The 126,145-nt window shown below is 38.1% G+C and overlaps 1 long non-coding RNA gene across 1 annotated transcript; it reads right to left on the bottom strand.

Annotated features, from left to right (window-relative positions):
• Nucleotides 1-54,406: 54,406 nt before the first annotated feature.
• Nucleotides 54,407-117,516, bottom strand: LOC105487129 (uncharacterized). Its single transcript, XR_011612817.1, has 5 exons — nucleotides 114,189-117,516; nucleotides 86,480-86,671; nucleotides 61,754-61,936; nucleotides 59,560-59,675; nucleotides 54,407-54,905 (listed from the first exon to the last, which is right to left on the bottom strand). It is a non-coding gene; the product is annotated as an uncharacterized lncRNA (long non-coding RNA).
• Nucleotides 117,517-126,145: the final 8,629 nt, after the last annotated feature.

Raw genomic sequence — 126,145 nt, forward strand, 5'->3', positions numbered from 1 at the left:
ACCCAAATGAAGACAGAAAGACAGAGTGCAGAATAATAAGAAAATTGTAGACCTAAAACCAACTATATGAATAATAATATTAAATCTAAATAATCTCAACCCTACAATTAAAAGGTTAAGATAGATTAAGAGAAAAAAAAAAAAACAGTAAGATGCAATGTCACTGCATGGTACTTTAAATATGAAGTAACAGTTTGAAAGTGAAAGGATGGAATTAAAAATACCATGTGGGTTGGGCGTGCTGGCTCATGCCTCTAATCCCAGCACTTTGGGAGGCTGAGGTGGGCAGATCATGAGGTCAGGAGTTCAAGACCAGCCTGACCAACATGGTGGAAACCTGCCTCTATTAAAAATACAACAATAAAAAAAAAAAAAAAGCTAGCTGGGCATGGTGGTGCGTGCCTGCAATCCCAGCTACTCAGGAGGCTGAGTCAGGAGAATCGCTTGAACCTGGGAGGTAGAGGTTGCAGTGAGTCGAGATCACACCACTGCCCTCCAGCCAGGGTGAGAGAGCGAGACTCCATCTCAAAACCAAACCAAATAAAAAATACCATGTGAACAATAAGATTAACAAAGCTGAATAACTATATTAATATCAGACAAAATTGACTTTAAGACAAGAGTAGTTAACATTATTTTTAAAATATTCCAAATACACAGAAAAGCTGCAAAAGAGTTGCAATAATTTTCTTATGCTGTCTACTCAGGTTCACCAAATATTAACATTTACCACATTTCTCCACATTTCTCACTGCATATCTCTGCCTCCCTCCAATTCCCTCTTCCTTTCTATCTTTCTCTGTGTGTAGATCTGTGCACATACAGACACACATACGCACACACACGCAAACACACACACACACCGGCAGATTTTTTTCTGTGCCATTTGAGAATATGCTGCATGCATAATTCCTTTTCATGCTTAAATGTTTCATTATGTGTTTCTGAAAAACCAGGACATTCTTACATAAACACCAATACAAAAATCAAAATCAGGAAATTAACATTGATAATATAGTAGTGTCTAATCTACAGATCCCATTTAATTTTCCCCAGTTGTATCACTAAGGTCTTTTTATAGTAAAAATAATTCTTTTAGTTCAGAATTTCATCCCAGATTAAATGTTGCTCTTAGTTGTCATGCCCCTGCGTTTTCCTCTGTTGTGGAATAGTTCCTCAGCCTGTCTTTCATGGCCTTGAGGTTTTGGGAAATCACAGGCCTTCTTTGGTAGAATATTCCTCAAATTAGGCCTATATGATGTTTCCTTATGATTAGCCTGAGATTACGCATTTTTGACAGAAGTACCTTAGGAGTAATACTGTGTCTTTTTCACTGCAGAACATCCAGAAGAAAATTGTATCAATTTGTCCTATTTCTGGTCATTAACTTTAATCACTTGGTTAAGGTGTTTCCTGCCAAGTTTTTTCTCTAAGGTTACTATTTTTGTTTTGTCATTAAGAAGTATCTTATTGGGAGATACTGTGACAACATGAAAATATGCTAGTTCTCATTAAACTTTCACCTACCTGTTTTAGCAATCATAGGTGATTCTTACTGAAGCAATTATTACTATGGTTGTTGCCAAATGAAAACCAAGAGTATAACCAGGTATAAAGAGCAGCAATCGAGACTGAAACATGGCCAATTCATTGGGAAGACATAATCATCATAAATGTATATGTGCCTTACTGAAAAGACATGAAGCAAAACGGACGGAATTAAAGACAAAAAAGACAAATCCATCATCATAATTGAATATCGTAATACCACTCTCCAATAATTAATAGACAACTAAACAAAAAAATTGGTAAAGATATAGACACGAATAACACCTTTAGATCTATTGATGTAATTGACAATTTTGCCACATTACACCCAGAAACTGCCAAGAATAGAAACTTTTCTAGTGTTTAGGAGATGTGCGCCAAGATAGACCATATGCTGTATTATTAAATTAGTCTCAATAAATTTTACAAAATCAATATCTTACAGAGTACAGACTTTAAACAAATTGAATTATATAAGAAATCGGTAATCTAGAAAAGCCCCAATTACATATCGGTTAAACTGCTGCTGGAGTAAACAGTGTATTAGCCAAGGAGGTGGCCTTATAGACAAATTCTAAATATAGATTCCACAGTGTGATGCACTCACGGGGTTTTTGGAGAGAAACATTATTTTAATGCATTTCATTATTATTTGATATCTGCATATTCAGGAGAGACACTTACAAGTAAAGAATGTCAATTATGATTAAATCTATATAGATGCAGAAGTTTAATTCCATGATTTGGCAGAGATTTTTATTGGTGAGGGTTGTTAAGTGTGGGCCAGACCACATCTCACCTGACCGGCTAGGCAGTATGATCCTTCCATACATGGACAGGCTGGGAAGCCAATGTGTGTCATGGGACTTGCTCATTCCCGTGGTTTCAGCAGCTATCTCATTCAGGGTTTTGGGAGAAGGGGTGCTTTGCAACCTGTGTACCCCTACTCCCAGATTCCAGCTTTTAGAGATGGTAATATTATTCCAGCTTCAGAGAACTATAGAAATGAAGCAACAGCAGCAGTTATCTGGTGGCACATTGCTGTGTAAGTGCCACTGGATCTCTATTAGAATGAGAATGATGCCGGGCACTGTGACCCACCCCTGTAATCCCAGCACTTTGTGAGTCCAAGGCAGGCGAATTGCTTGAGGTCAGGAGTTCGAGACCAGACTGGCCATTTTGGTGAAAGCCCGTCTCTACTAAAATTTAAAAAATAAAAATAAAAAAATAAAAAAAGCCAGGTGAGGTGGATGCAACTGTAATCCCAGCTACTCATGAGGCTGAGACAGAAGAATCGCTTGAACCCAGGAGTCAGAGGTTGCAGTGAGTCAGGATCATGCCACTGCACTCCAGCCTGGGAGACAGCGCAAGACCTTGTCTAAAAAAACAAACCAACCAACAACAAAAAAAAATGAGAGTGAAATGCCCAGAACAGCCATCCTTAGGAGGCTGTTTCTGACAGTAGACTGTGGTATAAAATTGCATCTATACCTATATACACATTTATATTATTTATATATTTTATTTTATTGATAACTATTTTTTCTGATGTGAAAACTATTCTTTAAGTAAGATATATATGTTTATACCTCTCTCTATATATAATTATATTATATTATTATAATTAATAATATATAATTATATATAAATTATATATAATATAGTTCTATATAATTATTAAATTATATTATATTATATCAGATAGCACTTTTCTTGCACATCCTCTACCTCCACTAGAGGCAGAAAGCACAAGCTAAACTGGCGTCTCCACTGGGAAAAAGCTGTCTTTCTCCCTCAGGCAGGCTTGAGTGTGCTAGGGCAATTATATAATATAATATATTTATAATTTATATATATGTATTTACATATAATTATAATTTATATATATATAATTTTAAAAGTGAAAACAAATTCAGTGCTCAAGACAAGAAAGGTTTTTTGTGTTGTTTTGTTTTTCCCATTACCCTTGTAGAACATTTCCCTGTCCTCATTATTTTTGGAAACAAACCATTGCTTTAAAATAATCAGGAAACTAAAGGGGAAACATTTGTACTTGATTTTTTTTTTCAGGTGGATAATGAACTCTACACCCAAAAGGGAGAAAGAGAACCTGAGAACACAATTGTGCAAGTTAGGAATCAGTGTGCCAGTCAAAAAGGGTATCAAGTAGAGAAAGGTGGGAGTGGGGGCATTACGAATAAGGAAAGCAATTCAGTAAAGAAGTGACTCAAAAGGTCAGGCTGCTAAGTGTCCCCGCAGGGCGAGAACCAGAAATCACACTATTGCAGCCCACACAGGCCCACACGAAGGACCAGAATAATTGATGATATAAGAGCCAGGATTTGCGTAATTCACAGGATCTTAAACCGCCCACAGACATGCAGCCCAACTGTCTCTGTGCAAACATCACAGAGCTCGGGTGATGTTGAGAGCCTCTGGGGCTGTGAGGTGATAGGATAGCTGAAGAGAGGGTTTGGATGAAGAGGGACCTGAAGCCTGCGTTAATCCACGCATTACGTCTTGAAGATAAAGGAACAATGATTCCATGAAAATCACATGTCCCACTTTGTGTGATTACATGTGCAAGTCTCTAAGAAAACAAGGCTGAGCTCTTTGGTAAAGAGCTTGGTTGGAGCTGATGCTTACTGTTAAAGCTTAAATGTATGCTCTCCTGCTCCTGAAATCCAACTTGCCCTAGCACACTCAAGCCTGCCCGAGGGAGAAAGACTTAGCTTTTTCCCAGCGGGGACGCTGGTTTAGCTTGTGCTTTCTGCCTCTAGTGGAGGTAGAGGACGTGCAAGAAAAGTGCTAATATCTGATTTCTGATTTTCCAGGCATAGTAAGCCTGTCGACTCTCCTTCTGTGGCCCAATTAATGATTCAGACTTGACCAGTCAGATAAACAACTTCCTGCCTTTGAAAAGAGCTAGGAAGTGGGCACAGAGTGGCTAGCTGGCATGGAGTGAGGCACACAACTGTCCCCATCTGCCATATGGGGACTGAGCAGTCTCCCTCAAGTACACACATTGCAGCATGGGTGAGCCTCATTTGTCCCTGTGAACTGACCTGAGCCTCTCCTGGTAGCTGTTATCAGTGCTTCCTAAAACCTTAGCTCTGTTACCTGAAATCTGACTTTTATAACCATCTCTTTATGATCTCTCCAAATCAGGACAGGAAAGAGCCAGGCTCTTCTGCTGGTACTGACTGAACTGGAAGCGTCACTTAAGCTCTCTGGGCCTGCCATTTTTATTGTTTGGATTCATTCACTTGGTGCTAAGTCTGGTGCTAAAAACCTTGGTCACAAAGCTGAGTAAGGGAAAACAGCTGCCCTTGAAGTTCTTACAATCTAGACAAATTTAGAATTCACTGTGAAACAAGGTGATAAGGTTGGGAATAAAGGTGTGTCTATGATGTGAGAGGAGAAGAAGAGAAGGCTAAACAAGTATTGTAGTGGAGATAGCTGATACTCCCTCAGGATTCATCCAGTCTTCCATTCTTTTTAACAATGAAACCTGCCAAGATTTCGCTGGCTGCATGACCCCTGCCCCTTTTCATAGGCATGGGGCTTAGTTCTGATTAACGGATGTGAATGGAAGTGATATATCCAACTGTGGGGTCATGATCTTTAAAAAGACAATTTCTGTCCTCAACGAACTGTCTTCCTCCTACCCCATCATGTCCTAATGAATACAAGATGCTGGTGAGCCAGGCTTAATTGCTTGGGGGAGATTAATACTCCCAGGGAACAATGGGGCAATAATTTGGAGGTAACCTGGGCCATTGTATGACCTCGTAGAACTGAGACTAGACCACTTATCTCTGGACAAGAAAGTAAATGTTTGAACTATCGTCTTGGGTTCTCTCTGTTATTATACCCCTTATCCTGTACCCTAATACACAGTTTCATGTTAAAGAAGGGATTAACATTTGCACAAAATCTTGAATAATAGGAAAGAATATCCAGGATGATGAGAAATAGGTAAATAATTCCAGATAAAGAAAATAGCGTATTAAAAGATTCAGAGACATGAAAAAGGATAATTCAGAATGCTCCTGATGTGAATGGGAGTGGAGGCCGCTGTCGTTACAGAGAAGTGGGAGAAGAGGAGATGCGAAGAATTAGCAGCAATCATCACACAAATAACTTTCTTGTCTGTCTATGGAATTGAGACTTTATCCTGTTGGAGTTGGGGAGTCTTGCAGAGTTTGAACAAACTAAGGAGAGATATGATCATGTATGTCCTAAAAAAAATGATACATCTTATTATAGGATGCAGGAAATTAAACTGGTAGCAGAGCCTTAATAAATGCAGCCATCCAATGTCCTTTCTGGAGCTCATTTCCTCACTTGTGAAATAGCCAGGTTGCTCTAGATCAGAGGTTGGCACATTACGGTCCATGGGCCAAATCTGACCTCCTTCCTGTTTTTGTTAATGAAGTGTTATTGGAATGCAGCCGCTATCACTTGTATATACACTGCTCATGACTGTACCTCTGGTAAGTGGTAGCATTGAATAGTTATAAAGAAATCCTATGTATTTACTCACTGGCCCTTTATAGGAAAAGTTAGCTGATCTTGCCTCTAGATCAACCGTAGTTACCCAAGAATGTCCACAAGTCAGCTGAGGAGAGGCCAGGCCTCCCCGTCTATCAACTCTCTCTTCAACCACAGCAGTTCTATTCTTAACCACTTTATATAGTAGCCCTTCATATAAGATTTTGTTTTTCAGAAAGATACTACTGGAACAAAGCAGTTTAATAACTACTGGCCTAAATGACCTTGAAGATCCCTTCTAGCTTCAGGAAATCTCTGTTCATTTGATGATTAAACAAACATACCTTTGAATGCCTGCAATGTGTTAAGTGCTAAACTAGATGTAGCGATGAAAGGAAGAAATATAGTCTCCCTCACAAAGCTTACGATAATATTAGGGCATTTAACTTCTGGAATAATGAGTGATTTCACCTATTTATACACACACACACACACACACTCTCTCTCTCTCTCTCTATGGCAGGCTATATTAGTTTTCCAGGACTGCCATAACAAAATACCACAGACTGGGTGGTTTAAACAACAGAAATTTATTTTCTCACTGTTCTGGAGGCTAGGAGTCCAGTATCAAGCAAATTTGGTTTCTTTTGAGACCTGTCTTCTTGGCTTGCTGTGTCCTCAGATGCCTTTTCTTTGTGTACGTGCATGTATGTGTCCTAATCCCCTCAACCCTTTTTTCTTTTCTTTTTTTTTTTTTTTTTTTTTTTTTTTTGAGACAGAGTTTCTCTCTGTCACCCAGGCTAGAGTGCAGTGGCGCAATCTTGGCTCACTGCAACCTCCACCTCCTGGGTTCAAGTGATTCTCCTGCCTCAGCCTCCCAAGTAGCTGAGATTATAGGTACCCACCACTATGCCCAGCTAAAATTTTTGTATTTTTAGTAGAGATGGGATTTCACCATGTTGGCCAGGCTGGTCTCTAACTCCCGACATCAGGCTATCCACCCACCTTTTCTTATAGGAGCACCAGTAATATTAGATAAGGGCTCACTCATATGACCTCATTTTACCTTATTAACCTCTTTAAGTACACTATCTCCAAATACAATCACATCCTGAGATACTGGGGCTAGAACTTTAACATACAAATTTGGGATTTGGGGGCAGGGAGACACAATTTATTCAGCCCACAATACAGTGTGTCGCATATTTTTTAAAAATATGAGAACACGGTCTCTATTTTTGAAATCTTTTCAGGCTACTGGGAGAGGCAAGACCCTATCTAAATATAAATCATGCAGGGATACAGCACTCTAGGAGCTTAAATTCAAGCTGAAGAAACAAAACATATTTACAAATAAATATGCAAGTATTTGGAAAGGTTTCATGAAAGAGATAGTAAGAATTTTAGGACTTGAACAAAAGGAGGTACATGCGCCTTTCCTGTCTTTTCTAAATATTGGTCCTGGTTAGGACTTGCGTCTTTTCATCCAGTAGTTAACTCTCAACACAACATTGCAGCAGGGAATGGAAGAGGGCATGCAGGGAGGAGTGAGAAATGGGAGCCAGCAGTGCAAACTACTGCAGCATTCCATTTAATAAATACAAACCCTTTCTTGCTCAGCATTCTTTATATTATCAAACATTCTTGTTAATTACTGCCTTTTAGCTAGGCAATGCTAATTCCTTCAAATGTGCATTGTATAGACTTACATCACGTAAGAACTAGAAAGAGCCTAAGAATCTTCTAAAATAGAGGGGGAGCATGAATGGGATTTAGGGAGAGCAGGGAACCTCTAAAACAATAATTGAATCTGTGATTATGCACATTTAATTATGGAGAGAGTCCAAATATATCATTACATAAATATCATGCACTACTTTACCAAAACCCTCAAAAGGCTTCCTCACATTGTACTTGAAATAGAACCCATTCTTACGACCGGGTCCTACATGATCTGACCCTTCCTTATTCCCTGCCCTCATCTTTTCTCCTCTCCCTCTTAGACACTGAACCACAGCACTCCAGGCCTATTTGTATTCCAAAAAGACACCAAACTGACGTCTGCTGCAGAGAATCTGCATTAGCTGTTACCCCTGCTGGAACACCTTGCTTCCAGATCCGTGCCTGGTTGATTCCTTCTGGCCATTCAATCCTCAACTTGAACTATTACCTCCTTCACATCCAAACTATTAACTTTTCCATTCCTGTTTATCACATTATCCTCATTATTCTGTTTTGTTTTCTTGACATCCCCTATCATAATCTAAAATTATCTTCTCCATATGTTGGTTTACTTGCTTCTTTCATCCCACACAGGCCTGTGTTTATGGATGTATTCTGAGTAGTTGGGATTGTAGCAGGCATATTGTAGGTGTTCAATACATATTTGCTAGGTAGATTCTCAGTGAGTGATCTGTGATCCGTTACTCCATTCCATCCACATTAAACAAACAATAAATAATAAACAGCAAACAAAAAAGTAAAACTGAGACACACCAATTGCCTCAAATTTGCTCATCTTTAAAATAAGAAAAATGAGCTTCAGAGGAGTTTATCCATCTTACCAACCCCTGTGTGGAAGCATCCCAAGCCTTTTTGCCATCTGGAGACTCTTCTTTGGACCTGTTCCAATTATAAATTTTTTCCTAAAATGTGACACGGGAATCTCTTAAAATTGGTTGGCTGGAGAAAAATAGGTAATTGGCTCCCTAATCCTGCACCCCTACAGAGTTATGGGCATTGGGTCCTCCACAACATCCTCATTGTGCCAGCAGATAGCTCATTTCCTGCAGCTCCTTTGGAAGCAGTTGCTGTACTTTTTTGTTATTAGTTATTACCAATCCAAACAAACACTTTAGTTTTCCCAAACTCCAGAGGAAGGTATTTTTTAAAAGGCCATCTTAATTATGCACAAGCAGTGGAGAATCACAGCGGATTCATTAACATAATAAACAGAAGTCTGTTTCCAGTATCACACAACGACCATCATTTGCTGCTCAGCAACTTGTGGATTCTTTTCCCAAGGTCCTCTCCTAGCTTTTTTAGTGTTGGGATTCTATTTTCCGCCCATGCCTTTATCTGAGGGGAAAGGGACATTTTCAAAAAGCAGGTGGCTCTTAATCTCTACCTTGAGATAGAGGTAGAAATGAGACCAGGAACTCTCCGGACAGAGTCTAAAAGCAACAGAAATGACAAAACATGAACTTGAGTAGAAATGTGGAAAGACCGTTAGCACAGGAGGGACAAGAGGTCTAATCCTAGCTCTACCACTCACCTTGTGGTACTCACCACTGTGACCTTGGACCAACAGTATAACCTCTGTTATATGGCATTATATCTCTTCCTCTGTAAAATGGCATTATCCTGTGAATCTATACATGACATAGATTTGCATGTGTCAGTCTCCCAGAACAGTACCTGATACATCCTCAGAAAGGTTAGTTCTCTTTTCCCAAAAGACAATCATTTAGCACTGTGCTACTAAGGCTTTCCCCACCTCCACCTCTTCACCTTATCCTAACTTGAGACGTTGACCTAACTTGATTCTTCCCGAGGCCTCAGGGCTGGGTCTAGAAGCCGGCAGGGTGTGAGTAGTCACTGCCTGCCAGTTGGCAGGGAAGAATGGTGCGCTGGAGTGGGGATTGAACTGTTGCCATTGGAGATGGCAACAGATGCTTCCTGGTTGAGGCTGAGTTGGCTAAATCAGGGCTCTGTGGTTTGAGACAGAATCCCAATTATTTCCAATTAGGAGATTGCAGCGACAGCTGCTCTTAACCCAACCACTCCTAGCTGCTGCTAACCTGGCCTCATTCAGTGGAGAGCTTTAACCTGGACTCTGGATTTGTGAGAGCATCCCCAACACACATCTTATTTGAATTATTTAAATCTCTCTCTCTCTTTGAACCTAAGATCTCATGCCCCTTAGCTTAACAGTAGTTCCGGGAGGCAAAAACGGGCAATAAAATAAGAACAGGGCTAAATTTCCAACTGTACTACTTGCTGACTGTTTGACCTTGGGTATCTGTGACCTTGTTTTCTCATACAGAATGAGACCAATAACCTAAGTCGTGTTGTGATAATAAAGGTAAAATGTCCAATATAGAGGGACTTTGTAAATGAGGAAGGACTACACAGAATCCTTCGTGTCATTGGTGGCCCCTTCACAGTGAACTCAAGCCTGCTACTGCTAATGGAAGAAGATCTCAGTGTAAAGTCGGAAGATCTGGATGAAGAGAATATGCTACATGGCTGAAACCAGTCATTTTAACCTCTCTGAACATTCTTTGTCTCTTTCAAATTGAAGTAGAATTAATGGCAGAGTGCTTGCCTCACAGGCTTTGCAGTTTTATGAGTGTAATGTGGAGCCCTTGGTAAACTGTAAAGTGATGTGTACACATGAGCAATTATTATTATGTTCTAAGGGCTTTTTTTGGTTTGGCATCAGTCGAGTCAGCTGAATGCTCTAAGCAAGAACAATCTGTTTTCTTTCCTCTTGGCAAAGAACACAAAAGACAGAGCAGCTCATAGAAACTGGGGCAGGAGAGAAAACTTAACTCTCTTTCTCTCTCTTTCTCTGACACACACACACGCGCGCGCGCGCGCGCGCGCACACACACACACACACACACACACACACACACACACCCCTCCTCCACAGATTCCCACAACTCCGGCATCCAAAATACCACAGCAGAGCTTGGGAAGTGGCCTCATTTCCTAAGCAGTCCCTGTATCCCTAGTTCCGACACTCACTGTTCATTGCGCAGATATAGTTAAGATCTAAATTAAGAACAAGTCCCTGGCTCCAGCAGGCCTTGTCACATTGTGTAGAGCCCTAGACTTGAATCTGAGATGACTGGCTCTGCCATTTCTTTAGCCTCTTCTCCACCCCCATGCCAGTCAATCTTCACTTTGTTAACTTTATGTCGTAAAAATCTCCCATACCCACTGACTTCTTTCCAGTCCCTTTGACACCACCTAGGTCAGGCCACCATGCCCCCCGTCACTCCTGGAAGATCCTCCTTTCCAGCACCCTTTCTCTACTCCCGCTCTCATTAATATGTTCTCCACTCTACAACCAAAGGGATTTTTTTTAATGCAAAAGTCATTCCTCTGCTCTGCTTAAAACTTATCAAGGGCTCCTCATTTCTCTACAGTAAAAAAGCAAATGTCTTAACACAGCTCACAGAATTCTGCATAATCTGGACTTTTTTGCCTAGCCTCTACAATACTCCCTTTTGCCTCTGAGCTCCAAAGATGCTTTCTGTCTTTGTGAAACCTTTTCTCCTGACTTCAGTCTGTTCATACAATGTCTTCCCTCTGTCAGGAAAGTCTCAAGAAATCCATTCTTCCCCTGCTTACCTTGCCCCACTTCCAACTAATTAATTCTATCCTCTTCCTGCAGATAGCAATTCACAGAACCCTCCAGCAGGGGTCATATGCCTCGGTTTCTCGAAGTGGGTTAGTCTCTGTTACTATTATATGTTCATGACACTTCAACTTTTCCTGTGTAGCACTTATCCCAGCTTGCCTCTATATTCTTATTTATAACATAATTAATATGTTAAGTATTCTGTGTTCTGAGAGAGCAACCATTATATGTTTGCTGAACACATAGTCCTAGCTTTTCACAGAGTACATTGCATGAATAGTTTTGAGCCACTGCGCCCAGCCTGCATTGCGTGAATAGTTTTGAATGAATGAACATGAATTTGGGCAGTTTGTATATATTTTCTCAATCTTTTCCTTTATTATCTACAAAATTGAGCTAAGATTACTTTTCTACCTATTCAAAATATATATGGATGAGACAAATGAGATCACATACCTGATAAGGGCAACGCAGGTAAAGCATGGACTGGCACAATGCTGACTAAGCATAATAGGTGCTCAGAAAAATCTATTATCATTACTACTGCAATTATCACTGTTATTGTAGATATTCAAAAATGTCAGCTTCTACTTCGTCCCATTTCTTACCCCGTCTAAAGAGATTTTTCTGCAAACGTTGATTGATAATTCCCTGTTTTTCTGACAAATCATCTGCATTATGCATGTTGAATTCAGTACAACAAAATACATGTATTTTGTTATTCACTAATTAATCCACATTTGTAAATTTTGTCCCTTCTTAAGGGTAAGGACTGTCATATGGATCCATTTTATCACCAGCCGCACTCACCTGAGTGGAAAGTGCGTTGCAGATATTTGATGGATTGATTCAGGAGACACTAGTTAAGTTAACTCTGTAATTCAGACTTCACTAGCTTGCATTTTCTTGTGGAGACATCAGTAGCTCAAGTCTGTTTATAGGAAAGCTAATATTTTTCAAAGATAAAGCCAGGGTTTTTAAACTGAGGAGGAAAATAGAATGTTTTAAGAAGAATTTTGGAATCAGTTTATTATTAGTCTTCAGTAGGATGAGAAAAATTCACAAAATAGAGTAAGTTGCAACCTAAACATATTTGACTTGGAGAGAATTCCAGTGATGGTGTGAAGGGGATGATGAGTCCTTTCTGCAATAGTAAGTGTACAACCAAACACATTAAATTTACTCAAATACTAACTTTATAAGAGAGCAAGAAAGAGATTATAAAAATATATTTAATTTGGGAAATTTTCTCAACAGTCCATTCAATGTGTGTACACTCCAGAGGGCCTATGCTATGTATGAAAAGTCTGAATCAGCTGTTCTTGAAGCATGGTTTGAGCACATTGCCACCATAAGGTGCTTCTGATATTTAAAGAAATAAATAACTATATACAATGTCTCCTAAACCAAGTCAGCAATGGAGATAAGTAATGGTATTGCATTATTACATATAGCAGGCAATGGAGCATAGTAATGAAGAACATGGCATTTTGGGGCCAAATGGATTAGTTTCAACTTTTATAACTGCCACTTGTTAACAATAGGACACTAGAGAAGTGACTTAATGTTTCAATGACACACTTTACTCATCTACAAAATGGAGCTGATCATTGAACTTCCTTGTAGGATTGAATGCATTACTATATAAAGTATTTGGCATATATTAAGTACTATATATGTAGTTGTTATAACTGTTATTATTTGAGAAATTTTCAAAGGTGGTTTAGAACATAGAAAATTTTTGCTTTACACAATGACTATGGAACCAACCCCTGAGGCAGATGCAGTGTTCCTGAATCTGTATGATAGTTACACATAATTTTAGATAATTATTAAAGCAGGTCCTTTGTAGGCCTAGTTAAAGTAGCAATTTTTCAACTCAATTCAAATAGCTGCCTTTTATCGTTTCTCTACACTCCTTAAAGGGACATAAGATATACCCATATTTAATACAATTCTGTTTTTTTAAGTACTATAAAACTGACTTGTCATTAATTCCTACTTTCTAGCCACCTCCAGTGTGATCTGAAATAATAAGGAAAATTTGTTCCACATTACTCAGCATAAACACTAGTTGGAAAGTTTGTGACTCACTGTGTGGCTCGAAGTCTCTGTGCCTATCAGCTGCAGTGACATATGGAGAGGAGGAGGCATTTGGAAGGAAATAAAGCACAAAAATTCAAAACAAATTGGATTTGGAGACCCTGAGTTCAAATCCAAGATCTGTATTTAACTGTGTGGTTTTGGGTATGATAATTAATCTTTGAAGCTTAATTTACTTATCTGGAAAATGGGGGTTGATAGTGGCATATGTTTTATGAGATTCATTGAGATAATGGATGGATATTGTGTGCACAATGTAAATGACTCATAAGGACTAAGTAAATACCAGCAATTATTACAAAAGCACCTTTACCTACATCCTAATGTGCACATCTGAGTTCTCCTGTATTCATTTAGGTGGTGTTTATTGAGTGAAATGAAACTCGAAGCTGGAACCCATTCCCTAGACAGTTTGGGAGATGCTTATCCTCCAGGGCAGGTCCTTCCTCCTCACCAGGACCATTCAAAATGATACTTTTCTATAACTTTTGTGCATCTGTCAATATTCGCTCTTAGAATTGTAAGCATCCTTGGGTCAAGGGTAGTTTGACTGGGAAGCCCTTTTAAGAATGTAACTGGGCATTAGTCTCTGCCAGCCATTCCTTTAGGAAAAGATACTCACCAGTTAACAGATTCCAAACTTGATGTCAGTTCTTCATTGCCTAAGATAAATAAAGCAGTATATGGAGATGATCTCAGTCAACATTCCACCCATCTCTTAAAACCCAACTCAAAAGCTACCTCCATGTGAAATTATTTGTGATCCTTTTCAGCCTAAACTAAGCACTTCCTCCTCTGAACTCCTCTGCACATCCTTTGACCATCTTCCATTAACACCTCTTCACATGACTCAATAGAAAAAAAAGCTATAGCTATAAATTTCTTACCTCACTTTCAAGGAGGAAATAGATGAGAATTATTCAAAGTGTACATGTATATGTGTGTGTGTGTGTGTGTGTGTATATATATATACTTTTTCAGACATGTGTAAATTAGAACCCCAACTTCTTTACCTGTTTTCTGAGTGAAAATGAAAAATCTAGAGTTTAAACTTCTGGAAAGCAGGCAACAGGATGTGGCCAGAAGTTGCCAAAATATATCCAATGGATACTAAATGAAGAAGGACCCTCTGTGCATTCAGGGGGTCCAGCTTCAATAGGATTGAATATTTGGTAGCAATTCCACAGAAACCTTATCAAATATTCTTTGTTCAATCTCTGGACACTACAAATAAATGAGGCTTGGGCTCTGATTTCTTACCTATTTCCTTAGGCTCCCTTTGGCTTCAAGTCTCTTTAGAGTTGAGTTTCTATGAGAACTGAGTTCCTGTTCCATCTCTCAACTTTGCCATTTACTCTGAGACTTGGATCAAGTAAGTCAGCTCTTTAAGCCTCAGTTTATTTATATAAAAAGAAGAAGAATAATATCCTCCTTGTAATTTTTGTGAGGATTCATCTAGACCAGCAGATTCTTAAGAATATTCTGTAAAATGTTCATTAAAGAACATATAATAGGTGTTCTGGGGGAAAAAATGTCATGGTCAAATGTATTTGGGAATTACTGTATTAAACAAAATTAAACAGATTTATTTGAGGTAGAACTTTATAAAACTTCTTTATGTTAATATAAATTATGAGTCTCTAGAGAAGATATGTAAGATTTAATAATGTCTCCCAAAAACATTGGTCAAAGAAATATGTGGATCCAATGTCTTCCAAAAATATTGATAATGAAATCAGTGGTTGCCAGGCTCTTATTTACAGGTAGTAGAGCCAAACTTAGAATAGGGAGGGAGGGGGGAAGGGGGAGAGAAAGAGAGAGAGAGAGAGAAAGAGAGAGAGAGAGAGAGAGAATGAATACATATGTATTTTTTCTCTTAAAGAAGGACCTAGATTCAGAAGTTCCAACATAGTTATTAAGACTGAGTCCCTGTTTATTTCTGGGTTCTAATTATTGTCAAGTTTTATTCTGTTATTACAGTATTGGGTCCTTTACCCATCTCTGAACTAACCAGTGATGATTACAGTCAGATTGATACAATGCTCTGATTAAATATATCTATCTCTGGACCTTAAGATAAAATCATTTCCAGGGCCGGGTGCGGTGGCTCATGCCTGTAATCCCAGCACTTTTGGAGGCCGAGGCAGGCAGATCACAAGGTCAGGAGATGGAGACCATCCTGGCTAATGTGGTGAAACCCTGTCTCTACTAAAAAAAATACAAAAAATTACCGGGTGTAGTGGTGGGCGCCTGTAGTCCCAGTTACTCAGGAGGCTGAGGCAGGAGAATTGCGTATACCCGGGAGGCAGAGCTTGCAGTGAGCCGAGATCCCGCCACTGCACTCCAGCCTGGCGACAGAGCAAGACTCTGTATCAAAGAAAAAAATAAAAAGATAAAATCATTTCCATGTTACCTACATCGATTAAGAGTAGGAACTGAATAATTTTGGCATCCTATTTTCAAAATGGAAACACTTAAGTTTCCATTTTGCAATTCCTAACATAAGTTAGGAATTACAGGATGTATGCAATAGAATCATACCCTCTCCTTTTGGATTGAACTTCAAATGAAACAAAGACAATATTTTTTGGAAAATGTAAGTTAGATGGTTGTGTAAAGGGTCCTGGCCATAAGAGATCCTCATGAAATGTCAACTCCTTTCCTTTGTCGCTCCTTCTATGCTATTTTAGTGTCTTAGTGAGCCAATCAAACAATTTGGGAAGCCCTGTTAACACCTAAATATCAATCCAGGTATCAATTCTTAGAATCTAAATAAAACCCCCAAGCACTCAAAAAGTTCTTTAAGCATGGTCATGAAGTCAGTACTATAGGATGCCTAACTATATTCTACTGAGTATTCTTTAATTGAATACACCAAAAATAGCTGTACTTCCATATACCACACACCATACAGTTCCTAAGAGTTATACATATTTATTAGTTTAAATGCCATAGGAGAAAGACTTTCAAAAAAAATTTCCCCAATCCATTATCAAGATTTTTTTCATTTGCTCTGAAGACATTAATACTTCAAGGTGGCCTTGACCTGTTTCTTCTCTACTCTTCCCTAACTGCTTTGAGACCCCATATTACCTTTCTCACCTCTTCATACCCCTCTTGATTTACCTCTCATACTTTCCTTGGCCAGTCTCTCTATTGTGTTAGTGCAACCTCTGTTTGCTGCCTTCTTTTTTATTTTTATCTATCTGTCTTTGCCAACCTGCACATCCTTTTAGACTCCCATGTCTCCCTTCTTAAATGTCTTTCTTTTCTCACCTTGGTCCTTGCTATGGCATTGCATTCATAAATATTGTTTCCCTCAGTTGTTAGCCATGTGACCTTTTGTTTGCAGAAACCATATCCATATTCATAAGCTTCTAGGCATATTTTAAAAATCAGAATTCATTGTGAAATACATTAACCCCTCCTATTGTCTCAGCTTGCCAGTTAGAGGAAATCAAAGTCTCTTGCAGTTTTGTTCCAAAAAATAAGAGTTCATTTCAACTCCTACTAAAGGGAAGAGACCAATAAATCACAACCCTGCTAACCTTCTGGCACTTCTGTCTTACCAGCAGCTCTCTGATTGCAGGGAAACAATAATAATAATGGAATTGCAGATACAAATACACTTTTCATCTGGAGGTTTCCCTCCTTATACTAAAACACTTTAGCAGGTGGAATGGTTGTCAAGCATCCAATTCTGTTATCCAAGAACCAAGAAGGTCATTCAGCCAAGAACTAGAGCTAAACTACTGACTTTTACAATAAAAGTAAAGAGAAGATGAGAACTAGTGTCTGTTGTGACTTCATCACATTAGCACTGAGTTAGGTTATTAGACTTATCTGACCTTCAAAATGATTGTGTGTATATATACCCACACACAAAATTTATGCATATTATTTATAAAATAGTACTAATAATATGGCATCTCAGGCTACCATAACAAAATACCGTAGAATGGGTAGCATTAACAACAGAAATTGATTCCTCACTCATCTATTCTTCTAGCAATTTTGAAATATATGATACATTATTATTAACTGTCATCACCATGCAGTGCAATAGATCTGGAAGTAAAGACAATAAGAATTTCTGTTCTGCAGACTTTCCAGAAGGTTTGTTCAATTACATCAGACTATAAGGAAGAACGTGTTTGGGGTCCATAAAGTGTTATATAAAGGTTAGTGGCAGGAAGTCCCAGATCACAGTGCTAGAATAGTCTAGTTCTGACAAGAAATCTCTTCCTGGCTTACAGGCAACCATCCTCTCCCTGTGTTTTCACATGGTGCAGAGTGAGAGAGTTCTAGTCTCTTCTTCTTCTTATGAGGACGCTAATCCTATGGTGGGGCCCCATCCTTGTGACCTCATCTAAAGTTAATTGTCTCCTAAAGGCCCCACCTCATCATACTACCAGATTGGGGCTTAAAGTTTCAACATATGAATTTGGGGTAAGACATAAACATTCAGTCCATAGCAATACGTGATCCTGATTCTTACAGAGGAGGAAACTAAGACTCTAACATAGCCCAAGGTTACACAGTGAGTGAGTAGGGTGAGTAATAGACCCCAATCTTTCTTGCTTAGAAGCCCAGATACATTTCAAGACTGTTTTTCTTAAAGAATATTATATAATAAAATAATCCAAGCTCTGTGTGAACTCTTAGAATCATGAGAAGTCCACTTCCTCTTAATACATCTTGGTGTTTTCATAGTGTAGGAGGCAAAGCTTGGGTTGAGAAATATAATTACCCAAGATTTAGACTTGTCTCTCCCTCCAGTAAACAACTTTCTCTCTCTGAGATGCCTCATCTCTTAAACAGTGGGGTTCGGAGGTGTTAGGGGTTAGGGCGTGTTAGGAGGTCTTTGTTCTGAATTATTAAAGCCCTCATTGGTAGAATAGTCTCAATGTGCCAGATATTCCAGTCAGTGTTAATTTAACTTTCTCATTTGCAACAGATACTTTTATGAATGAGGTAAATGAGGGCTCAAGAGGTTAAGTAACTAGGCCAAGTTAATCCAACTAGCAAGGAGTAGGGATTCAAACCCAGATCTGACCCCAAGCCTATGTCTCAACCACAATTCCTTACAACAGTTTAAATATTCTTTTCAGGAGAGTACCCATTCTTCTTAAAAGATAAAAGACCTCTCCAGGTGTGATCTTATAAATGAAAATGACCATGTAACTATTATCCCATTGATCTGTCTTCTACAAACATAATCCGTCAAAATGAAAGACACCTGCAGTCAGACTCCAAGGTCAAATCCAAGCTACCACTAAGTTCCATCATTAGTTCATTCATCTGACTATAATCAGAAGATGAAGAGACTAGAGTTTAGCTTCTGGGATTTGAACTGTGGTTCCCAGGAATCTCACAGGATGTTATATGCACTCCACGAATTAGGTCCTCCCACTGACTCTCTCTGCTTCACTGGCTATGTGACATTTGTGTTAGTTCTATACATGCTACAGTTATACTATGAATATTGTGCACTCTGGTAAAATCTTTCAGTTTCATATATCAGGCTGCTGTACGAACAGTAATTAATTAGGCCTCATAACCCCCTGATGAGATTATTATGTATAAACACAGTCTTGTGCATGGCCCAGGGAATTTTGTCATCAGAAGTTGTAAGTTCAATTCACACCTTCACAATGGACCTCAGGCTACTGGTACAAAGGCTATCATATAGATAAAAAGAATGATATTATGATTCAGATCATGAATTTTCTACTATGGAGCAAAAAGAGAAATATTTTGACATAGAGAATTCAGTTTGTAGAGTGATGGTCACCCAGGGAGCACTGGAGTTGAGGACAGAAGATAAAGGTCTTTGACCTGCCATTGACACCAAGTTACAGCAGTGCTATTGTCCATGTGGCCTTGGGCAGGCATATTAAACTCCCTAAACATCAACTTTTTATTAATTTATTTTTAACTGAAAAATAATAATTGTGTATATGCGTGGGGTAAAATGTGATGTCTTGATCCATGCATACATTGTAGAAAGATTCAACCAAGCTAATTAACATATTCTTCAGCAACTTTTTTTGTGGCAAGAACATTAAAAATCTCTTCTTTTAGCAATTTTGAAATATATGATACATTATTATTAACTGTCGTCACCATGCAGTGCAATAGATCTGGAAGTAAAGATAATAAGAATTTCTGTTCTGCAGACTTTCCAGAAGGTTTGTTCCATCACATCAGACCATAAGGAACAAAGTATTTGGGGGCTCATAAAGTGTGATGCAAAGGTTAGTATTTGCATACCACTATGACTTGAGCTCATGATGACCTGCTGGATATAAAAATCAGTTTAATTTCATATGCTATGCTCCTACTGAGTATTGAGCACCTAGGTCTCCTGAATACGGAAGATGCAAAGGTGAATACAATCATTCTCTGAGGGCTTTCTGCCTCCTTGGATCTATGCAAGAAAACTATGAAGGCAAACGTTAAAATGTTAATTAGCACTGGTTGCATTTCTATAATCATTCTTTATTTATTTTTCTTTTGGATTTTATGGACAGTGCAAACACAACTACAATGTGTGATATAGCTAGCCCCCATGAGAGGGAGTATGATTTTCTGTAACAGAGAATAAGATCCTACGAGCACATCACAGAGGATGAAAGTGGTATATGTCCAAAGTTGGTTATTTGCAGTTGAAATATAAACAGCTTCTCTTGCTTAATAATATACTACCTATATTGCTCACTCTGAATCTTTTTTGTCAAATTGATATACTAAACTGTCTATATATAGCATTGTGCCAAAATTAATGTTAAAACCATGTACAACATCTGAGGACTTCTTATTTCTAAAAACAGTTTGGTTGTTATTATTGACCAAATGTTTTTGTCCCCCCAAAATTCATATGTTGAAATTCTAACTCCCAATGTGACGGTATTAGAACACAGGACCTTTGGGAGGTAATTAAGTCTTGAGTGTAGAGCCCTTGTGAATGGGATTAATGCCTTACAAAAGGGACTCCAGAGGGCTCTCTCTCTCTTCCTCTTTCCACCATGTGAGGATACAACTGGAAGATGGCAGTCTGTACCCAGAGGAGGGCCCTCTTAGAACAGACCATGCTAGCACCCTGATCTGGGGCTCCCAGCCTCCAGCACTGGGATAAATAAATTCTATTGTTTATCCACCACCCGGTCTATGGTTCTTTGCTAGAACAGCCCTAACTAGTACAAGTATAAATTTGATATGTATGATGATTCTTCTTGTTATGCTATTAAGAAAAAGGAAACAATTTATCACAGAGAGATGCTGGGTGGAAAATTGAAGTCCTCTGCTTCCTTTCTTCATTATTAATAGAGTATTTAATTAAGAAATAATATATTAATTTAACAAATATTTACTGAGCATTGCTGGTAGAAGTATCAAATGGTGTAAGTACTTTGAAAAGCAGTGGAGCAGACCCTTATAAAGATTCTCATAGAGGTGTATACAAATATACACCTACCCCATGATTCAACAATCATCTTGATAGAAACGAAAATATCTCTTTACCCCAAAGACATGAAAATATGTATGCACAAAAAAGACCTATATAGGAATGTTCATGCACCTTTATCTTAAATCACTAAAGACTGGAAACATGTCCATCAGCAGTGGAATGGAGGAACAAAATGTGATATATCCCTACTATGCAGTACTACTCAGCAGTACTAAGAAACTATTAGTACCTGCAGTGTCAGTGCATCTCAGAGACATTATGCTGAACAAGAGGAGCCAGACTCAGGAGGAGATGCTGTATGATTCTACTTACATGCAGTTTTAGAATAGGAAAATTAATCTAGAGTAATAGAAATCAGATTAGTGATTGCCTGGAGTAAGGGGTGGGGAATTCACTGGCAAAGGACACAATGGATCTTTTTGGGGGATGATGGATATAGTCTCTATTTTGACCAAGGTGGTGATCACAGGTATGTACACATTCATTAAAACTCATTGAATTGTATAGAGTACTTAAAATGAACACATTTATCTTACTGTGTGTAAATTATGCCTCAATAAAACTGATTTTAAAGCATATGCAAACATGTTATCACATTAAATGTTGTCAACAACATCCCCTTTCTTCCCTCATAGTCTTAGCTAACTTATTGTTTACTTACCATTAGAAGGGGCTAGAAAAAGCCTCCCACAATTGTGAGTTTAATAATCTATGTGAAATTATGAAACAGTCCAACTCCATGTGGAAATGCTAAGTTTTTGGTTTTTTTAATGGACAAAAGGATGACCAAGCATTTGCTCTGATTTGTCAAATCAAAATTGCCTCCCTGATGTGGCATTTCATATGACTGGGAATTCAATCAAGCCTTTAAAAAAGTACCTGAAAGCATTCAAAGCATATTTCTGAAGGAAAAAAGTTTGTGTGTGTGTGTATTTATGTTCTAACAGGAATATATACATATATGTGAATATGTGTGTGTGTATATATGCATTATATATGTTCTAACAGGCATATATGTATGTGTATATCTACATGCACATATATATGTATATATACCTGTTAGAACCTGCTGTTCACATATGTTTAACTTATGGGAACATTGAAATATCTGGTTATCTGGTTCTTAAACTTTCCCAGCAGCATGCCAACCACCACCATCCCCTCCTCCGTGTGGTATCTGAAGCACGGTGTTCTTCCTTTCATGCCTAGGGTGCTGTAGAAGCTTCAGCTCTGGATAAAAAGTCAAATTTGCTGAGTGGTCACTCTGTGCCAGGCACCATACTAAGAGCTCCTCTACAGTCATTATCTGCTTTACTCCTCAGAACTAGTCTGTGAGAAGGTACTCTTATCCCTTTTTTATGGATAAAGTGGCAAATTAAATGTCACTCAGGTAACACAGTTAGGTATACCTGGGATGTCAACACAAAGACAACAGTGACAAGCGTGGCTGTTAACCATGGAGCAGTATTGCCTGATGACACAGTGGCTGCCAAAACTTACTGTCAACTTCTGGCATTTGAGACAGCTAAGATAATGTAACGTCTAGCCTGGGGTTAAGTCTGATCACTGGAATAAAGTTATGCAAGCACGTGATTTCAGGGCACTGGCAGAAGTGTCATTTCTGTAATTCTCCCCTCTTTTGTGCCCTCTGATTTGTGGTAGGCCAAGCCTAGGAGTCACCCTTTAAACCATATTCACGGGGTTGTTTTCTTTTTTTTTTTTTTTCATAAAATCATGATAGAAGGTAGGAAGAGCTCTGCAATTTGTGGTAACCAATGCAACAGAGTTCTATTAGGTCTTGATGAGGGGTGAGAACACCAAGTTCACACAGATTCACTATCCTAACCCACTGCAGACAGGCAACAGCCCAGGTATTACAACCTCTGAATACAACAGCACACTCTCAGTATCTACATAAAAGGTAGGAAAGAGGCTACTGCTGAGTTATCCACTAAATGCATCACAGTGATGCCAGGTGGAGGCAAAGATGCCCACCACCTCACCCCGCCCCAAGGTGCTGAGGGAATATGCCAGAGCGCCACTGGGAAAGAGGGTGATGGTGGAACTCAGTCTCCATCCTACCAGTGTGACCTGGTTGCCACTCTGGATGGAAAGTGGCAGTAGCCATGGGGTGGAGGAGGGGAGGTGGAGGCTAGGCAGGGTCCAGGGCACCAGGAATGGAGACTAGGAGCTGCTTACATCCTAAGGAAGCAGAGCCACATGTGAGCAGTGGCTCTCAGACCTCAGCATGCGTTCTACTGTCCCATCACACTTCACTTTCAAAAAGCAAATTCAAAGACGAAATTAACAATTTCAGGACAGCAACAACAAAGCATGAAACCCCATGTATGCAAACCTTGTGTGTGCAGAGCCCTGTGCTGCACACCCGTGAAGCCAGCCATAGCTGAAGGCTGTGTATGCAACCTTAGGAGCGTGGATACTGGAATACGACAGCCCATATTCAAATCCCAGGCCATTATTTAATGGCTATGCAACTCCTAGCCAGTTTCTCAACCACACTGTGTCTTGGTTTTCTTTCTTTTTTTGAGACGGAGTCTCGCTCTGTTCCCAGGCTGGAGTGCAGTGGCGCAATCTCAGCTCACTGCAAGCTCCGCCTCCCGGCTTCACGCCATTCTCCTGCCTCAGCCTCCGGAGTAGCTGGAACTACAGGCACCTGCCACCACGCCCGGCTAATTTTTTTTTTTTTTTTCGTATTTTTAGTAGAGACGGGATTTCACCATGTTAGCCAGGATGGTCTCGATCTGCTGACCTTGTGATCCACCTGCCTCGGCCTCCCAAAGTGCTGAGATTACAGGCGTGAGCCACTGTGCCCAGCCTGTGTCTTGGTTTTCTTATCTGTAAAATAGCATCTTTGGGAAAATTCAGTGTGTAAAATGAATTAAGCACTCAGACTAGTGCCTGGCACATAGTAAAAATTATATGTTAGCTATTTGCTTATTATTTATTCATATTTTCTCGTAAATGTCCCAGAGCCCTTGTATGTGTCTCTCTAAGCAACTCTGTTTTTACCATTAATTCTCTGCTGTGAGTTATAACAAGTATGCCTCTCTATTTAGTCATCTCCTGCTGCATGTTTTTATTATTGAATAGATGATTTCCAAACAATATTAAAAAACAATTTGTAAAGAGAAAAAAATTTAAGTGTACATATATACATAATTATTTCAATTTTTGCTTGTAAAATGCCAGTCCGTGCCCATATGTATGCATATTTTTACAAAACTACAATTGTATGATATATATTATTTTTTCACTTACCATTAAATTATAAGCATTTGTTCACGACACTACATTGTCATCACGATTACCATTGTAGTAGTCGCATAATAGCCTATAATGTTGATATACCTTAATTTACTATAAATTATTCCCTTATTGATGGATATTTAAGTTGTTTCATTTTGGGGGGCATTTATGCTAATGTATAGTGATCATCACTCAGCACTTTATCTCTGTGTTGTATTATTTTCTTGGGATTTATTTCCAGGAAGGAGATTCCTGGGGCAAAGGGAATAAATACATGTAGGGCTCTTTCTACATATTGAGCCATTGCTTTCCAAAAGGGTAATAATAATAAATAAATAATAATATCAAGAAGGGACACATAATTTGCACAGATGTTGTGCTAAACTCAGCATTTCATTCTTTCTATGGCACTAGGTATCATGAGTCCCATTTTATATTTGAGGAAACTGAGGCACAGGGAAGTCGAATAACTGGTCCAAGTCCTTGCATTTAGTAAATAGAAAACCTGGGAAAGGAACCATAGTCTAGTCTGATATTGAAGGTGGTTAATTAAGCCAGGCCCTGAAACACTCCCCTTTACTTCCTGCTGTTGATGTGGCCATAATCTTATAGATTTTCCAGTAATTTTCCTTTGGACTCTCTATAAAGGTTCTTCCTAGCACCAATGCACAATGAATACTTTCTCCTTTGATTTTCAACCCAAATAAGGAAGTCACGGCAATTATTTACTTTCATGTACTTGTTCCGCCCTCTTGTCTTTCTTTCCCTTCCCAATCCTTCATCCTCTCCCTTTCTTCGTTTTATGCCTTTTCTTCTTTACTCCTTTCTGTCCTTCTTCTTTCCCTCCTCGCCACAAATTTCGAGCACCCATGATGAGCTAAGTTTTGCTAGAAGCTGAAATAAGGTCTTCATTCTCACTATATTTTGCTTAAGTTGTCATTGCATTTTTCCCCTTTCAAGTCTTTAAGCCATTGTGCCAGAATTAAGAAATTTTTTCATCTACCTTGCATTTATATTTTGTAACTGATTTTGAGCGTCATTAAAATCAAACTGATATATTTATATTTTTCTTTATATTATAACCTACTTAAGAAGGTTTACAGAAGTCTTAACTGTAATTTTCATCCATCTCAGACCTTTTATTTTCCCAAAAGAACATTTTCATAATATATGAGAGACTCAGACTACGTAAATGCAGACTTTCTTCACACACCTTCTAAAAATAATCATTTGGGATAAATTAAAGCGTATTTTGTTCCACAGGGATTATACATTATCTGAAGTATTTTTAGTATAACGGTAATCTAGTCTTATTGTTTTAAATATAATTTCTATTACAGAAAGGGGATGTTCAAATGTTTGTAAGCAAACATTTTCTAAGCCTCTATGCTGTAACTTAAAAATAACTATGATGATAAAAAAAAGAGATGGGAAATTAAATAAGAGTTAGAAAAAAAGAAACAAAGCCCAGAGAAGGAAATTGAACAAGTTGTAATGTGTCCTGAAGTGGAAGAATCATTCCACACCCAGAATATTCTATTACAGGTGTTGCAAGTACACCAGGGATAAGTCTCCAAACATCCAACACATAATTCAGTGGTGAACTTTAGAACTAAGCCCAGCTGAGAAATAACTTTCTAGATTGCAGTGCCCATCTCTTGGGGCTTTTGCATCTCTCTGTCTTTCTCATTCCTTCCCCCTGTCATCTCTGTCCCCCTTAAGCCCCTTTCAATCTACAGCTAAATGAAACATTCAAATGCATTATTCAGTCACAAAGAAAATGTCAGCTCTTTCCTTTCCTCTCCCTGTTTATTGTTTTCTCTGGTTTTCCTTCCAGTCACTGCTACATACCCAAGTCTCAGAGGTTTTGCTTGCGGTATTTTGAAATAGAAAAGTTTCAAGGAAATATTTCCCTAAGCACAGGAGAGTTTAGCTGCTGAGAAGCAGAAAATCAGAGGTTTCTAATAGTGCCCTTTGGTTGTGGTTGTAACAGGGACCAAGGAAACAGGACACAGACAAGAATTAGATAAACCCAGCCAGACTCTTCTAAGACCCAGGTCATCCTCAGGACCCAGGGGAACTGAGGCCAAATTATCCTTTTCAAAAGAATCTCAAGAGTAGCCAAAAACTGGGAGACATTTATAGAGCAATCATAATGTAAATTCTGACCATTTTCTACCAAAATTGAGAGATAACTTCAAGTTTGTTTTTGCTGTTTAATTTCCTAGTGTCTCCATAGTACCTCATCTCATTCCTCCATCAGACTGTGAGTCTCCACACCCAGAACTGTTCAGGGTTTGTCTTCAAATACATGGGATGTCCTGATAAATGTTTGCTGAATGCGCTGTCTTGGGAGACCCAGTCAGGGCAAGTCCAAGCAAAAGAATTGTTGGAAATCTTTTCCCCTCTTTCAGAAGGGATTATGCAACCCAGCAGGCCTCATACAACAACGAGACCAATTAAGTGATAGAATTGAGTCACTTTCAGATGCTGGAGTTAGGACGTTTTCTGCAACATTGCTTACAAAAGAAAACCAAGTTACAAAGTGTATCTTCTCGATTACTGTCACTGAGGAACTGAGTAGGTATAGTTACAAAATGAACTAAATATTTTTAAAAATGAGACCTGTCTACAGACATCAGGAGAGGCCATGTAATATTTTAGGAGGAAAAAAGCATTCATTGCATACAATACTGAAAATTAACTTATTACTTACATACATTTGCATATCTGGAAGGATTCACTGGAGTAGCTAACATGTGAGAGTTTTCACCGTTTGTCAGTCATTGTGCTAAAGTGCCTTATTGTACTTAATCTTCACAATTAATCCTGAGACGCAGGTTATGAGGTTGAGTCCCAATGTTTTCGCCTAAGGAAACTGAGACTCAGAGAAGTTAAGTGACCTTCCCGAAGTCACACAGGGGGAAAGTGGTAAAGTTGAGCCACAGACCCAGGTGGAAGGAAGGTAGAGCAGTGGGGTTCACCACTGAGTGCTGCTTCTACACAGCCTGTAAACACCATTGAAGAACGTTCACTTTCTGTGGTGTAGGCTTTCATTTTGTTTAGTTTATTTTCACATTAAGCGAGTATTGTCTTTATCATAAAAGTAATTTGTATTTAGAAAAAATAAAATGCAGAGGTGAAATGCCTTGGTAGGCATTTTAAGCTATCAAGAGCTAAGTCTTCCATGTAGGGGAAATATAATACATGCATATTTATAATTTTAGTGACCAGGTAAGTGAAAAAAAGAAAGGCAAGGGTAAGGTTAAAGAGGAGATAGAGGCAGAGAAAGAAGTGGAAGAAAGAGGAAGAAAAGCAGGAGCAGAAAAAGCCTCCTTGCTTTTTTATGGCTACAGAGTTCCAGGAAAGCTTAAGAGGAGCCTAAAATAATAACAACAGGAACAACACTAGCTTACACTAGCAAACTACAACTATAATGATCATAACATTTATTTTTAAATCTCACAAAATCTATTCTCTCTACTTTTTTCCTTCCCTCTTCCCATGTGCCCTTCCCCACCCCAGGTGGAATCGCTCAACCTGCTCAGTAACATACTGTGATAATGAGTTGCATTCAAAGCATAAACTAGACTTTTAGTTTTTTATACAGTTCACCAATACAAGACTTAATTGTACAATAACTGGCTCCTATTGTTTCAAAATTAAATTAGGCAGGCTGGGCATGGTGGCTCATGCCTATAATCCCAAAACTTTGGGAGGCCAAGGTGGGCAGATCACCTGAAGTCAGGAGTTCTAGACCAGCCTGACCAACATAGTGAAACCCATCTTTATTAAAACTACAAAAATTAACCGAGCATGGTTACGGACGCCTGTAATCCAAGCTACCCCAAAGGCTGAGGCCGGAGTATCGCTTGAAGCCACGAGACGGAGGTTGCAGTGAGCAGAGGTCACGCCATTACACTCCAGCCTGGGCAACAAGAATAAAACTCCGTCTCAAAAAATAAATAAATAAATAGAATAAAATACAATTTAATTTAATTAGGCCACCCATCCAGCACTTTTTCCCTGTCCTCTTACTTTTTTCCTGTTTTTGGACAGTTTGGAAATTTTAACGCAGGACAAGAATTGACCTGTCCTACAATTGTATCTAAGGGAAAGTAGGAAAGGAGACAATGCTAAAGGTTTGTGCCAGGCAGAGAAAACAGAGTTCATAACTGGGTTCTGTGAGACCTCAAGAAAGCTCTTCCCCTCTGACCTTCAGCCTTGCCTCCTGTGCAGTGAGACGGCAGTGCAGGTGATTGCCCTGTCACTCTAGGGCACTGAGAAGCCAAGGTCAAGGCTTAGGTTGAAATGTAAAGCAGGAGCTCTATCCTTGGACTCAACAGTCAAGAATCAGCCTGGCACCTCAGGTGACAGGAATCAGTGACGCCAGTTTAATTATCAATCCATGAGCGCATGACTTAACTTCTCTGAGCCTTCATGAATAAAATGAGTTTCTTCATAAGTGAATCTAATTGCTGTCCCTTCCAAGGGTGTTTACAATATCGCATTGGATATTATATATAAAATGCTTTCATCAGATGGCAGGTACGAAATATCATTGATGTTCCCCTTCTCTTTCTTCTTAATTCTTATGCCCACACCTTGTCAGTTGTTTTCTCTCTGACCCACAGAGCTTTCCGCTTTTTATTAGAGAAAAACACCTATTTTCTCCTTTGAGATTTGGCATACAGGTCAGATTTAAGAAGACTTTCACCGTGAAATTCTGACCTGGGATGAATTGCATAACTTTCCCAAGACTCAGTTTCAACAGCTGCAAAGGAACCTGATTGAAGAAAATAAAACTGAGTCTTTTTCAATATTAAAATTATTTAATTCCACATATTTTTATCCCCCACTCTCTGTTTCCTCTCTCCCTGCCTCTTTTCCCCTATCTGCATCACACTTTGCTGGCGAATCAAATTCAAATCATCAGTCAGATTCAGGTGTTTACTTGCATGGCTCACAAATATAAGACTTAATTGTGCAAGAATAGATTCTCCATATTCGGATTGAATTAGTTAGTTCTGTGTCTTCCTCTCCCTCCCCTATGGCTTTCTTTCTATTTTTAGACAGACAGTCTAAAATGTCTTAATATATCAATGACATTTATAACACATGTTAATATCTAAACCGTCAATGCTCTATTTGTAGAAATGACTGCTGATGTGATGAGATGCTTTTATTATATCAGTGACTTTTATTATAAATAGGATAAAACTCTGCACTCTCTTTTTGGAAAATTAAAGCACAATAATAAACTATTCTCTGCCCTAGTTTGTCCAAGTGTCAGCTTCCAGTACTAGGTTTTACTTTTTTTGGTGCACATTTTATAAATTGCTCTTTACAAGTTCAGGGTGAATATGTGTCTCTTGTAATAGATGACAGCAGACTCTTCCGGGATAATGCAATGGGGAGGTAAGTGCTGACCCCTGGGGATCCATTTCATAATCTTTGTAATTTCTCAGGCTCCCTGTCGGGCCTAGTACCTCAGAACTCTGGAGGTGGCCAATGCTGTAGTCTTTATATAAAATGTATAATCCCCATCTCTGCCTCCCACATCTTGCCCGTCATTAAAGTGCATTTCACAGTTACAGGAGCGGAAGGTTAGGAGCATCTGTTTTAGGAGCAGACAGGCATGGTCGGGAGTTGCTGCCGTGTGATTTGGGCAAGTCACACAACCTCTCTGATCTGTATTTTCTTCTATAAAATAGTGGAAAACAAATGTATCTATTGCAGAGAGATAGTGAGGATACAATGAGATGGTATATATAAAATATTTAGCACATATTAAAGATGCAAGAGTCATGGCTTTGCCTATTTTTGTTATTATTCATAAACAATATGGATAACACTGCCTCACTCATAAACAATTCCTTTTTTACTCTACAACCTCATGCCAACCTTCTACTGCACTTATCTGATCTTGTTCATAGACTTTCTGAACATCATTTGCCACTTTCTAACTGTCCAGCTTGTTTCACCCTCTTCCAGACCAAAACCCCAACATATACACATACAACCTACAATCTGACCATACAGAATTTTACATTCATTCTTCAAACATGCCAGGATTTTTCAAGCTACTGTGGTCTCCATATTTGTTACCCACCCTCCCCCCTCCCCCAACACACAATATCATTTGTTGAAAACTAATCCCTAATGCAATAGTATTAAGAAGTGGAACCTTAGGTATTCATGCCATAGCAGCCTGAAAAGACTAACACACAAGCCTTCTTGGTCTTCCTTTTCTTATTTTAATTAGCTCTCTAAAATCAGCTTAGATTTCACCTCCTCATCTTCAAAACTGAAGTCCTCGCTTGTGTGATGTGAAGTCCATCTGTCTCTCTGTCATCCCATAGTTTCCTCTATTAGCTTTATCATGGTTTTTGCCAGAGTTATCAATGTAATTATGTTCTTCCCCAGACCATGAATTTATTGAGGGCAGACATTCAGTCTCATTTGCCTTTGTATTCCCAAGTTTTAGCACAGAGAACATAACAGATGTGTGTTGACCGACTGATATCAGAGCATTTCTAATCTTTCCTCATAGATTATCAATTCTTGCAGTTTGTGAATTGTTATTTACTTTCTGCTGGACTCCATTGTCTCTAGCCCAACTCTTCATTTGTTCAACAAATACTCTTGTGTGGCTACAATCTACTTGGACCTAATACCAATGATGAGTTATAGTGATTCACAGCATAGGAGAGGCAGAGCTTCAGTCCCTTATCTTTATAAGTCTGTCCTGCCTGGGACACTCAGCAAAGAAAGAAGAGTCATCTGATTGATGGGAGCAGAGGCCACATTCTCTAAGGCATGATATTACGATGCCTTTAATACAGAATTTCATGCTTCTTACATACATACTCAGACAAAAAGTAGCCTCCTTAAGGCAATCAAGTGTAATCTTTTTTACTTTACTTTCTACATCCCATGGTAGAGTAGGTAAACTGAGTCACACTCTGCTCCTCAAGCCTGGCCACGTTACTACCTACCCTCCATTTTACTTCTTTCCAGCAGCTCACAGAAAATCATTGGATGTCAAGATTTATAATAGAGAGAGTGTGTGCAATGGAGAAGTAAATTCCCTTTTTAGACCTTAAACCAAAGTCATGTGCACCAGCCCAGTCTTTACCTAGAGTGCTGTAGCATCAGGTGCTTAGGTAATTATTAATCCTGTTGTGCTGTGACTTGTTTATTTACTAGCTCCTTGGGATCCCATAGAAGCAGAAGTGATTAGCACAACAGAGATCAGGGATTCCTATACTTCTGACCCTAACATCATCTGATACTACTAAGATTTTAATCTTTATTTCAAAGAAATAAGTCTAAGCCCTTACCTAGTTGACTTGCTAGTCACAGAGACAGCCTTGAACACAAAAATTACATTGCAGTGAACAAAGTACATAAAGAGTGATAAGAATTAGCAATGTTGTATTCAACCAGATTATTATATGAATGATCTTAAAGAACACTTATTTTTTCATGCTGCTTACTTTATAGGATGCACTGTTTTGTTCCTTATATTCCATATTTAGGAATCCCGTAAGATAACAGCTATTTGTCCCATGGCCTTTAAAAGAGTTTCCAAGCTCTCTAAAGGAGAATATGTTCCAAACTGCTCCCAGTCTCTACTTTCCACATCCCTCCAAATTTTCACAAGCCATAATAATGATTTAATAATGAACCACCCCAAATCTCAGTGGCTGATGATAACAAGAGTTTCTTTTTCTCGCCCATGGGTCCATGGGTGGCTCTGGAAGCTTTGTTTCAGTGTCCAGGTCCAGGGGGTTCATTCCTAGGATTCAGGTTCCGTTTTGGTCTACTCCATGTATCTCTGTCCTCTCCTTGAATCAGAATTGTGAGGCATATGTTTCTCAGGGTAAATCAAAGAAGTGCAAGTGAACAAGTCAGCATACAGAAGCACATTTCTACCTCTTCTCAAGTGATGTCTGCTAATACTCCATTGACCAAAACAAATTACATAACCCAGTTCGCTATCTATCACGTGGGACAGTACTCTGTACACAATAGGAGAGCACTGTAAACTTGTATGAGGAAAGGTATAATGAAAAGTACAGATGTATAATTATGTAACAGAGAAGTGAAGATTTGGGACCAAATATCCAATGTAGCATATGTGCCTTCTGGTATTGATTCCTCTCTAGCCCTGGCATCACTCCTCCTGTCATGGCACTCTTTCCTTGTTTGTTCTCAATGCACAACTGATGGAAATCGCTACCCCTGGAATTAATTATTGTTCTGGGAAATAAAAAATCTCTTTCTAGTTGTGTCACTATGAAGAAATCATTTCTTCTCACTGTGGCTCGGTTTCCTCATCTGTAAAATGAAGAAATTGGATTAGGTATTTTCTCATGTTATTTTGACTCTGACATTCTATGTTTTGGTGATTTTTGTTCTTCAGTAGAGAGTGTGGCACAATGATTAAGAATTTAGGCTCTTGAATCAGACTATGTGGGTTTAAAGTATCACAACTTTATCTAACTTCAGGCAAGTCACTTCCCTCTCTGGCCCTCAATGTCCACATTTGTAAAATGAGGATACTAATAGTATCTATTCATAAAATGTTTATAAGGATTCAATGAATTAATGAATGTAAAGTCCCTAGAGCAACGTCTATCACTTTGATATCTTGATAACTAGAATATAATAAAAGTTTACTATTACTTCATCTCTCCCCGTCTCCCTCTCTCTCTAGGTATATATGTATTATATCAGATATCTGTGTATATATGATATCTACATGTGTATATATGTACATATAATTTATATTTGCATATAAACTATGCATAATATAATCTCTTGGTCTGAAGTGACTTTTCAGCTCTCATCCCTTTCTGGCCATCGAGAAACTGTTAAAAGTCAAGGTGGTATGCAACTATTTATTTTATATGATATGCATTATTTCTACTTACATTCTAATAACTACTATTTAATTATTTGGCCATAAAAAGCTACAAGAGTAGCTAGAATATATAGTCTGTAATTGGGTGACCATATACACTGCTAAAATTTAGGATGTCCATATACACTGCTAAATAAGGGGAGAATAGATATTGGTGAACAATTAGCATTCTCTACCATAAGATCTATATTCGACAGACAACAATGTAAAGGATAGACATGGCCCCTGCCCTCATGAGCTTGTATAGTGGACTTGGGAGATAGGCCCTGGACAATTACTCTTGCTGTGAACAGGGGTCAATGAAAAAGTAAGGCCCGTAATAAGACCTGAAGAATAGGTGGAGTGGACCACATAAAAGCTGTGGACAGAGGGAGTACAGGGCATTACCAGCAAATGAGACTGCACAAATATCTGAAGAGAATAAATAGTATGATACATTTCAAGAACTGAAAGACATTCAAAATGAAAAGAAGAGGACAGAAGGTGAGTCTAGAAAAGTAAATAAAGAAAGTAGGAAACAGGGCTTACCATATTAAATTGTGTGGGCTTTATTCTGTAGTCCATGAGCCAACATCACAGTATTTTAAGCAAAGAAATGGGGTAAATCACAGGGAATCCATATGACATTGAGAAAAGAAGAATTAGATGACCCATAAAGTTGGATAGTGAAGGAGGGCACTTTAAAACTGTCTTTTAGTGGGGGAATAAAATTGGAGCAGGGGAGGGAAGGGTGAACTCACAGAGAAATCATGAGAATCTAAGTTTAGCTACTTGAGGGCGATTTGCCAGAGGCCCAGAACCCAGTTTACAGAAGCCTCAGGGCACCTGGCAGCGCCTCAATTCTGGGTACTGCTGTTTCTCAAACCCGGCTGCTTTCTAAAGAGCCAGGAAGGGTGAGAAAGGGGGACCAAAAGGGGAAAAACTGGCTAGGTGAACTTTTCTATCTTCCAACTGCCCTCCGCCATTTGAAAAGTGAACTATTAGAGGGGCAGGGACAAGCGGAGACAGAACCCTCCTTGCATCCTGTCCAGCGGAGGAAGGAGCAGCAGCATTGCAGAGGAATTATTATGCTGCCTTGCTGGAGTCTTTAGAATAACCCCCAAAGGAGTTTAGTTTGAAGTAGAGCAGTCGTAAGGCAGGCTAACCCATCCTCCACTTGGAGTGAGCTACAGCAGCACTTCACCTAAGACAGAAAGTGGGGCAGCTCTTGAAATCACTATGACTCTTGCTTGCTTACATCTTATGCTGGGTTGGGGGACACAGTTCATGCTTCTGTAAATCTCCCAAAGAATGTACGCATCCCTCTCTTTCACTGATTTCTGCTACTGCTTAAGAAAGAAAAATCACTCAGTGGTCACCTATGTGAGTGTGTGTCTGTCTGTGTGTTTGTATACCAGCCCTACCTTTGCAAAAGCTAGTCTTGCTTTTTCCCACCTTTCCTCTTCCTGCAGCCTCGCAGGATTAGCAAGAGCCTCTTGCTCCATTCCTGAGAGGATGCCTCAACCACTAGCAGCTAAGTCCCCTTTAAGGAGTTTAGTAATATTTTGCTTGCCTGGGGTTTGCTGGCCAGAAGTTGGTTTACAAGTTTTGGTGAATTGCAAAGGAGAAGTTGAGAAAAACATTCTTTACTGGAAATCTTGAGTCCTAAGTGTAAGAGCCACCAGGACTAGCCTTTAGCGGTCATGGCATGGACTCAACGGATAGTTCAGGTGTTAAAATGGTGTGAATCAACCCATCATTCATTCGTTTATTTATTCTTTCACTCAGCAACATTGAGAATCTAGCTTATACTGGACATAATAGCAGCTGCTTGAAGACAATAAGGGAAATGACCACATGGTTGCTGTCTCACAGAGCTTAGAATACACGAAAGGTGGTCAATTTTTTAAAACATAAATAACTATTTAATTTCAGTGTGGATCATGCTAAGAAAAAGGACAAGGTGCTTAATGGTTAGGAATTAGGATGAAGAAATAATACACCAAAGTTCTCTTTCAGAGAAAGGGAACTGAAAGACAGTGAAAATGAGTCAAACCAGTTGGGTTGGGGTGAGCACCCTAGGTCCTAAGCTGTAAAGAAGCCTGGAAAATTTGGGGACGATAAAGACATCAGCAAGGGAGCTGATGGGGCAAGTGAGCAGGACCAGACAATCAAGTTATGTCTTTCATCTCATAAATGGGTAAACTGAGACCCAGAACAGGCAAGCAGGTAGCCCAGTCTCACACAGGAAATTTGACACAGATCGGATCCAACAACTCAAGCCATCCTTTTCTCTGTATTTAGGTGGAATATAGCTTCTAATATCCCAAACAGGAAAAATCTAGACTTTGGGGAAACTAAAAAAAAAAAAACTCAAAAAAGAGGTTCTTTAATATCTTCAGCAAACTATTTGAATGAGCAAATTCTTTATAACCAGAAAGCCATTTTTGATAACTAAATTCCATATCCACTTTTCTTTCTTCTCCAATTTTAGCATTTCAGCAGAATATTTTATAGCCTTCTCCTATATAAAAGCCCACTGTAGATTTCAAAATTATTACTCTGTTTCAAGTCACTCTTTTTTATCTTCTCATACAATATTATAAGAGTTTTTTTCTTCTGTTACGAATACAAAAAAGGTAAATTTTCTACTTGCATGTGTATTGCTCTCTGAAGCTTCTCATGGTATATAACATAGCCTAAGAGTTGTAAAGGACAGAAACAATTTATATGATGACAAACAAATGAAACAAAAAAATTTTTAATGTCATATATGTTAGTTAAGTGGATAAAGAAAAGTTGCTGGAAGGTAAGTTGGAAATACATGTCAAAATCTTACAAAATGCACAGACTCTTTGACCTAGTGATTCTACTTCTGAGAATTTACCTTGAAGAAACAATCATAAAGGTATCAAGGATCACTAGAAGAAGCACAGTAGTACTGTTATCGGAAAGGGATCCTGATCCTGACCCCAAGAAAAGGTTCTTGGATCTCAGGCAAGCAAGAATTTGGGGCAAGTCTATAGAGTAAAGTGAAAGCAAGTTTATTAGAGAAGTAAAGAAACCAAAGAATGGCTACTCCAGAGGCACAGCAGTGGTGCGAGCTGCTCAACTGAGTAGACTTATAGTTATTTCTTGATTATGTGCTCAACAAGGGGTGGATTATTTATGAGTTTCCTGGGAAAGGGGTGGGCAATTCCCAGAACTGAGGTTCCGCCCAACCTTTTTAGACCATATAGAGTAACTTCCTGATGTTGCCATGCCATTTGTAAACTGTCATGGCACTGGTGGGAGTGTCTTTTAGAAGCTAATGTATTATAATTAGCATACAAGAGATCGCTTTCATTGTCTTGGTTATGGTGAGTTTTGGCCACTTTCTTTACCACAGGCTGTTTTATCAGTAAGGTCTTGTGACCTGTATCTTGTGCCAATCTCCTTTCTCACCCTATGACTGAAAATGCCTAACCTTCTGGGAATGTGGCCCAGTGGGTCTCAGCCTCATTTTACCCAGACTCTATCGAAGACGGAGTGGCTCTGGTTCAAATGCCTCTGACTGTACTAGCATTATTTAAAACAAAATAAAATACACTTTGGGAGGCCGAGGCAGGCAGATCACTTGAGGTCAGGAGTTTGAGACCAGCCTGGCCAACAGGGTGAAGCCATGTCTCCACTAAAAATACAAAAATCAGCTGGGTATGGTGGCATGTGCCTATAATCCCAGCTACTCAGGAGGCTGAGGCAGCAAAATCTCTTGAATCTGGGAGGCAGAGGTTGCAGTGAGCCGAGATCGCACCACTGCGCTCCAGTCTGGACAACACAGTGAGACTTTGCTCAAAAATAAATAATAAATAAAATAAACCAAAAAAAAAAAAAATGGAGGAACCGAATGATCCACTGTAGGGAATGGATTACATCCATTATAGTGCATCTTATATCTACAGCGGAAATGCACACCACACAAGCTAAGAAAATGAAACACTAGAATTATAACAGCAAGAAATATCAGGTTAGGAACATGGTAGATACTGAAGAAAGCTTTTTAATGTGTAATAAAACACCTACAGTTATATTCATTTGTTTGCCAAATTTGTATTGAGCTTCTACTCTGTGCCAGGCATTATTCTAGATGCTGGCAATACATTGCTTAATAGATACAGGTGTGGATGATGCCTTCAGGGAACTTACAGTCTCACCTAGGTAAGAGCTGTTGTATTTGGCTAATAGTATTGAACATGATTTCATCTTTTCCTTTCTACCTTTTTATATGCATTGGGAAATATTTTACTTCCACAATCTAAAAGTTCTGTAGGTAGGTAAGTATATATTTATATTAGTTCATTTTCACACTGCTGATAAAGACATATCTTAGACTGGGTAATTTATGAAGAAAAACAGGTTTAATGAACTCACAGTTCTACATGACAGGGGAGACCTCACAATCATGGCAGAAGATGAAAGTCATGTTTCACCTTGTGTAAGGGAAGAAAGAATTTGTGCAGGGAAACTCCTCTTTATAAAACCACAGATCTTGAGGGGCGGAGCAAGATGGCCAAACAGGAACAGCTCCAGTCTCCAACTCCCAGCACGAGAGACACAGAAGACAGGTGATTTCTGCATTTTCAACTGAGGTACTGGGTTTATCTCACTAGGGAGTGCCTGACAATCAGTGCTGGTCAGCTGCTGCAGCCCGACCAGCAAGAGCTAAAGCAGGGCGAGGCATCCCTGCACCTGGGAAGCGCAAGGGGGAAGGGAATCCCTTTTCCTAGCCAGGGGAACTGAGACACACAACACCTGGAAAATCGGGTAACTCCCACCCCAATACTGCACTCTACCAAGGATCTTAGCAAACGGGCACACCAGGAGACTATATTCCACACCTGGCCCAGAGGGTCCCACACCCAGAGAGCCTCCCTCATTTCTAGCACAGCAGTCTGCGATCTCGCGGCAAGGCAGCAGGCAGCAGCGAGGCTGGGGGAGGGGCGCCCACCATTGCTGAGGCTTAAGTAGATAAACAAAGCAGCTGGGAAGCTCGAACTGGGTGGAGCTCACAGCAGCTCAAGAAGTCCTGCCTGTCTCTGTAGACTCCACCTCTGGGGACACTGCACAGCTAAACAACAACAACAACAACAACAAAAAGCAGCTGAAACCTCTGCAGACGCAAATGACTCTCTGACAGCTTTGAAGAGAGCAGTGGATCTCTGAACACCGAGGTTGAGATCTGAGAACGGACAGACTGCCTGCTCAAGTGGGTCCCTGACCCCTGAGTAGCCTAACTAGGAGACATTACCCACTAGGGGCAGACCGACACCCCACACCTCACATGGTGGAGTACACCCCTGAGAGGAAGCTTCCAAAGCAAGAATCAGACAGGTACACTCGCTGTTCAGCAATATTCTACCTTCTGCAGCCTCTGCTGCTGATACCCAGGCAAACAGGGTCTGGAGTGGACCTCAGGCAATCTCCAACAGACCTACAGCTGAGGGTCCTGACTGTTAGAAGGAAAACTAACGCACAGGAAGGACACCCACACCAAAACCCCATCAGTACGTCACCATCATCAAAGACCAGAGGCAGATAAGACCACAAAGATGTGGAAAAAGCAGGGCAGAAAATCTGGAAATTCAAAAAATAAGAGCGCATTGCCCCCTGCAAAGGAACACAGCTCATTGCCAGCAATGGATCAAAGCTAGACGGGGAATGACTTTGACAAGATGAGAGAAGAAGCCTCCAGTCCATCAAACTTCTCAGAGCTAAAGGAGGAATTACGTACCCAGTGCAAAGAAACTAAAAATCTTGAAAAAAGAATGGAAGAATTGATAACTAGAATGATTAATGCAGAGAAAGCCATAAACAAATGGACAGAGATGAAAACCATAACACGAGAAATATGTGACAAATGCACAAGCTTCAGTAACTGACTCGATCAACTGGAAGAAAGAGTATCAGCGATTCAAGATCAAATGAATGAAATGAAGTGAGAAGAGAAACCTAAAGAAAAAAGAAGAAAAAGAAATGAACAAAGCCTGCAAGAAGTATGGGATTATGTAAAAAGACCAAATCTATGTCTGATTGGGGTGCCTGAAAGTGAGGGGGGAAATGGAACCAAGTTGGAAAACACTCTTCAGGATATCATCCAGGAGAACTTCCCCAACCTAGTAGGGCAGGCCAACATTCAAACTCAGGAAATACAGAGAACACCACAAAGATACTCCTCGAGAAGAGCAACTCCAAGACACATAATTGCCAGATTCACCAACGTTGAAATGAAGGAAAAATCGTAAGGGCAGCCGGAGAGAAAGGTCAGGTTACCCACAAAGGGAAGACCATCAGATAACAGCAGATCTCTCGGCAGAAACTCTACAAGCCAGAAGAGAGTGGGGGCCAATATTCAATATTCTTAAAGAAAAGAATTTTCAACCCAGAATTTCATATCCAGCCAAACTAAGTTTCATAAGTGAAGGAGAAATAAAATCCTTTACAGACAAGAAAATGCTTAGAGGTTTTGTCACCACCAGGCCTGCCTTACAAGAGACCCTGAAGGAAGCACTAAACATGGAAAGGAACAACTGGTACCAGCCATTGCAAAAATATGCCAAAATGTAAAGACGATCGAGGCTAGGAAGAAACTGCATCAACCAACGAGCAAAATAACCAGTTAATATCATAATGGCAGGATCAAGTTCACACATAACAATATTAACCTTAAATGTAAATGGACTAAATGGTCCAATTAAAAGACAAAGACTGGCAAACTGGATAAAGAGTCAAGACCCATCAGTTTGCTGTATTCAGGAGACCCATCTCACATGCAGAGACATATATAGACTCAAAATAAAGGGATGGAGGAAGGTCTAGCAAGCAAATGGAGAACAAAAGAAAGCAGGGGTTGCAATACTAGTCTCTGATAAAACAGACTTTAAACCATCAAACATCAAAAGAGACAAAGAAGGCCATTACATAATGGTAAAGGGATCAATTCAACAGGAAGAGCTAACTATCCTAAATATATATGCACCCAATACAGGAGCACCCAGATTCATAAAGCAAGCCCTTGCAGACTTACAAAGAGACTTAGACTCCCATACAATAATAATGGGAGACTTCAACACCCCACTGTTAACATTAGACAGATCAACGAGACAGAAAGTTAACAAGGATATCCAGGAATTGAACTCATCTCTGCAGCAAGCAGACCTAAGAGACATCTACAGAACTCTCCACCCCAAATCAACAGAATATATATTCTACTCAGCACCACATCACACTTATTCCAAAATTGACCACAAAATTGGAAGTAAAGCACTCCTCAGCATATGTACAAGAACAGAAATTATAACAAACTGTCTCTCAGACCACAGTGCAATCAAACTAGAACTCAGGACTAAGAAACTAAATCAAAACTGCTCAACTACATGGAAACTGAATAACCTGCTCCTGAATGACTACTGGGTACATAATGAAATGAAGGCAGAAATAAAGATGTTCTTTGAAACCAATGAGAACAAAGATACAACATACCAGAATCTCTGTTACAAATTTAAAGCAGTGTGTAGAGGGAAATTTATAGCACTAAATGCCCACAAGAGAAGGCTGGAAAGATCTAAAATTGACACTCTAACATCATAATTAAAAGAACTAGAGAAGCAAGAACAAACACATTCAAAAGCTAGCAGAAGGCAAGAAATAATTAAGATCAGAGCAGAACTGAAGGAGATCGAAACACAAAAAACCCTCCAAAAAATCAATGAATCCAGGAGTTGGTTTTTGGAAAAGATCAACAAAATTGATAGACCACTAGCAAGACTAATAAAGAAGAAAAGAGAGAAGAATCAAATAGACGCAATAAAAAATGATAAAGGGGATATCACCACCAAGCCCACAGAAATACAAACTACCATCAGAGAATACTATAAACACCTCTACACAAATAAACTAGAAAATCTAGAAGAAATGGATAATTTTCTGGACACTTACACTCTTCCAAGACTAAACCAGGAAGAAGCTGAATTCCTGAATAGACCAATAGCAGGCTCTGAAATTGAGGCAATAATTAATAGCCTATCAGTGGAAAAAAGTCCAGGACCAGATGGATTCACAGCTGAATTCTACCAGAGTTACAAGGAGGAGCTGGTACCATTCCTTCTGAAACTATTCCAATCAATAGAAAAAGAGGGAATCCTCCCTAACTCATTTTATGAGGCCAACATCATCCTGATACCAAAGCCTGGCAGAGACACAACAAAAAAAGAGAATTTTAGATCAATATCCCTGATGAACATCGATGCAAAAATCCTCAATAAAATACTGGCAAACCGGATCCAGCAGCACATCAAAAAGCTTATCCACCATGAACAAGTGGGCTTTATCCCTGGGATGCAAGGCTGGTTCAACATATGCAAATCAATAAACATAATCCACCATATAAACAGAACCAAAGACAAAAACCACATGATTATCTAAATAGATGCAGAAAAGCCCTTTGAAAAAATTCAACAGCCCTTCATGCTAAAAACTCTCAATAAATTTGGTATTGATGGAACGTATCTCAAAATAAGAAGAGCTATTTATGACAAACCCACAGCCAATATCATACTGATGGGCAAAAACTGGAAAAATTCCCTTTGAAAACTGGCACAAGACAGGGATGCCCTCTCTCACCACTCCTATTCAACATGGTGTTGGAAGTTCTGGCTAGGGAAATCAGGCAAGAGAAAGAAATCAAGAGTATTCAGTTAGGAAAAGAAGATGTCAAATTGTCCCTCTTTGCAGATGACATGATTGTATATTTAGAAAACCCCATTGTCTCAGCCCAAAATCTCCTTAAGCTGCTAAGAAACTTCAGCAAAGTCTCAGGATACAAAATTAATGTGCAAAAGTCACAAGCATTCTTATACACCAGTAACAGACAAACTGAGAGCCAAATCAGGAATGAACTTCCATTCACAATTGCTTCAAAGAGAATGAAATACTTAGGAATCCAACTTACTAGGGATGTAAAGGACCTCTTCAAGGAGAACTATAAACCACTACTCAGTGAAATAAAAGAGGACACAAACAAATGGAAGAACATACCATGCTCATGGATAGGAAGAATCAATATCGTGAAAATGGCCATACTGCCCAAGGTAATTTATAGATTCAATGCCATCCCCATCAAGCTACCAATGAGTTTCTTCACAGAATTGGAAAAAACTGCTTTAAAGTTCATATGGAACCAAAAAAGAGCCCGCATTGCCAAGACAATCCTAAGTCAAAAGAACAAAGCTGGAGGCATCATGCTACCTGACTTCAAACTATACTACAAGGCTACAGTAACCAAAACAGCATGGTACTGGTACCAAAACAGAGATATAGACCAATGGAACAGAACAGAGTCCTCAGAAATAATACCACACATCTACAGCCATCTGATCTTTGACAAACCTGAGAGAAACAAGAAATGGGGAAAGGATTCCCTATTTAATAAATGGTGCTGGGAAAATTGGCTAGCCATAAGTAGAAAGCTGAAACTGGATCCTTTCCTTACTCCTTATACGAAAATTAATTCAAGATGGATTAGAGACTTAAATGTTAGACCTAATACCATAAAAACCCTAGAAGAAAACCTAGGTAATACCATTCAGGACATAGTCATGGGCAAAGACTTCATGTCTAAAACACCAAAAGCAACAGCAACAAAAGCCAAAATTGACAAATGGGATCTCATTAAACTAAAGAGCTTCTGCACAGCAAAAGAAACTACCATCAGAGTGAACAGGCAACCTACAGAATGGGAGAAAATTTTTGCAATCTACTCATCCGACAAGGGCTAATATCCAGAACCTACAAAGAACTCAAACAAATTTACAAGAAAAAAACAAACAACCCCATCGAAAAGTGGGCAAAGGATATGAACAGACAGTTCTCAAAAGAAGACATTCATACAGCCAACAGACACGTGAAAAAATGCTCATCGTCACTGGCCATCAGAGAAATGCAAATCAAAACCACAATGAGATACCATCTCACACCAGTTAGAATGGCAATCACTAAAAAGTCAGGAAACAACAGGTGCTGGAGAGGATGTGGAGAAATAGGAACACTTTTACACTGTTGGTGGGATTGTAAACTAGTTCAACCATTATGGAAAACAGTATGGCGATTCCTCAAGGATCTAGAACTAGAAGTACCATATGACCCAGCCATCCCATTACTGGGTATATACCCTAAGGATTATAAATCATGCTACTATAAAGACACATGCACACGTATGTTTATTGCGGCACTATTCACAACAGCAAAGACTTGGAATCAACCCAAATGTCCATCAGTGACAGATTGGATTAAGAAAATGTGGCACATATACACCATGGAATACTATGCAGCCATAAAAAAGAATGAGTTTGTGTCCTTTGTAGGGATATGGATGCAGCTGGAAACCATCATTCTCAGCAAACTATCGCAAGAACAGAAAACCAAACACCGCATGTTCTCACTCATAGGTGGGAACTGAACAATGAGATCACTTGGACTCCGGAAGGGGAACATCATACACCGGGGCCTATCATGGGGAGGGGGAAGGGGGGAGGGATTGCATTGGTAGTTATACCTGATGTAAATGACGAGTTGATGGGTGCTGATGAGTTGATGGGTGCAGCACGCCAACATGGCACAAGTATACATATGTAACAAACCTGCACCTTATGCACATGTACCCAAGAACTTAAGGTATAATATAAATAAATAAATAAATAAATAAATAAATAAATAAATAAATAGATAAATAAATAAAATAAAACCACAGATCTCATGAGACTTACTATCATGAGAATAGCACAGGAAATACCCACCCCCATGGTTCAATTACATCCCACCAGCTCCCTCCCATAAGACACATGAGAATTGTGGGAGCTACAATTCAAGATGAGATTTGGGTGGGTACACAGCAAAACCATATCAATATTGATACATCACTTTTATAATCATTATTTATTTGATTCTCACAGGTACTCCTGTGAAGGGGGGATGAAAGGGAAAAGAGGGAATGCAGGAGGAAGGAAGCATTGGCCAGGAATCTACAAGGGGCTGGGCATTTCATTTACTTTACCGTATTGAGATTTTGGGATACTTCAGAGAGTCATAGTTTAATTATTAATCCTGTTCTGCAGTTCAGGAAGGTTTCAGGTCAAAAGGCTTGTGTTCAGGGAAATACTAGAGCTGACGCATGTTTACCAGTTCACACTTGCTTCGACTATGTGGAACTGAACATGCACAAGTGCTTTAGGGAACTCCAACTGGGTATCCTACCACTCCCTGGAACTCAAACACAAAACTAGACTTTTGATTACTCTTCCTTTTTAATCTTCTGCCCCATGCACGTGGCTTCATCTCCCCTATGTCAATTTCTGCAAGTATAAAATGAGGATGCTAATAAATTTCTTGAAGAGTTAGTATAAGAATCAAATTAGTTAATACATTGAAGTTCTTAAAATAAGACCTCCTATGTAGTAAGCACCCAATAAATGTCACCTATCTGTCTATTGATCATCACTGTTATTCATAATTATGCTGTTTGTCCCTGTCTTGTGTGAAACAAACCACACACAGTCACCTTAGGTTCCTGTGTTTCCTTCAGTGTCTTCCTTACCCTCTCATCAAGCACCAAGTCCTGTTGATTCTAACGTAAAACCTGTCTTCCATCTTGATAGCCCACTGTTATGATGACTTAGTGAAAAAAAAATAGTAGAGATTTTATTGATATGGCAGCTAGCTTTCAAGACTGAAGCTAAAGGATCAATGAATATGAGGCTCAAGAGGTCAAGATGTCCCTCAGAGGGGAGAGATACAAAAATTGAAGGCTGATTAACAGAAGAGATAAATGATCATTTCGGCAACCTAAACATGTCCCACTTTCCCTGGTTTAACAGGCTGAGGGAGAAAAGAGCATTCTCTGTCCACAGAAGTCTTTTCAAAATCTAAGGCAATGTCTGTTCTGCTAGTTTACTCAGCTTAATGGAGAGCAATTGAGCTACTTATCCTGGACCTGTGAATGCAGGAGCCATGTGGAATATATTTTTAAATAGGTAGCAAAACAATCACAACATTAAAAGCAGAGAGACTATTGTTAGAATTATTTGATGTGTGATCTTAGAGTATGTATCTTCAGTCATCTGAGACTCATTTCCCTCTTTGGTAGTTAAAGATCATAATATTTATCTCATGGGGCTTTTATGAAGATGAAATATATGTCATCAATCTTGCACACAGGAGAAAAATCAATAAATGGTTACTATTATTATTGTGAATGATAAAATGAGTAAAACATGGCCATTTTGTCTTGGTAAAAAGGAAGAAGCAAACAAATATTTATGAATTAATATTTAATGAGTGACAACTCTATGCTATATATGTAGTTTTATATGTATATACACACATTTAATCAATGTTTGTTGTTAATAGTTAATAATTTTTATTAAAGTTAATGATTATTAATAGGTAATGACTGTTAATCATATCATAGCTTTGACAACAGTATCTCAAATTAGGTAGAAAAAAATAGATTGTAAAGGTTGTAACTTAGAATAACCACATCATTTTATCCACTTGTAACAGAAAACAAAATTTGATAAATGCCTTAATAAAATCATAAGCCACATATATGGCAAACCTGAGTATTTTGTAAAGTGTTGTGTAAAGAAAATGATTTTATAGTCAACTAAGTTTGGCAAACAATGGATATAGAAATAAAATATAGTTTATTCATCCAGAATACTGTAAATACAGTTTGGAAAAAAATAAAGTGTTAATGGAAGGTCTTGCTTCAATAAGTTTGTAAGATGTTAGTTCAAACAAGGTTGACTTGGAAAAAATATGCAATTAATAGGAGATCTTCCTTCAGTAAGTTTTGGAAATATTAGTTCAATGTTAATGAGATCACTGGCCTGGTGCGGTGGCTCAAGCCTGTAATCTCAGCTCTTTGTGAGGCCAAGGTGGGCGGATCACCTGAGGTCAGGAGTCCAAGACCAGCGTGGCCAACACAGTGAAACCCCATCTCTACTAAAAATACAAAAAAGTCAGCCAGGCATGGTGATGCATGCCTGTAGTCCCAGCTACTTGGGAGGCTGAGGCAGGAGAATCACTTGAACCCAGGTGGCGGGGATTGCAGTGAGCTGAGATCACGCCACTGCACTCCAGACTGGGTGACAGACTAAGACTCCGTCTCTAAAACAAAACGAAACAAAACAAAACAAAAATATAGTTAATAAAGTCACTTAATTTCAGTTTCTCAGAGACCATATATACTAATGACATATATGAGCAAACGAAAGTATTATATGATGTGACTCAGTCAATGATTGACTATATAATTACAATTTTGCTTTGTTGTGATTGTTTTCGTTTGGTTGGTTTGGGAGAGAAGTCTGTGAAGTTAGTGTTTTAGCTGTTGTTTTTCTGTTTGCTTTCTGTTTGTTTGTTTGAAACAAACGAGTTTTTAGAAATAGCTGCCATAAGATTCAAGAGAGAAGAAGATCTTTACAATACTTTGTGTAACAGAGACTACTAGTTTTCTCTAGTATCCGTTCTCTCTTTCTTTTATCATAAAACCTGTAAATTTCAGCTGGACACAAATCATTTAGAACAGATATTATCGCCGAGCGCGGTGGCTCACGCCTGTAATCCCAGCACTTTGGCAGGCCGAGGCGGGCGGATCACAAGGTCAGGAGATCGAGACCACGGTGAAACCCCGTCTCTACTAAAAATACAAAAAATTAGCCGGGCGCGGTGGCAGGTGCCTGTAGTCCCAGCTACTTGGGAGGCTGAGGCAGGAGAATGGCAGGAACCCGGGAGGCGGAGCTTGCAATGAGCCGAGATGGCGCCACTGCACTCCAGCCAGGGGGACAGAGCGAGACTCCGTCTCAAAAAAAAAAAAAACAAAAACAAAAGAAAAGAACAGATATTATCTTTATCAGGCTTCCTGATATGATCACTTTCTGGTGAACAGAATAAAGAAGTGCTATTTGCAAGTTCCAGGAAATGTCCTATAAGAGAATAGATTGCACAATGTTTTTCTGTAAAGAGCCAGATAGCAAATAGTTTCTGCTTTGCAAACAATAGTCTCTCTCTCAACTACTCAACTCTGCCATTGTAGTTTGAAAGTAATCGTAGATAATATAGACACAAATGTAAACAAATGGTCATAGCTGTGTTCCTATAAAACCTTATTCATAAACACAAGCAGCGCAATGCACCTAAATACAGTGGGCATTACATATAAAACAAATATGAGACTGATAGGTTTTAAGAGGGAGAAGACTATTCAGGGACCTTGGAATGTAATGGATGGCATGGCAGTGAGTTCCTAGAGTTCTCATTTATAGATCCCAGAGTTGAAGAAGCTGACCACCCACAGACACCTGTGGACAGAGACACAGAAAGCTCCAACAAAACCCTAGTCTCTCTAGTCAAAAGACAAGAAAAGGATCGTCTTAGCAAAAAGGAAAATCTGTACAGAATAACTGTTCTACTCTAGGCCAAAAAAAAAAAAAAAAAATTGTGCTCCTCATGCTCACCCACATCAGCAATGATCAAGTGGAGAACCTAGACATTCACTCTTATGAAGATATAAACAGACACCCAACATCCCTGTTGAGGTGGTGTCAGAGAAGGCAAAGTAGGAAGCTGGGACCCCTGTGGTGCCTTGGAGACCACATACAAATCCTGGACTTCCATACCCACTCTGCAGTTACAAACTATTTCTATTCCTCTTAAGAGGAGAATCAGCCCTACACCCTCACAAAGTGGTAACTAGGCCACCTTAACCACAGTATCAGTGGAGACCACACAGGAAGCTGGCACTTAGTAATAAGGGGTGATGAGAAGCAAGAATGAGAAATGCTTCCTGCTTAGTGACAATGAAGGTCAAGTAGGAAACCTGGACTTCTGCCTTCACCTGGCAATGTAATCAGGCAGTAGTCCCTCTTTCTGAAGTAGTGTCAGAGAAAGTTTGCTGTAAAGAGGTTTAAATAAGACAGAGAATCTCATAACATAATGTGAAAAAATATAGGTTTTGACAGAACATGACTTCACACAAAGAACCAAGAAGATTTTAAACCAAATGGAAAAAAAGACAACCAATATATGTCACACTAAGATGACCAAGAACATAGAATTATCTGACAAAGATTTTAAAGAAGCCATGACTGAAAAAAAAAGATTCAATAAGCAATTACAAACAAGCTTAAAACAAATTATAAAAATAAAAAGTCTCACCAAAGAAACTGAAAATATGAAGAAGAACTAAATGAAAATTGTAAAGCAGAAAAATACAATAACCAAAATAAAAATGTTCAACGGATAGGGTCATCAGCAGTTAGAGGACACCAAGGAAAGTATCAGTAAACTAGAAGAGAGAACAATAGAAATCACCCAATCTGAACAACAAATTTAAAATAGGCTGAAAAATATGAGTAAATCTCAGAAAGCAGTGGGGCTATAACAAAAGGTTTAGCATTTCTGTCATCAACTTCCCAGAAAGAAAGGAGAAAAATGGCATAGCTACAATGATACTCAAAGATGTGAAGGCTGAAAGCTTCTGAAGTTTGTCAAGCCATAAACTTAGCCATGAACACTTGGGTGGGCCTGTAGTCCCAGCTAGTTGGGAGGAACGCTTGGCTCCAGAAGTTTGAGATTGCAATGTACTGTGATTGATTGCCCCTGTGAATAACCACTACACTCCAACCCAGACAATGTAGCAAGACTCTATCTCTTAATTTTTTCAGTAATAAAAAATGGCATAAGTCTACAGATTCAATAAGCTAAGCAAATTCCGAACAGGATAAACTGAAAGACAAAAACCCACACCAAGACACATTATAGCCTCTGAAAATAAGAACCAAATGCAAAATATTGACAGTGGTAAGAAAAAAAAAAATGACATCTCAATAATAAGAGAAAAGCACTTAAAATGACTGCATATTTTTTATCATGGTGGCCAAAGAGGAATTGCACAATATTTTTCAAATGTTGAAAATAAAGGTCTGGCAAACCAGAATCCTATACCCAGCCAAAATATGCTTTAGAAATGAAGAGGAAATCATTCTAAGATCAAGGAAAACTGAGAAGATTTGTTGTTAGCCAATATGCCCTAAATGAATTTAATAAAGTTCTCAAAACAGAAATAAAATAATAATTTTAAAAATCCTTAGAATACACAAAAATATGGGGAAATGTAGCAGGCATTCCTTTCCTTTTTCTAAATTGCATTTGATGGATGAAGCAAAGACATATCATTGTCTGATTTCTACATGTTTGTATAGGAAATGTATAGGAAATTATATTTTAAGTGGTGGAGGGTAAAAAGACAAGAGAGCTAAGATTTGTGTACTTCATTCAAACTAGTAAAATGATGGCACCAGTAGACCATATATATGCATATATGATGTAATACCTAGAGCAAACATTAAAAAGTTTGTAATACCTAGAGCAAACATTAAAAAGTTATGCAAAGACATAAACTTAAGAAACTAATGATAAATCAAGATGGAATTCAAGAAAAATGTTTAAGTAAGTAATTCATGGGAAGACAGAAAAAAGTAAAAAGACAAACAATGAAAGAAAACAAATAGAAAAAAATAGAATAGCAGACTTAAGTCCTAACATATTAAAATATATTAAATATAAATTGTCTAAATATACCAATTAAATAGAGATTGGCAGATTGGATTAAAAATATGGCTGAACTAAAGGTTTTCTACAAGAAATACACTTTAATATAACAATACAGTCAGATTAAAACTGAAAATACCATAGTACATGTATCATGAAATTATTAATCAAAGGAAACCAGGAGGAATATATTAATATCAAGTAAATTAGACTTGAAAGCAAATAAAATTACCACAAAAGGTATTATATATTGATAAAAGCGTCAACCCTCCAAGAAAACACAGCAACCCAAGATATGCATCACCAAACAAGAACTTCAAAATATGTAAATCATATGGAATATGTGAATCAACCCATAATGGAATCAAGCTAGAAATCAATAACAAAATATAACAAACAATTTTCCCTACAGTTGTAAACTACACAATACACTTCTAAATAATTCATGAAATAAAGAAGTAGTTTTTGTAATCTTTTATTTTAGGTTCCGGGGTACATGTGAAGATCTGTTACATAGGTAAACTCATGCCATGGGGGTTTGTACAGACTATTTTATTACCAAGATATTAAGCCTCTTACCCAACAGTTTTTTTTTATCCTCTCCCTCCTCCCAACCTTCACTCTTAAATAGACCTCAGTGTCTGTTTTCCCTTCTTTGCGTTCATGAGCTCTCATCATCTAGATTCCACTTATAAGTGAGAACATGCAATATTTGGTTTTCTGTTCCTGTGTTAGTTTGCTAAGGATAATAGCCTCCAGCTCCATCCATGTTCCCAGGAGAGACATGATCCTGTTCTTTTTTTTTGGCTACCTAGTATTCCCTGATGTATATGTGCCATGTTTTTTTCTGTTAAATCTGTCACTGATAAGCATTTAGGTTGACAGCCATTTAGGCTTTACTATTGTGAATAGTGCTACGATGAACATTCAGATGCATGGGTCTTTATGGCAGAGTGATTTATGTTCCTCTGGACATATACCCAGTAATGAGATTGCTGAATCAAATGGTAGTTCTGCTATTAGCTCTTTGAGGAATCACCTTTCTGATTTCCACAATGATTGAACTAATTTACACTCCCACCAAAAGTGTTTAAGTGTTCCCTTTTCTCCACAACCTGGCCAATATCTGTTATTTTTATTTTTATTTTTATTTTTATTTTTTTACCTTTCAATAATGGCCATTCTGACTAATGTGAAATGGTATCTCATTGTGGGTTTGATTTGCATTTCTCTAATGATCGGTGATATTGAGCTTTCTTCATATGCTTGTTGGCTGCATGTATATCTTCTTCAGAAAAGTGTCTGTTTATGTCCTTTGCCCACTTTTTAATGGGGTTGTTTGTTTTTCTCTTGTAAATTTTCCCAGCTAATTTTTGTATTTTTAGTAGAGACAGGGTTTCACCATGCTGCCCAGACTAGTCTTGAACTCCTGATCTCAGGTGATCCACCTGCTTCAGCCTCCCAAAATGCTGAGATTACAGGTGTGAGCCACTGCACCTGGTGTTAATTTTTCTTAATAACACAAATTCTACACAATGTCTTAAAGAACATAGAAGTAAATCTTTCCAATGCACACATGGAGCCAATATTTTCCTCATGCAAAAGTCACTTAAATCCAATATTAAAGACAAAAACAGACAAAATAGTAGATCAATATTTCTTGTGAATATAGACACAAAAATCATTAGCAAAATACTAGCAAATAAAATTAAGCAACATATAAAAATAATTTCTTATCATAACCAAGTGGAATTTATTCCAGGGATGCCAGACTGGTTTATACTTGAAAATCAATCAATATTATTGGTGTATAATAAGTTTTCTTGTCTTTGTACTTATCCTTCTTATGCACTTGGAATTTTCTGAGTCATAGAAGTGTGTTTTTTATTCCTGAGTCCTTTGGATTGCCATAACCAACTGGAGTTGATTCCAGGAATGCCAGGCTGATTTAATATTTGAAAAATCTGTCCATATTATTGTTGTATATTAATAATATTTGGCCTTTGTACTGAATTCTTTCTAATGCACTTGGAATTTTCTGAGGGATAGAAGTGTCTTTTAATTATTCTTGAACCCTTTGGATTACTATGCTATCACTCTCATTTTGCTAGTGAAGTGACTCATGGTGGGCCCCTTGGTAGCCTCAGGATGGGAACTGGTCACCAGGATGACCACCTGCATGATTAGAGTGCTGGGACTTTGAGCCAGTCTGACCTCTTTGAGGAAGAGGTGGAGGCTTGAGGTGAAGCCCAATCACACTGCTAATGATTGATTCAATCATGCCTACATCATGAAACTCCAATAAAATCTCTGACCTCTGAAGTTCAGAGGAGTTTCCCAGTTGGTAAATACATCAATGTGCTTTGGAGGATGATGTGATGTGATTTTTCAGGGCGAGGGCACTGAAGATCTGCATTTTGCACTCTTCCAAATCTAACCCTATGTGTTTTTTCACTTAGCTCTTCCTGAGTTATATTCTTTATAATAAAATTTGAATTGTAACTGTAATGCTTTCCTGAGTTCTGTGAGTCATTCTACCAAATTGTGAACAAGAAGGGGTCATGATAACCCTGAGATGAGTCAGTCCATGAGAAGTGTGGATGATCTGGGACCTACTGAACTTTTTGCTGGCATTTAAAGTGAGGTCGGTCTTGTGTATTTTGCCCTTCATTTTGTGAGGTCTACACTAACTCCAGGTGTGAGTGTCATGACTGAATTGTACTGTATCTGTTGGTGTTAAAACAGGGTTGAAATATAGCGGTTGGTCTTAGAGTAGTGATCCACTATTTATCAAGATAAAGAAAGAAATACATAATTATATCCATTGCATTAAAAAAGTTTACAAAATTTAACACCCATTCATGATACATTCTCCCAGAAAGTTGAAACAGATAACTTTCTCAACTTGAAAAGGAGTATCTATTAAAAAATAATAACAACAGCTAACAATTTGCTAAATGATGAAAGACTGAATACCATTGCCCTAACTCCTCTAAACTTCAGAGGCCAGAGATTTTATTGGAGTTTCATGATGTAGGCATGATTGATTAAATCACTAGCAGTGTGATTGGGCTGAACCTTAAGCTTCCACCTCTTCCTCAGAGGTCAGACTGGCTCAAAGTCCCAGGCAAGGATGTCCAGTATCACCACTCTTATTCAACATAGTGCTGGAAGAACTAGCAAGTATAGTAAAGTAAGAAAATGAAATAAAAGGCATACAAATCAGAAAAGAATAAAAAACAAATTGTATTTACAGAGGATAAACATAGAAAATACCAAGGAGCCTAAAAAATAAAACAAAACACTCCTAGAACTAATAAGTGTGTTGAGCAAGATCACAGCATACAAAGTAACCATGAAAATCAATTGTATTTCCTTATATTAACAATGAATACGTGGACACCAAAATTAATAACACAATAGCATTTACAATAACTTAAAGAACAAAATATACATAAATATAAAGAAACATGTATAGGATTTATTTGCTGAAAATTACCCAGCACTGAATAAAGAAACCAAAGGGCTAAGCAAGTGGAGAGACATATGGTGCACATGAATTGGAAGACTCAACCTAATAAAGATTTCAATTCTTTCAAATTGATACACAGTTTTAACTCAATTCTTATCAAAGTCACTGCAAGGTAGTTTTGTAGATATGGACAATTATTTTGAAGTTCTGATAAAGAAGAAAAAAGTGAAAGCAATCGGTCAACCCGATCTTAAGGCTTATTATAATAACCAACATTAATTAAGATGGTGCAGGGATGGACACATGATCAATAGAATAGAATAGTGAACCTGAAAATAGATCTACACAAATGTGCCAACTGACTTGTGGCAATGTTGTTGTTTCAAGACACTAAGTCTATGGTAATTTATTATAGCAGAAATAGAAAACTAATACAGTTGTCCTCACCAGATTTTAGGAATATAAACACATCATGAGATGTGTTTTTGAGAACTGCTCTCCAGGGATCTTGCGCAAATATTTGTTTGCCCACTAACACTAATCTTTGTTTCTATATTCCTAAAATGCCATACCAGTCTTCCTAAATTATTGACTGTTTTGATTATCGAACAGAATCATTCACTTAAAATAAGTAGAAAATTGCCTGGCATATTCATGCAAATATGTAATGGCTATTACTGTATTATTGGCAGAACTATACTTGGCTACATCAAAGTCACAAAGGAAAGAGAAAGGTAAAGAAAAGTAGTAAAAATGAATAAACATGGCTGGACACAATGGTGCATGCCTGTAATCCCAGTACTTTGGGAAGCCCAGGCAGGTGGATCACCTGGGCTCAGGAGTTCGCAACCAGCCTGACTAACATGGTGAAACTCTGTCTCTAATAAATACAAAAAAATTAGATGGGCATGGTGGTGCATGCCTGTAATCCACACTACTTGGGAAGCTGAGACAGGAGAATCCCTTGTATCTGAGAGGTGGACGTTGCAGTGAGCCAAGATCACGTTATTGTACTTCAGCCTGGGCAACAAGAGTGAAACTCTAAAAAAAATAAAAAATTTAAAAAAAAGAAAGAAAGAAAGAAAAGAATAAAGAAAGAAAGAAAGAATAAGCACAATGAATAAAAGTTCTAAAAGTATCATTTTCTTTAATGAGCTAGATTTGACTGCAGTAAAAATATAGTCTGATGGGTGTCCCTTCTCCTGAATCACCTTTTATTGTTTTGGAAACATTGATCTGTTGAGGCAAATTCTTCCCATGGTTTTACAAAACACTATACTTCTTAAAACAGCAGTGCATGTGCACACACACACACACACACACACACACACACACCACATTAGCTCTTACTCATTTTAAATACAATGGCTGTAGAAGTTACATTTCTAATTTTATTTCATTTCTGTGTATCTTGGCAAATTGCTTGTGTAAGAAAGGCCTGGCATTTTCAAAAATTATCTCAGCACTTAAGAGCACATTTTTCTGAGGCTGGTCTTCTATTCATATGTCTTAGGAAGGATGAGCATAAAAATATCTTTTTTCTTGGCGCCAGTGGGTAGATCTGTCTGCAGTGGTACAGTGTCTATTGAGATCATGTCCTTGCTTAAGGAATCCAGACCCCACAATCCTAAAAACAAACCAACAAAACTCGAATTAACATTTTCAGCCTTCCCCTGTATATTTCATTGCAAAACCAAGGTTCATGAGGGGTTGCTATTCCTTTATTCACTTGTCCAACCATCAGTACATCTTGAGTAGGTATTATGAGTGAGATCTTTCTAGTCCCCGAGGATACGTTTCCTGCTTCCTTGGAGATGACAGTCTAATATTCACTATAGCCTAGTGCTTCTTTATGCACCAGAAATTTAGCTAAATGTTTAATATAACACCTTGTACCACCTACATCCTAAGAGGGTACATGGTTGGTTGGTCAACAATGAAAAGGTAAGTGAATGAACTTTTGTCATTTAGTCTTTTGTTCTGAGGTTCTGCTTCATAACTTGTTCTAATCCAGTCCTCTCCTCTCCCTAGTTTACCCTCTGTTATATCAACCTTTTTTTTCCTTTGATATCCTTTACTGTAGTCTGAAATTATTTTGTCCGTTTATTCTTCTCCTTCTTTATTGCCTGTCACTCCTAATTGACTATAAATTCCAGGAAAGTCAGATGACTTTTATCTCTGTAACTTAGTGCCCAGAAATATGTCTATTCTTTAGTCAGTGCTTAGTATGTGTTTGAATGAATGTGTAAAGTAATCAATTAGCCAAATTATCTCTTGTCCTTCTGAAACTTTGTGGTACAATACGGTAGCCATGCATGTTATTAATTACTTGAAAGGTGGCTAATTCAAATTAATATATACTTTAAGTATAAAATATGTATCAGATTTCAATGACCTAGTCCCAACATAAAAAGAAAACACAATTTTATAAATATTTATTATTGATTCTATGTTGCAATGATAATATTTTGAATATATTGAGTTAAAATATACTATTAAATGTTTTAAAGGTTAATTTCACTTGTTTCTTCTTGCTTTCTTAAATGGAGCTACAAGAAAATTTAACATTTAATATATAATTCACCTTTGTGACTCACATTATGTTCCTATTGGACAGCATTAGTCTGTAATAATGGCCATGAAAAACAAAGTCCAAGAAATACACAGATGTAGATGGATAAATTCATGATAGGGTTCAGGTACTTGGAATAAATTGGAATACTTGGAATAAATTCAGATTCTGCCTCCAGGCAGTTTGGGGAGTAAATATTCTAAATTAAAAGAAGTAAAGCCAGCATTTACCTCCAGATGCCTCCAGAGAGGTGTCTAATAGAAACTAGATGCCACACCCACTACTGAAAATGAAGGAAGATGTGGTTTAGGGTTAAGGTGGCCACATCACACACCAGAACTCTTCAGAACCACTTTCGTCCCCTTGATGTGTGACCAAATGGTATCAGGATGGTGGGCAGTGATTAATGATGACAGCTTTACGAGCATAGCAGTGCACTGGGAAACAGACAAGGAGCTCCACAGCCGCTCAGGAGAGACTTTTAAAGGCCATTAAATCAACTCTGTGATGTTTTGTATTTCACTCCAACAGTCCTGACTTCAGATGAGCCAGTTCAGAGAGTCATCTACATGCACGTGCATGAACCTTACTAGAATTGCAATGGATGAGCAAGATAACAGGCCAACTCTGCTTTGCTTTCCTTATGGGTCCTGACAAGTGCACAGGTGGTATTGGCTGATCTTCCATGCTTTTCCCCATGGGAAAGAGATACTTTTTGTCTGAGGCTCCTGATCTCTACTTTTATTTTTTTCTGTGGACATCTTGCTTCAGATACGTACATGTAAAGGCAGCTAAGGATGCTAGAGTTGGTATGGCTTGGAGATTATTCTCAACAACCACTTAAACATTTGGGAGCATAAAATTTCCCATTGGGGAAACTACTGATGATGAGAATATTCTCTTCCTATTCTAAATCTGAGTGGGGCTCAGGAATCTGTCTTTAAACCTGAGTAATTCTCATGCTGATGATCGATATGGTTGACACTTCCCCTAGATATTTGCCTCAGAGCATAGATGAGGAAATAGAGGTCCTTTTAAGGAAAAGAACTTGTCCGGGTTTCCACTTAATCCTCACTTCTAGGGATGTAGCCATGTTTTTAATGGTTTCCTGATCTAATCCATGACAAAACTTTCAGAAAATTGTCAAGCAAAGCATTTGGTGTGGGGTGGGATGGCATCATGTGATCTTCAACGCATTCCTTGCCTTGCCTATCAACCCCTCTCCTACCCCAAACTTGGTCCTTTTGCCAAAACAGAAGTTCTTTGCATAACCTTGAATTCCTCAAAGCATATGAAATGGGACATTAAGTGGCACCGCCTGGAAACTGAATTCAAGGGTAAAATCAGATGTTAAAACTACTAGGTTGCAAAACTAAACAAGGATTTTGTTTCCCTATGTTTACTCTGTGTTTATTTACATCAGGTATCATCAGGACCATTATTATATTAATGTCACATATTTTATTTAACCATAGAAATCTCACAGAACTCTAGATGGGGAAACAGTAGGAATGCTGGTATATCACATTTTACAATACTTTCATATCGGTTGGTTCTGATAATTACAACCTAGTGAAGACATTGCTATTATTATGATCCTCTCCCCCATTTAATGGATGAGAAAACTGAGGACCAGAAGGTAAGCAAATTACCCAGAAGCACAGCATTAGAAACAATAAAGCTTTCTCAAGCCCAGGTCCTCAGCCATAGAAACTGGGCCTCTTTTCCAATATTCTGTGAGTTGGGTGAATGGGAAATTAACTAAAGGGCCTTATTCAGGAAAGGAGCACTTTCCATTTTGTGCCTTTCCTCAAATTTCTTTGTACTTTCTTTTTCTCGTTTCAGCTTGAAGCTTGCAAAGAAAAGCATGGCAGTTTTAACACCTCAGATGAAGAATCTGTTAATAAATTGGTTTCCCACCTCCTGCTCTTTTTTTATTTTTATTTTTTTTTTGAGACAGAATTTTGCTCTTGTTGCCCAGGCTGGAGTGCAGTGACATGATCTCGGCTCACTACAACCTCTGCCTCTAGGGTTCAAGCGATTCTCGTGCCTCAGCCTCCTGAGTAGCTGGGACTATAGGTGCCCGCCACCACACCCAGCTAATTTGTTTGTATTTTTAGTAGAAACGAGTTTTCACTGTGTTAGCCAGGTATGTCTCAAACTCCTGATGTCAGGTGATACACCTGGTTTGGCCTTCCAAAATGTTGCGATCACAGGCGTGGGACACTATGCCCAGCCGCCACCTCCCTGTTCTTAAACTTTAATCACTGACTATGGATCCTGTATTCTCCCTATTGCTGATTAATATTCAACTTAAAAACAAACAAACAAAAATGTGGCATATGCATGGGTGACTTTAATGCTCACATGCTGGTGACCACTGTGGCCAAGGTAAAATCAGGAATGAAGGAGGGGCTCTTCTCAATGACCAGTGTGAGCCCCAGGCCTCTCCATGCCTATGAGACTGGCAGGCTCCTTTGCTTCCAGGTCCTGTCCTACTAGAGCCAGTTATGACCACAGGTAAAATCAGTAGAAGCTTATCAGTTGGTAGTGCCCAGAATCAAGCACAAGCTACTGCAAGTATGTTGACAAGCATCAGCTACTTTGTGATAATATGTGATGATCAAAGATCTCCTCCCTTAGTCTCTAATCATGGTGGCCTCCACACTTCTGTAAGCCATGCCACACAGTAGAGTTCCTAATCTGCTATTTTTTCTGTTTGTCTTAGACTGGTCAATCTAACTGTGCCATAACTTGGTCGCTTCTCCGGGCCATGATTCTGCTCTTTTTTTTTCATAACTTCCTATTTTTTATCCTCATATTTGCTCCAAAATGACTATGTTTCTCAAGCACATTTTAATAAATAGGACAAATGAATGGCATCCTTGAATATGTGTGTGTCCATATGCATGTATATGTGTGTGTGTTTGTGTGCGTATGTGTTGTGTATCCCCATAGGTGTATTGACAGGGAGTCAAGGGGTTTGCTATGTCCTTAGCATGGCATTGTAAACTTGTATTCTTTCTCTATAAACATGCAGCCACAAGTGACCACTAATTATTCAAGACCACATCCATCCTGGCATCTGCCACTGACGAAGCCTTTGTGGAAGAAAGGGGCAGGACTTGCACCTGTCAAGTAGTACCCAGGAATATCGCCAAACCTGCTCCCCAGTTATATCATCTATCTCTATATCAATGTAAGATAATCAGTGCCTAAAAGTGCGTAGTAGTGATTAATGGTACCAGAATAGAACACACCCTGTGATGGAGAGCTCACTACCTCCAGAGATTTCCCCTCCACTATTTCCCTTCCACGGGAACGTTTCCCTCCCATAGCTGGTCCTAAGTGGCTCTGGAGGGCTTCAAAGAGCCAAACTTTTCCTTCTTTCTAAGGCATGTTTTATCTTTCCTCACGCCTCTACAATAACAAAAAGAGTTTAGAAGACTAATGAATAACACCGCCTCTTTCTCTACAAGATTCAGAACTTATTGGTACTAAGATTCAAGAAGCACACCAATGAAGATCAACCATTTCAGGTTTCCTACCAACAAAAGCTTTTGGGATGGGAAAACAGGTGAGCGGTCATTTGAGGCTTCCTTTACCTTACCCTTGAATTAAATTTACCTGCCCATCGTAGATAGCCCTGCACCATTGTGCCCCGACACCCCCACCTTGATCTGAGCAGAGACTGCCTCTAGAAGCTTACCAATAGAAGAATGGAGATATACAGGTCCTGTGGACAGGGTAGCTCTAAAAAAGGCAGCCTGGAAATGCCTGATGAGTGCACCTAGATCCTTCTCTCAAGCTCAGCAAGTCCATCCTCTGAAACAGAGAAAGAGTGAAAGCAGAGAGAAACGGAAAGTAAATTGGCAGTCAAGTAGGAATTTCCTTCACTTAACAAATACTTGATTTGTGGGGAAAACATCATTCCTGTTCTCTTCCTAATAGTTGATATTCCTAGTTTGGCTGTCCTCATTAACATGTAATCCTGGTGGACCTTCCCTAAAGTTCATGTGCAGTTTAAATTTCCCTGTTACTTGTAAGCCTGAGAATAGATAAAACTATGACTATATCTGAGCAAAGAAGAGTTCAGTTGAGGAAACTGAGGTGCAGGGTGGTTAAGTGGCTTCCTCAATATCACACAGCTGAACATCAAACCCATGCCCCCTGCCTGCCTGGGGTACTTGGCCACAGCACTCATGGCTGTCATGCTGACTCCCCAGGTAAGGACTATAAGCAGGGCAAGCTGTTTTTACAATATCATCTGTCAAATGAAATAATGATTCTGAAATCCTGGCAACATGAGCCAGATCAAAACTGGCAGCCTCTGGAGAAGAAGGCATTTGACTCAGCACAGTCAGTCAATCCATCCTGCCACCTACACCCGCCTTGCATGGAGAGAGTTGTAATGTGTCTCTATTGTCCTAGCAAGTGAGCAGGTGTTGAAAGCGAACAGAGAACAGCCCATCAGAAAGGCAAAATGGAGTATTCTATTTTTTCCTTTTTTTAAGGAAGCTTTTAATCAAAGGGGAGGAAAAAGAGAACAAAGGGATAAAGATGAGACAAAATAGATAAGGGGGAAAAAAGATTTTGTGATGCTAGAGCCGATAATGAGAAAAAAAGGAAGGGAGAGGTAGCCAGCTTTCATTAACAGAATCCCAAGCCTTGTACATCCTTGGTGGGTGACATCCACAGGGATCTTGTACAACTGGCCTGGTTTTGCAGCCAATTGGAAGTGTAGCCCTAAATGTGATCTCTTTTAAATATATTACAGTTGAATTATTTAATTCGAAATTTAGCTGGTGCCACAGGCTCTGCAGCAGGAGCGAGAAGAATGAGCACAATTATTTCATCGGAAAACGGTTTAATTTTTAATTATGAGATGAGGCAGTTTGGGGGAATGAGACAATTGGCCCATGAGAGCTTTGTCTCCTGGGTTCACATGGAGTCATGATAGGCACTTACGAGTGTTTAATTTGTTTGTCCTGGTGACTGTCCATTGACTCTAAGAGCAGACAGAGATCAGAGGCCTAAGCAGCATAACTATGACAATAACAGTGATAATTGTAACTTGTGTTTGTGTAGAGGAAATTTCCACTGATTTTCTTCATTGTCATAGATACCATAAGCAACCTTGTCTAACCCACAGTCCCCCATGCAGCCCAGGATGGTTTTGAATGTGGCCCAACACAAACTCACAAACTTTTAAAAAACATTATCATATTTTTTTTTTTTTACAATTTTTTTTAGCTCATCAGCTGTTGTTGGTGTGAGTGTATTTTATGTGTGGCCCAAGATAATTCTTCTTCTTGCAGTGTGGCCCAGGGAAGCCAAAAGGTTGGGCACCCCTGCGAGGTAACCTGGAATTTGTTTTGTCTTTTTGCATAACAGGAGGAAATGATGCAAAGGTCTCAGGTATAGCAGAAAAAAGTCTTGGACTGGGAATTAAGAACAGAAGATACTAGTGTTATTGTTGCAACATAACTCTAATTGTATCACTTTGAGTGAGTCACTTTACCTCCTTAGGCTTCAAATTCCTTAATATATAAAAAAGATATTGGGTCTGGTGAGCTTTGTGATCACTTTTACTTTTAAAAGTGTCTTTCTGGATTTGATCCTAAACGAGCTTCTCCCATTAATTAAACTATTCTCTGTAAACGAGGTTCTTTGTGAAGAGCCTCCCATAAACATTTCATTCTACTAAATATTATTCTATTACTGTACTATTCAGTAACTCTTTATTGAGCAGTATCGCACGGTGGTCCATTAAGGTCACTCAGAGACAGACAAGCATAGATTTGAATTCAAGCTATGTTAATTCCTAGTCTGCTAGCACTGTGCAGGTTAATTGATTTCTCTGAGCCATGTCTTTCTAAAATGTGGAAAATGCTATTACTTACTTGCAGGTTTGTTGTGAAAATTAAATGAAGTGATCCATGTACAGTGCTTGAAAGTGCTGTTATAACATGGAACTCAATAAATACTAGCTCCCATTGTCACCATCATCATCATCTTCATCACCACCACCATCACGGTATGCTAGACTCTCTTATAGACATTAGGGCTGTGGAGCTGAAGAGTTCCTATTATCAAGGGGATATTAATATTTTAAGAAAAAGAGGGAAACACAAACTCTAAGTATTGTCACATATGTTTGAACAAAGAGCTCTGAGACTATAGAAAGAGAAAAAACTAAGACTCCTGGAGATGACCTGATTTGCCCAAGACCATTCAATGTATTATCCACAGTGCTAGTACCAGACACGTAGTGTTCTCTCCTGTGTTATCAAAAACTATCTTTACAAAAAGGCATTTCAAGAAACTAAATGAAATTAATATCATGAGTCTAACCTCTGCAAACCATCCAGTTTCTTCTATTTCCCAACACTTCAAGGGCAATTGTATGAAGATTATTGTTTTCTACTCACAACTCAACCTGCAATTGAGTTGTGAGTATGATGTAAAAAAGAGGTACATCTGGCGGGGGGCAGTGGCTCATGCCTGTAATCCCAGCATTTTGGGAAGCTGAGGCGGGTGGATCACGAGGTCAGGAGATTGAGACCATCCTGGCTAACACGGTGAAAACTCATCTCTACTAAAAATACAAAAAAATTAGCCAGGTGTGGTAGCGGGTGCCTATAGTCCCAGCTACTTGGGAGGCTGAGGCAGGTGAATGGCATGGACCCAGGAGACAGAGGTTGCAGTGAGTCAAGATAGCACCACTGCACTCCAGCCTGGGCAACAGAGCAAGACTCCATCCCCCCCAAAAAAAAGAGGTACATCTACATACATATGTGTATGCTCTTGTGAAAGTACAAGTGCAGATGTCCAAAAATATCTGCCTCTATAAACACAAGTAGCTACATATAGAGATATACAATAAGTCCCTATGTGCACATATTAGTATATGCCTAAGCACATGGGCATACACATGCCCACGTATACATCCATATGTAGCCATGCATATATTTATACACAGGCATGCATGTGTCCAAACACACATCCACACTGATACATATGCACAGAGGGTATTTTGACAACACTGTGAACAGCTCCAGCAGCAAATACTGTGGAGGTTCTTATAATTTAATCCAACAATTGTCACTAAACTTAAGTTCTGGTTCAGGAGGAACTGGAATCTCCAGCTGCATTAGGGCCTTATCTGTTAATCTTCTCAAATCAATTAAAACAGAGCTTTAAAACATCAATTTCCTATATTATCTGGATAATGTAAAATCTACCGTGCGAATTCAACTTCAAGTGAATCAAAGAATGCTAAACCAAGAATAGAACTTAACGACAGTTCTCAAACTTCAGTGCTATAACAACTCCAGGAGCATATTTATTGTGCCAATCATTAGTCTTCAGCCCAAGAGACTCTGACTTAGTCTCAGGTGGGGCCCAGGAATCTGCATTTAACAAGCTTCATCAGTGATTTAGATGCTGGTGGTTTGTGAAATACCTTTTGAGAAGCATTAAATTAAAGATGATCAAAACCTCACTTTGCAAAAGAGTTAATGAAGGTCCCAAATGGTGAAGTCACATTCCAAAATTACACTACTGTTAATAGCATAATAGGATTTGGAACACAGATCTTGTCCCTGTATCTCAACACAATGAGATATGAAGTTATTATTTTATTGTATCTGTGTTTCATCTTCCAACAGAACTTTAAAGCTTCTCAAGATAATTGCAATCTCTCTCTCTCTCTCTCTCTCTCTCTCATATTAGAATACACATAATAAACCAAATGAAGAGAAGACACAGTAGAGAAACATAGAAGAAAAACATTTATTAGTGAAAAGCAGGTGACTGAATTGGGAAGAGCATGAATTGTGAAGAGCATGAATGGCTAAAACCAGTAGAAGTTTATTTTTTCTTGTAAAATAAGGGTTCAGAGTGAAGAATTGTTTTAACAGCTCGAGAATATTGGGACTGTTGTCTATAGATTACTAGTTCCTTGCCTTTTTTTTTTTCGAGATGGAGTCTTGCTCTGTCGCCCAGGCTGGAGTGCAGTGGCACCATCTAGGCTCACTGCCATCTCGGCTCACTGCAAGCTCCGCCTCCCAGGTTCACGCCATTCTCCTGCCTCAGCCTCCCGAGTAGCTGGGACTACAGGCGCCCACCACCATGCCCGGCTAATTTCTTGTATTTTTAGTAGAGACGGGGTTTCACCATGTTAGCCAGGATGGTCTCCCGACCTAGTGATCCACCGGCCTCAGCCTCCCAAAGTGCTGGGATTACAGGCCTGCGCCACCACGCCCGGTCCCCCTTGCCATTTTTTAATGTTTATCAACTCATGATCACAAGACAGTTGTTGCAGCTCCAGTCATTGCATTTGAATTCAAGGTAAAAAGGCTGAGGAGACATACCAACTTCATTTGCCCCTTTTATTGAGGAACAAAAACCTTTCCGGAAAATTTCAGAAGGCTTCAGCTTATATATCACTGGGGGAATATGGAGCTGAGAATTTGGTCTCAGAAATAGATTGTGTCAGCAAAGATGAAGAGGGGGTGGCTTTGGCACGTTTTGCATCTTCACACTTACAAAGGAGAAAAGAAAGAATGATCCATGTGATATAAGGATGAAACAGTAGGCATTTCTCTGCCAGTATTTTGCGGATGACTTGGAATAATTGTCTTTTCATGCAGCAGGCATTGTTCAAGTGTTCCTTATGTACCAAAAGCTGAACGAGATGCCATAAACATAAAGTAGAAATAGACATGGTTTCAGTCCTCATTTCACAGTTACGAATCCCACCATGAAAGCAACACTGCAATTCAATATAATATGTTCTACAATGGAGACAAAGTGTTGTAGTTTTGCATGTCATTTCCACGTCCCTTGAAGTGTTTTTTGTTATCGTTGTTGTTCTCTGTGTGGCTTAGTATAAAGAACTGCAACCCTCAAAGTCGAGTATAATATAAACTGGGACCACCTAACCAGACTTATCTTATGCTCTTCTTGCTCCTTCTTATGACGGACCAAGCTTCTTCCTACTTCAGGATTCTTGCACGTGACATTTCCTCTGTCTAGAATATGCTGTTACCCAACTCCTCAACCTACATCATCTGTCAATCCCTCTTAATCATTTAGATCCCAGCTCACACGTAATGTCAAGTCCCCTAGACTAGATTACCTTCCTTCCTGTCATCCTCATAACACTCTTAGTGTCTACCACATCTTGCTACTATATCAATATGTGCCATTTGTTTCATATATGCCTCTCCCTCTATACTTCAAACTCCCTAAGGGAAGGGGATATATGTTCTTGAATAACAATTTTATCTCCCATACCTAGCACATAGTAGGCACTCATCATTAAACATCAATAAAATAGATTAATGCATACATGGGTGGAATGGAGCTACAGGTTCTGCTTAGTGGTGCCAGGCTTCACAACGTATGTGACATTTAAACTTGTCCTCTCTGATCTTCAGTTTCCTACATATTTTAAATGAGTAGGACAAAGTGATTGCTAAGGGTCTCCTCAGGTTATTTTTCATTGACATTCACTCTTGAATCCTGACTCCATCTCTACCTTTCTGTGTGAATTTGAGCAACTCGCTTAACCTCCCTCAGCCTCAATCTCCTCTGTGAAACAAGTAGAGATGATCTCTGAGGCCCCTTTCAAGCCTGAAACATCAGTACATTTTAGAAACTCCAGAAGCAACATGAAAACTGCAGGGTGAGAGCTGGAGGGATTCTGCTGAGTTGTGGGTTTTGCAGGTGTTCCCCAGCAGGTTCCCAAGGAGCCATTCTCGAAGGAACTCAGCGTGTTACCTGGACTAATTTATAAAGGAAATGAAAAGGAAATGGACTTGTTATAATGAACACCATTAATTCACCACTCCAGACTTCACTGTGTAAACAGCAAGTATCAAGCGATTCAATTGTCATTTGTCGATTGAATTCTGCTATTTTGCCTGTTGGAAATGACCAGCCAACACAACAGTGTGCAGACGATGGCAAGACTACTAATTAGCATATATATTGTTTGTCCTGGTATAAATTTATGGCAAACAGCAATATTTTACACTCCAGTAAAGTTAATAAATGAAGCTTTGGGCTATAAAAATTTCATGTTCCTTTGTGCAAAGGTCAATTATAAATAGTTAAGCACATATTCATTCAAAAGCTTGAGGCCTCACAGCCAGGAGAATGAAATATATTCTGGTAAATTTACACTCTAGCCGGACTTGCCTTTCATTTTATAGCCTTGGTGACATCCCTCTTTGCTCGTCGGCACAGTCTGCATTCCCAGAGAACTCCCCTGGTTGGAGAGACTAAATGAAATGAGTACGTAAACATGCCTAACCCTGTGGTTTGACACTCAGAATGTGTTTAATAATGCCAGTTTAATCTGAAGGGGAAAGCCCATATTAGAGAAGAGGCAAATGGGATTCACAGCAACACCTAGAGTTCTTTGTCCATAAGGAGAAGACTAGACAAGAAACAGGAGATGTGTTTTCTTATTCCAGTTCTACCATGCACTAAGAGATCATGGGACAGGATCGGTCTCCTCTCTAGGCCTTTGTTTCCCCATTTGAAAAAATTGAAAAGAGTGAATTTCATCAGTGTTACAGTTATCTATTGGCTGCATAACAAAACTCCTAAGACACAGACCGGTTTAAGTTGTTTTAAAAACTGCAATCATTTTATTTCATCTTTTGACTTTGTGGGTCAGGAAGTTGGGCAGGGTCAGGGTTCAGTGGGAGATTCTCTGTTCCATCTTATGTCAACAGAGGTCATTTAATTACTTTCTTTCTTTATTTCTTTTCTTTTTTCTTTTTTTTTTTTTTGAGTCTTGTTCTGTTGCCCAGGCTAGAGTATAGTGGCATGATCTCAACTCACAGCAACTTCCACCTCCCAGGTTCAAGCGATTCTCCTGCCTCAGCCTCCTGAGTAGCTGGGCTTACAGGCGCCCGCCACCACACCTGGCTGATTTTTGTATTTTTTTGTAGAGATGGGGTTTCACCATGTTGGCCAGGCTGGTCTGGAACTCCTGACCTCAGGTGATCTGTCTGCCTCAGCCTCCCAAAGTGCAGGGATTACAGGCATGACTCAATTTTATTTAGCTGGGGGATTGTGTGGTGGAGAATCTAGGGAACCCTCCCTCTCTCATGTACCTAGTGCCTTGGGAAGATGGTGAGAAGGCTGGGTTCTGCTGAGACTGTGCACTGGAATGTCTATGAATGGTCTCTTTGGCATGACATTGCCGGGGTAATGAGACTTCTTCTGTAGTAGCTCAGGGCTCCAATATGAAAGGCGAATGCTGCCAGGGCTGAGTCAGTAAACCGGCACAGCACCATTTCCACCACATTTATTATATAAAACAGTCACGGAGGCTTCATGGATTCAGGTAGAGGGAACATAGATCCTATCTCTTGATCAGAGAAGAATCAAGGTTTTGCAGTCATCTTTAATGTGCCCTACCAGTGCTTTCTGATTGGGTTCCAAATTAAGAGATGTTGCATGGAAAAGGATTTGGTGGTCAGTAAGTTTGGGAAATAGTGGGTTAAAAAAGTTGAACAATTATTGTGTGTGTGCTGCAAGACTTCTTAATATCTTTCACTTATTCCCTCCTTCTCTTAATACTTATTGTTTACTTTATATCAGGACCTGTCAGGCTACAAAAATGCAGCAGTGAACAAAATGGCACATTCTAGTGTTTGTATGTGTGGGGAAATTAGACAATAATAAAATAAATCCATAGTGTCAGGTCCTGTTGTGTGTTAAGAAAGCAAGCTGCAATGATAGAGAATGCCAAGACTTACTCTTTCAGATGGAACACTCAGATGGAAACAGGAAGAGATATATCAGCAGGTAGCTACACAGTGAGAACAGAAACCGTACAGAAGGTTGATGCAGTAGCAACAGCAAGGTGCACAGCTCCTCGGAGTGAGAGCACTGCTGGTCAAATGGCTGGGATGGAATGAATACGAACATGAGTGGTGAAAGATGAGATTGGAGAAGCAAGGTAGGGTATTCGGAGCAATGACAGACTTTGGAGTTTATTGAGAGTGTGACAGAAAGCCATGGGAGGCTTCTGGCATGGAGGAGAGTGCATTATTACTTTTAAAAGATTCCTTCCTCACCTTGGAAGGCCGAGGCAGATGGATCACCTGAGGTCAGGAGTTCGAGAACAGCCTGGTCAACATGGTGAAAACCCATCTCTACTAAAAAAAAAAAAAATACAACAGCAACAAAAAATTAGCTGGGTGTGGTGGTGGGAACCTGTAATCCTAGCTACTCAGGAGGCTGAGGCAGGGAGAATCGCTTGAACCTGGGGAGGTGGAGGTTGCAGTGAGCTGAGATCGCACCATTGCACTCCAGCCTGGGCGAGAGACCGAGACTCTGTCTAAAAAAAAAAGATTCCTTCTTACTCTATGGAGATAAACAATAAAGGACAAACAAGCAGGGATCAGTTAGGAAGCCACTACAATATTCCAAGTGTGAGGTGATAATGATGGCATGACCAGTGGTTAAGGTAAAAGTAAAGACGTCTAGATCTGGGATATATTATGGAGGTAGAGACAATAGAATTTGCTGATGGAAGGTGAAATGTGAGGGAAAAGTGAAAAAAAAATGCTTCTTAGGTTTTGGGTCTATGCAGCTGTGGAACTATGGGTATATAGCCTTAAATAATTTGGTGTGTGTTATGACTGTTAAGATGAACACTTGCAGACTTATACTGAGGACCAGAGTTCCAAGGAAGACATTTTGAGAAATGTTAGACTATACTTGTCAAAGAAAGATTGCCCCAGATGGAGTTACACAGGCAGGGAAGCCTTTATTCAAGCCTATTGCAATAGAGGTTAAGACTTGCGATAGGGGAGATGAAACGTCACTGAAACAAAAGGCAGAGTATTGTTAAGAGCCAAAGTAAGCTAGTGGAAAGGTACTGAATGATGTTAGTGGGGAGGTTGGCCATCCGTGCTTGCTAATTGATGCTTCATAAAGTCAGGCTCCTACCTACCCACAGTCATTGGGAGATAGAGGCATTATCTCCTTTCATGATATTTTAAAGAATGACTCCCAGGTCCTTGAGAAAGACCTTTCTAGATTGCAAATCTTGCAAGAGACTGGGAGAAGATTTGCATCCCAAAGGAGTAGAGAAAGAATAACAACTGAAAGTTTCCTAAAGTAAATGCTATAAGAAAAGGGAGGTCAGTAACTTATAACCAGAAAAAAACTTCTGTAAAGTTGAGTTGCCCTAAGGGGAATATTATGGTCGTCTTGGTTTTGCTCTATCATCGGATGCTTTCAGGTTTGAAAACTTAGACACACTACATAGAATCCTAGCAATCTAGGTCCTAAGACTATTTTGTCAAGACCTTCTATCTGTGTGACTTTGGACAATTATCTTAAATTATCTTTGTCTTCACATTCTAATTCTTCTACCGCAAAGCCTTTGCATTCTGTATTCCTCCTTCCTGGATGGATCTTCCCTTCATATATGCATGGCTATATTCTTTTAGTCTTTTGTTCTCAGCAAGAATATCTCCTTTCGGTCTTGTTCTCAGCGAGGCCTACCCTGACCACTATTTTAAAGTGACCATTGGCCCATTGTTGCTTCCTATCTCCTTAATTCCTAATGTAATATGCCATTTATTTATTTATTTTATGTTTCCTGTTTGTAATCTGTTGCCTCCTGCTGGAATGGAGGCTTTATTGGCAAAGTGGCCAATCACAGAATTACTTGTTATACTATGAAATTGAAAAACAAACCTAGAAATGTAAAATGAAGGGAATACTTAAGTAAGTTGATACCTCTCATCAGGGGACTAATATGCAGCCATTTAAGTTACGTTTATGAAGATAGTTTAATCAGGAGAGCTGGTACATGGAAAAGATAAATTAAAAGAATCAGAATATAAAATTACAAATTACAAATAAGTTTATCATATTATTATAAAGCCAAAATTGAAAGAATCTATTCTACATGAAACAAATATGTGATGACATTCACAGTGGTTACCTTTAGGTGCCATTGTGATGTCAGGATTCTTTTCAATTTTTAAATAATGATTAGATTCGTTTTTAGAGTAGAAAAGTTAAACCCTTAAAAAAAAAAAAAAAAAAAAAAAGACTATGAGACTACCAAGATTGTAAATTTCTTTGTTCCCAATTTGTGACACATCCATAGAGCCCAAACTGCTTTGGCCTTCACAATGGGGCATGCTTTGACGTGTTTTGAGTATCAAGAACAGAAAAAGCTGGAGCCTATCTTTTGAAAATTTTGCATGACATTTTTGAGGGAGTGGAGAAATAGAAGCCTGGAAAGAGGAAACTAGAAGAGAAACCACAGAGAGCAGTTTGAAGGCAGAAGCACGCCCATAGGGTGCTTTGGAGACCCTCCAGGCTGCAGAGAAGAGCAAGGTAAATAGGCGTGGGGCAGGTATTATCAATATTACGCCAGTAACTAGGCAACTAAAAGATTTGTAAAGAAGGCACAGCATCATGAGAAATGCAGTGATGTGTTTTAAGGAGACATGATGAGGATTAACAGCCCTGTGATTTATGGAAATAGCAATTTGTCATAGGCGCTATCTGCCATGTGTAGGTGACAAAAAGTATAGAGACAATGCAGGAGAAGTGTGACAATGAACTGAGTGATAAGCACAGATGGGAGAAGCACCAGAACGACTTCACTTTAATTATTTTGAGCTTGGCTTCCTCTACACAAAGCCTGGAGGAATTGTTCTACCATTTTTGTTTTACTTGTGTTTGTTTATTAAATGCTGAAATTGATTTCTCTCAGACATTTTCTTTTTTGGACCACAAGGCAGGCTTGTTTTTATTGAACACCTACTAAATGTTAGCCATTACCTTTGGTGGTATCTGTTAAACCTCTCAATGACCAATAGTGTATGCACGAGTCTTCTTCTCATTTCAGAGACAGGTATGCTAAGATTTAGGAGAAGTGTTGTAATTTCATTACAAGATTACGTATTAGCAACTGTCAAATCCTTGTGTAGAATCCATGCCTGTCTAGCTTTACTTACTTATCTACTTTACTTACTTACTTATCTACTTTACCAGTCAAATTATACATACAATTTTTTTCTCTTGAACTGGGTTCAGAGAGTCCTCAAAACCTGTTTCTCAGAGTTTGAGATATTACGGATGATTGCCAAAGAAGCCACAGCCTTCAGTTGTGGGTCTGTTGCTTTTCCGGTAGGTATACTGACGTGACAAGTTCAAAAGGCCTCAGCTTTCAATTTTCTAGCAAAATGGAAAATGCAATTACAGTGTTCAGCAAAATATTGTTGTTGGTTCAAAAATAAGCATAGTATTAAGTTGATGTTTTACCAAGTGGGATGCAGTGACTCTCTCCAAAGCTACAGCAGAAGGAAAAGCAGGAACCATTTAGAAAGAGGGTGTGTAAGGAGCGAGAGGGAGAAGAGTGGGTGTCTCTTTGGGGGAAATAGTTAATAAGCTGAGTTTTTAAGAGAAAGGGCTGCAGGTCGACTCCTCTATGGAGCAGACTGTCTTAGTAAGAGTTCAATGCAAAAGTTGACTGAAACCAACTCTTTTATTGTAATGACTTTGAAGTTGATTTCCCCAGGATTCATTTTTGCTGCTTGATATTAGAGGAGTTGGCTGCAGTAAGAAAATTCGGAAGGTGAAAGACCAGTTTGGTAGATACATAGCCTGTTCAAGGGGACTAAAAGAAGTCTCTACTAGGAAAAGAACAAAAAGGGTGAGCATTTATTGTGTACCTGCTATGCTCCAGGAACTGATTAAAGATATTCTCCATCTAGACAGAGAAAGAATGAGGTATTCATATCAATGACAAATTATCTATTTACTGAGTGTCTATTATGTGGCAGGCATTGTACAAAAGCACTTAACATGCAGTTTCTCTTTGATTGTCATAGCAGCCTGCATAAGCATTTAGCAGATAAGAAACTATAAGCACAAAGATATTAATGAATAGCCTAAAGCACATAGCAAGTAAATAGGAGAGAGGCTGTTGATATCTAGAAACTTCACCTTTGACCACAATAGTATACTGTTTCTGACAGCTGAGAAAACTAAAGCTTAGGCACTACAGAATTTTTTCTATTTGAGAAACAACCTCATGCAACATTAAATGTTTAAGGGATGAGAAATCTCACTTCCAAACCTGGCTCTGTTCTGGGAATGTGGGCAATTTACTCTGCCTCTGTGAGGCTCGATTTCTTCACCAATGTTACTGAAACCATGGTAGTCATCAGAATCACTCCCAGGGCTTGTTAAGATCCAGATTGCTGGGTTCCACCTCCGGAGTTTCTGATTCAGTATGTCTGGGGTGGGCTCCAGGATTTATATTTCTAACAAGTTCCCAGGTGATGATGGTGTTGCAAATTGGGGGCCCCATTTGGGCAGACTGCACTGTACTGTCCTCTGAATTGAAAACCTGGTTCTCCCTGGCCTGAAAGAGAGTGCTTCCTTAAGTAGACCGAGCATTAGCTTTGGAGACTTGGCCTAATCTTTCCTTCTTCATTTCCTGTGTGATCTTAGGCAAGCTGATTTATCCTTCTGAGTCTCCATGTCATCATGTGTAAAATGGAGCTGTTGCTTTCTTTGTCATCATCTTGTTGGTAAGGATTATGTGAAGTGATTTATGGAAAGTATCTAGGCTGTTGCCTGGACAAAATGCTCAATAGATGTTTATTCTCAACATTGGGAGGTTATCAAGATTATACAAGGTATTGTTGCGTATATATGTGTTATATGTACAACATATATAACTTTTTGTCTTTTTTATTAACTAAATACGCCAAGCATTATAACATTTCCTTTGTAGTATTTTTGTTTCCTCAGTCTCTGCCATCTTTATACAGATATGCTGCATGGCATTGGTAAAACACGCAGATTAGAACAAGGTGCTACTCACATGACATGTCATTATTGTTGGAAAAATGTTACATGTGTAGTTTTAGTTCAGAAGTCATGATTCATGGAAGTCTCTTGAAGAGAGGATTCTGGATATTTTTGGATTGCAGGCCTCTCTAAACTTCATGGACCAGAAATCATCAGAAAAGAAACCCAAAGAGATAAAGGTCAAGTTGAGGAATGGCAAACTCTTTGATGATGTCAAAGCTCTATCTCTCATAGTGAGAAATTCTTTATCTCTACCTATCAAAAAGACATTGCTAGTGAATCTACTTTAACAATGGTTAATCAAAGTCGTTAGAAATGCTAGTGGATTTTTTTATTATTTTAAATGAAAGCATAAGTCCATTACCCCACCCCCTTACCTCAATCCAAGCAGAAGTTTCTGAATTCTATTTTCCCTCCCTCTCATCTTTGTCCAGGTTGAAAATCAATGCATCTGGTTCACCTTGAATCTTGAGCTGCATATTTTTAGCAGCAGAAAAGCCTGTATTGCCAGCATTACTGGAGAAAAGGCAGATAACCCCACAACGTCCTCCAGTTAAGGAGGAGGGCAGAGGGCTCAGAGGAGCAGAGTGCCTACAGCTTAGATGATTCACCAGCCTTGATTCTTACAGCATGCAGGCTGGTGGCTATGATCCAGGGACCATGAACCATGAGTTAGAATTTTCTGACAGAGTCCCTGATCTCAGGCTACCATTTTCTTTAATAATTGAGATAAGCATGGGAAAGAGGCTTAAAGTAATATTATTATTGTTATTAATCCTAAGAAGTCTGTATTAAGGAATGGAAGCAACGTGTAGTAAAAATTATATTTAACACTCATCTGTGCTTATTACATGCCACTCACTATTCTAAGTGTTTTACCTTCGTTGACTCATTTTATTTTCATAACATTTCATAGATGAGAAAAAAATAATTTCAACAGCAGCAACAACAAAATGGAGCTGAGAAGTTAATGAACTTGTTGAAGTTCCCCTAGCTGGCAAGTAGTGGAAATAGGATTCAAACTCCCACATTCTGGCTCCAGAGCCCCCAGTCTTTATGCTTTTACAGTTAAGCATAAAGCTACATCCTTTTACAGTTTTCCAAGCAATGTCTTTCACATGCATATGTCATGTGAACCTCACATATCCTTGCACAGAAGCAAATAAATGGGTTTTATTATCTTCATTTAAATATTTAAAGTTCAGATTCAATGAACATTTGTTGAGTAACTATGCTGAACTTTGTGCTATGTGCTATGTTATTGATTAAAATACAGTTTCAAGAGACGAAAAATAAAAATAAGTTCTATGATATCACGCAGTTTGCTTGAGACACAGACTGTGAGCTCACGGGGTGGTAGAAACCTTTGCTAAATGAATCTGAAGTCTTCCTGGAAGTGGTGAGACTTGATCTGAGCTTCAAAGGATGAAACAAATTGCGCTGAAGGGTGAAGCCTGTTAAGATGCAGGAAGCTGAAGTTCTCACTTTGTCTCTACTGAAGATTTTCAGGGTGGAACGCAACCTCTGTCCTATTTATATTCCCAGGGTTATTGGAAAGGTCAAATGTGAAAATAAATATTGGAGTACGAGGGGAACTATAACATGTTGTTCCAATTTCTTTCCCTCTGCCCAGAATACTGTTTCTCTGATGCAGCCAGATGACAAATTCTGACGCATCCATTCATTGGTCAGATCAAGGATTGTCACTTTAAGAGCTCATCTTTTCCTCTCCCTCTCTCTTCTGGGTGAGATTTCCTCTCTTTATCATTTGCACCCACCCTTTTTTTTTAAACTTATACCGTGTTTGAGATCCTTTGTAAGAAGGCCTGTGTTCCATATGAAAGTAAGAATAGAGTCTCGCCTCGTTCATATCCTCATGCTTGTTAATTAGCACACAAACAGTCACATAGTTAACATTCAATAAGTGTTTAATTAACTATATGTGTGGCCTGTCTCCCATTCCAATGTTCTCTTCTCCTTACATATTAATATATAGTAAATGATGGCTAGATCATCAATCCCACAAATAATTACCAGGGTACTCTTAGTAGGGCACTGTGGAAAATGCAATGGATACATTTGTAAACAAGAAAGAATATATATAATGTTATAAGGAATGCAGCTAATGAATTGGAGTGTGTGGGGGGTATGTGTGTGAGAGAGAGAGAGAGAGAAAGAGAAATGAAGAGAGAAACTTGTTCAGTGTATCAATAGATCCATCCAGTCATTCATCAAAACTCATAAGCATTTACTATGTGTCATGGACTGTGTTAGGCACTGAGATATAATTTTGAATGAGACCTACTCCCTGCTCTTAAAATACTTATAATCCAACCAAATCTTCCTGCAAAATCAGTAAACATAGACCCGGGATGTTAGATACAAGTATAGAATTAGGAATTGAAGCAAATGATCTTTCCTGTTAAGGGTGCAGCCTGGCTTGCAATATTTCCCCACAACTCATTGTTTCCTCCTGGGAAAGGGGGATGGTGTTCCCTGGGACCCCACTCAATAATGAACACATTTCCTCTGGCTATTAATCAGCACCTTTACTGGTGAATCTGCAGCAGCACTGTGGGGACAGAAGGATGGAGGATGCCTTAGATTCTATTTACTGTCTCTTCCAGAGAAAGTCTCTGACCTCAATTTCATTTCTTGTTTTTATTGACCCGTTTCACACTAGTGGAGTAAATTTTCAAGGCCCTTTAGGAACAAATCAGCTTCTTTTGTCCTTGTTAAATGGACATTCTCCATTCAGTCATGGATGGACACAATCTTGTCATCGAAAAGATAAGGTCTGAAGTGCATGATTTGCTTGCAGTGACCCAGACTGCACCTAAGTCTTCAGAAACCAGGCTTTAGTGGGTGAATTTCATAAGCAGGACCAAGGATTGACTCCACATTCTGATCATAATCTGAAACAGAGCAGAGGGTAGATGAAGTGACTCTGCCCCTAAATTCATTTATACTTAGGTTACCTCATAGAGATACCCCAAGGTAAGCAGCACTTCAGAAAGGAGTTTTATAGGAGAGAAAGACAAAATTGAAGGTAGGAAAGTAAAAGAAAGAGAAAGAAGACTTCAGGGATTGAGTGTGATCAAACTTGGAAGGGTCTTAGGAAGAAGAAGGTTAAAGTTAACAAGATGAATGCATTAGTCGGCGGGTGAAAGGGGATGGAAATGACCAAGTTACATTGTAGTAACAGACAAACCCAAAATGTCAATGGCTTAAATCAACACTACTTCTCATTTGAGCTGCATGTCTATTGTGAGTCAGAGGGACTGTTCTGGTCATTGCAGTCACTCAGGAACCCAGGCAATGCAGGTAGCCTCACAACCATTGCTGGTCACCATGTCAAAGGAAGGAAAGCTAAGCTCAGAAGAGTCTACTGACAATTAAGTGCCCTGAATCCAAGAGCAACACATGTAACTTATATCCATACCTTATTGACTAGAAGTAGTGACATGTCCCAACTTCCCACAAGGGAGCCAAAGCTATGTGCTCAGGAGTGAGAGAACACTAGTGTGTACCACAAGGAATTTGGGCATAGAAGGAAAATCCTAAGAGGTGCTTATGCCAGTATACTGTTCTCAGAGTTGGGCAGGTCTCCAAGTACTCCCTGATAAGATTCTAGTCCTGGTAGAAATGTGTTCACTCTTTCTCAGGGCTTAAGAAAGAAACCACAAAACAGCCTAGGCAGGAATAATAAAGTCAGACAATACAATGTATAATGAACAAATATCTTATTTTTTTTATCTCTGCGTTTCTGCTCAAGTTTGAATCCTGGCTCCATCTTTTACTAACTCTCTGACATGGAGTGAGTGACTTTCCCATCTATGCCAGAGATTCTTTATTTAAAAAAAAAACACAGAGATAACAATATTACTTAATCTCTAGGACATTCATACATATTAAATAAGTAAAAGCAGAAACAGGGCTTAGAATAGTCCCTGACACATGCTAATACGTATTCCATGAATACTAACCATTTTTCTTTTTCTAAACAACCCAAAGAGGTGGGTTCTACCTCATTAATAATAGGTTACCTCATTAATAAATAGGTTTTACCTGATTTAATGGTATGAAAAGGGATGTCTGGAGAGATTGAGTATATTCCAGATCAGCTGTGTGATCAATGGTGGAGACAGGATTCACATTTAGGTCCTTTAATTTTAGAGGCTGAAATTTATATTTTGCATATAAATTATCCCTGCAATTGATCACCTCAACAGCCCTGACGATGGAGCCAATAATACTCTTCCAATCACAAGCCCTCCTGCTACTATTACTGCCATCACTGCAACTTCCAGCTATCATTTATAGAGCACCTACTTTACATAAATCACATCTGAGTCTCACAAAAATTCCCTTTTTATACTACAATCTGAGGTTCACAGAAGAAAAGCATTAGTTTGCCAGGGCTGCCATACAAAGTACCACAGCTCAGGTGACTTAACAAAAATTTATTTTCTTACAGTTCTGGAGGGTAAAATTCCGAGACGAAGGTGTTGGCAGGGTTGGTTTCATTCTGAGTGCTCTCTTCTTGGTTTGCAGATGATCACTTTCTCCCTATGTCTTCACATGGTCTCTCTCTGTATGTGTCTTAATCTCTTCTTCTCGTAAGGGGAACAGCCTTACGGGATGAAAGCCCACCCATATGACCTCATTTTAACCTAATCACCCTTTAAAGGCTTTATTTCCAAATATAGTCACATTCTGAGGTACTGTGTGTTGAACTTTGGGTGTGTGTTGGGGTAGGGGGAGTCAACTAGTAGCTTGATGAAACCAGAGGTTAAATATAGGATATTCTCATTGTAGGCCACATCATCCTTCTATCTTTGATCTATTAATGAAGGCCTCCTATGTGCTAGGCATAGTTTATGGTGTTTTATCACTCCTTTTTTCACACCTAGTTCTCAGAGGAAATGTTGACTCCCTTGTATAGCTAAGGAAATTGGTGTTCCCAATGTGATCACTGACGGTCACCTTGGGATGCGTTCAAATCTTCTGACTCTACTAAGAAGAAAATTTCCTTTCCTCCTATCTTGCTCCTTTGGAGATGAGACAGCCCTTTTAAAATGATGCCATACCTGTTATATCATCAAGAGTTAGCCTTTATTCAATGTAACTCCACACAAACATGAAGATAGGCACTTAACGCGCAGAAACCTTAGAAACAATGCCAACTTTCCAAGAAATCACAACCTGGATGAAAAGGCAAGTAATGAAGAGTACAATATAAATACCAGTTGTTGTTCAATGGGAAGTGCCATCAGTAAATAGCTTCAGAGGAAGCTATAACCACTATAGAATGGTTATTCAGAAAAAAGCTTCTTGGCAGGTTTTGAGGGATGCATTTGGAAGCCGGAGTAGTTAGCATGTCAGCAACAAGAGACAGAGACATGTTTATAGGATAATTTCCAGTCACATTCTTGCTTAGATATTAATGGCTCACCACTGTCTGCCAGGTAAAGTCAAAGATTCTTAGTTTGCATTTTGCATTTGAACAAACTTCTGCTTCTGCTTTATTACCCACCATTCCCCCAGGTGCAAACCTGAGCTCTGAGCCAATCATTTCTCACCTTTGGCCCTTCACCCGTGAACAGAAACTGCATAGAGAAAAGAGCAGGGATCTCAGAATCCGGCAGGTCTGAATTTGGCTCTGCCACTTACTAACTAGTGGGACATTTCACATGTCATTTAACCTTTCAGTTTATTCCCCTACAAAATAAAAATAGTAACAAGCACCTGTCAAGGGATATATGAAGATTTAATGAAATGAACCTTTTTTTTTTTTTTTGAGATGGAGTCTTGCTCTGTCGCCAGGCTGGAGTGCAGTGGCGTGATCTTGGCTCACTGCAACTTCCGCTTCCTGGGTTCAAATGATTCCCCTGCCTCAGCCTCCTGAGTAGCTGGGACTACAGGTGCACACCACCATGCCTGGTTAATTTTTTTTTTTTTTTTTAAGTTGAGACTGTGTTTCACCATGTTGGCCAGGATGGCCTCGATCTCCTGACCTCGTGATCTACCCGCCTTGGCCTCCCAAAATGTTGGGATTACAGGCGTGAGCCACCGCACCCAGCCGAAATGAACTTTTTAAAGCACCCAACATATTGCCTACTGTATTATATAGACTCAGGATATAGTAGTTATCATTATAATAATGATGCTTTTTTTTGTGCCTGCAACTCACTTCCACTGCTTCTTAGCCTAAACAAGTCCCTTACTGCTTTTTTTATATTTATAATGTAGCTTTATATTACTGTATCATATTACTTACAGGTAGAGGCAATGTAATGTGGTGGTTAGGAGCACAATCCTGGTATCAGTCAGCTTACTATTGATTAACTCTACCACTCATTACCCTGTGATGTTAGGCAAGTTATTTGGCCACTCTTGTTTCTCAGCTTTTTAATGTATAAAATGACATTAGGAAATTGTCTGCTTCATAGAGACAGTTTTGAAGAGAAAATGAGTTTATGTAGTAGTTTCTGGAATACAGCATATATTCAATAAATGGAAGCTATTGTTATATTCATTTTTTGCAGGAAGAAAGAAGTCATGTAACTTGACCATAGTTGAAAGACTGGTGGGACAAAAACTTTTAGAATCAGAATTTTGAGTTGTGTGGGTTCCTTACAAATTTTCAACACCAATTCCCATCAGATACATAATTTGCAAATGTTTTCTCCTATTCCATAAGTTGTCTTTTTATTTTATGATTTCCTTTGCTGAGATGAAACTTTTTAGTTTATATAGTCTCACTTGCTTATTTTTGCCTTTGTTGCCTATGTTTTTGGTGTCATATCCAAAAAATTCTTGCCAAGACCAATGTCAAGTTTTTCCTTATGTTTTCTTCTAAGATTTTTGTGGTTTCAGACCTTACATTTAAGTTTTTAGCCCATTTTGAGTTGACTTTTGTGTATGGTGTAACATAAAGATCTAATTTTATTCTTTTGCTTTTGGATATTCAATTTTCCCAGTATCATTTAGTGAAGATACTATTCCTTCTCCCATTGCACACCCTTGGTGCCCTCATGGAATATAAATAGACCACATAGGCATGGATTTATCTCTATTCTGTTCCGCTGGACTATGTGCCTGTTTTATGCCAATATTATACTGTTTTGATTACTATAGCTTTATACTATACTTTGAAATTGGGTAGTGTGATGCCTCCAGCTTTATTTTTTCTCAAGATTGTTTTGGCTTTTCAGGGTCTTTTGTGATTCCATACACATTTAAGATTGCCTTTTCTATTTTTGTTTGAAAAAAATGGTACATATCTAAATAAATTGAAATCAGTATTTCAAAGAGATATTGGTACTCCCATGTTCAATGTAGCATTATTCACTATAGTCATAATATGGAAACAAAGTAAGTGTTCTTTGATGAATTCACGGATCAGGAAAATGTGGTATGTAATACATATAGTATGAAATATCATTAAGCCTTCAAAAAGAAGGAAATTTTGCCATTTGTAACAACATAGATGAGTCTAGAGGATATTATACTAAATGAAATAAGCCACACATAGAAAGATAAATAGTGCAGGATCTTATTTTATATGTGGACTCTAAACAAATCAAACTTATGGAAACAGTGAGTAGAACATTGGTTGCCAGAGCTTGGGAGTGGAGAAATTGTGATTTTGGTTAAAGTTTGAAAACTTTCAGTTACAAGATGAGTACGTTCTGGAGATCTAATGTGCGGCATGGTGACTCCAGTTAATAATGCTGCATTATATACTTAAAATGAGCTAAGAAAGTAGATCTTTTCTTCCTCTTTATTTTAATTGTCAAATAATAATAGTACATATTCATGGGGTGCATAGTGAATAGAATAGATGTTAAGTGCTCTCACACTAAACACAAGGTAACTAGTGAGGTAATAGGCATGCTAATTAACTTGATTGTGGGGATTACTTCATAAAGTATACATATATCAAAACATCACATTTTTAATTGTCATTGCACCTCAGTAAAGCTGGAGACTGGGAAAAAATTTAGTTAGGTGATTCCACAATCTGCGCTCTTAATCACCAGGCATTTGGATAACCACGTGAATAAGAAACACTTCCGCCTCCAAGTCCTTCCCCACTGTCATTATCTGAAACACACACTTGACAGCTTCTGCTGCCCAGACAACTTCAGACTGCAGATAGGATGAGCTGCCTCCCACTTTTCATTCATTTTATAAAAATGTCTGCATTGATACTGGCCCCACTTCTTTTATCATCCCTCAGCACATACAACTTTTGCAGTGAAAACAGAAGACTCAGTCAAGCAACATGTGCAGGAGCACATGATTAAAGGCAAATAATCAGGACCAACATCCAGGTCAACATAGTTGGCTGCTGAGTATGGAGTTTCTCCTAACTCCGTGTTTTAGCCAGTGCTAAACGCAGCCTGTTTTAGCCAACAGTGGCAGAAACTGAGCAATGTGTGTGCTCCATTATGTCAGGAACTTGACCATGTTTATCTCTGGCACAGAAAGGTCCCTCACTAAACATTTGCTTAATGAACGACTCACCAACCTATCTATTCCTCTGTCTATCTATCATCTATCCATCCATCTGTCCATCCGTCCATCTGTCTACCTAGGAAAGTGCTTTCCTCATCTTGCATTATGCACCCTCAAATGGGGGAGGCAGAAATGTAAGCAACAGCTCATTGTATGCTGTGTAAAAAGTCATGATGGGAGTGGGTGCTACAGACACCAGGAAAAGCTCTTATGACTAGCAAATCTGTACATTCTGCTCCACCCAAGGTGCCTTCCTGCCCACACTTAATTCTTCCACAAAAGCACAAAAAGTCACGATTATAGCAAACACTTATATAATGCTATAGTTACACTCTTAGCAAGCAGCAACAATCGTGAAAATCTTTAAATAAAAATGAAACAAGAAAATTGAAGAAATCAAGTTGCGTTATCTAATATGAAAAATACATTCAGGTTTTTTTTTTTTTTTTCAGAAAAAAAAGTGGTTCTACATTAAGACCAGAATCTATAGCACACAAGCAAACATTGTCCGTGCTTTCTTAATCCTCTGATTCATAGATTCACTCACAAGCGCTTCCGTGGCCAAAAGGTTTTATTTGGTACCTATATAAGCTTGGCTTGGCCTGGTTCCTATTTTCATTGTAAGTTTTGTTTCTTTCTTGTCATTTCTCACTCTCCTATTTACCTTCATTATTTTTATTTGTTTTGTTTTGGTTTGGGTAAGTTTAACGACATATTTTAAAATCTTTTTTAACTTTCATTTTTAATTCAGGGGTACATGTGCAGGATGTGCAAGTTTCTTTCATGGGTAAATGTGTCATGGGGGTTTGCTGTACAAATTATTTCATTACCCAGGTTTTAAGGCTAGTATCCAGTAGTTATTTTTTCTGATCTTTTCCCTCTTCCCACCTTCCACCCTCTGATAGGCCCCAGTGTGTGTTGTTCCCCTCTATGTGTCCACGTGTTCTCATTATTTAGCTCCCATTTATAAGTGAGAACGTGCTATTTTTGGTTTTCTGTTACTGTGTTAGTTTGTGAAGTTATAATGGTCTCTACCTCCATCTATTTCCCTGCAAAGGACTGATCTCGTTTTTTTTAATGGCTGCATAGTATTCCATGGTATATATGAATCACTTTTTCTTTATCCAGTTTATCACTGATGGGCATTTAGATTTATTCCATGTCTTTGCTACTATGAATAGTGCTGCAAACAACATGTGTATGCATGTGTCTCTATAGTAGAATGATTTATATTCCTTTGGGTATATAACCAGTAATGGGGTTGCTGGGACACATAGGGTATTACTGTCTTCAGGTCTTTGAGGAATCACCACCATGTCTTTAATTAATTGTGTGTATATATTGTGTGTATAATTTAATTAATTATATGTATATATTGTGTGTATATACATATATATGGATAGGTACCTGTATAAGCTTGGCTTGGCCTAGTTCCTATTTATCCATCTATCTATCCATATAAATCTGGTAAATAGAGAGCATATAGGCAATATTAACATTATCTATACCTCATACTTCAAAATAGCCCATTGGAGATTCCTTGATGTTTTTCTCACTTCCACTTTCTGCATTCTAATAATCACCAATTTCCTTTCATTGTACACCCTAAATTTCTCACAAACTCACATTTCTTAGCTCCCATAATAACTGCCTTATTGCAAGTCTTCACTGATGCATGGACCATTGCAAAGACATCTTAGGTAAGCGATCTCCATCTGCTCACCAGCAATACCATTCATCCCCAACAATGCTACCAGGACTTTTAAAAACTCCGATGTGGTCATGATCTCTGCTAACTCAATGATTTCCCAGTTTTTAAAGGATTAAGTTTGAGTTTCTTAGCATGACATAATGGACTGACCCGGCAGAATCTGACTTCTGTTTCTATCTCCCACTTCACCTCTAACCCAGAATAACTAAGAGGCAGAGATTTGCAACTGTAGGCATGTAATTGCTGTCCATTGTCTGCCAAATGGCTTATAACTCCTTGACCTTTTTAGATAATGTTCCCTTGCCTGTTGTAAGGCTCTCCACAGTTTCTGCATGCCTATTGTCTTCTTTTTAACTACCAAACTCTGGTTGTGAAAAGATAGCATTTGTCCTTGCGGAGAGCATACATTACTCCCTTATTTTTACTACCAATGCATCAAATGGTGCTACCTTTACGTAAATTTCATTGAAATATTATAACTTTCTTTTTATCGTGAAGTAATGTATGTACCTTATAAAATCTTGAGAAAATATAGATAAGCAGTATGAAAAAAATTAAATCATCCATAATTTTGTCATTCAGATGCTACTACTTTTAATATTCCGTGGGACTCTGCCTCTAGTCTTTTCTCCAAATATATGTGTTTATTTTGCAAAAACAGAATAATACTATCCACATTGTTTTGTAATGGGTTTTTTTGAAATGGAAAAATATATTTCAAAAATTATCTCCTGTGTTTAAAATTATTTCTTAATTTCATTGTCAGTGCTAAAAAGTATTTCCTTGGATGAAAGTAATAATTTTCTATTATCTGAACTGCAGTTATAACAAAAGTTTCACATTACAAATGAGAAGGCAGTTATTCTCTTTATATCTAAACCCTTAAGTATGATCACAATTACTTCTCTTTGATAAATTTTAGCAAACGTGATTTCTGGATCAATGAAGATGCACAAGTTTAAGCTTTTTGATGCATATTTCCAAATTATCCTCCAAAAAGATTCTACCAATTTTCACTTTCAAACGCAAAGTATGTCTGCTTCCTCACAAAGGTAATATGAATATATGATCTTTGATAAGCCATTGAATAAGCAAAAAGTATATAGCTTGTTGATTTGATATAACTCCTCTGTGATGGGGTTATATCAATGGAGTATATATGAATATACTTTATTTTGCATATTAAATTTATATATATAGTATTTAAATATTTTTTTCTTTTGTGATTTTTCTAATTGGGTCCTTGATTCACTTTACACTGAGTTGTTTATCTTTTTTTCTCATTGATTCATGAGTTTTTTATATCATCCTTTGTCATGTAAGCCACATGAAAATTTTATCTCCTTTTGCTGTCTGCTTTTGAGTCTAAAAATGATTTATGATTCAATTCATCTAATCCCCATTGCTTAAAATGCTACCAGTATTATGTATTGATTCCTATCTATACTCAGATCAGTTTATGAACATTTAAGAATAATCCATCAGCCTGTTCCTCTATCACTACTCTATTTTAAAATTATTTTGGTTCATATCAATATTATTCTTATTCTCATACACACTGTTATTATTTTAATAGCTACCATTTATTGATCATGGCCAACATATATACTACGTTTCAATATACAATGCTTACTACTTTTACAAAATATGTCAGATTTATTCTTCCAAACAATCCTGAGAAGACAGTGCAATTATTATATAAATATTTCACCTAAAGAACTGAGATGAATATTATTTATTATCTGGTAAAACTGAGATTAAAACTCAGGTCAGCCTGACACCACAACTACCAACTCCCAAATCCATTTACTTTACTCAGCTCCAAAATGTTTTGTACCATTTTCAGAAGTTTCATTCTTGGAGATAAACTTTAACATTATCAACTTTATAAAAAAACAGCTTTTGAATTTTTTAGGAAGCTTTTTATTGAGTTGCAACATTCATACATGCATAAACCACAAATGAACATGTGTGCAATTTATACCTAGACCAAGAAACTTACCGGCACACAAAGGCCCCATTGTGCCCCCTTCTACTCATTACTACTTTCCACACGTCAAACCTGTCCTGACTTCTACATCATTAATTAATTTTATGTGGTTTTGAATTTCTAAAAAACTACAGATTTAAATTTAGGTTGTTGAATGTCTTTTCATGTGCTTTTTAGATATTTGTTTATCTTATATTTTAAAACATCTGTTCAAACCTTTGATTACCTTTAAATTTGGTTATTTGTTTTCTTATTGAGTTGAAAATGTCTTTATGTATTCTGAATACCAGTCCTTTGTCAGATTATACACACATACACGTATATAATTATATAAACTACATACATATATATACACACTCTCTTGTGTATGTCTGCATAAAATATTTTCTTTGTGTTTGCTTTTTTCAATGTTATTTTTTGAAAGAAAAATATTTTAATTGTGGTAAAGTCTAATTCCCTATTATGATAAATGCCTACCCTAAGTTTGCAGATAATTTTTTATGTTTATTCTCCTAAAACTTTTATATTACTAGCTTTTCTATTTAGGCATATATGATCTATTCTCATCACATAATGGTATGACTGCTCTGATTTATGAGTTGGTGTTTATTTTTCCATAGGGATACAGTTGTTTAAGCATCACTTATTGAAAATATTTTAATTTCTCTATTGAATTACCTAGGACACTCTTTCTAAAATCAATTAAACATATAAGTGTGGGTCTCTTTCTTGATCTATAGGTCTGTTATTTTTCGATAGCACATGGCCTTGATTACTTGCAGCTATATAGTAAGTCTTAAAGTCAGATAGTTTAAAAGTTTGTAATTTTATCCGTTAATTTAAAAATAGTTTTAGCTATTCTAGGTTTTTGGCATTTCTACATAAATTATAGAACTAGCTTCTCAATTTGTCAAAAACTTTTGGCTGTGATTTTCATTGAGATTGCAATGAACCTAAAACTTAATACAGGGAGAGTACTGGATGTTACAATCCATGAAAATGGTATGTGTCCTTTTCGTTCTTGTTTAGCTTTTCTAAATAATGCTTTATAATTTTAGTGTGTAATTCACACATTTTGTCAAATTTTTTTATATACGTCATGCTTTACAGTGTTAGTGATAATGTAATAGTCTATATTTAACTTTCATTTTCTATTTTTTGCAACTTTTCAGAAATATGATGTGACTTTGCTGAAATCATTTTTACTTCTAATAATTTTAGATTTATTAGAATTATATGTTACAACCTTTTTAAAATATACAGTTGAACCGTGAACAATGTGTGGGCTAAGGGCACCAATCCCCCAATATGCACAGTCAAAAATCTGCATATAAGTTTTGACTCCCAAAAAATTTAATTACTAAAGCCTACTATTGACTGGAAGCATTGCTGACAACATAAATAGGTGATTAACACATATTTTATGCTATGTGTATTATATATTGCATTCTTACAATAAAGTAAGCTACAGGAAAGAAAATGTCATCAAAAAAATCATAAGGAAGAGAAAATACTATTTCTGTTTCTTACATGGAAGTGAATCATCATCAACATCTTCATCCTTGTTTTCTTCACATTGAGTAGGCTGAAGAGGAGGAGGAAGAGGAGGTATTGGTCTTGCTGTCTCAGGAGTGGCAGAAGCAGAAGAAAATCTCTATATAAGCAGACCAGAGCAGTACAGACATTTGTGGTTCAAGAGTCAACTGTATGCATATATATCATCTGCAAAGAGAAACAATTGCTTGACACAGTGGCTCACACCTGCTATCTCAGCACTTTGGGAGGCCAAGGTTGGCGGATCACTGGAGCCCAGGTGTTCAAGACCAGCCTGGGCAACAGGGGGAGACCCTGTCTCTACAAAAAGAATACAAAAATTAGCCGGACATGGTGGTGCACACCTGTAGTCCCAGATACTTGGGAGGCTGATGTAATAGAATCATCTGAACCTGGGAAGTGGAGGCTGCAGTGAGCCGTGACTAGGCCACTGCACTCCAGCCTGCATGACAGAGCAAGACCCCGTCTCAAAAAAAAAAAAGAAAAGGAAAGGAGAAGACTTACATTTTACATATTTTCCTAATTAATATGCCTTTTATTTCTTTTACTTGTTGTGCAGTAAAATACCTTCAAGAATGCGATTTTGAGAACTTTCCTTTAACTCTGCTAATCTCTTCTAAGCATTCAGGGGACCACCGGCTTGTACTTTGGTAAGACACAACGTACCAAAAAAGGAATGTCTCTCAGCAATCCTACCGTCTTGCGCACTTACTTGGTAAAGGCCAATGGGAAAGAATTGGTGAGTGGGTGCAGGCCTACTCTGTGGCTGGGCTGTCTTGAGATTCTAATCCATCAGAGCAATCCATACATAGATATTAAAAGTTTGGTAAAATGTCTGGCTACTTTCACTTCACCCACATGTATGGCAGATTCTTCTGCCTCTTTCTGTTCTGAACAAGATGACAGCAGTTGCAAGCTACTGCTTTCCTAAGAATATCTTGTTTTTTAAATTAATTTATATAGGTTTCTTCGGGTCTACAGCTATCCAAAGGATTAGCTTATCTGGCTTTTTTATGTTGTTAGGGCAGGAAGGGCATACATCTTAACTAGGAGTTAATAACGTATATATTTCCTTAATATATTAATGTCTAACAGTTGAATTTGTTGGTTTCCTCTATTAAATTGTTGTTTTCTATTTAATTAACCTCTGCTTTTGCTATTTATTTCTTTATTCTTTATAGTCACAACAAGATTTGCTTTTCTTTTTCTAATATCAAGAGGTAAAAGTTTAGATCATTGATTTTCAGTCTTACTCCTTATCTACTGTATTTAAAGATTTTAAGTGTAAGCATAGCTTCAGATGCATGTGACAAAATCTCAGGTCACATTTTCAAAATCATTCAGTTCAAATATTTTAACATTTTTATTGCAATTTCTTTCTTGGCCCAAAATTATTTAATTTCTTGGTGGTGTAGATTTTTCAAATTATATTTTGTTATTGATTTTCAGTTTTAAACCCATTATGGTCAGGATTTTACTCTCCATGATCTCAAGTCTTCATAACTTGTGAAGGTTTGCTTTATGTACTATCATATCATCACTTTAGGTAGCTACTTTATATGCCTCAGCTAAGAATATTGAATGCAGTATTTATATATGTCAATTGTTGTCTTTGTGCAGTGAAGTGTGAGAACATAAAAATTAGGCCAACGTTATTATATTATTCATATATTTATGTATCTCTGGTGGTTTATGTACTCTCATTATAAGTCAGGAGAGAAGTGCCTTAAAAATCCCCCACCACAATTGTGGATTTGTTTATTTCTCTTTTTCAGTTATTTCATTGCTTTATATATTTGGGGAAACAGTTATTAAGTGTATACAAACATAGAATTACTATGTCTCCTGGTCCACCAGTTTTATGAATTCTTTTCCAAATGTCCCATTTTGTTTTTTTTGTTTTGGTTGTTGTTAATGTTCATCCTTTTGTTTTAAACAAAAATTTTAGTGTACAAATCTTTGAATACATTTTCATGAATTGTTACTATTCTTTGATCCAGCAAACACAATATATATATTTAATTTGTTACAATGTACTTAAAATAATACTGAATGTCTTCTGTCTACTAAAATAAAGATAGACAATTCTGGCTACAGTAAATTTCCAATTATCCACCCTCCATCCTTTTTTGGTACTATGTTGCCATATATTACACACACGTGTATATATCTATGTGTGTGTATATATATACACACACTATATGTAGCATATGAGTCCATATCTATATTTATATTTCACAGATATATGTTATAAACCCAAAAATGATTGTCATAATTTTTGCTTGAAACAGCCTTCACTATGGAGAGGAATTTCTTGGATCACCTTCAAGAGAACATGCTAAAAGTTGAAGAGGAAAAATTCTTCCAAACTCATTCTACAAGGTCAGCATTACCCTGATACCAAAATTAGACAAAGACTCAGCATAAAAAAAAAAACTACAGGTCACTATTCCTTGCAAACATAAATGCAAAAATCCTCAACAAAAGGCTAACAAACCAAACGCTGAGGCGCATTAGAAAGCATTCACTGTGATCAAGTGAGAATTATCCCCAGGATGCAAGGATGGTTCAACATACTCAAATCAATAAATGTGATACATCACATCAACAGAATTAAGGATGAAAGTCATATGATCATTTCAACAGATACAGAAAAAGCATTTGATAAAATTCAATATCCCTTCATGATAAAAAGACACACAACCAACAAGATATGGAAGAAAGGTACCTCAACACAATAAAGGTCATATGTGACTAACTCACAGCTAATATCATACTGAATGAGGAAAAGCTGAAAATGTATTCTCTGATACCTGAAAGAAGACAAGGATACCCACCTCACCACTCTTATTAAACATAGTACTGAAAATCTTTGCCAGAGTAATTAGGCAAAGGAAATAAAGGTCATCCAAATTGGAAAGGAGAAAGTCCGATTGTCCTTGTTTGCAGACCACATACTGTTATATATAGAAACCCTAAAAAGTCCACCAAAACTTTTAGAACTGATAAATAAATTCAGTAAGCTTGCAAGATACAAAATCAACATAGAAAAATCAGTAGCATTTTTATATACCAACAATAAAAGAGCAGGAAAACAAATCTAATTTACAATCACTACAAACAATTAAAATACTTAGGAATAAAATTACCAAGGAGATGAAAGTTCTCTGCAAGAAAAACTACAAAACACTGATTTATATACATATATTCACCATTTTTAGTATTCTTTATCATTTCTTATATATACAAGTACAAAAGTCATTATCTGATACTATTTTTTTCTTTCTGGAAATGTTTCTTTTATCATTTTCTAAATTATGTTTCATAGCAATAAATTCTGTCAGTTTTGTTTAACTGAAAATGACTTCATTACACTATACATTTTTTTCTTTCAGCATTTTGAATATCTCAATCCAACGTCTTCTGCCTTTCATTGTTCCCAATGATCATCTAGCATTAATCATATCATTGTGTCCCTGCAAGTAATGTGTTGTTTTTTTACCTTGCTGCTTTTTTAAAATTACTTTTGGCTTTTGGCAATTCTACCATGATGTGCTTGTGTGTGTGTGCACATGTATGTGTGTGTGCATGTGTGCACTTATCTGTATACTCCTTGACAGTTTTTTAACTCCTTGGATCAATAAATTAATATTTTACTTCAACAAATTTAGGGAAAATTTGACCATTACATCTTCAAGTATTTTCCTGCCCTACACTATCTTTTTATTCTGGGATTCTAATTGTTGGGCTGCTTAATATTGACCATAGGTCTCTCAGGCTTCTTGCTTTTTTTTTTCAATCTTTCTCCTCTCTTTTAGTTTGATTAGAAAATGTCTATTGATCTACATTTAAGTTTAGATATTCTTTCTTCTGCCATCTCAAATCTGTTGTTGAATCCACCTAATGATTTGTTTTCACTTCAGTTGTTATACTTTTCTTCTGATCTCAAGTTTTTTATGTTACTCTTTATATTTTCTTTTTCTCTCAGTTTTTTAAAGCTGTTATTTCATTAAATCATATAGTCTTAATTCTTCAAGCTTATTTGCTTTTAAATCTTTGACTACACTTACATTAGTTTATTTGATGTTTATGACTACTGAATCCAACAGATGGACACACTCAGAGTCAATTTCTATTGGCTGGGTTTTGTTTGTCTCTTTGTTTGCTTTTCTGAATATATATTGATGATGCTTCTTTGCATGTTTGATATCTTTTGATTGAAAATTGAACATTTCAGATAATGTGTTTCCCTGATAATCACATTTCAGGGATTCTGGAATTTGTTGGGTTCCTCTGAATACTGTCAATTGTTTGTTCTAACAGGCAGTTAATGTGCCTTTACTGAAACTATGAAATCTGTCTCCCTGTGGTGTGCAGCAGCTGATATATTTGCTCATTTATCTTGGCTAGAAAGCTATTGCTTTTTAAGGCATATCTTCTGGGTATTTCCCATATCTGCATATCCTTAGTGGTCAGCCAAAACTTAGGGTAGACTCTGCCTTCAGATTTGGGGGGTTAACCTCTCTGTAATTTTCATGATCCCAAGGTTTCTCACTTAATTTTCTGATTCCTTTATCAGCTCCTGTTTCTACTTTAACACTGTAAGCCAAGAAGGTTTCACTGAAATTCTGTGTGGGTTGGAAAATAACTCAAAGGTGAAGCAAACACACAAATCATATTAGGAGTAGCTATTTTATTTCAACTGTAGACCCTTTCAGTTTTCACTTATTCTTTTGATGAGCTCTCTGAGGTCCTCCGTGTGGGCAGTTTATTGACCAGCTAAGGATTAGAGCAGACTTACTACTCAAATTTTAGATATCAGTCTTTCAATCGCTTTCTTACTTCAAAAACTCTCTTTTAAATTTCTAGTATTTCCTTTGCTCTGTCATCTTTCCCCTCAAACCAAAAAGGCTGTGTTTTCCCATCATCCAATCTGTGAGGACCGGGCAAGACACTGGGATAAGAAAGCCACAACCTCCTGGTTCTTCTTTGGTGCAGTGACAGTCTCTGAAGCATAAGCTTTTCTCCAGTTTTATCCTGCTCTTTATTATTTTGCTCATCTATAATTTTTTTAAACTAATGTCCAGTTTTTAAACTATTTTTAAATTTATAATTGATACAATAATTGTACATAATATGCATGCATTGTAATATCACACTGTACCTTGATGTTCTCCAGTTTTTATCATTATTTTCTGTGAAAGAAATCACCTGTCCTCATCATGCAGTCATTATTAGAAGTCATGCCCTGATTTAATAGTTTTTATTGTGCTATTTTTCATTTATTTGTATAGATAAAATTGTATAATATATTGGCTGGGCATGGTGTTTCACATCTGTAATCCCAGCACTTCGGGAGACCAAGGAAGGCAGATCACTTGAGGTCAGGAGTTTGAGACCAGCCTGGCCAACATGGTGAAACCCTGTCTCTACTAAAAATTACAAAAAAAATTGGGTTGCCATGGTGTAGGTGCCTGTAATCTCAGCTACTCAGGAGACTGAGGCTTGAGAATTGCTTGAATCTGGGAGGCAGTGGTTGCAATGAGCCAAGATTGCATCACTACACTCCAGCCTGGGTGACAGAGTGAGACTCTGTCTCAAAAACAAAAATTATGTACTATATTTATCACCTTTTAGAATAAGTATGGTGTTTATTCCAAATTAGTGAAATAAATTTTTAAAAATTCCTTCCTTTTGTTTTAAATAACTAAGTAACCTAGAAACTGCATTTTAAAAAATTTACAGACCTTTCTATTAAACATTCTGGGCATTGCTGTCTCTGTATTACTTAAATAGTTTTCACATTACATCCATGGGTACTTTCAACTTATGCTTTCTTCAATCTTGATAATTTATGTTTATTTCAGAAATAATTTTCTATATATTTTAAAGTTGATTAGTAAAGCATTGTACATCACATTCTTTCATCCATCATTCTTTCATCTTTTCATCTGTATACGGTTTCTTTGTATCCACTGTTACAAGTTCTTTCTGTTTCCTATCGTGGTTTATTTGAGTTTTCTCCTATTTCCTATTACACTCATTTAATTTGGTTGTTTATATATGAGTCCTGTTCTTTAGGCTGTGAACACCCTGAAGTCAGGCATTATGCTTTGATTACTTCTATGACTAAAACCCAGTACAGTGCCTTTCACATTGTAGGTCTTTACCTACTGTGTGTTCAACTGAACTGCGAACGCCTGGAGTTATTTATGGAGAAACTCTCTATTAAGCCAACCCAAAATGATTCATTAAACGTTAGCACTTACATGGGATAACATAGTTTCATTTTACAAATTATGAAACTGAGAGAAGAGTTGGTTTGCCCAAGGTTAGTTACACAGCAAGTTTGTGGTAGAACAGACTTCTTCCCAGCAAACCATGCTGTCTTCCTAAAATGAGTTAAATCTAAGACAGTCTCAATTACTATCTCTTCCATACATATATATTCAAGTAAAATCAGTAATGATTCCAACACAATTTCCAGCTCTAAAATTACAAAAGTCTTTCTATTAGTACTCTGCTTTGTGAAATTACTTTTTGTTATTAATGACACCTACACCGGGGCTCCCGGTTCTCAGTATTGTGTCATCCCAGGAACATGTCAGTGTGTGATGGATGTGGCTAATTTACCGATTCTTTGCAACTTTGTAGAGAATCGCCCTGCCAGTTTTGGCAAGAAGGCTTGGTGTATTAAAATTGGAACCCACCGTCGAAGGTAAATAATGTCTATGGGTGTCTCATTAAGAAAATGTGTTTCAATTGGGGTAAATAAATAAGCTATTTCTTTTCTTTTGGCCATATTAATATCTATTTGTGTCTATATGACAATAAACTTAGAATATTAAAGATAGGACTAAACTGGAAGTTGGGAAACTGGGCAGTAGACCAAATGTTGCCACTAACTTGCTGGCAACTTATTTCCTTTCTAGAAATCAGAAATTTGTCATCTTTAATTTGAACCACTTAAAACTAGGTACACAGAGTTTGAATATGGCTTAGAGGTATTTTAGGGGGCTCTATTTAATAGGTAATCCCAGAAAAGTTTTCAGAAGTCATATCTTTGCCTGACCCTAAATAAATAAGAAGGAAGACCAGTTTTTAAGAGAAGTTTTCCTATAAACTCTGCAATTAATTTGGGATCCAAAAAGTAATGCTACTATTCCAAAAGAAGCCACCCTCCAAAAGTTGCACAAGAAACAACAGAAAATATGTTCTACATATTCAAATGACTAAGAAATCACTTTTGGCATTTTCATTTTAAGGTGATGAGTGAGAGGAAACATGTGAAAAGGTTTTATGAGAGTAGTGACATTAGAGATAGTCCTTGAGAAATGAAAATGATTTTCACATGTATGTATTAATTCATTCACTTCTCTAGTTCTTTGTTTATTTGGTATGTAATTGTTGAAACTATATGGTGTACCCACACTACACTAGCCATTGAGGATGGGACGGTGAGCATGATAGAACTTGCAGTCTAGGTAAGGACATAGACATTAATCCAATGATCACATATATGTGTCATTACCAATGACTATAACTATTACATATTAAGAAATGTTTAACCTTTGTGGAAAGCAGTGTGGCAATTTCTCAAATAACTTAAAACATAATTACCATTGAACCCAGCAATCCCATTATTGGGTATATAGCCAAAGGAATATAATTTGTTCTACCATAAAGATATATACACATGCATGTTTTTTGCAGGACCATTCACAACAGCAAAGACATGGAAACACCCTAAATGCCCATTATTGGTAGACTGAATAAAGAAAATTTGGTACCTATACACAATAGAGTGCTATGCAACTATAAAAAAGAACAAGATTATAACCTTTGCAGCAAAATGGAAGGCAATGGAAACCATTATCCTAAGTAAAATAACAAAGGAACAAAAAACTAAATACTGTATGTTCTCAGTTGTAAATGGGAGCTAAACAGAAATAATTCATGGATACAAAGAGGAGAAAACAGATACCAGGTCTGCTTGAGGGTGGAGAGAGGGGAGGGAGAGGATAAAAAGATACCTTTTGGGTATTATGGTTTTTACTTGGGTGACAATAATCTGTATACCAAACCCCTGTGACATGTGGTTTACCTATATGACAATCCTCCACATGTACCCCCAAACCTAAAATAAAAGCTAAAAGACAAAAAAAAAAAAAAAAAAGAGAAATGTTCAGTATGACTTGATGTGATCCAATGAGAGTGGAGAATGGTGTCCAATACATGAAGAAGTGACACATGCATTGATGTCTACAGTGACTGGGTTAAACGGAGGTCAGAGAGTTTGGTAGAAGGACTGTCATGTGCAAAAGCCCTGAAGAGAGAGGGAGCATGGTATCTGTGGAATAGAAAGAAAGTCAGTTAAGTAGAGTCAAGAATCAAGAAGGGACATTAGGAAGGGATATTCTGGGCTACAGAATAGATATGAGGGGAGAAAGGCATAGACTTTCCTGAGAAATACAGGTAGTTGCATTTGGTAAGGGCTTTGAATATCTGAGGAAGCAAATTGGGATTTGGTGAGGGAAAAGTGAGTTGAGTTTGTATTGTAGAGAGGTTTAGCTGACAGGTTAAGTAATTCCAGCATAGACACCATGTGTTAAAGAGAGATTCTGAAAAGTTATTGACCTTAGAGTATGCTTTTACAAACTTACATTTGTCACCAGGTGAAGAGATTACAAAGAAAGGGGAAAAAAAAAATAACTTCACCATAAGAAATGGGCTCTGTGAGAGCCACAATGTATACAGACAGCTGGATGAGTATCTGCACTGATATTACTGCACATCTTGTACGTTCTTTTATGTGGCTAGTTGCAAAAATGTGTGAGGAATGGAAGCTTAGCCTCTTCCTTTTCATCACGGATGCTGTTTGTTGTTGCTTTCTGCCCTTTTTTCTTCCTTGAGGTGTCACCCAAGCAGTACAAAGTGACATGCGAAAAATAAAAGCATCTCTTTTTCATAGTTGGGTTGTAGTAACAGATGGTCATGTTCACTCAGCAAAGACAAATAGCTCAAATGATAAACACAACAGGGTTGAGAGGTGCAGGAGGGAGATTTTTGCCAGCATCCTCACTTATAGCTGGCTCTGGAAAGAGAACAATCATCTTTTACATTTTAGTTCTTGCAAAGGAGGGGAATTTGAATACCTGTGCTGGAAAGAATGTAAGCTCACTAGAGAGAGGAAGAGTCTGTTAAGGTCCATGTTTCATCACACCATGGGAGGTAAGCTCCACTCACACCCCCTCAGCTTCTATATTCAATCTCTTACCGAGGCCCGACAAGTTTGTTTCTTAAATTTCTGTCTGCCTCTCTTCAACTCCATCCAAGTATTCAGGCCTCCATAATCTTTTCTATGTTATTTCAAAAGCCTCCCAAATAATTCCCTCTTCTCTGCAACTGTTTCCTTGCTTCCTAGTATCTATGCTGCTATTTGTCATCTTTCTAAGATGGAAATTTGATCATGTTGCTCTCTCATTTAAAACCTTACACAGGTTCCCTGTTGCATTCAGTCTATAACTCAAATTTCTGAATCTGCATAAAGGAATCAGCCCCTTCCTATCTTGGAGCCTCATCTCTGCGCAACACTGCTCCAACACAGACAGGAACACACTTCTGCTCAATGGCTGATGGTCTATTTTCAGTTCCATGAAGGTTCTTCATGATCTGAGCCCCGTGGTTTCCCATTCTGATTTGATTTTACTAGAGTAGCTTTCCTTGCTCCTACTCACCCATCAAGAACCCATTCAACATCTCCTCTCCATGAGGTCCACTGTGAGTTTGCCTTTAAGAACACTGAATAATTAATTACCCCCTTTTAACATCCACATGTCTTTTACATTTCTCTGTCATCTCACCAATAATAATTGTATTATAAGCATTTGTTAATGTGGCAATATCCCCATTATTTGGGGCTTCCTGAAGAAAATGGCAAAACTTTGTTAGTCACCATTTATCTCTATAGTGTATTATGGGCTCTCACAATAACAATACTATAGCCAATATTTATGGAGAGTTACTGTGAGACAGGAGTTGCGCTCAGGCCCTTTTTCAATGGTATGGCATTAGGACCTCAATATTGTCTTTTTTAAATTCAAGTTGCTCATCAAATAAAGTATGATCCATTTGCTGATTCACAAATTATGAGGATAAATTATGTCCTTGAAGTAAAACTCAGTTAAGGACTTGAGATAAAAAGAACAATTTAAAGATAGATGGAAGAGTTGTGTGTCTGCCATACAAGACATTCAGTCTAATTTGAGAAGTATTGATTAAATACCTGCTGTGTACCCAGTCATGTACTAAGCAATTAACCAAGTGTTTGCTTCAACAGAGATGTTCCACGTTATTCAAAGTCAATTTCTTCAGTCTGTAAATGAAAATAAACTAGTATTTTGACATTAATGTTTTAATCTTATGCACATAAAAGATCATAGCAAGGACTCAATACTGTACAGAGGTCTGAGTTCAATGCTTGGCATACGATGTAAGAGAAAGAGAATTGGCTTAGGAATCAGCAGAATTCCAGTCCCTATTCTGCTACTTTCTAACTAGCAGAAGTTGGGGCCAGATTCCCTCCCTCTCTGTATATCAGTTTCACCACCTGGAAATGGAGAAAAGTGGATTATTTGGTCTCTTCCATCTTTGATACATTCCATGACTCTACAGCTCCCTCCTCAAAAGATTCTCTAAAAATGCTGTTTTCATTACCTTGCATTAAAGCAATTCCCCTTCTAGTCTTTCAGATCTACACACCAAGAGAAGCTGCTAGTGTTATCAGAGGTTTCTATTCTAAGGTTAATTATAAGACATTTTTGGAGAGGAAGATATATCCATGAGACTAAAACAGACCAGTAAAGAACCCATTTCTGACCCAGTGTTATTCTCATGTTATGTATTATTAGATAATATGATTTGGATGTTTTTCCTTTCCAAATCTCATGTTGAAATGTAATTCCAAATGTTGAAAGTGGAGCCTGGTTGGAGGTGACTGGATCATGGGGGTGGATTGGTGGATCCCTCACAAATGGCTTAGCACCATCCCCTTGGTGATAAGTGAATTCTTGCTCAGTTAGTAGTTTGCTTAAAAGCCTAGCATCTCCACTTATTACTGTCTCTCTCTTTCTCTCTCTCTGTCTCTCTATCCCTCCCAGTCTCTAAGAAGTTCCAAACTTTGAAGACTGGAAGAGAGACAGAAGTTTGATACTTCTTAGACTGGTAAAATGGTTGCAACCAAAATGTTGATAGAAATATGAGCAGTGAAAGCCAGACTGACAAGATATTAGAAGAAAATGAGGACGTTACTGGGAACTGGAGTCACCTGGGTTAAGCCCTAGCAAAGAACTTGGCTTCACTGTGCCCTTGTTATCTGTGGAAGGTTGAACTTAAGAGTGATAACTTAGGGTATCTGGCAGAAGAAATTTCTAAGCAGCAAACATTCAAGAAATGGCATGGCTGCTTCTAACAGCCTATAATCAGATATGAGAGCCAAGAAATGACTTGAAGTTGGAACTTATATTTAAAAGGAAAGCAGAGGATAAAAGTTTAGAAGACCTGTAACCTGGACAAGTAGTAGAGAAAGAATCTAAGCAGGCTACAGAACAACCACTTGCTAAAGAAATTACGATAACTAAAAGAAAGCCAAGTGCTAATATCCAAGACAATGGGGAAAAGGCCTAGACGGCATTTCAGAAGTCTTTGGGGCTGGGCTTGGTTGCTTACCCCTTTGAGAGGCTGAGATGGGAGGATTGCTTGAACCCAGGAGTTTGAGACCAGCTTGGGCAACATAGGGAGAAACCATCTCCACAAAAAAAAATTTAAAAAAATTACTAAGCAGGCACAGTGGCCTGCACCTATGGTCCCAGCTACTTGAGAGACTAAGGTGGGAGGATAACTTGAGCCCAGAACATCGAGAGTGCAGTGAGTCATGATCTTTCCACTGCACTCCAGCCTGGGTGACAAAGCAAGACACTGTCTCAAATAATAATAGTAAAAAATGTCTTTGAGACAGTCCCTCCCATCACACACCCAGAAAGCTGGGAGAAGAGAATGGTTTTAGGGGACAGGCCCAGGGTCTTGCTTCCCTCCTCAGCTTCAGGACATTGCTCCCTGCATCCCAGCCACTCCAGGTCCAGCCTTGGCTCAATGGGGCCTAGATACACCTTGGGCTACTGCTTTGAGGTCACAAGCCATAAGCCTTGGCAGCTTCCATGTGGTATTAAGCCTGCTAGTACGCAGAAAGTAAGAGTGAAGGAAGCTTAGTGGCCTCCACCTAGACTTCAGAGGATATATGGGAAAGCCTAGGTGCCAGGCAGAAGCTCCAGGGGTGGAGTTTTCACAGAGAGCCTCTACTAGAGGTTAGAGCCCCCACACAGAGTTCTCACCAGGGAACTGCCTACTGGAGCTCTGAGAAGGGGGCCGCCACCCTCTAGACCCAAGAATGGTAGAGACAGTGGCAGCTTGGATCCTCAGCCTAGAAAAAGCTGCAGGCATTGGACTCCAACCCATCAGAGCAGCTATGTGGGCTGCATCCAGCAAAGCCACAGGGGCAGAACTGCCCAAGGCCTTGGGAGCCTATCCCTCATTCAGTGTTCCCTGGATGTGGGTCACAGAGTCCAAGGAGATTATTTTGGAGCTTTAAGATTTAATGACTGTCCTGCTAGGTTTCAGACTTGCGTGGTACCTGTAGCTCTTTTCTATTGTCTAATTTCTGCCTTTTGGAATGGGAATGTATACCTAATTCCTGTACCTCCATTGTATATCAGGAGTAAATAACTCATTTTTTAAATTTCACAGGTTTATAGGTTGAAGGCACTCATCTCTGGATAAGACTTTGTGCATCACACTTGGGACCTGGGAATTTTGAGTTAATGCTGGAATGAATTAAGACTTTGGGAGACTATTGCAAAGGCGTGATTGTATTTTGAAATATGAGAGGAACATAAAATCTGGGGGGCCAGTGGTAGAAAGATATGGCTTAGATGTTTGTTGCCTCCAAATCTCATGTTGAAATGTGACTTCCAGTGTTGAGCTGGGGCTTAGTGGGAGGTATTGGGTCATGGGAGAAGATTTTTCATGAATGGCTTAGCACCATCCTCTTGGTGATAAGTGAGTTTATACTTGGTTAGCTCATGTAATATTCGGTTGTTGAAAAGAATCTGGAACTTCACCTCCCCCCTGCTCTTGCTCCTGCTCTCACTGTGTGATACCTTGGTTCTACCTTCACCTTCTGCCATGACTGTAAACTTCCTGAGGCTTCACTAGGAGCAGATGCCAATGCCATGCTTCCTACACATTTTGCAGAACTGTGGCCAATTAAAACTCTTTTCTTTATAAATTGTCCAGTCTCAGGCATTCTTTTACAGTAACATAAAAATGGATTAACACACTAGACAAGGTACTAAAGAGGTTAGATAGGTGGCCCTGAAGTTAAAATGTCTAAAATAACATCCCAGTTCTGCAAACTGTGTGCCTTGAGGTAAGAAACTCAGCCTCTTAGTGCCTCATTTTTCTCAAATTCAAAAGATGGATAATAATGTTACCTATAGCATAAGTTTATTTTTTAGTAAAATCATTTACAGGCATTACTTGTTTTATTGTGCTTTGCTTTAGTGCACTTAGAAGATACTGTGTTTTGACGAATTGAAAGTTTATGGCAACCTCACGTGAAGCAAGTCTATCTAGTGTCACCACTTACCCCACAGCATGTGCTCCCTTTGAGGCTCTGTGTCACATTTTCGTAATTCTCATGGTATTTTGAACCTTTTCATTATTATTGTATCTGTTATGGTGATCCATGATCTTTGATGTTACTATTGTAATTGTTTTGGGGCCCCACAAACCATGCCCATATAAGGCAGCAAACTTAATTGATAAATGTATATGTTTCGACTGCTCCCCTGATCACCCCTTCCCCATCTCTCCCTCTCCTTGGGCCTCCTTATTCACTGAGACACAGCGATATTGAAATTAGGCCAATCAATAATCTTACAATGGCTCTTAATTGTTCAAGGGAAAGGAAAAGTTGCATGTCCCTCACTTTAAATCAAAACCAGAAATGATTAAGCTTAGTGAGGAAGGCGTGTTGAAAGCCAAGAGAGGCCAACAGCTATGCCTTTTGCATAAAACAGTTGGCCAACTTGCAAATGCAAAGAAAAAGTTATTGAAGTACACTAAACGTGCTACTCCAGAGAACGTATGAATGATAAGAAAGCAAAACAGTATTATTGTTGATATGGAGAAAATTTTAGTGGTCTCGATAGAAGATCAAACAGCTACAACATTCCCGTAAGCCAAAGCCTAATCCAGAGCAAGGCCCTAACTCTCTTCAAGCCTGTGAAGGATGAGAGAGGTGAGGAAGCTGCAGAAAAAACGTTTGATCAGTCAGCCAGCATCAACATCAAGGCAAGACTTCTGCTAGGAAAAAGATTATAACTTGCTAAAGGTTCAGATGATTGTTAGCATTTTTAGCAATAAAGTGTCTTTATTTAAGGTCTGTACTTTGGTTTATTTTAGACATAATGCTGTTGTACACTTACGGAACTAGAGTGTAAACACAGCATTTATATATACTGAGAAATAAGACTTTGTGTGACGTGCTTTATTGTGGTATTTGGTTTATTGCAATGGTCTGGTGCAAAATCTCCAACATTCCCAAAGTAGCCTGTATAGTGAGCCTGTATAGCGTTTAGAATAATTTTTGCACATATTGAGAGCTCCTTAAATATCATTATTATTACTCGTGTTTACATTATTAATCAAGGTGCTACTTAATTTATCATATAAGAAAATTAAAATCCAGGGAAGTGATATGACGTTTTCACAGTCAGAAAGCAATTCCTTCATCAGAAAATAACCCTAAAAATTAAAAAAATAATAATTGTAACAGCAACAAAAATTTGTATAACCTTTTAGGTTTGCAAGTGCCATCAGATAGGAACACTTATTCCACTTACAAAAGAAGAGCCAGAGAGGTTAGGAGATCTCTTCAAGGTTGCCAAGTAATTCATAATAAAGCTAGGATATAAACCTGGATAATCAATGCCACAGCTCTCCTGTTCCTTAAAAATTACAAGGTTGAGAGTAGATACAAGCCCCCACTCACATTCCCTTGTGCCTCCCTAAATCCTTGACACCTGTATCAGTTCCATAAGAAAGGTCTGGAAAGTTAGGAGATGAGACTATAACAAGGTCAATGTATCTGTCAGAGTATCGGTTCATCTGCCTATCAATCATTTGTCTTCCAGTTACTGTCTGTGGATCTGGGGAATGTTAAGCCCTGATTGAACTTAGCAGAACGTGCTTCCTCTCTCTCCAGAGTACTGCTACAGTCTGTCTGCCTCCCCAAGTACTCCTTTGAGCCCACCGGGAAACCTTGAAGTCTCCTCTGAAACTCTGAGCCCCATGCCCCCAAGCAGATGTCCAAGGACGTTTGCTCACTTAATGGTTTGCTCAAGACGTTTGAGGATGCGCACTGTCTCCTTATCAGCCTTCTGAAACATGCATTATCCATCTGTCCTTGAAGCAGGTCCCCTGGTGTAGTGATTAAAACAGTCCTGTGTTGGATAAACCCAGTGCAATTTTCCAAAAGTCATCATCTCTGCATTTCCCCTGCTGCAGCAGAGCACCTTGCCTCCAATTTCTGGGCTTGCTCATTTGTTTTCCTTCAGACAATCTTAGAGACACTCTTTCAGTGACCTCTGCTAAGGGAAGAGAACAGTACGCACGTATTCAACATTATGCAGACACAGTGACAAATTGGTCTATTTTTTATGCTTGACAGAAATGGGAGGGGTGGGAAACAGGAGAGACATATCAACTCATGATATCTTTGACCACTGGTAGACAGAGTTTGGAAAAAACCTGTTTCTTTCTTTCTTTTTTTCTTAAGTTTCCTTCCTTATGTCTGTTGCCAGGTCCTTCCTTTAATTAGGCCTGGAATGTGACAACAGTAGGCTGCATTCCTAGTAGATATGAAGCAATATGACCAAGATAAATTATTTAGTACTCTCCTAAACCATCTTCTCTTCCTAACCTCTCCCCCAAGTCTGTCCTTAGTGAGTGAAACAATCATTCTCCAGTTAATCTGATATTCAAATGCAGGATGCATTTCACCTCCACTCTCTACTTTATTCCTCATGTCATTAAGTCCTATTGATTCTTCCTTAGAAACATATTTTTTTGTTCACCTCTCTTTCCATTTCTACATTGTGTCCCCTGTATGGGTTTATGAAGGGATGATTCCCCTACATCTGCATTTGTGTAAGTTTTGTTATTTCAACAACTTTTTGTTGCACTGCATAATCACTTATTGTTTTGAATCATTTTGCAGTGAATGTAAAGCATGTTTGGACTGATTATCCCTGCTCGCCTGTGTGGTGTTGGATGTGTGTTCTTTCCTGAAAGGTACAATCGTTCAGGGTTTCATTGTGTATAGTGTCTCTCAAACCAGAAAGCAACCAAAAGGATGAATGGTAGATGGGTGGAGAATTTATCAGTGATCTTGATCATAAAGGGATCATAGTGGCTGGGAGATAATTCTATGCAATTAATTGTAACATTTGATTGTTCACTTTGAAATAAATTAGGAGATGCAAAGAGAGAAATCAGAAAAGTGATCAGCTACATCACTCCTTCCTCTGGGTGGCTATCTTCCTTACTCCCTGTGCTCTTACTGAGTTCGTCCCACCATACTCTCATAACTCCTTATTGATCTACTCTCATACACACAAGATACTGGACTCCTTGTGGAAAAAAAAAATCTGCCTTTTCTGACCAATGTATCCTCAGCCTCTACAGACTTTCTCAGTGTTTCTGAATAGATGCTTGATGCTTTTTGAATTGAGTTGAATTGTGATAGTCATTGGGGCTAGAGATTTTGTAACTCAACTTTTCATTTTAAAGCTTCCCTTTTTCCTCTCCTGAGTTTATTTTTATTTTACTTCTTTCTTTTAAAGTATTTTTCTCTTCTTTCTTTCTTTTTTTAAGAATCCTGGCCGGGAGCGGTGGCTCATGCCTGTAATCCCAGCACTTTGGGAGGCCGAGGCAGGCAGATCACGAGGTCAGGAAATCGAGACCATCCTGGCTAACATGGTGAAACCCCGTCTGTACCAAAAAATACAAAAAATTAGCCAGGCGTGGTGACGGGCGCCTGTAATCTCAGCTACTCGGGAGGTTGAGGCAAGAGAATGGTGTGAACCCGGGAGGCGGAGCTTGCAGTGAGCCGAGATCATGCCACTGCACTCTAGCCTGGGTGACAGAGCGAGATTCCATCTCAAAAAAAAAAAAAAAAAAAAAAAAAAAGAATCCTATCTGGTCTCAGCTCTATTAATGAGAAATAGAAAGAAGGAGAATTGTGTACCAACTGGTGGGCCAAAGCATTGTACTGGAGGAGTATGTTGCTTGGAAATTATTGCACTCCAAGCAGGAAACCACAGAAGGAAACAAAACTCCTGGAAAAGTATGAAATCACCTGTGCAGAGTGTTAGTTGGTATAATTATGTTTGCAAGTAAAGAAAAGCTCTAATGTAAACTAACTTATGCAATGATAGTATTTATTATGCACATTATGAAATTTCTGAATGTAGGGTAGACTTCAGTGCAAATAGATTCAGTGTCTTCAAGAAGCTGAATCTTTTCCATCTCTCCTCTCTTATTACTTTTGAATTATACGCTTTAATCTCAGACTCACTTCCTAAAGTTCAGGAGATGGGGCAAATGGGATGCTGTTTTTCTTTATGTACATTGAGCAGGGAACAAAATTTGCCATCTTGAAATGTGCTTCTTCCTTTAGCCTATTTGGAATGTGTGCCTAATAGCACACATTCTATTAGGTGAATGATGAATGATGAATTCACCTAATAGAATGTGATGAATTTTTTTTTTCATGAATGAGAGGCACCAACACAATGGGATACACTCATTGGCTTGTTGGGTTCCTGAACCCACCAATGGTAAAGAGAGAAGAGTTAGCATGATTTACTAAGACCAAGATTTCTCAACCATGGCACTATTGACATTTAGGAACCAGTCAATTCTTGGTCTTGGGGATGCTAGTCTGAACATTGAAGAAGCATTATCCCTAGCTTGCTAGATGACAATAGCACTCCTCCCCAGTTATGACAAATAAAAAACATCTCCAAACGTTGCCATATGTTCTCTTGGGGGGTAAACTTGTCCCTGGGTTGAGAACCACCGGATAGGACCAATAAACTTGAACATTTGAGAATCAATCATCATGTCCACTATAATTAACAATCCCTCTCTTGACTAATTTTCTCCTTTAAAAAAATAAACTTTTTAAGTTGTAAGTTTTATTTTAAAATGTCCATTTTACTTACAAGGTCTTTATCAAAGTATACCAAGACTATTGCACAGTAACAGGTCTTGTTGATGTTTGCTTCAAAAATCTCAGAATGTAGAGTGTGCACTGGCTGCATGTCATCTAAACGTCATCCTGGTTTTGCTTCATACTAACCATGCTAGCCTCCAGTATGGTGCCTTTTCAGTATCCCTAAAGGTGCTCTCTGAGGAGAGCAAAACCTGTTTGGGGATATTCACTATCATTGAGAGAAAGAGAGGAAAATGGAGAGAGAAAAGAAAATGAGGGGGAGAAATATGACATGGGTAGCAAGCAATGTTATTCCTACTCATTAGAATAGTTAACTTATTTTCGGCTGGGCACGGTGACTCATGCTTGTAATCCCAGCACTTTGGGAGGCTGAGGCAGGTGGATCACGAAGTCAGGAGATCAAGAGCATCCTGGCCAACATGGTGAAACCCCATCTCTACTAAAAATACAAAAATTAGCCAGGCGTGCTGGTGCATGCTTGTAGTCCCAGCTACTCAGGAGGCTGAGGCAGGAGAATTGCTTGAACCCAGGAGGTGGAGATTTCAGTGAGCTGAGATCATGCCACTGCACTCCAGCCTGGGTGACAGACTGAGACTCCGTCTCAAAAAAAAAGAATAGTTACTTTATTTTTTCTTGGCTTTTGTTCCATAAACACTGTGTTCATAGGACACTGTGTTGAATGCTTTACATGCATTATCTCATTTATCTACAATAATACATGTAATTTAAGCATTTGTATATCCACTTTACAAGTGAGGAAACAGAGGCTAAGAGATGCTTTATCTTTGCCTAAGCTCAGAAACCACTGCATTTATGCATTATAGTAAATATACACAATATGTTATATATACACATATATAACATATATATAGTACATATACATTATAGAACAGCAAACTATGGGGATGCCATAGAAACACAATTTGAACCTAACATCCTGCCCCTCCAAATTCACTATCTTATAGACCAACACTTGCCAATGTGTATGTCACTCTTCTTTTATAAGTCCATCCCTCAGAGCTCTAACCATCTAGGATTCTATCATTATGAAGACCGGGATCCTGGGCACACAGAGTGAGAGGAGGTTGGGAGAGCTCTGAAAGAAAAGGGAGGTCAGGGGAGCAAACGCCTGCTCTTCCTTACAGACTCATCTCTACAAGGCTGCCTTCTGACTTGTGTGATAAATCCTGCTCCCTCAAGTCACTGTCTTCAGCCACAGCTGCACACAACACAGTCATCATCATCAGAGGGGTCATCTCCTAATGGCGAAGGACAGCCCAGCAGAGGAAGTTATAACGGATATCACATCCTGCCTGAATAGATCTGTCATGCAGAAAGGGCTGCGTGCAGAATTCTAACTCTGTTCCTTGCAGCTCTCCACTGCCTTCCATTCCTTTTCCAATTGCCCTGATTTGAACCAAATTTTTCAGAAGTCTCTTAACTGGCCTCCCTGCCTTTTCTCTTCCTCTCCCAATCCATTTAACTTAATTGAATTAATTTTTGTTTTTCCTGAAAGACTTAACATTTTACTTTTTTGCTAAAAAATAAACATACAAACCAACCAAGAACTCTAATAAAAAGCAACCAAGCCACGACTTCTCAGCTCATTATGCACAATTTCTGGCATAATGTCCCCACTCTCCCATGATCTGGTCTCATCTTAGATCCCACTGCTCTATCAGATGCCATTACACTGAGCCTCTTGCATCACCCATGGAGACTGTTCCCCTCTGTGTCTTTGCTCATTTTGCTTAGAATGTTCTGGTAACTCTGCTTATCTAGGTTGCCCTGTTTTGACAATCCCACTTTTTACATGCTGACATGCTAGAGTCATTATACCCATTCTACAGAAGACAAAAATGTGAGAAACAGGATTTGAGTCATGAAGTGTGTAGGTTGCAGAGCAGGCCACCAGAATCCGTGTCTTCAGATTTTCTAATTCTTCATCTGATGTAATACCATTTCCACCTCTTAATCGAAGCATAAACATGTACATTCGAAACCACACCCAGCCCCATTTCTCACAGCTACTTTATCTTCAGAGTTCTGCTGGTAATATCAATGCAGTCCATTTAAGGGCATTATCAACAAACCTTCTCTCATGCTCTCTTTGTTCTAAACTCAAAGGAATTATTTCCGTGAGATTAATTCTGAAGCCGTTGTAGCATTTGTATAGGAGATGGCATCTCCCCTCATCTTAATTGCATATTTGGAAAACCTGCCCTGTGCTTGCTTCATATGGCATGCCATTTGGTGTTTATGACCATCATACTGGAGTTAACAGCATATGGGAAACTCACCCACTCTGAATACTAAGCTTATCCAGTCTCTCTCCCAGAGCTGACATGAGATATAACCAATAAAAATGATTACAATAAGAGAGGGTCATATAAATGCCAAATGCAATAGGGATTCTTTATTCTAAAGTTTCTTAATCTCTTCTCCACCAACATCATAAAAGTGTGGGAGGGAGAAGGTAAGACATCCTACATAAAAAATGAGCAACATTTTCTCAAGCTTTATTTCAAAATTTTCTATTGAGGGTTAGGATTCAATTTTAAGGTCAATCTGAAAGTGAGGTGAAGTTTCATGGATGACTGAACTAGAACTAGTGTGACCTTTCCAAAGACCTCTCTTTGTATGTATGCATTTTTCCCCAACCAGCAATAATAATAATAATATAAAAAGATACAGGAATAATGCTTAACGAAATCAGATACAGATGGCTGTTTTATCAAGCAGAGGCAATTTTTATCATTTTAAAAGCTTTTGTTTTTGTAAAGGGAAGAAAATGGGACATGTTCCCTCGCTTCTTTAAAAAAAAGAGGAAAAAGCATATGTTTTTTAATTTGAAATGGAGTATTAATGGTGTTATCTCCCTAGAATTGCTGTGCTAGAGTGAATTGTGGAAAATGCATTTACTTGCAAGCATTCTGGTAAATTCTTCTCTGACTTAGACAGTTAGTGGCATATTATATCAGCCTCCCTTTCCAAGAGAATACTGTACGTACACTCTGAGAGTCAATTTCCTGAGCCTCTTTTACTAGATCATCTTGTTTTCTTTGTTTATATTATTGATTTAGGTAAAATCGTTTGGTGAATATTGAGTGTTCACCTAAGTGAGAAGGTGGTAATATGCAGCAAGTAGACAGAGAGGGTTATAATGTAACTGGGATAATAAAACCTTGTACGCCACTGAAATTTACAGTTTGCATTATCCTATTTGAACCTCACCATACACCTGAGAGTTATGGGGATAGAGACTATCGTTTCAATTTTATAGTTGGGAAGTCAAAGCATGGAGAACTTAATTGGCTTTCCTGTGGCCCCCTCATCCTATACAGCTAGTAATTGAGCCAGAATTGGAGCCTTCGCCAGTCAATCTCATGTTCCTTCTGCACAGAGCTGCTTCCAGACTAAACTTCAACCAATCCATCTAGAGGCATTTATAGAGTGCCTACTGTTTAGCTAGCACTGGAGTTAAAACAGTGACAGACATAGCAACCTTTTAGAGGCTGTTTCTGCACACAAGGTTCTTTTCACTGAGTCTAAAAGACAAAACAGCAATGTATGAACTATTTAGTGAATAAGTTGTGAGTATGAACAATTGCAGGATCCATATATGTTGGTAACATGGGATGTCTTACTGAGAAGGAGGCCTTTTATAAAGACCCTAAAAATGAGTAGAAAATTAATGATGAGATTGGCTGACATGATATAAGCCATTGCTATGTTCCAGTTACTTGAGTTACAACTTCTTTCACTCATTCAACAAACATTATCTGCCTTTTGTGCCAAAGAAGATATTATGGAAACTGGCAGGAAAAAAAAAAATCCTGGTTCTGGCATTTTAAATGCCCAGGAGCACATGACTTCATTTCTTTGATCATCATTTTATTCATCTGAAAAAAAAAAAGGTTTAGAAAAAGTATTCAATTTTAAACGTTTCTGTGAATTATGAATACAATGAAATGTTTGCAAATAAGAATGACCTTATGATAATATGTTTTTGTTGGATTTATTATTATTATTTTTATAGTTACTACTTTTTGGTAAGGACTAGAGACACAAAAATGAACAGGAAAATTACTCTCGTCTTAAGAAACTCCATCTAGTAAAAAAGATCATCCATATCACTTCCTTAACCCATTCCTTCATCCTTTTCTCCTCCCTATCTTTCTTCCTTCCTTTTTTCATCATTTTCTTCCTTTTTCCCTTCATTTCTTCCCTCCTTCCTTCCTTTTTCCTTCCTTCTTTTTAAACTTTTGTTTTCCACTTGTCATTTCTTCCTTTCTTCCCTCCATTATTACTGATTCAGTGCCTCCTCTCTGTCAGGAAAAAAGCAAGGTGTTTAACTTTCAGGAATATATTAGGTACTGACCCAGCCCGAAGGAGATCTCAATATAGAGGGGAAAATAATTCACAACCCACTAGTCAGCCTTAATGTGATTTAAAGAGTGGCCATCATGCCATGTGTCCCTGGAATGCAATAGGAAGCCCCCATTACTATCTACTAACCTGAATCTAATCAATCCTCTAGACATAACTTTCAGATTTTATGAAATACGCATGATAAGGGGATATATAATAACACTATAAAGATGCAATAAGATAAGATACATAACGTGGGAAATTCTGCATGACAGATAACCCAGTTTTTTTCTCTAAAGGAAAAATAATGTTAATTCTGTAAGAGAGAAAAGAAATTCCTTTTATGCTTAGTTCAAAAACAGGCACAAGTAAGTTATTCTATAACGAACAGAATGGTGGTTCTTTACAGGGGGCATATAGGCTCAAAGGAGCATATGGCTAAACATCATCTGGCTCATAATCTGTGTGGTCTAAGGAGCATGCATATACTTCTACAGACATGGCTATGTACAAAGTACTGATATGTAGACTTAGGATTTGTATTAGTAAACTCTAAACCAAAAACATTTGAGTTAACTAATATAAAGAGGGAGTGAGAACTGTTACTGATTAAAGTAGACTTAATAAGCATATCAAATACAGTAAATCTGTAGATCTTGTTCAGATTCTGATTTGGGAGTAAAAGCTATACAATGTGGAAATATTGAACACAGATTGAATATTACATGATAAAAATTGCATAATTCTGTTGTGTAATAACAGTAATATGGTAATAAGAATGAGGAGGAAGAGGGGAAAATGGGAGGAGTCAGGAAGGAGAGGAGAGAGTTCTGATCTATTAGAGATACTGACTGAATTAATTATTGAAAGCAAAAAGCTGATAGATATAAGAGGCTCTGCAGAGTAGAAGTCCAAGAAACATGGAAGAAATAGCAGTTCACCATGATTCAGCTCACCAGACATTTAGGAAACACTGTGTCAAAGATGTGATGCTAGGCACAGGGGGTATAGAAATACCTAAACCAAATTACTTTATACACAGTCTAATGGTAATAATGGTAAGGATAATTAATAATAGCAAAGCTGTTAACTAATATTGATAATTTCCTATGTTCCTGTCCCCATTTTAAAGATTCTATGAGAATTATCTCATTGGCAATTATTTCTCACAACCACACGATGAGACATGTACTGTTAGAACATACATGTCAAGAAAAGGGAATTGAGGTACAAGAAATCGTGACTTATTAAGAGCCAGTAGGTGAAATACTTTGAACGAGCTACCAATGTAAAGGACAGTATTAGTGAAGTATTTACCAAATCCTTCTGTACAAATGAAGGGATAAGATGATTTATCAGGACATGTCAGAGAAGGCTTCATAGATGACAAAGGGTGAAATTAGTCTGTGCCTAATGAAATAAGAAAGGTATTGTCACCTGGAGTTTGGAGTGAGGGGTTCACTAGGGTGATAGAAGGCCATGAGTAACACTACACAGATGTCAAAACACAGCTGAGTACTTAACTGCTGGACTTTAGTATCTGATAGTACTTATAGTTGAAATCTCACTCTCATCTGTAGTAGCTCTGTGACCCTCATTCAGGTCATAGCCCTGATTTCTGACTCTAGAAAATGTCATCTGTCTCATTGGATTGCACTGAGAATTGAAGAAACCCTTGCATTTCAAGCACAGTGCCTGGCACATAACAATCACTGAAATTTTATTCAGCTCTTACTCCTTGCATTCAGGAACAACAAATATAAGAAGCATCCAGAAATTTGTGTAAGTTTGTAAAAGGTAATCTGAGACTGCACTGATTAGCCAATCAATGTGGGAAGTTTGGACTTGGTTCCATAAACCTAGGGTTTCCGATTCACAAAAAGGAGGCTAAGTGCCCTAAGAAGGAAATTCCAGGCAGTTGCAGTTAAGAGGTGAACTCAGCAGTGCACCTGAAGGTGTTATGTTTTATGACTCTTATTATATACAGTTCATGGCTAAATAAAACTCCAAAAGCAGCCTCTAATTTAAGACCTATAATTTGAGAGCACTGCAGAAGTAGTAGTACTCTTTTGAGTAAGACCATGCCCCAATTTTGTTTGGAAGTACCACTCAAGCAACAGCGTGGAGAATTGATGGAGGGGGATGAGACTTAAGTCAGAGGTCAATTTGCAGGGTATTGAAATCAAGTAAGCTGTGAATATATGAACAAGAAAAATGCCTTGGCCTTCACTCCTCCATCAAAATGCTACCCATTCCTAGCCTCTACCCACTAGATGCCAGTAGCACTCTTCTCTAGTCATGTCAATCAAAAATGTCTTCAGACATTTCCATATATCCTTTGGGTGGGGGGAGAGTTCCATTATGCACATTAAACACTTTTGCAGAGAATTTAAGAAGATAAGGGTGATTAGACAAGCATGGGTTCAAAGCGGGGAAAAATGGCCATAGAAACAAAATAGAAAATTTGATAAACAGAAAATGCAGACACCAGGTTTAATTATTTTTAAATCTAGAATGCCCAAAAGTTTTCAAAGTGGTTTTGAGCAACCCTCAGAACCACAGCATTAGCTCTGGAAGACCCAGACATGGTTCAGGGACTAAAGTTGGTGATGTTGCTGACAAGTCTGAGAATATTAAAGCCTGCTGTCCCAGGGTGATGTTGGTGACTTCACTGCAACAAGCCTCTTGTAGCTGAGACAGAAAGATAGGCATTAAAATGTCAAAGTCAAATATCAGAGACTGGCATTCAGAAAGGTGATGGGGGGTAACCAATTAAAACTTTCTTCCGTAGTGAAATAGCTCTTTCTATAACACAACAGAAAAGTCTGTCTTAGAAGCTTCATAAGCCTGTGTCTTCCGTGGAAGCGTGTATTAAAACCACTGTTCCTAACAGATCGCATTGAGTTCTACTGTAAAAATATTTGTGCTCTGGACAATGCAGATAACTTTTAAAAGGATAAAGTCATTGAACCTACATGTTCTCTAGTCCTGTACCATCCAATACGATAGCTACAAGGCACATGGGAGATGAATGAGCATTTAAAAGGTGACTAGTCCAAATTGAGGTGTGATGGAAGTGTGAAACACAATACAGAATTCAAATATTCCAAATGAAAAAAGTAAAATATTTTATTAATATTTTTGCATTTGTTATATGTTGAAAAATGATATTTTTGATATATTGAGTTAAAATTAACTGTTTAAATTATTTTTACCTGACTTTATTTTTGTGATGTGGCTACTTGAAAAATTAAAATTCTCATCTGGTTTTCATTTGTGACTCACATTTTTATTGGCTATTACTGCTCTAAACTACACAATAATGCTTTCTGCTGCCCCCTAGTATAATTGGCACCTTATTGCCCCATCAAAATATTAGCAACAAAACACTACCATCAAGAAAATACTACCATAAAAAAAATACTACCATCAAAATACTACCATCAAAATTCTACTATCAAAATACTATCATCAAAATACTACCATCAAAATTCTACCGTCAAAATACTACCATAAAAAACTACCATCAAAATACTACCATCAAATTTCTACCATCAAAATTCTACCATCAAAACACTACCATCAAAATTCCACCCATTCCCGAACCTTAAAGAACAGTGCTTCACTTCATCCTTTTATGAAATTTCTGACCACATGTGATACTCTGTGAAGTCCTCTGGGACATTTTAAAATTCTTATAATGTATTTATCTTAGCTTTCCTTGTATTTTTACATTTATTTTACCAGAAAATAAATTCTCCGAAGACAAGGATCATATAAAACACATTTATATCATCCATAGAGCCTAATATAGTACTTTATATTTTAAAAAAATAAAATCATCCAAGGTGCCTGTAATCTGTTGTGAAGTCAAGATGCCTTGGGGATCTCGGAAATCCTGATATAAGAAAGAGGGGGGGCACTTACCCCCTCGTTCCTGCTTGTGAGACATTGTAGCTACTAAGGCAGATTGTCAACATGCTTGGAAAGAAAGAAAAAAGATGCACAATGAGTTCCTAAGAATGGAGAAGTTTACACTGATAATAAAGAACATAAAAGGGGCCGGGCGCGGTGGCTCACGCCTGTAATCCCAGCACTTTGGGAGGCCGAGATGGGCGGATCACGAGGTCAGGAGATCGAGACCATCCTGGCTAACACGGTGAAACCCCGTCTCTACTAAAAATACAAAAAATTAGCCGGGCGCGGTGGCGGGCGCCTGTGGTCCCAGCCACACGGGAGGCTGAGGCAGGAGAATGGCGTGAACCCGGGAGGTGGAGCTTGCAGTGAGTGGAGATTGCCCCACCGCACTCCAGCCTGGGCGACAGAGCGAGACTCCGTCTCAAAAAAAAAAAAAAAAAAAAAAAAAAAAAAACACACAAAGAGCATAAAAGGGAAGTTAACAAAACTTGCATCTATGTACAAGATAGTTGAAAGAGAGAAATAGAAACAAACTGACTATTGACATAGGCTGGAAAAAATGCTGATCTTCTGATCCTGCTAGGGAATAACTTTCAGTCCATGCTATGGTTTGATTGCATGTGTTGCTCCAAAATTTATATGTTGGAACTTAAACTCTAAGGTGATGGAATTAAGAGGTGGACCCTTTGAGGGGCAATTAGGCCATGAGGGTCCAACCTCATGGATGGGATCCATGTCCTTATAAAAAAAACTTGAGGGCCTGAGTTTGCCCTTCTGCTCTTCCACCATGTGAAGACATAGCACCAAAGAGCCATCTTGGAAGCTGAGAACAGCTCTCACCAGACACCAAATCCACCAAATCCACCAAATCCAGTGGACTTTCCAGACTCTAGAGTTATAGGAAATAAATTTGTCTTCTTTATAAATTACCTCATCTAAGGTATTTTGTTTCAGCAGCCTGAATGGACTAAGACAGTCCAATTGGTCAGATATTAAATTGTTTACTCAAGTAGCCAAATTCCTGTCATATATCACCATTACCTTTCAAGGGTTTGATGAAATAAAAGTTTCAAGTTTGTATTTCCTGCACGACACAATCCAATGTGAGGAATTAAGGGTTGAGGGGCTGCTGTTCTCTGCACAGTAATTCAAGGCCCACACTCTCTTCATTTTGTGACTTTTCTTACTCTAGGTGAGGGAGTCCTCTCCATTCAGCTGTTGCAAGAAGAAAAAGAGAGATTGGAAGGCTTATTAAAGGGTCAGTCCCTGAAGCATCATATGTAACTTTCATTCCCATCCCATTGAACCAAACTCTATCATATGGTCATAGCTGACTTTAAAGAATGGATGGAAAACATGGTCCAGATGTGGGTTAAAGAAGAAGAGGAGTTCAAGCATGTGGATGAACACTGGAGTCCCTGGCATAGTAGACTACATGCAGAATAGGGATTTAAATTATTTATTTTTGATTTATTCTTTTAATACAGAAATTCTCGATCTTGACACCATTGAATTTGGGGCTGGATAATTATTTCTACAGGACTGTCCTGTGCATTATAGAATGTTCAGTGGCATTCCTGGCCTCCATCCACTAGATGCCAGTAGCACTCGTCTCTGGTCATGTCAATCAAAAATGTCTTGGGACATTTCCATATGTCCTTCAGGTAAGGGAGGGGTACCATTATACACAGCTAAACCTCAAGCATCAAACCAGGGAGAACCAACTGCACACAACAGGTCTTATCTCAATTGCCAGCCCATTTATATGCCTGTGCATATTTGTCTCCACTTTCATCTCCCTGATTTTCTTATTTCATGATCAATAACTTGCCTCTGGAATCTGTTTTTAATACCTGTTTTGTCATCATTTTCTGGAATATTGAATTCCTTTCCAACAACTCTTGAATCCACATGCTTAGTCCAAGGTATATAGCCTTTCTCCTCTTTTCTAATGGTAACAGGAATCACACAAGAACTGAAAGTACCATATTCCAAGAATATAAAAAAATTGACATTTATGCTGCTGCTACCACATCCTGCACTTTTGGTAGACACCTCTAATCAATCATGATATCCTCCCCTCCTGAGGCTGCAGTCCACTTCAGAATCCAGGCAACACTTGAGGTAGTCACTATTGATTGATGAGAATTGATCCAAGAGATTAAAACTATGTATCCTCAAAGCAGTGGCCCAACACCCTCATTTTAGAGCTAAATAAACTGAGACCAGGTGACGAAATAGATCACCAACACCACATAGAGTTTTGGTTTCTTGGCCTTCTGTTTTTTCTTCTGCCCAGGCAATATAAAATAAGAAGACTTGCCTAAGTCCTACAAGACTTTGTTGGAAACAACACCTTGAAAAAGGTTGCTAAAAACAGAAGTATTGCTTGGAGGGGCAGTTGGGGTGAACTTGACTTTAACCAGGTTCTCTTCTCATTGCCTTTTGAAAAACAGCTAATCCAGTATATTGAGCAGAGATTGAAGGGGTAGATTAACCCCACCACTCTGATTTTTTTTTTTTTTTTTTAAGATGGAATTTTGCTCTTGTTGCTCAGGCTCAAGTGCAATGATGTGATCTCGGCTCACTGCAACCTTCCCCTCCTGGGTTCAAGCAATTCTCCTGCCTCAGCCTCCCAAGTAGCTGGGATTACAGGCATGCACCACCACGCCTGGCTAATTTTGTATTTCTAGGAGAGACGGGGTTGCTCCCTGTTGGTCAGGCTGGTCTCGAACTCCCAACCTCAGGTGATCCGCCTGCCTTGGCCTCCCAAAGTGCTGGGATTATAGGCGTGAGCCACTGCTCCCAGAGAAGATTTTAAATGTTAACTAAATACCTGAATTTAAAATTCAAGTATAATAAGCAGCAGTCACATGAAAATAGGGTTAACTTCAGCAGAATGCATGGAGTTTGAATGTGGTGTGTATATTGGAATGATAGGATTTGAGATTTAATGTTAGTACACAGCTTTTTTAGAAAAGAAAAATCAGCAGAGTCTGGTGGGAAATCAGAAGCTGTTTATGCTTTATCGTTTGTATACAATAAAATATATTGGGAAGAAAAATTGATCCTGGTTCATTTTCTCAGATCTGAGTTTTATTTCCCTGCCCTCAGCCTTCCCGGCTGAGACTCACACTGCCCATGTTTATGTGAAATGGGCTGATGCTCTCATCTTGCCTTTCAATAATTATAGGTCTCCCCAGGAAAGTGGCTTTACCGAGAGATTTTATAAAGGTTTTAAAGATTTTTATTATGAAGGATTCAGCCTTTCCACAATTATTAGTTTTAAAAGGTGCTTTGTAGCCATTGCTGGTAGAACAGCTATTGATTCTTTTACAAAGGAAAGACAGACTTGTACACCAACCTGAGGGCAGTATCTTGCCATCTCCTAAAATGATGTAATGATGTTGTGAAGCAAAATGATCATTTTTCTTATTGGAGAGTATCTTATCCCCACTAATGGTGACAGAGGCCTATGGGCAATAGTAACCACAAATTTCACTTTAGTGTTATCGGTTACATTAAAGACTGAAATGAACTTCATACTGTTGCAAAGTTTGCTTAAGAGGCAATTGTCAGAGGTGTTAAATAGACAACCTTCCAAACATATTTTTTCAATTCAGTCCACTCCTCTTCATCACCTGTGCTTTAGCCACCATCAAGATTCCCAATAGGTATCTCTTCCGCCTGTGTATCCTCTGCTAAAGTTAGTGTTTTCTCTTTGCCTGCAGGAGAGAGTCCAAACTGCATGGCATGCAAAGACCCTGGTGATCTGATTCTTATACACTTTGTCTCTTGCCCCTAGATGAACCTCATGAACCAGCCTAACAAATTAGTTATTACATCATATCTCATTCAGTAGAATAAAATAGTTTGTGGCATGTCTTTTAAGGCAGCAATGGAGTCTAATCTAGGGCATAGGAGTTTAAAAGCCAGACAGATAGCAGTTTTAATTTTTTTTTTTATTGGTGAATGGCTTTGAGAAAATCATTTAACCTCTGGAATCTCATGTCCTACAAAAGGGCATAAGATAAGAAGAGACAGATGTAAGGGGCAAAACACAGAAGCTGGCATGTCATTGTTATGCCATGAAAAAGGAACTCTATTTCTATAGGTTATGTAGTATAACAGGAAAACGTATAATGCCAGAGTCAAGTACGTTAGGTTTTCATCTCTGGATCTCAGTTATCTCATCTGTAAAGTAGGGATAATGAAATGGGTCTAGTTAGGATGTTAGAATGAAATGTGACCAAAATATAAAATAACTACTACAGTGCCCAAGATAAAATTGATGTCTTTTTCCAGATGGCCCCATGTGCATAAAATGAAATATATATATATATACACACACACACATATGTATGTATATCCATATATGCAAATACATATACACACATACATATTATTTGTATATATGTATATATATTTTTATATATGTATATGTTAATTTTTCAAAAATTAGCATGTCAAAAAATGTAGGCATTATTGCTGTTAAGCCTTCCATACAATGGCACTGCACTAAAATCATTATTCAACTGAACTTCAACCACACAATGTTGGTAGTGAGGTGGAGGTAAAGTTATGCTCCCGAGCCATTTATTCACTCACTTAATTTAATGAGTGTTCTTTTAAATTACCATAGTGTTCCAACTATGGTTCCAGATGATGGAAGTATAAAGATGAATGTTATCTCCCTTGTTCATAGGGAACTCCCAATCTACTGGGGGTTTAAAAAAGATTTTATAACGTAAAAATATATACATGTGAGAATCATCCCAACAATGTGGTGCCAATATGAAGAAGTGAAACCCACTTGCATCCAAGAAAGCTTCATGGAAGTGTTAGCAATGTGGGCACAAAGGAGGAGTAATATCTCCAAAGGCAGTGTTTAGAGTAGAACATTCTGGAAACAGGAACAATTTGAGCACAGACACAGAGATGGGAAAGATCTAGAGAATGCTGGAGCATAGACAAAGGCAGGGGAATGGGATATCATGCCTGGAAAAGCATATTGATTGTTAGGAGGTAGGAGCTTAGTCTGGGGTCATGGGAAATCATTGAAGATTCTTAAACAGCAGAAAGACATGATCAGAGAAATGTTTACAAAGATGAATCTGAAAGAAAGGATAGGAAGAGGGAACGAATTGAGATTTGGAGCCAAGTTTAGAAAGCTGTTGTCATAATCCAGGTAAGAATGACTAAGGGAACTAAGGTACTGATAGTGGAAATTAAAGAAAATTCCAGCTATTAGAAAGACTGCCTCTGTTGTAAGGGGGAAAAAAGTCAACTATTACTATCCGGGAAACACTGTACTTTTTGCAAGTTACTGCTGTATTCTGGTTTGTAAGCCCAACAATTATTTAGATGTTTAAACGAGAAAAGGTTTTCTCATCAAAAGTAAATTTTCTTAGCAAATAAGATCAAATGAATTTCCTATGGCCACACATCACACATCACACTTGGTGTTGGAACCAAGATTAGAAACACAAGTTGGTCTGGATCCAAAGTCCATGTGCTTTGCATGTCCAAGTTCTACTGTTCTGCCTCCTAGAAAGGCAAGTGCTAGAGTCTTTTGTTCTGCTGAATAAGGCGTGACAAGAGCCTAAAGTTCGTGGAGGAATGTGATGAAATAAAAAGCCCTGCAAATAAACAAATATTATATTATCCAGTGCCTCCTATGCCATATAATGGAGCTTGGGCCCTGTAGACAGTGGGGAATGCTGACAAGTTTGAAGAATTTGAGAAACATGACCATGAACAAGAAATAGAATAGAGGCAAGGAGACAGTTAGGAGCTGTTGCAAAGATTCAGGCAAGAAAATGTGGTAGCTTGAATCAAGGCATGGCAACAGAGACAAAAGTGTGCTTATTGCAATGGAAAGATATCGGCAATACATTGCTAATGAGTAAAATCAGGCTTTCAAGCTATATGAATGCCACTTTGTTTAGAAGATAAATAAGATAAATGGCATGTCTATTTTACATAGGTGTCTGTCATAGATCTCTCTCTCTCCCTCCTTCTCTCTCTCTCCCTCTTTCTCTCTCTCTCTCTCCGTCTTATATAATAATAGGTAATACTAAAGTGAGAGGGTGACTGGCTGGCATATTTTTTCTACTCTTTTTGATTATAGCTAATATATTTTAAGTAATTACTGTGTCAGAAATTGCGCTAAAAGCTTTACAGTCATTTGCTTATTTAATCCTTATAATAGTTTTATGAAATAGGTATTAATGTAATTATCACTATTATTATTACTATTATTATTACTATTATTATACACACCTCAATGTGAAATTGAGGTTCATAGAAAATAAGCAAACTGCATAGAGCATAGTTGCTTGTTGAATAGAAGACTAGAGATTACACATGTTTTAGTGACAGGATGATGACTCCAGCTAAGCCTGCATGCCTCCATGGACTAACTAATCTTTTAACCACTGTGTTACAATTTATCAATCATCTATTAGTTCCTTTTATTCAAGATAGAATATATTTTATTTATTTGTAAATTAATTGATATAAACTATAAAATATCCTTTACAAATAATATCATATAGCTCTTACTTATTCAATGGAAAGTATGGCCATTTTGTCTCCTTTAGACAAAATACCTCCTTTAGGTATTTTACTATAAAGAAATGCATGCATATGGTAAACGTTTGGTTTAAATGGTAAAATAATGCAAAAATCAGTCTCTCTGAAAAGTCCACAACCCAAAGAACACTACTGTGAACTCTCCTAATAGCCTACACAGTATTTTCTTTGCATTGTTCTTGACTTAAAAAAATAAATGCCTCTACCGTCTCAAAATTAACAACTTTTTGTTTTACACAGAGTTAAAGAAGTTCTATTCTGGCCAGGCACGGTGGCTCACGCCTGTAATCCCAGCACTTTGGGAGGCTGAGGCGGGTGGATCACGAGGTCAAGAAATCGAGACTATCCTGGCCAACATGGTGAAACCCCGTCTCTACTAAAAATACAACAATTAACTGGGTATGGTGGCATGCACCTGCAGTCCCAGCTACTTAGGAGGCTGAGGCAGGAGAATCGCTTGAACCAGGGAGACAGAGGTTGCAGTGAGCCGAGATCGTGCCACTGCACTCCAGCCTGGGCCGGGTGACAGTGATACTTCGTCTCAAAAAAAAAAAAAAAAAAGAAAAAAGAAAAGAAAAAAAGAGGTTCTATTCCATTATTTTATTAACCATATACAAATTAAATTAGGTACATTTTATCGTGGGTTTGTTTGACTAAGTATTAAGATAACCACATGCTGAGTCTTTTTTCCTTTGTTTTATTAAGATATTGAATAATATTAATGTAATACTTAATCTTGAATAGTTCTTTCCTTCCTAGAAAAAAGAAAATGACTGGATTATAATGTGCTTTCCTATTTATTCATATAAAGATGGAGTCTATTTGCTAAGACTTTAGAGTTTTATAACAATATCGAGAGATGTGATATATTGTATTTTTCTATTTTGTTCCACTTATCTGGTTTTAGCATTGATATTGTCATTGCCTAGTCACATACGCCACCCTTAACACATATAAACATGCATACACTTTTTAGAAAATTAGATAGTTAAGGAATCTTTTTTCCCAAAGCTACAACCTTTGACTATGGTCTTTGTATTTTTTAATTCTACTGTTTCTGTTTTCAAAATAATTAATTTTGGTTTTTGCTCATTAATTCCCACCTTTTGTCTTCCTTATGTTTACTTTGATTTTCATTTTCTAAAATTTTTAGATGAATGAGTAATTTATTTTCATGCTTTTTTATATGCAAATACTTTAATAACTATGAATTCTCTAAGCATAATTATAACTCTATGACATATAGCCTGATCTTTGGTATTTTCTTTATCATTATTTTCTAGATATTCAATAATTTTAGTCGTAATTTTCCTTTTGTTCAAAGAATCATTTGGAGTGTGGGATATATGGAGTTTCTGATCTTGCCTTCGCAATCTCATTTTGATTTCATTGTGAGCAGAAATATAATTATGCAATTTCTTGTTTTTAACTTTGAAGTTTTCAAGTTTGAAGTAAATCAACACAAGATTGGGATATGTAAATGTTTCATGGGCATTTGTAAAGAATATGCTGTTCTGTGGTATAAAATTCATAATATGTGCCTTATTAGTTATGCTATTTACATAATATCTTCGCATCTAATTTTTTTCTTCTACTTGATTTATTTTTCTTCAACTGAGAGTTTTATTGGAAAGCCTCAACAATGTTGTTTGTATGTGCTAATTTTGACATTTTTTATTTTTTATTTTTATTTTTGAGACAAAGTCTCACTCTGTTGCCCAGGTTGGAGTCAGTGATGTGATCTTGGCTCACTGTAACCTCCGCCTCCCAGATTCCAGTGATTCTCCTGCCTCAGCCTCCTGAGTAACTGGGACTACAGGCACCTGCCACCATGCCCAGCTAATTTTTTTTTTTTTGTATTTTTAGTAGAAATGGGGTTTCACCATGTTGGCCAGGCTAGTCAGGAACTCCTGGCCTCAAGTAATCTGCCCACCTTGGCCTCCCAAAGTGCTAGGACTACAGGCGTCAGCCACCGCGCCCACCTTACATTTTTAAAAATATCAATGCTGTGATATTAGAAACATAAAAATTCATGACAATGAGACCTCCATTGTTTTATCATTCGAAAGTGCTCTTCTTTTAATTATTTTAACTCTGATTTTAATTTTATCTTATGCTTGTTACTTAATTTCTGATTTATTTTTGTTAGAATAGTATGCCTCTATTTAGTATTTTACAATTGTTTGAAGACACTTGTTTTAAATTCTTCTAACTCCATATTGTTTTCTGAATCAATATGACGAGTTTTAAAAGTAATATATGAGTTCATCTCATTATAATTGAACCTGTCTGGTTTTGATTTCCTTCCATCATTTTATTTTATGTTTATCTCTGATTTTTGTGCCATTATATTTTCTATGTTTTGCTTTTGGGCATGTGTTTTGTTGTTTCTTTTTCTATTTCTGATTTCCTTCTGATAAGTTAGAAGTTTCTTTAACAATAAAAGTAAAACCCTATTTGCTATATTCATTTTTATTAATGATATCTTTAAATTTTTGCTGTCTCAGATATAAGTAATATTTATAAAATTATCCAACCACAATGAAAACTTTTAAAAATTAGCATGTGTGCACATACAAATACACACTCATACACAAACTTCCATTCACCACCCTGTTTCTCACTTCTAATTTATGTTAGTTTCATTTTCGTATAATTTTCATGGTTTATAATACTCAACATTTTGCATATTAACCAAAATTCCAAACTTTCTTTAAAGTTAGTTCAAATTAAAATAAATTCAGTACATAGAACTTTGTTACCATAGTTCCTCCATTTCTATGCATTTTATTTTGCTTCATTTCTTGGTTGACTGGACTTTATGACCACATCTTTTTTCAAGAAAGGCTCATGGGTGACATTTGCTCTGAGCTCTACCATGTATAAAAATGGCTTTTGATTGCCTTTATTCTTGAACATCAATTTGGCATGGCATGAAGTCCTTGGGTCACACTTCCCTTCCCTTAGAGCAGGGTACACCTTGCCTGTGTACATTGCTTCGCTGTCTGCTAGCATTAACTGTTGCCTAGAAAAAAAAAACAAAAAACAAAAAAACAGCAGGAACTAGTCTATTGCTCATTCCCCTCTCTGTAGGGGAGTGTGTGTGTGTGTGTGTGTGTGTGTGTGTGTGTGTGTGTGTTTGAATGACTTTAGGAGTCGTTTTTTATCTTAGAAACAATAACTTATGCAGCTATGTCTCACATTTGGTATGGTTTTCTGCTAAATCAAATTTTTGAAGACTTTGTACACACTTTCACTTTGTGTATGTATTTTTTTAATTCAGTGTTTTTCTGTTACATTATAAATATTGTTTTCTACCCAATTTGTTTTCTTTTTCAGAAATATTAATCACTTATATGGTTGTTTTCTTCTATAATCCTAGCTATATTTTTTGGATCACTTTTACTGTTTTCCAATTTGTTGTTACTTTACCTTATTTTTCTAAACTTGTCCTTCACAAATTTTGATATTCGGTAAAGTTTTAACTCTACTTTTTTTTTTCTTCTAATGATGATTCAGTTTCTCTAATGGTTTTATTATTCTCCTCTAAATTTTTAAAAATTAATTTAGTTCACTTTTTATGTCTATACCCTATCATCTTGTTTTCTTCTTTTATAATACTTTAGGGACTTCTTTCTTTACTGAAGTTAAATTTTTTCTTTCCAGACAATGAGGTATTTTTTTCTGAATACTTTTAAATAATTTATGGTTTTGCTTATTCTTCTGATTGTACATTTTATATTCTTTCTTGCCTGGTTTCAGTAATATATTTCCCTCTGAGTATGGGGTGAAGGTTTGTTCATATAGGTACTCCCACATGTTTTTGCACTTATCTATCGTACATAGGTAAAATACTGAATCTTATGATGCTATCAATTATCTTTGACTGGAGGCTATTCTTTCACACTAGCTATTTGCTTTGTGTAAAGAGAAGAGAAAGTTGAATAGCTGGAAGCTTAGTTTCTGAGGTATGGACTCAAGATTCTTTCTTATCATATCACTGTGTCCTCTTCCCTGGAGGCATTCCTTTCCTTAGAAATCAATTTCTCGGTTTCTCTAAGAACAAGTCTCTGTGTTTCCCTTAAGCCCTAGAGTCAGGATTTTCTATATAATTTAAGTGATGATTTAAATCTGTTTATCTCTCAGCTAATTCTGCCATGGAAAATAGATTACAGAGATGCTCTAGCAACAAACCTATGTTCCAAGAAGGTGTGAAGGAGATGGATTTAGAGAAAAACACTGGAAAGGGCACCGTCACTGTGCCCAAGAGACGTGTCAAATCAGAGATTTTTACCAGCTGATCATTCAGCCCTCTAATGAATGAGTATTTTATATAGCTTAACCCTGTGCAATTGCTTATCCAGTCTGCATGGAGAAAATTGTATCTTCCCTTACATCATAACCTATCCAGTCACCCACGCAGAGTGAATAATGTCAATGTCAAGAGAATTTTCTAGGCCACTGTCTGGCTGTGTTTATATTGGTCCCAGAATATTTGAAGCTTTGAAAGGATGTCTAACAACTACACTTCTGCTAGAATGACAAATTTTTAAAAAGCTGACAGTACCAATTGCTGGTGAGAACATGGAGCAACAGGAACTCTCATTCATTGCTGCTGGGAATGCAAAATGGTACGTTTTGCACACTTTGGCAGTCTCTTACAAAATCAAACATTGTCTTGCCATGCAATCCAACACTTGTGCCCTAGGTATCTACCCAACTGATTTGAAACTTTATATATACATAAAATCTGCACATGAATATGTATAGCAGCTGTATTATAAATGCCAAGAGCTGGAAGCAACCAAGTCCTTCAGTACGTGAATGGATAAACAAACTGTGGTACAGCAGTTCAACAAAGCAATTAAAAAAAGTAAGTTATCAAGCTATCGAAAACATGGATGAACATTAAATGCATACTGCTAAGTGAAAACCTCGATCTGAAAGGCTACATATTCTATGACTCCAATTACAAGACATATGGGATGGTAATTTGTGGCAATAAAATTACACTCTCTTCATAAAATAAAGTAAAATGGAAAGGAATGGAATAAAATGAAATGAAACAAAACATAAACCTATTTCAATACTGCTCTTAATCACTATAACAAGCAATTTCAGCCAGCGTAATACTGAACAACTGGAACAGCAAAGACACCAGCCAGTAAGAACAGACTCTCAGCATACTGATGCACGGTGGCTGTGTTTCAGCCCCGTGTCCAGAAAAGAAACCACCATATTCACAGATTCCATCTCCACTTCCTGGACACACAGTAAGGCTTGCAGTAGGCTGAAATCATATGACTCATTCTGGGCAATATAATGTGGCCTAAAGAAATACACAACATATTCAGGTCTGATTTCCAAAATCTTCAGTAAGACCCTCCCTCTCTTCTGCAATAATCCCTGGAGGACACATAGTTAACAGGCAAACATTGCAAGGAAAAAGACACCTGGATCATCAAGTTTCTACTTACAGAGGAGACACCAATATGAGCCACCCAATTGACACTGGACTATGATATGGAGAGAGAGAATTTTATAATGTTATGACACTGAGATTTTGTGATTATTACAGCAAGAACAACCTTCCTAACTGGTTATTTATCGAGCCATTTGACATCTATCCTATCAATAATAAAATATCTGAGTTCATGATTTGGGTTTTAGAAGGTTAGGGCAGGCAAGAAAAATAGAAATTACTAACACCTGCCTGATTGCAGACTGAACTCATGTTCTTGTTTAAAATGACACTTTACTTCCAGAAAGACCTACTGAAGTCTATGTTAAACAAAAGCTTATGTGCACTATCTAGTTCAGACAATTCTAAATTGCATGCTTAGATCATTGAGGACAGTTGATTGTGAAGATGAAGATGTCATTAATTAAAATTATATTAATAAAAGAAAGTTTCAAGTCATGATAAAATACTTTATCTCATTTTGTCTCCTCATTGGTGTATATGCTGATCAATTTAAAAAGTTGAGGTTTAGAGAGGTGAAATACAAAGCTAAGATCATATATTTAATTAAGGGAAGAAGCAGAGGTTAAAACTCAAACTGTCTGACCCTTCATCCAGTGCTCTTTCTTGATAATGTGCTTTTTCTGAGCCTATAAATATGTTCCAGTCTCAAGAGAGTTATCTGGTCAATCCAACCTCATGTTTATCTCAAGAATCAAACATCCAAATTCAAGAGTGACCAGCAAACACCAAGGCCCTTTGAAGTTCCCAGTGCCCTGCCTGGATGGATATTTGCAACAGCCGGAATGCGGTGTGGCTATTAGGCTGTGGCACACAGTGCTGTGTTGTGTTGAGGGTAGGGACTTTCTTTTGGCTGACTTTGGCTTTGAGTATCACCTCTGTAATGCACCAGCTGTGGAAACCTGGGCAATTTCTTCCCTAT

Source organism: Macaca nemestrina, chromosome 14 (assembly GCF_043159975.1).
Source record: "Macaca nemestrina isolate mMacNem1 chromosome 14, mMacNem.hap1, whole genome shotgun sequence".
Taxonomy (NCBI): Eukaryota; Metazoa; Chordata; class Mammalia; order Primates; family Cercopithecidae; genus Macaca; species Macaca nemestrina.